This window comes from Anomaloglossus baeobatrachus, chromosome 8 (assembly GCF_048569485.1).
Source record: "Anomaloglossus baeobatrachus isolate aAnoBae1 chromosome 8, aAnoBae1.hap1, whole genome shotgun sequence".
Taxonomy (NCBI): domain Eukaryota; kingdom Metazoa; phylum Chordata; class Amphibia; order Anura; family Aromobatidae; genus Anomaloglossus; species Anomaloglossus baeobatrachus.
The window spans coordinates 178,443,420-178,587,598 of NC_134360.1; the positions used below are offsets into that span (position 1 = coordinate 178,443,420).

Genomic DNA, 144,179 nt, shown 5'->3' on the forward strand with positions numbered 1-144,179 from the left:
TCTCAACGAGATGCTACTTCGGGTAAACTTAAGCCCTGTGCCTTTTTCTCTCGGAAGTTTGCTCCTTCTGAACGGAATTATGATGTGGGGAACCGGGAATTATTGGCTATGAAGTGGGCAATTGAAGAGTGGAGGCATTGGTTGGAGGGGGCTAGACATCAAGTTGTGGTGCTTACGGACCATAAGAATCTTACCTATCTGGAATCGTTCAAGAGGTTGAATCCTCGGCAGGCCAGGTGGGCTTTGTTTTTTACCCGGTTTAATTTTGTAGTCTCTTTTTTGCCGGGCACTAAGAATGTTAAGGCCGATGCCCTTTCCAGGAGTTTCTGTGCTGACTCTTTGGAGGTTGTCGAGCCGTCTACTATCCTGAATGATGGTGAAGTTTTTTCGGCAATTTCGCCTGATCTGCGGTTGGCACTGGCGGAATTTCAGGGGGATAAACCCGAGAGATGTGCTACAGGGAAACTGTTTGTCCCAGACCAGTTGTCTCTGAGGTTCATTGCTCTGTTTTGGCGGGTCATCCTGGCATTTTTGGTACTCGGGATCTTGTGAGACGGTCTTTTCGGTGGCCTTCCCTGTCCCAGGATGTCCGTCGTTTTGTGCAGTCGTGTGGAGTTTGTTCTAGGTCCAAGCCCTGTTGTTCACGTTCCAGTGGGCTATTATTGCCTTTGCTGGTACCTAAGAAACCTTGGACGCACATCTCTATGGATTTTATTTCATAGCTTCCCATCTCCCAGAAAATGACTGTGATTTGGGTGATCTGTGATAGATTCTCCAAGATGGTCCACTTGGTTCCCCTAAGTTGCCGTCTTCATCAGAGTTGGTGCCTTTGTTTTTCCAACATGTTGTTCGTTTGCATGGTATTCCCGAAAACATTGTTTCTGACAGAGGGGTGCAGTTTGTATCCAGGTGTTGGAGGATTTTTTGCTCCAAATTGGGTGTTCAGCTGTCTTTCTCCTCAGCGTTTCATCCTCAGACCAACGCTCAGACTGAAAGGGCTAACCAGACCCTGGAGACCTATTTCCGGTGTTTTGTTTCTGCGGATCAGGATGACTGGGTTTTGTTTTTGCCTTTGGCTGAATTTGCCCTTAACAATAGGACTAGCTCTACCACATTGTGTCCCCCTTTTTCTGCAATTTTGGGTATCACCCCAGGTTCCTCTCGGGGCAGCTTGAGGCGTCTGACTGTCCAGGGGTGGATTCGGTGGTAAACAGAATGCAGCAGATTTGGGGGCAGGTAGTGGATAAATTGTTTCAGTCCCAAGAAACTGCCCAAAAGTTTGCCAACCTGTGTCGGACTGTTGGTCCCCGATTTAAAGTGGGGGACATGGTGTGGTTGTCCTCTAAAAATATTCCTATGAGAGCTCCATCTCCTAAACTTAAGCCCAGATTTATTGGCCCTTATAAGATTTTGGAGATTATCAACCCTGTATCTTTCCGTTTGACTCTGCCTGTGTCATTCAAGATTCACAATGTCTTCCATAAGTCCTTGTTGAAGAAACGTGGGGAGCCAACGGTTCCTGCAGCAGCGCCTCCTGACCCTGTTTTGGTACAAGGGGATCTGGAGTATGAGGTTGAAAAAATTCTGGATTCCCGTCGCAGTATGCGTCAGCTTCAGTACCTTGTGAAATGGAAGGGTTATGGGCAGGAGGATAACTCTTGGGTTGTGGCTTCTGACATTCATGCGGACAGGTTGGTTCGCGCCTTCCATCATGCTCATCCCGAGCGACCCGGTGGCGTTGGTGAGGGTTCAGTGACCCCTCCACAAGGGGGGTGTACTGTTGTGAATGTCAGTTATGCTTTGGCTGCTGGGAGGCTCCTTCTTGTGGCCAGGAAGGGTTTGGAAATAGACCAGGTGTGCTGAGCTATGGGCGTTTCCATTGCTAACTCTCTGCTTATTTAAATCCTGGTCTGATAGCAGGCTATGCCGGATGTCAGTTGTTTTTTGTTCACCAGCCTGCTTCATTCTGCTCCACACCACATCTAACCCAGATAAGTGTTTTGCTCTTTGTTTGTTGTTTGGTTCTTTTGCTCTTATCTGGGGTTGTCATTTGCTGTGGTTGTTTTCAGTTTATTTGCATTTAGGGATCTTCCCTCTCAGTTGCTTAGCTGGAAAACTCCCTGCAGTTTTTTTTGGAGTATAGCTTCTTTAAGTCCATGTGTTTGTGGCTTTTTGAATTTGTTATGATTCTTGTTTTCTGTTCATTGGTATGACAAGAGCGCCTGGTATAGGACAGACTGCAGATCGTGCGATCTGAGGGTCTTTTTGTACTATCAGGAATTTGGTATTTTGCAGGGTTTTTCTCTGGCCACCATCAGTCCCTTTCCTGTCCTTTCCTATGTTAGTCAGTGGGGGCCTCACCTTTTGCTAATCCTATCATCTATCTGTGTATTGTGTTTTCCTATATCACTGCAGTCTTTGAATGTGGGGGGCTTGCTATTCTTATCTATTTTCTGAGGCAGAGAGTTATTCATCTTTCCTTACTTTAGGATAGCTAGTTCTCCGGCTGGGTTCGCGGTGCGCAGGATGTTAGTTCACCCCTCGGCTACTTCTAGTGTTGATGGTTAGTAAGGGGATGGCGGCCAGATTAGTTGCCAATGCTCTTGTAACCTTTTACAAATGATTTGTGGTGGTCTTCCATGGTTCTAGATCATAACAGCCACCACTGCGAGATAGGGACCTCTGGGGCTGATGGTGAAGCAGCTGGGATGATATAGCTCTCCACAGGTAGAGCTGTGTCCCAGGGCGGATGCGGGTGGTAATTGTAGTCTATGAGGACGGGGATTGCAAGGCAGGAAGCGTTGGTGAATAACAGAGCAACACTGGGATGCAGTCTCAAGATCTATACTCACTGTAGCCGGTTCAAAGTTTACACACTCGCTAGTCACCGCCTCTGGAGTGCCGGGATTCACCGTGATGGGCTCCAGCCGATCCTGGGTTGTTCGGAGGTCGAGTATGGTGTACCTTTCTAAAGTGTACCCTTTCCTGTCCAACTCCTGTGCTTGCTTCTCCCTCCTGCATTGTGTCTTTGCTCAGTGAACCCTGTATCAGTGCCCATGAACCCTGTGGGCTGGCATGAAGCTCTATCCATTTGGTCCTTCAGGGTCACCTTCCAGTGAATTTATGTGCGGTTGTAGCTTTGGTGCATGCAGTCACCTCAGTCGCTGGTTTTGCTAGTTGATCCCATAGGTTATATTCCCTTAGCCTAGGGACCAGTCCCTGTGTTGCAGTCAAGTCCTTCCACCCAAAGATTATATGTCGAACAAGGCCACGGGATGATGTTGCAGTTCCCGTGGTCTCTATGACCCATTCTGTCTGTGCCCGGGCTGAGCAGGACCAGCTCCAGGCTGTGGGTCTAAGCTCCTCCTCTGCTCCTCTGACTAGAACTCCACACCGGGTTCCCACTTGTACTATTGTGTTCCCACTCCTAAGACTCCACCCCCCCAGCCTGGCTTCGGGTATAATCACGCCCTTGCCATGTCTGATGAGGGGTTTCTGAGCCTGGGTGTTGTGTTTTGTATGAAACGGTGTTGACCTCCTCCTTACCCAGGATGTAATGCCATGCCTCTGGCTGAGGTGCAATACTTCTGTGGCGACTGAAGCCTCAGGGGCGCCACAGAGCAGGGCGGTGCAGCGGGTGAGATGCTCTGTCAGCTGTGCGATCTTCAAATAATGCCGCCAGGAGTTGGCGCGTGCGCAGATAGAGCAACGGATTGTCATTGAGCCAAGAGCTCAGCCTCTGCACAGGCGCTGTTTGTGAGCGGCATTATTTGAAGATCGCACCACTGACAGAGCATCTGCAACATCTGCCGCACCGCCCTGCTCCACACAGCCCTGCATTGCAGACAGAAAATCTCACCTGCCACACCGCCCTGCTCTACACAGCCAGCACAACCTCCACAGCCAGCACAGTCAGCTACACAGCAGCCAGCACAAATAGCCACACCGCAGCCAGCATTGCCCTACTCCAGCACTGCCCCTGCCTCCTGTGACCCCCGCTCCACCACTGCTGTCACCCCTCTACGGAAAGACACCACCGGAGTATAAGACAGACCCCATTTTTTTTGTTAACTTTTTTATATCTAAGTTTGGGGTGCATCTTATAATCTGGTGCGTCTTATAAAACAAAAAATATGATAATTATAACCTCCTCTGGATCTTGAAAATTAGATCAAATCAGCAAATGTAGGCATCATATTCATTTTCCGCACCACAAATTTAGTTAAGGTCATCTGTTTTCTTCGTTGAACTAATAATTTAGCTGCAGAACAGTGTAATTTGATTACAAGTTGAGAATAATTTCGCAGTACAGCCAACAGATGGTGAGAGAGAGCGACAAATGGGAATAGAAAATCGTGCTCTTGTTACTCAAGACCTACAGCTGGGACAAGTCAACAACTACGGTAAGACGGTGTCTAGAAACGTCTGTATTTGCTTTTGTATATTTACCATTGGTTTAGTTCTGTAAAATTTTTGCATGTGCTTATATGTTATGTAATCATCACGGTTTACCGCGATTGTTCCTTAACAATATAGTCTCTTTTTACAGAGAAATCTTTTGTCATAACTAGGATCTTTTAACAGTGGTGTAACCAGAGCTGTGTGGACCTTGGAGCAACATTTTCATCTGCTCCCTCCCTCACTCACCCCAGAATGTTGCTCATATAGATGGGCCCCAGTGGCAATGTCACAGCTTAAAAAGTCCTAGGTGTTCACTCACCATAAATAAAAAGCAAAAGAGAACACAATAATAAAAATCATCAAATAATAATATTCATACTGCTACCAAAAACACCTATTATCATCCCTATTATGATTACCGTATATTCCCAATATCTTGGATCCCTCCTATTGTGTGCCAGTCCATGGGTTATAAAGAGAGCCATCTTTTGGCTACATTTCCTCAATGAATTTTTGATGTACCAGAATTTCTGCAGCTTTTCTTCATCTATTATGTAAATTAGCTTATTTACATTTTTTTCCTTGCTTTTTTTACATGCATTTTTATTGTGTTTTTGCCACCGTAGTTTTTGTCTCCTGTTGATAAGTTATGGTTTAAATAAAGCTGCTTTGTTTTCAACACTTCTTGGTGCTTGGCTTTGACAAGACTGTTGATCTTTGGTTACATGCGTTTTTGATGCGTTTCCGCAGTGGAAATACATTAAAAATGCAGGTGAGTTTTTTTACTTGCAGATTTGCCACATCTAATGCAAGTCTATGGCTAGGGTCATACAAGCATACAGCGGTGGATGGATGTGATATGGTAATGACACCATGTCAATGATGCCCAAAGGAATTGCGGGTGAAGCAGCCGGTGATTGGTTAAAGGGCTCACATGACATAACAGTGTCACATGAGCCCTGGGAGAGCGAGCGCCAACATCGCTGGGATGGCACCCAAACCGAAGGTGAGTATAAGGTGTTGTTGTTTTATAAGGGGAACATAGAAATTTCATAGGGGTTGTCCAAGTAGTGGACCAACCCTTCAAGAGTAGTGAGGGAGGGGGCCTCATTTATTTACGGGTGCTATGGAGTTTATCATCTCCAAAACTGAGTTTATACTATGTATACAGTCATGAAAGAGACTTATACCCTATAAAAATCAACCCTTTGCATCATTTTTACTTGCTTAGTTTTTCAGAAACCGATTTAATTTCTAAAGCAAATGAGGCCACTTTGGCGCACCCTTTGTGTATTGTGTAGCTAATGGCTCAGTGCACTGTTGCGCCTCCTCAATCACTGTGCTGTGCTCCTCCCTGATACATGAAAGTTTAATGAGCACCAGATGTGAGAAAGGCATGGGAGTGCACCTGAATTGGCCCTCTATATGTGATTAGCTGGGCTCCTGCAGTGTTTTTGGGCATTTAAAATAGGCAGCAGTAAATTAGAGTTAGGAGAATGTATTCAAGTGGAATTGAATTCTGCTTGACTTCTACAAAAACCTATATTCTACAAAATGAGAATTTTTTTTATTGATACAATTTTGTGGGTTATATAGGAGTATATACGATGTTTTTATCACGTTTGCATTTTTTATTTTTTTTTTTTGCCGAGCTGTGCAAATTCTGCCATTTCTTTTTTCTTGTCTGAAGCGTTTATCATACTTGTTAATCAGATTTAAATCTTGGCATAATATTTTATTTTTTTTAGGTATTTATTTTTAATACTAAAAAAGAGAGGCAATTAACATTTTTTATTTTTTTTAAAGACATTTTTGACTTTGAACTTTTTTTTTTTTATTTCCGTAAGGATTTGAAGCGATCACCTGATTATTTGTTCTATATATTTCATTGCAACTGTACTGTAATACAGCTAAATGGATGCCATGTGTCCACATGTCAGCCATTGGGGCCTTAAGAAAGCCGAAAGCTGTCATGGCAATCATGTTGCGATAGTACCGAAGAGCGTGTCAGTGCTGCCAGGACTGCAAACTTTAAATCTCAGTGAGAGATTGACAATAGCATCTAAAGGGTTAATAGCAGCAATTGGAGCTTAAAGGGAACCTGTAACTTGTAAAAATGCTATTAATCTGCAGATGTAGGGTTAATCTGCAGGTTAATAGCGTTTGAATCCTGCCCATTGAACCCTGCTGTTGGGAGGAAATGAGCTTTAACCCTCTCGGCAGCATTGCGATTTCAATCACTGGAGTGTTCAGTCACAACTCTGTATACGGAAAGTGGTGGCTGTGACCATGCCCCCTACCCTGACAGACAGCAGGCTCTGATGCTGAGCAGTTGTCAGTTAGTGCAGGGGGTGGTTAGTGCAGGGGGCAGGCAATACACAGAGTGATGCCTCGCTGGAGAGGATGTAAAATTAAAGGCACACTCATACACATTCTGGGAATGGCCAAAAATACGAAACATTTGGACAGAAGCTACTAATTTGATAAATAAAATTACTCATTCTAAAATTAAAATAACACCTCAAATGGCTCTACTCTCAATGGACCTAGAATCCATTAACCCATGTCATACTCCAATTATTATACATATTCTCCTCATAATAAAAAAATCCATTGCAGCAAATTGAAATAGTGACAATATACCAAATATAATGGAAATTAACAACAAGCTGATACTACATCACAAATTTGAAAGGAAACATGCTATATTTAATAACTCATTCGGCTCTTACTATAAAAGATGGGGAGTATGGTTAGACAGTTTAATAGATACTGGATGACTATTGAATCCCAAATATATAGGTTGACTTCTACTACTCTCTGACAACCTTATAAATTTATAGATTTTCTCAAAGACACTCTACTCCAAAGATACAAAAACCTCTGTTCCTCCCTACCCAACCCTCTCTCCCTTTTTCTCCTTTCCTTCTTTTCTTTACTATTATAATTTATTTTATTTTTTTCCCTTCTTTACATAAAGTTAATTCTCCCTTTCACTACTTACCCTTCCCACCTTTTTTTTCTTGATCTTTCCCATGTTTGCCCCAATAAAGTTGTTCTTCCCTAATTTTTCCTCCCTAACCCCTCCTTCCTTACCCACTATATATACTAAATGGTTAATGTAAGTATACTTATTCGTAATCGAACAAATTTATTAATGAAATTAATTCTGTTTTGTTTGTTCAAACTTAAAATACAATAAAAATTATTGAAAAATCACAGCGCGATGCCTGAACCCAGGGCGGCGCCCCCTGTAACTGAAACCAGAACACTGCCGAGAGGATTAAATTTTATTTCTTACCTGCAGTGGTGTTCAATGTGAAGGTTTTGGGCAGGTTTCAAATCCTAATAACCTGCAAATCAACCCTACATCTGCAGATTAATAGCATTTTTATAGGTGATAGGATGCATTTAATAACAATCATTGCAGTTACAAGCACATGCCAGTTCCTACATGTATGATGATTGTTAACATGGGTGTAAATGTTGCATTTATTTTTTAAAACTGCTGTTCATACAGTATTGTAACCTTCTTGATGTTAAAGGGAACCTGTCATCAGGATGGTAAATCCATATCTTGCTTGTAGTATTTTGTTTGGAAATTGTAGAGAAATTCAGTCTCGAAGTTGTAATCGCGAGGGCAGGAGGCCGGACACTGCACTTACAGCTTCCCTCCCTCAATCCTTATTTCGCCACTCTCCTCTGATCTCTAATGGACAGATTACTCTTCTCTGTGACCTGCTTTCCCTGCCCTTGATTTTGTGCCATCAGTGTCCGATGTTACCTCATCAGAGGGAAGGCACATGCTCAGATCGATAGTCTGGCTTTTGTAATGTTATCACGAACTTACTGCTGTTGCGTTGCCATCCTCTGATGAGATGACCCTGCACAGAATCTGAGGCAGAGGAGGCAGGTCCCTGAGAGAAGTTTGATCTGTCCATCAGAGACTTGAGTGGTTGTAGAAATAGTGAGAAAGGTAAAAAAGTTGGAAGTGCAATGTCCACCTCCTGGACTTGCAATTGAAACTTCAAGTCTGGTTTTCTCTACAACACAGAGCACAATGGCATAGCATAACATAGAGGTTACAACGGGGGGTGTGGTGGGAAAGGGTAGAAAAGGCCTTGCGGTAGGGAGACAGGAGATGGGTCATTACCTGACACAGACCTGAGTCTTTATCATGAACTCTCTAATGTCCCTAAGTGGGTCCTTCACCCTGTGGCCATCACGTGTCTAGTCCCTAGCTGTCTCTCCACTCACCCCGGCTAGTGAGAAGTCTGGTGAGTGCACTTGACATCACTACTACTGTAATTAAACACAAAGGAAGGAAGACAGACAGGGGAATATAGGCAAAAGGATACACACCAACTGTTGCAGCCAAACACCAGGGCTGCAGCAGACAAGAGATCAGCAACTTCACTGTTGCAGCCTAACACCAGATCTGCAAGGGGCATGGCTCCGAGAGCTTCCACACACTTCCTCCTTCAACAGTGGTAAGTTCAGAATGGTTTTTCTTTATATATCTGGCATCAGGTGATTGGACATGTGTCTATTTAAAGGGAATGGGAATTGTCACAAACCAGATACACCTGAGATGAACTAACAAGAAACTACCAGCAAGGAAAAAAAATATTAACCCTTTCTGCACTAAAAGCAAGCAAATATGTTTAATATACAGAGTCTCACAAGGCAATGTGAGACTCAGATCTCAAATCAGTCACAAGTCACCCCAGGACAGGAGACCTTCATAACAATATTCCTCCTTCCACGAGGAGCCTCGAGACCCTCAAGACCGGACCTGTTGGATTAGACCTACCAAAGTTACGCACCGACTCACTCGCATTCACTTCTGTTGTGACCTGAACTTCAGGTTAAACACAAACTGGAGGCAAAAGTAATAAAGTAGGCTCTTGAGACGTGACACATCTCCTGAGCGATGACATGAGGAAAACATTATTGACATTCAGCACTGGGGGTAGGTCAAGATGAAAATCCAGGAGGATTAAAAACAACCGCTAGTCTATACGGACCAATAACCCTAGAGTCCTGAGCTTCAGATGAGCACTTTCACCTGATCTTTTTAGTAGACACCCAAACATAATCATTCACACACAAGTCCAGACTTGAATGTTTATTACCAGCCATGCATTTGTTAGGAGTAGAAAGTCCCTCTGAAGGACCGACAACAGGGGCATCCCTCCTCATCTTCAAAACCTTACCCTCAAGAACAGGACCCTCAGTGGAAACGACCACGCCACCATGACCACCTCTCCTGGTGGACACCAAGGCCCAGTATTAACTTGAATAAAACACAGGGGATGGAAGACAGATAGGAGACATAAAGCAGGCCTGGAGGAGGCAAGAGATAAGCAACTTCACTGCTGCAGCCAAACATCAGGGCTGCAAGTGGCATGGCTCCAAGATCTTTAGTAGGCTTCCTCCTTCAACGGTGGCCAGTTCAAACTGATTTAGCTTTCTATAACCGGCATCAGGTGATTGGACATGTGACTATTTAAAGGGAATGGGTTTGGTCCCAAACCAATTGCACCTGACATGAAACTACAAGAAACTACCAGCAAGGAAAGAGTCCTTAACTCTTGCTTCACTAAAAGAAAGCAAATGCATTTAATATCCAGAGTCTCACAAGGCAATGACTCAGATCCGAACTCTGTAACAAGATTCCCCAGGACAGGAGACCTTAGTGACACATGCCTTGAACTAAAGGTCTAAAATCTCGATGACAGGTTCCCTTTATCTACAAATAAAGCAATGATTGTACTTCTGCTATAAATGTACACATTTGAACGAACTGTTCGAGACATGATAACACGGTCTGCTGATGGCTATACCTGTTTATATCTTTAAGACTCATCTGTCACAATGAACAGGACTAAACAGAACAAGATTATTTACCTTGTCCTCAGAATGTTGTTCTTTGCCAATTACACTTGTAATCACCCAGTTAAATCTAAGTTCATAAACCTGAATGAAAAAAAGAGGTTTCATTGGTTCCCATTCTGCCTTGCCCAATTTTTTTTCTCATTACAGTTGAAAAGTACGCAAAGTGCTAGAAGGCGTGTACTGTAGATGTAAAGCAGAAATCATTTTATTTACTTCAATTTACCACTTTCTGCTTCCATATGCATTAAAGCTTATGTGATGCCCCTGTACTATCGGGTCATCACAGGTTATTGCACAATCTACCCTTCCGTGCAGTATCCACCTCCCTCTTAGTTATGGGTCCCTAACCAAATGGTATTGCCAACAACAGCAAATCAAATCCTAGATATACCCTGCACCCCACCCACCAGACACACCAGTAGACGGCTTGAGTGGAATAGAGTCGCCCACCTGGGGGATCAAGGAGGGGAGGTGAGGAGTGTAGTCAGTCGGTTAGTGAGTGGTGAGAGTAGCCCTCGAGCGGTGAGGAGCTCTGAGGAGGTCGGGAGTGGTGACTGCCACAAGGAAACTGTCTAGGTTGCAGACGGTGGTCTGGGCCTAGAGGAGTCAGACCCCCGGTTGCAGGGGATCGTGGCAAGAGCTCGGGTCTGTCGAGCAGGACAGCCGGTGGCCTTGCACCATCACCGGTCCGTTATGTTGTTATGAAAAGCGTTTTGTTTTGTTTGGCTCGATCACATTAGCGCTTAAGTCACGCGTTCAATGTGAGAAAATCTTGCATTGCTTTCGAACCAATGTTTGTCAATGTTCCAGGTCAGATCTGAGACTTTTTCCTCTACTCTAAAAATTGCAGCATGCTGCATTTGGCAGCATACATTAGATCACGCGCACCCATACAAATCTATGAGTGTGTGTGAAACATTTGACTGCACTCGTATGACACCTGAGTGTAGTCCCATGTACTCATACACAGACAAAAGAAAAAATTGAGAGATTAATCTCTCCATCGTCTCCTCAGCTGTACTCTAGATTCTCACACGTGAGAGATTCGGGGGGCAGTAGAATGACACTCGGCTCACACTCCCAACAGAGATTGAGCCAAGTGTCATTAGCATATCGCATCCCATTCTCTCACATTGGATGCAAAGTATCATCCTGGCCTAACAGTTTGGATATTCTCTTTAAGGTAACTTTTTTCTAACTGCTTTCCCTGCTGGATTACAAACCTTGGTATAATTTGAAGGGTTTTAAAAGGGGTATTACAATTTCAGATATCTATAGTAGATCCAGGGTATTCCATAAATCTCTCACACATGCATGTTTCACCTCTGGGACTCACACATATCTGGAGAACGAAACCCTATATCGCATCCCTGCGAATGGACATTGTAGTTAAGCATGGCTCTCTGATTGCTTCTACTGGAGTTCTGAAAAAAGCCAAGAAAACGTGCTTGGATTTTATACACTGAAAATCAAAATTAGAGAACAAAATACAATATCCTAAATGATAAGGTCATTGTGTAGTCCTATGTGATTATATCCTAACATGAGTAAACTAACAGTATTTTATGCTGATTTCATAAATTTAATTTAGTCTAAAGCACATAATAAAAATGTAAATAAGATACATGAAAAATAACACTGATCAAAATTAGAGAACACTTTCAGATACCTGCAAGTTATTGGTGTTAATCCGGCACCTGGTGCTAATTTCCTTAATTATCTGACAAAACCTATTTAACTCTCAGCCTAAAGCCTGTTTTACACCTCACGATATCACATACAATATCGTATGCGATCGTACCCGCCCCCATCGTATGTGCGGCACGTTCAATTTGTTGACCGTGTCACACAAATGATTATTTGCCATCACACATACTTACCCTTCCATATGACCTCGATGTGGGCGGCGAACATCCACGTCCTGGAGTGGGAGGGACGTTCGGCATCCCGGCATCCCAGCGACAACACGTGGCACCCGGCCAATAGAAGCGGAGGGGCGGAGATGAGCGGGATGTAAACATCCCACCCACCTCCTTCCTTACGCATTGCCGGCGGGAGCTGCGGGACACAGGTAAGATCTGTTCATCGTTCCCGGGGTGTGGTACCTCGGGAACATTGAACAACCTGACGTGCAATTTTAAGGAAATGAACGACGTGTATGCGATGAACGGTTTTACGTTCAATCGCAATCGCACGTACCTGTCACGTGCTACAACAACACTAACGATGCCGGATGTGCGTCACTTACGACGTGACCCCGCCCACACATTGTTAGATTTGTTGTAGCGTGTAAAGCCTGCTTAAGGCTATGTGCCCACGGAGACAGTGTCCTGCAGTTATATCCGCAGGACATTCCTCAGGAGTTTCCAGAAAACCGCAGCACAACTTTTGTCTGTGTACATGCTATGGATGCACAGCGGAATGTCCTGCGGATATGCTGCAGTCATTCTGCATTGAGGATACAGTACCATGGCTTCGGCACTGCATCCTCAATGCAGAACAAGTGCTGTAGTGATCGGGAGTTCATACTTACCTCCATCACGCAGCACTTCTCTCCGGTAGTGTCTGCACTGTGCAGGAAAAGGTGGGCGGGCCTGAACTAGGTCCGGCTGTCACATGATCGGAGCTCGTGCAGGCCCGCTCACCTCTTCCTTCCTGCTCTTCCTTCCTGTACCTGGCTCCACCGCGCTCCTGTGCACCGGACGGAGGAAGTGACTCCGTTGTCTTCCATCAAGGCAGGTAAGTATGGGACCCTGCGGGAGATATCCGCAGGAATAATTGACATGCTGCAGTTTTTCAGGGAAATACCGCATTATTTCCGCTGCGGAAAAAAATGCAGCATGGTCACACCAGTCCCCAAATGCCATACAAATGGCTGGGAATTCGCTGTACTGCGGATTTTTGAAAAATCCGCGGAATTTCTGAGAAAAAATCGCGGCAAATTCTGCGAATTTTCCGCAGCATGTGCACATAGCCTAAAGCTGGGTTTACACACTGCAACATCTCAAACGACATCGCTGTAACGTCACCGGTTTTGTGACGCAATAGCGATGTTGTTTGCGATGTTGCAGTGTGTGAAACCTATCAGCGACTCGGCCCCTGCTGTGAAGTTGTAATCGTTACAAATCGTTCAGGACCATTCCTAGGTCCTTTGTTTCCCGCTGTGCAGCATGAAGTTTCAGTGTGTGAAGACTTTGCAGCGACTTTGTTAGCAACTTCCCTTTCAAAAGGCTGCTTATCAACGTCCCCAACAACCAGCTAGGTCGCTCTGCAGGTCCGGATCGCTGTTGCGTTGTTGGCCAGGTTTGCCTGTTTGAACGCTCACCAGAGACTTAACAGAGACTTAGGGAGGTCGCTATTGCGTCACAAAACCGGTGACGTTACAGCGATGTCCTTTGCGATGTTGCAGTGTGTAAACCCAGCTTAACTTTCCAGTTTTCACTGACTTCAAAAATGGTCGGTCATTCCAAATTTCCCTCTGGCAGCAGGTTGTCCAGAGGAAGGCCACAGTGGTGGCCCTATCAGCCATAGCATGATAAGTTGATCATTCCAAGTCTGTGATTTTGAGAATATTGCATCTTTACAACATCATAAACTCTTTCAAGTCCCCCAAGAAGGTTGGTCACCCTCGAAAGACAAATGCAAGAGAGGACAGGATAATGTGGAGAATCTCCATGGGCAATTGTTTCAACATTGCAGCTGGAATTGCTTGCCAGTTCAGCACTAAACAGGGTAAGGATCTGTCTTGTCATATAGTGTCACGACGTTTAAGAGCATTTGGACTAAAGGCCCACTCTGCAGTGACCAAACCTCTCATTAGCAGAAAGAATCAAAAGGCTAGACTCACCTTTGGTGAGGAGCATGTTGTGTGGACAGAGGTAAAGTAGTTTACAGTTCATTTTAGGGATGAAAGCAAGTTTAATTTATTTGGGTCTGATGGGAAACATTATGTTCGACAAACAGAGGAAAAACTGAACTCAATGTTAAAAGTCAGTGAAAAGTGGGGGAAGAAGTGTCATGGTTTGGGGAATATTTTCTGCAGCAGGAGTTGGACCTATCATACAGCTGCATAGTAAAGTGAGTATCAGAACCTTCTTCAACAGCACGTAGTTCCTTATTTGCATTCATCATTCAATCAGCCAGCAATTTTCAAGAAGGACAATGCCCCCTGTCACACAACAAAATGGGTGAAGCAGTTCCTTGAAACAGAAAATAATTAAGTGGTCAACCCAGAGTCCTGATCTAAACCCAATAGAAAACCTCTGGAAAATCCTTGGTAACAAAGTTATGGCCAAGAAACCCACAACAGTCAAAGAACTGTGGAACAGACTGGAAGAAGAGTGGATCAAAATCACACCAGAGCAGTGCGAGAGACTAGTGATGTCCTGTGGCCGCAGATGTGCTGAAGTCATATAAAGCAAAGACCTGTACACTTCCTACTGATTAGTGACTGTTGTTACCTTCAGAAAATTTAGTTATAATCTTTCTCTGTTCTACAGTCATTGCTGTTCTCTAATTATTATCATCACATTTCAGGCAAAATAAAGGTTTTATGTTGATAAACTTTGGATCTTCTGTAAAATACTGTTCTAGTGGCATGGTGTACCCCCTACAAAAACCTTCAACTGTTAATCATTGCAGATGACATTATTTCTGAAAAAGCAAGTGATCATACATTGTTCTCTAATTTTGATCTCCAGTGTAGAACTCCCATTGAGGTTAATTGAGAGAGCTGTACATGCATGCCCACCCCGGCTGTTACAGTATGACTCGTGTACCACGCTGGCAAAAAATACTGAATATATTAAAATATATGAGCAGGCTAATTACGCAAATCGCAGATTTAAATTTTCTGTTCCTGAGCATTTGGACAGCACAGTGGAGGCCCCAGTCTTTGGACCCCATTCTCTTTTAGCCAGAGTAAAGAGCAACTCACAAAGAATTTTTTTTTATACTGGCAAAACAGATCGAATAATGTATCGTATCGTTGGTGTGGGTAAATATATGGCTTTCTTAGAGCTTGCATGTGAAGCAAGGGAATTCTAAAATTGGACCCTTGTAGATCATTTAATTGGTTTCTAATTAAAAGGGGTTCGCCTTCATTAGAAAAATCCCTTTTAGTGTAAAGCGCTAATGTGGCACCCTGGACTAGCCAGGTCGTCATAGGTACTGCAACACACACCCCCCCCCCCGAGACAGGCACATCAGCCAGACACAAAATCCTTGCTGCCTCCCTCCAGGGGCTGATGTCCACACCAGGTGGGGTGGAGCCAGGCGGTTGGCCCCACCCACTGAGGAGTTCACAGTCCTGAAGGCGGGAAAAGGAAGTCAGTCAGTAGGAGTCAGTAGGAGTCAGGAGAAGAGTGAAGTAGTAGTGAAGGAGCAAACTGACCGTGTCCGGGTGTGTGGCCCGGGCACTAAGAGCAAGGTTGGCAGACGGTGGTGGCCATCTGCAGGAGAGGCGAATCAACGTGGAACCGTAGGACCGGGGACGGGCGGTGGCCCGCCGGTACCGAACCGGGGAGCGAAGTGAAGCCAGCACACTCAGGCAGGGCCTGCAGACCCCGACCAGGCTTGGAGCCGCCATTAGAGGTCAAATCCGTCAGTGACCGGAACCCCAGGGGTACAGCCAAGGCCCGATTGAAGGCAACCGTCCAACCAGCAAAAGGAAATACAGCTACCGCCACAGCTAGAGTTCCAAGAGCCAGAGCCTGCGGGCAAAAGGGCTCCTCCGGCAGATATCTACGCTGGGGAGCGGGTTACTGGTGGGAATCCATCGGGACCGAACATACACACAGGTGCAGGGAAAGGCAGCCACCACCAACCGTCCGGGAGAAACTGCAGCAGCCGGCTGCGGGACCCGTCCATCCAGCCATTTGGTTTACCAGAGACTTTGCGTACATTTGTGGCTGAGTGAGTACAACCGTGCCATCCGGCACCGCGCTGCGCAGTCCAGGCGACCCTGCACCCTGCCAACCCTGTCTCCCCCGTCACCTCACCGGGCCCCGGGACCACCAACCCCTACCCACGGAGGGACGACATCCTAGCTGCAACCTACCATCGCTCCCGGGATCCCCGTCACCAGCAGCGTTGGTGCCCAACCTCAACACAACCCGTGGGTGGCGTCACGGACCAAATCCCCAAACCAAACTACCCCCTTTCACGCACGGGCGAGGAGCGCCGCTCGAGTCCCCGGATCCGGCCCACCGCTCGAGCCACCGAGCAGCTGTCACAGCAGCGCCGGACCCGAGCGTTAGCGAGCGTAGCGCAGCGGCGTCCTCCCCGCCCGCGACACTTCCCTGAAGGCAATAATAGAGTCCTGTATGGTTGATTCATATCACTCAATTTTATGTAGTGTGCACAAAACAATAAAAAATGGAAAAACTCCACCCCCAGAAGTGATCTGTTTATGGCTGGCTGAATGTGGGCAGAGACTCGAATGGCTCAGTTCAAGTCCGGGTCCGAAACCAAACTTTTTGAACCCGCCAGACCGAACTATCAGAAGTCCGTTCATCTCTATGTGTGCACCTTAGCCTAAGTTTTAGGATTCTTTGCGGGGACCTGTGAATTTCAGGCAATTCAACTCAAATTAGTCTGTACTTTAATTGATGCTTCTAAGCCCTATGTAGAAACAGGAAAACTCTTTCCTCTGCATGAGTCAGTTGAAAAGTCAATGGCAGGGGGGAGGAGCTGAGCATCTGGGTCAGGAGTGGAAGATTCGAAAGACTCATACAGGGAAAAGAGACTTCCTTCTTCTAGCAAGAGGTTAGAAGGCATCAGCTAGTCTGTGTTAAATCACATAATGTCAAGTACATAATGGAAAAGAGAAGAGTTAATTGGGTAGAAGGGTAAACTGAGCAATTTTAAGTACACATCAGTGCTATATATTTTGTTGACTTCTGCTGTTGACTTATCACTAGAGAGCTTATAATCCTGCTGCCATGTATTCCTTCATATATATAAGCTATTTATATCATTGACACCACAGAAAGCTAACAATCAATGGTGAATATCCAGAGAACTGTTAGATCTCTAGCAGATAAAACAGTAATTTTATAAAAACTGCAACAAGTAGTCCAGTAAGTGATACATTACATTGCTGGAAACAGGCTTTTTGTACCTACATTTTGCTGCTCTTAGATGGGATAGCAGAAACCTGATTCCATTTAAGAAGTAGATATCCCCTTTAAACTTCATTTGCAACTAAGTTTGATTTCAACATAACTCTACTTGTGTAATTGTACAATCTGTCTATTCAGTCAATAATGTGCTCTGGTTTTTTTTTTTTTCCGTTTTCAGCACACTATGGCTAAGACAGTAGCTATAATTGGTGCAGGTTGTAGTGGACTCACAGCCATCAAATGTTGTCTTGAAGAAGGTCTGAGCCCCACATGCTTTGAGAAAAGTGATGACGTTGGGGGGCTGTGGAGGTACACAGTAAGTAGAACTGTACAATGAGAAATGTGGCACTCTTGTAAAATATGAACATTCAATTTTAATCAGGATTTCAAGAATATACTGTTTTTTAAATTATTTAAACAAATAATTTATGGGGTCCCCCTATTTTTGATAACCAGCCAAGGTAAGGCAGACAGCTGTGTGCTTGTTTTATCAGGGTAATTATTGGGCCCTTCCCAGCCTAAAAATAGTAGCCAGTAAAGATGAGCGATGTTCGAATCGAACCGTTTGCCAATTTCAAATTCGAGTTGTTTTCGGCGGTGTTCGAGTCATTCGACAAACTCGAATGATTTGCTTCACGTTCGACAGTTCGAGTTAACGTTCGATAACGGTTCAATCACCAAAAGTGGGGCTTTTCACAGTAAGGCTATGTGCGCACGTTGTGTATTTGCATGCGTCCTGCGTCCCCAGCACAATCCCTCTCTCTTTCCTACTCACCGATCAGTTGCACGGCTGTCACAAAGCTCCAGCGGCTTTTCCTCTTTAGAAAATGGCTGATGCTCATTATTCAATCTGGTATTCCCTGCTTTCCCCACCCACTGGCGCCCATGATTGGTTGAAGTCAGACGCCCCCACGCTGAGTGACAGCTGTCTCACTGCAACTAATCACAGCCGCCGGCGGGTGGGTCTATATCGTGCAGTAAAATAAATAAATAAGTAATTAAAAAAAAAACAAAAAACTGCAGTTCCCCCCCAATTTTGATACCAGCCAAGATAAAGCCACATGGCTGAAGGCTGGTATTGTCAGCATGGGGAGCGCCACGTTAAGGGGAGCCAACCACCCTAACAATATCAGCCAGCAGCTGCCCGGAATTGCCGCATCCATTAGATGAGACAGTCCCGGGACTCTACCCGGCTCATCCTGAATTACCCTGGTGCAGTGGCAATCGGGGTAATAAGGTTAGTTTAATCATGACAGGCGTCTCCCCGAGATACCTTCCATGATTAACCTGTAAGGGAAAATAAACACACATAACGAAAAATTCTTAATTTGGAATAAAAGACAAAAAAACCCCTCTTTTACCACTTTATTAATCCCGAAACAACAATCCAGGTCCGAAGTAATCCACACAACACTTTCAGCTCTGCTACATCAAGCTGACAGGGAGCACCGTAGAACACGACTGCTCTGTGTCAGCTCCATGCAGCAACTGAAGTGAGCCGCGCTATCACCAGAGACTTCACTCAGGTAGTGCCTGCGGGTGTGCGAGGTTGATGATGGGGGCGGTACTGCTTTTGTGTGCGGTGATGATGATGAGTGCGGTAGTGCTGGGGTGTGTGCGAGGATGATGATGAGTGTGGTAGTGCTTGTGTGTCAGTGATGATGATGAGTGTGGTAGTGCCGGGGTGTGTGCGGTGATGATGATGATGAGTGCGGTAGTGCCGGGGTGTGTGCGGTGATGATGATGATGAATGCGGTAGTGCCGGGGTGTGTGCGGAGACAATGATGAGTGCGGTACTGCTGGGGTGTGTGCGGTGATGATGATGAGTGCAGTAGTGCCGGCGTGTGTGCGGGAATGATGATGAGTTTGGTAGTCTGGGGTGTGTGCGGGGATGATGATGTGTGCGGTACTGTCGGGGTGTGTGCAAGGATGATGATGATGGAGGCGGTAGTGCCTGCGTCTCCCTCTCTCTTCCCTCTCCCTCCCTCTCTCTCTCTCTCTTCTCTCTCTCTCACTTCTCTCTCTCTCTCTTCTCTCTCTCCTCTTCTCTCTCTTCTCTTCTCTTCTCTCTTCTATTCTCTCTCTTCTTTTCTCTCTCTTCTCTCTCTTCTCTCTCTTCTCTTCTCTCTCAGACCTGGCGATGATCAGCTGATGCGGTCACCTGACAGCATCAGCTGACACAATAAATCGAGCGGTGAGGCCAGCTTTTTACCGCCTGGCCGGCTAAAATATCAGCTGATGCTGTTGGACAGGAGTCTGCACAGAAGTGTGTAGTTTTTTTTTTTTTTGCACTGATGCATCAGCTGATAGTATAAAAGCCGTTTATACAATAAGCTGCTGTGTCATGTGATTCAGGCCCTTGAACCTGACACATCATCTGATCGCTATGCCTTACAGCTAACCGATCAGATGATATTGGATCCGGATTTGATGGCGCGGGACCCTTGACCCAGGATTACTGCGGAGGGGGGTTCTTTATTTCAATAAAGATGGAGTCACTAATTGTGTTGTGTTTTATTTCTAATAAAAATATTTTTTGTGTGTTGTGTTTTTTTTATTTGTACTAGAAATTCATGGTGGCCATGTCTAATATTGGCGTGACACCATGAATTTCGGGCTTAGGGCCAGTTGATAATATACAACTAGCCTTAACCCCATTATTACCCAGCAAGCCACCGTCACCAGGGCAGCTGGAAGAGTTGGGTACAGCGCCAAAAGATGGCGCTTCTATGAAAGCGCCATTTTCTGAGGCGGCTGCGGACTTCAATTCGCAGCAGGGGTGCCCAGAAAGCTGATTCCAATCCCCAACTGGCTAGTTGTACCTGGCTGGACACAAAAATTGGGCTAAGCCCACGTCATTTATTTTTTAATTATGTCATGAAATTCGTGAAATAATTAAAAAAAAAAAAGGGCTTCCCTATATTTTTGGAACCCAGCCAGGTACAAATAGGGAGCTGGGGGTTGTGGGCAGCCCATAGCTGCCTGCTGTACCTGGCTAAGATACAAAAATATGGCGAAGCCCGCCTAATTTTTTTGGGGGGGGCAAAAAACTTCTGCATACATTCCTGGATGGAGTATGCTGAGCTTTGTAGTTCTGCAGCTGCTGTCTGCATGGAGGAGAGGAGACAGAAGCTGCATAACTACAAGGCTCAGCATCCTCCATCCAGGACTGTATGCTGGAGGGTGAGGCAGGGGGAGCAGAACTGCAAGGCTCAGCATACTTCATCCACTAGTGTATGCAGGAGAGCAGACAGCAGCTGCAGAACTACAAGGCTCAGCATGCTGCATTCAGGACTGTATGCTGGAGGGAGAGACAGGGGTAGCAGAACTACAAGACTCAGCATGCTCCAATCACTAGTGTATGCAGGAGAGCAGACAGAAGCTGCAGAACTACAAGGCTCAGTGTTATGATCCTGAACCATGGAAGATCACAATAGATCATTGGCAAAAAGGTGACAAGAGCATTGGCAACTAAACTGGCCGCCATCCCCTTACTAACCATCAACACTAGGAGTAGCTGAGGGGTGAACTAACATCCTACGCACCGCATTTCAGCCGGAGAACTAGCTATCCTAATAGAAGGAAGGATGAATAACTCTCTGCCTCAGAAATAGACCGCAAAAGGTATAGCAAACCCCCCACATTCAAAGACTTTGGTAATATAGGAAAATACAATACACAGATGGATGATAGGATTAGCAAACGTGAGGCCCCACTGACTAAATAGGAAAGGATAGGAAAGGGGCTGATGGTGGCCAGAGAAAAACCCTACAAAACCCAAATACCTGATAGTACAAAAAGGTCCTCAGATCGCAAGATCTGCACTCCGTCCTATATCAGGCGCTCTTTTCAAACCAATGAACAGAAAAACAGGAACAATTACAAATTCAAGAAGCAACAAACACATTGACTTATAGGAGCAAAACAACAAACATAGCTGCATGGAGCTTCCCAGCAAAGCAACAGAGAGGGAAGATTCCTGCATGCAAATAAACTGAAAACAACCACAATAATTGAGAACCCAGATAAGAACAAAAGAACAAAAACAACATAAAGAACCAAGCACTTATCTGGGATAGATGTGGTCTGGAGCAAGATGAAAAGGCTGGAGAGCTACAGGACAATGATAACCGGCTCAGGCTGCCACTAAGCCAAGGTTTAAAAGGCAGAGAGTTAGCAATTGAAACGCCCAATGCTCCAACACACCTGGTCTCTGTCCAAACGATTCCTAGCCATAAGAGGGAGCCTCACAACAGCAAAAGCATAACTGACATTCACAACAGCTCAGCATACTCCATCCAGGACTGTATGCAGGAGTTTTTTGCCCACCAAAAAAATGCCGTGAGCTTCGCCATATTTTTGTATGCTAGCCAGGTACAGCAGGCAGGTACGGCTGCCCCCAACCCCCAGTTGCCTATTTGTACCTGGGAACTAAAAATATGGGGAAGCCCTTTTTTTAATTATTTCATGAATTTCATGAAATAATAACAAAAAAAACCAAAAAACGACATGGGCTTCGCCCCATTTTTGTGTCCAGCCAGGTACAACTAGGCAGCTGGGGATTGGAATCCGCAGCACAGGTTGGCCCTCTGCTGCGAATTGCAGTCCGCAGCCGCCCCAGAAAATGGTGCTTTCATAGAAGCGCCATCATCTGGCGCTGTATTCAACTCTTCCAGCAACCCTGATGCGGGTGGCTTGCTGGGTAATAAAGGGTTAATACTAGCTTTGTTTTACTAGCTAGTATTAAGCCAGAGATTCAGGCAAGGATGATCCTGCCATTAAGCATCTCCAATAAAGGGTTAAAAAAGACACCACACAGAGAAAAAATATTTTCATAGAAATAAATACACAGACATACTTTGAGACTCCATGTTTATTACTCCCTCTCACCCCTCCACGATCCTGGTCTGTCTTCTTTCTCATTCAACCCATGCAGCTCTGCTACATCAGAGAGCACTGCATGGGAGGAAGATGCTGCTGCTCCTGTGCAGTCTAATCACTCAGTGAGTGAGCAGAGGCTGCGGGTTGTAAGTGGTGACGTCACCGCTGCCACCGTTGCAATAGTAACCTGACAGGCGGGTTACTATAGCAACGGTGATCTCCGATCACCTGATTCCCGGTGCCGCTATTCACCGGATGTGGTATCCAGTCCCTGCATGTGGGCTGACTCTGTAAAGAGCACCGACATGCAGGAACGAGGAGCCAAGCATGTGCCCAAGCATCTCGCCGGTACATGCAGATGCTCAAACGAGCACCGCATACCGGAAAGATGCACTGACAGGACCTAGCATGACGTCTAGCCATGTGACCAGTCTACAGCCAATGGGATAATTCACACCTGACTGGTCACATGCTATGACATCACAGAAGGTCCTATCATCAGTGCTGGTTACCGGGAGGGCACAGCGATGATCGGAAGGAGAAGCGGCGGGAGACAGAGTCTGCAGGACGTGTCGCAGGGACCTGTAAGTATAATGGCAATGTTTAACTATATGTTTAGATGTATAATGTGTTTGTATGCGTTTGTGTTCGCCTGCCATTGTTTTCAATGGGGTTCGAAGGTGTTCATCGAATGTTCAACGAACACACCCGCCGTTCGACAAACCGAACCGAACTCTAACACTAGGGGATGGCTCATCACTAGTAGCCATCAGCCACCCCAGAGGTGGCACGTCCATTAGATTCGCCAATTCTGGAGCTTTACCCAGATCTTCCCAATTGCTCTGGTGCAGTGGCAAGAAGGGTAAAACAGCCCAGAATTTCTCAAGACCAGTGACGTCAGTAACTTGGTGAACTCTGACGTCAGTAACTCAGTGATGTCACCGCTCATGAGAAATTCTAGGCTGCCACTGACCCATAGAGACCTATGCAGCCTCGTTCTGAGAAAGTTCACAAACTGCAGCTACATAGGAATCAATGGGGGTTGTGGGACATTACACTTTGGATTACAACGGAACTTCCAGGATATATTTTGAAGTAATAAATTGGTGAATAAGGGAGTATAGGGAAGTTTTTATTCACCAATTGGATTACATCAGAACATCAAGGATTTTTTTTATTACTAAATTGTTGAATGAGGGTGGGTTTATTCAAATAAACTTTTTTCTTGTGTCTGTGGTTTTTTTAACTCGACACTTGCGAGGTTAGCAAGGGGAGTGTCCGATAGATGCGTATCTATTATTAACCCCTAGACTTGATGCCAGCTGTTAATTGACAGCTGGCATCAACCCCACAAGTATTATCCTGATTGCCACCATATCAGGGCAAAGCTTCTGAGGCGGCTGCGAGGTACTATTTTTAGGCTCTAGGTGTCAGATTAGGTACGGGGAAATACCAAGTGAGCGACGAAAGGTAAGGGAGGGGGACCCCTGCGTCTAGGGAAGGGGGAGATAGTGACCCCTGACCCAACCTACAGCTGGTCCCTGACCACCCTAGTTAGGGTCCAAGCCAGATACCTGATCCTAGGTGTCCTTAATGCTGGACCCTAAATAGGGAATGGGTGGGATGAACTCTTCATCAACCTTACTAAATGCTAAAGGAAGACACAAGAGGGACAAAAGGGGGTAACAATCATGAACTAATTATCCACAGATCACACAGGCAGGAGTTCAGCAAGCTTTAGCAACGATACTACAGATGAGAGTAAGCCAACTGCTTACAACCAGAGCTAGAATAAGCTGAAATATATCACCAGCACCAGTCCAGCGAAAAAGGGAGTATTTAAGCATCAAGAGAATACTAATGATCAACAGCTGTGTGAAAAGTGAGCTCCTGCTGGGTTTAAAAGGGTGAGAGATGAAAAGTCCAGCAGGAAAGCTACCTATCACAATGAATAATGACAGCTGGAACAATAGAAAGTCAGGGAGCGTTTTGGACAGCCAAATGCTGTGACCTTCTATTGCTAGAAACCACATGACTGTCTGTCACCCGTGACACACACGTTACAGGGAGGAGAAAAATAACTATGATCCTTCCCACCCTGATAATACCAGCCCCCAGCTGTCTGCTTTACATTGGCTGGTTATCAAAAATAGGGCCAAGCCCATGCCATTTTTTTAAATTATTTGAATAATAAAAAAAAGACTTGTAATCCACTATACTTGGATAACCAGTCAAGTTAAAGCTGACAGATGAGGGATGCAGATCACAGTTGTCTGCATTACCCATGCTGGTTATCAAAGATAAGCGGGAGCCCACATTTTTATTCATTTATTTTTTATTTCTTATCCAGATTTGTTTGCAGGGTTTTTGCCCCACTTTTGCTTTATTTTGCAGCCCCCTATCCCTTACTATGACTATTTTACAGCCGATTTACAGAACAAAAGTTCAGGTCTCCATTATCTTATATGGGGTTTGGCATCCGGGGTCAAGTTCGGGTTCTGAATCAAACTGGGTTTTTTTTAACTCTGTCCGAACCCAGTGAACCTGAAAATCCACGAGTTCACTCATCCTTAGGCACAATCCCTCACTAACTAAACTTCTGTGTACAGCAGAAATTAAACTTGTTTATAGCACATATCACTAAACAAGGCAAATGGTTACATATAACAAACGCCTGATGCAGAGCATATTGGTGGGCATATAACCTGGTGGGCAAAATTTTGCTATATAAGATCTCATTTACACCAGTATTTTTACATCAATGTTTGTATGCAAAAGCCAGGAGTGGAACTTACAGAGAAAAACTATAATTAAAAGATTGACACATGTATAGTGTTTTGGAGACACTCTTGATTTTGGCATAAAAATACTGAGGAAATACTGATTTGTGAATGGGGCCTAACACATACTTTTGCCCTAGCGGGCGTTGTGTAGGGAATAACTATAAGCAATGCAGAAGTTGGTTTTGTAGCTTTAACAGAAAGTCTGAAGATGCTGAAAACCTTCAAATGAGTTGTTTTTCACTATATAGAATGTGTGATAGTTGGTGTAAATTTATAGATTTTGCATTAAAAGCTTAAGATCTTCAACAATACTCTTATTTTGCTCAGAAATGAGGCTTGAAGTGACAATGTGAAAAGAAAAATCACTTTTTGTTTAAAAATCAACCGGAAAGGAATTGTTATATTTCTAGAATTGAATCCCCAGCATTATGAAAGTTGGGATAGGTGAGGGAGGCTACATTAAATACCTGGTTCTAACTGGGTGTGTGGACTTTGGCCGTGCGGGCTGGGAATTCATGTAGGCTGCATACGGCCACTGGTGTGAGCTGTCCAGGACCGGATGACGACTCACATACACAAGGAGACTAACTGTTCACTTTGAACCACAAATCTTTACAGGACAGTTCATTACCGTTCACAATTTTGCATTCCAGATAGCAGGCACATATCTTCCAGAACTTATAGTTTTGCCCAACATTATGAGACAGTTCAAATTCCTTCTGGGTTATGTCTAATCTAACCGGGCTGGTGAGTCCCAGTGCAACACAGTCAAGCATTACACAATACACCGTGATGGTCACATTCCTTTCCTGCGGTCCCAAATCCAGTCTCCTTAGGGGTCCCATAATTACCAGAGTAATGCTTTGCATATCCGGACATCTAGAGGAACAACGCTAATTTAATTGACTACGTTCAAACGCCAATTGAGGTTAACCCAGTACCTTGGTTAACAGGCCTGGCCACTGGAGTCCTACACCAGTAGAATTCATGTGATACTTTGATCATTTATGGGGCTGGTTGCTAGGCTTCCGTTCTCCAGCTCCTATCATTTGAGGTCATTCTATTTGAGGATCGGTCTCTAGTGACAACCTTATGTCACCGGCCACTCTTGATTTATGCTATCATGCCTTCTGTCTCCTTTGCGCCTTTGCCACAAACCACCCATTGTATGCAACCTTCGCAACCGACTGCCTATACATCTGTCACATTCACTTACTATCTCTTCATTGATTCTTTCTAGAGTGAACCGTCCTTTTATTGTCAGATGACTCCTCCCAAAATGGGCTAGTTCCAACACTTAACTGTTTCTGTCCCTGTAGTCTGTAGAAATTCCGTACAAAATATTCTACACTTTGCATTATAGAATACTCTATCTCAACATTACATATCACATTACCAATTACATCACATCACAATACAATACAATGCATTACACTTCACATGGCACAATATTTATTTAAGACGCAAGACACTATTCAGATTACACTACAAGATGATACATAACGCAATTGGTGTCTTCATGGGCAGGAACTCGATGACCATTGTCCACGATTTGTACACTTTAAAGAGCTTGACAAAAAAGTTAAATGCTGGAATTAACAGTGTTAGACACATGTTTTCAGGAAACCGGAAGCTTTGTAGTATTGCGATATGATGCAAAGCGATTCACTGCAGATTTAATTTGGGAAAATGATCTATTGGTGAGTACTGATTAATTTTTTAGAGAAAATCAAATTAAAATATTTAATTATAAATATACTGAACCAATCGCAGTAAAGCTATGGCCTTCAGCCTCTCTATCATTAATTCTTGCCATGTTGTATAAGATAGACTCAATACAATTTAGTATCTAATCACTTGCAGGAAATGGTGGAGGACGGAAGAGCAAGTTTATACAGTTGTGTAGTAACCAATGTTTCCAAAGAAATGATGTGTTATACCGACTTCCCAATGCCAGAAGGTTTCCCAACATATCTCCATAATTCAAAGGTCCTGGAGTATCTAAGACTTTATGCTGAACACTTTGGACTCCTGAAGTATATCCAGTTTAAGGTGAGGGTTTTATGATTTTTCCTATTTCTGGAAATAAAATGTAAGTCTTGGCTAAAAATTCAAAATGCATTAAAAATGAATAAAAAAAACCAAACATCTGGGACATCAGAATTTAAGTATCGGCATTTGTTAGCTAATATACAGATAATACTCTCTAGTAGTATAAAATACTACAATTGTAGTAGAAAATGACTCCCCAGGAACACTAAGCAAATAACGGTTTATATACAGATATCTGGTCACATTAAAGCTCTATTCACGAGTCTCTAGATTTTAGTTCAGCACTACCATCTACAGCAGCGTTGCACATGACTTCTATTTTTAATTATTCTTTTTAAAAACCTGTAAAAATAAACTTAATTCCACCTCTGTGGACCACCCACATATGCTGAGAGATACAGTGCCTACAAGTAGTATTCAACCCCCTGCAGATTTAGCAGGTTTACACATTCGGAATTAACTTGGCATTGTGACATTTGGACTGTAGATCAGCCTGGAAGTGTGAAATGCACTGCAGCAAAAAAGAATGTTATTTTTTTTATTTTTTTTTAAAATTGTGAAAAGTTTATTCAGAGGGTCATTTATTATTCAACCCCTCAAACCACCAAAATTCTGTTTGGTTCCCCTAAAGTATTAAGAAGTATTTCAGGCACAAAGAACAATGAGCTTCACATGTTTGGATTAATTATCTCTTTTTCCAGCCTTTTCTGACTAATTAAGACCCTCCCCAAACTTGTGAACAGCACTCATACATGGTCAACATGGGAAAGACAAAAGGAGCATTCCAAGGCCATCAGAGACAAGATCGTGGAGGGTCACAAGGCTGGCAAGGGGTACAAAACCCTTTCCAAGGAGTTGGGCTTATCTGTCTCCACTGTTGGGAGTATCATCCGGAAGTGGAAGGCTTATGGAACTACTGTTTGCCTTCCACGGCCTGGACAGCCTTTGAAAGTTTCCTCCCGTGCCGAGGCCAGGCTTGTCCAAAGAGTCAAGGCTAACCCAAGGACAACAAGGAAGGAGCTCCGGGAAGATCTCATGGCAGTGGGGACATTGGTTTCAGTCAATACCATAAGTAACGTACTCCACCGCAATGGTCTCCGTTCCAGACGAGCCCGTAAGGTACCTTTACTTTCAATGCGTCATGTCAAGGCTCGTCTACAGTTTGCTCATGATCACTTGGAGGACTCTGAGACAGACTGGTTCAAGGTTCTCTGGTCTGATGAGACCAAGATCGAGATCTTTGGTGCCAACCACACACGTGACATTTGGAGACTGGATGGCACTGCATACGACCCCAAGAATACCATCCCTACAGTCAAGCATGGTGGTGGCAGCATCATGCTGTGGGGCTGTTTCTCAGCCAAGGGATCTGGTCCGCATCCATGGGAAGATGGATAGCACGGCCTACCTGGAGATTTTGGCCAAGAACCTCCGCTCCTCCATCAAGGATCTTAAGATGGGTCGTCATTTCATCTTCCAACAAGACAACGACCCAAAGCACACAGCCAAGAAAACCAAGGCCTGGTTCAAGAGGGAAAAAATCAAGGTGTTGCAGTGGCCTAGTCAGTCTTCTGACCTTAACCCAATTGAAAACTTGTGGAAGGAGCTCAAGATTAAAGTCCACATGAGACACCCAAAGAACCTAGATAACTTGGAGAAGATCTGCATGGAGGAGTGGGCCAAGATAACTCCAGAGACCTGTGCCGGCCTAATCAGGTCTTATAAAAGACGATTATTAGCTGTAATTGCAAACAAGGGTTATTCCACAAAATATTAAACCTAGGGGTTGAATAATAATTGACCCACACTTTTATGTTGAAAATGTATTAAAATTTAACTGAGCAACATAACTTGTTGGTTTATAAGATTTATGCATCTGTTAATAACTCCTGCTCTTGTTTGAAGTTTGCAGGCTCTAACTTATTTGTATCTTATCAAACCTGCTAAATCTGCAGGGGGTTGAATGCTACTTGTAGGCACTGTATATGTTAATCCGTAAACACACAGAAGAAGGCTCACCTCAAATTACAGGGTGGGCCATTTATATGGATAAGCCTAAAAAAAATGGGAATGGTTGGAGATATCCACTTCCTGTTTGTGGCTCATTAGTATATGGGAGTGGGGAAACTGGTAACCATGGCGGCCATTTTGAAGTCAGCCATTTGGATCCAACTTTATTTTTTCCATTGGAAAGAAGGTCAGTAACACATCAAACTTATTGAGAATTTCACAACAAAAACAATGGTGTGCTTGGTTTCAACGTAACTTTATCCGTTCGTTATTTACAATTTTGTGACCACTTATAAAATGTGTTCAAAGTGCTGCCCATGGTGTTGGATTGTCAATGCAACCCTCTTCTCCCATTCTTGACACACTGATAGCAACACCGCAGAAGAAATGCTAGCACAGGCTTCCAGTATCCGTTGTTTCAGATGCTGCACATCTTGTATCTTCACAGCATAGACAATTGCCTTCAGATGATACCAAAGATAAAAATCTAAAGGGGTCAGATCAGGAGACCTTGGTGGCCATTCAACTGGCCCACAATGATCAATCCACTTTGCAGGACACAGTTTATGTAGGAATGCTCGAACCTGACACCCATAATGTGATGGTGCAAATCGTGCATGCTGCCATTTTTTTCCTCGTGCCACCTGATATGAGGAAATAATCAGACATGTTCTAAGCTCAATTTAATGTCAAGAGTGGGAGAACAGGGTTGCATTGACAATGCAACACAATGGGAAGCAGTTTGAACACATTTTATTAGTGTTCAGAAAGTTGTAAATAACTAATGAATGAATAAAGTTACGTTAAAACAAAGCACACCATTGTTTTTCTTGTGAAATTCTCAATACGTTCGATGTGTTACATGACTCTCTTCCCATTGGAAAAAATAAAGTTGGATGCAAAATAGCCGACTTCAAAATGGCTGCCATGGTCACCACCCATGTTGCAAAATTTTCCCCCTCCCATATACTAATGAGCCACAAACAGGAAGTTGATATCACTAACCATTCCCAATTTAGTTAGGTGTATCCATATAAATAGCCAACCCTGTAGATTGGAATCCCATATATATAGGCCTTTTGCAGCCCAAGAACTCATCATAATGTACAATTCCACCTGCTTTGTTGGTGGATGTTGCCCCCTGACCTCTTTGGCCTCTGTGCAGCCACACAAGTTTCACCAATGATATGTCCGCCCCTGAGAACACTGACAGAAGTGGGCTCTTGTGCGTGAACAATATATGGGGCCTTTGCAGTCTAGCATCACCTCATAATGCAAAATTCCAGTACTCTTAATTATATCATAGTACTAATTTATTCCCCTGATCAGACTTCTAAATTGTTCAGAGCCCAGAACAGACCTCAATGAGTCAATATTATCCGCACCTTAAACCAGACCACTCTGCACAGTCACTAGCCAAAAGAACATGTCCCCTAAGTAAATTTAAAGCCAAATCATATCATTCTTACTTAGGGCTTGTGCAGATGACCATAGCTTTGGTCAGAGTGCGATCTGTCAAAATACCAGATCCCACTCAAACCAATGTTATCAAATGTGACAGAGCTGATTTTTTTTCCTGGGTTGAGGTGGCCAGAGAAAAAAAAATGGCAGCATGCATGATTTGCCTCCGATAATCGGATGGCACTCAGACATTCAAGTCTATGGGTCTGTGAAAAAAAAAATTGGACTGCACTGGGATGACATCTGAGTGTGGTATGATTTTCATGGTCTATATAATGGAGAAGATGGAGATACTTTTTTTTATTATCCACATCTGAGAATATCAGATCCCATTCTAATCAAACTCTGATCCGAGTCTGATTAGAATAATTAGATCGTTTTTCTCGGATGGAGAAAATACAGTCGTGTGACCTAGCCCTACACATACCCCTTTTCGCACAGACTGCTTTACCATATGCCCTGTCTCTTTTAGGCTAGGGTCAAAAACCATATTTTCTCCAATAACTTTTTTCTAATCAGAGTTTGATCAGAATGGGATTAGCGTGGGATCAGAATGGGATCTGAGTTTGATTAGAGTGGTATCAGAGTAGGATATTTTTTTCTTGGAAGTGGAGAATACAAAAAAGTCTCCATTCTGTAAGTCCATGAACATAGGACCACACTCAAATGTCATCTGAATGCAATCCAATTTGTTTCATGGACCCAAACACTTCAAAGGCTGAGTGCCATTCAATTATTGGAAGCAAATCATGCATGCTGCGAAGTGCAGCGAAGTTAATAACATTGGTCTGAGTGCGATACAATGTCTTGACGGATCGCATTCAGACCGAAGCTACGGTCTTCTGCACGAGCCATTACAATCTGTAGCTCTTATGTCTGATAATCACAATTGAAATTCACAGAAGTGAATAATATTGCAAATTTTCTGTTCTCCAAGACTAAAGTTTGCTTGGTGACAAAGAGCCCAAGTTTTTCCAAGGCTGGTCAATGGGAGGTCATGACGGAGAAGAACGGTGTAAAGAAGAGGGAGAGCTTTGATGCTGTTTTGGTCTGCAATGGCCATCATGTAGATCCATACTTACCTTTAGAGTCATTTCCAGGTAAAATACTAAGAAACACTAATGTGACTGCTAAGATTCACTAGGATGAGTGAATGAGGGCACCCACCAGATATCTGAGAGTGATTGTTTCCAAAGCTGTAATCAGTCTGTTTCTGTAGCGATGCTTATACTGTACATTTTGGTGGTGCTATAAATTCTCCGATTCAGTCACATGGATGAAAGTTTTAGTGTGTTGGTGACTCATTTCAAATAGCAAATTGCTCTCATCCAATGCTAACTGTCTCGCACGGACTAGGGGAGGTCCAGCATGAGGCCAAAACCACAACTAAACAGGGGATATTACAATGACAAACAAGGGATACACCGTAGACTAACAATGGTGGACCCTAGCGCTAGTGAGAGGGAAGATGGGCACCTCCTCACTTACCTGCCTCTGTACCCTTTTTTTTAAATCAGATACTTTTTTATTAAAACAGAATACATACAACAGAATAACAAATCGGCATCCAAATTAAGTTTATCACATCTATTACCCCTTTAACTCCCCCTCCTGCCCCCTCCCCCACCCCGGCAACAACACTTCTCCCCGATACTACATCCCATTTAGTACACACTTAGAATACCCTCCAACTGCAGTATAGCAACCATCCCATTCATCCCGATGTGCAGGAGGAACAACTAGTAACACAAATAAAACAAAACACACACATCAGAGGTCTCCGACGGCTATCTCGATCCCAGACCAGTTTACTGGTCCATCACTCGTCCTATGCGCATTGCAGCCAAGGAGACCATAGCTTCTCAAACATTTTAATATTCCCCCTTCTTTCATACACTCCCTGTTCCAACTGAAGAATACATTTCATCCTTTTAATGTACTCTCCCCTGGTCGGGGGGTCTTTTTTAATCCAGGACCTGGCGATCAGCTTTCTTGACTCTTCAATTTGTTAGCCCCAGTATCATCATTTGTCCAGGTTACTTCCCCATCCACTTTAAAGAGGCTCGATTTAGACCAATTAATGGTCAGTCCCTAAACATCTCCAAATTTCTCTATTATCTGCATGGCATGATCCAATGAGGCTGACGGATCCCCCAAGAAAAGTAATAAATCGTCAGCATAAAGAGCTATTTTCTTCTCTAAATGCCCATACCTAAATCCATGGATCTCCTTCGATTTCCTAATGGCCGCCGCCAGAGGCTCTATTGCAATAGCAAATAGGAGCGGCGATAGTGGGCAGCCCTGTCTCGTTCTCCGGTGCAACTCAAATGCTGAGGAGGTCATACCGTTAACTCTAACTTTAGCAGGAGGCCTATTATACAACAGCTGCACCCACTTTACAAACCGTGGGCCAAAACCCATATGTTGCAACACTTTCCACAGATAACCCCACTCAACACTATCGAATGCTTTCTGAGCATCTAGCGAAGCGATCACCCTCCGGCCAGGGTTGTCAGGCGGCAACTGTAGATTAAGATATAATCTCCTGATATTAGCAGCTGTCGACCTATTGGCCATGAACCCTGATTGGTCCATATGTATAAGGTTAGATATAACTCCAGTCAGCCGGTTTGACAACACCTTAGCCAGAAGCTTCACGTCCGCTGTTAATAATGAGATTGGTCTATATGAGTCTGGAAGCCTCGGATTTTTATCCTCCTTAGGAATTACTACTATTATTGGTTCTCTCATAGATTCAGGCAATACACCTTCCCCCTCCGCCACCTCAAAGACTTTCAATAGTTTGGGTAATAGGATTTCTTCTAACTGTTTATAAATTTCAACCGGTAGCCCGTCTGCTCCCGGTGCCTTGTCATTGCTCATGCCATGCAGAGCGCCCTCCAGTTCATCAATAGTAATAGGTGACTCCAGTTTATCTCTATCCGCCACAGACAACACCGGAAGCTCACCTCGCTCAAGAAATGAGTCCACCTCTTCCACCCTCATCTCTCCGCTAGAAGAATATAGTATGCGATACAAATCTTTAAGGACCCCAAGGATCTCCTCAACCTCAGTGACCTGTGTCCCCTCCACCATGATCATACCATGCACAAATGAACTGCTCCTTTGAGCTGCAGCTATGACCGATAATAGATGACCAACTTTTTCTTCCTCCTCATAAAAATGCAATTTTTGGAATGCCTGCTTCTTTACCGCCTTCTCTAAAAGCATCTTATTAACCTGTTCATGCGCCTGCCTAAGATTTTGCTTCACGTCCGTAGTATTACTCCGAATTGCTTCCAGCTCTGCCTTATCTAAGGCCTCCAGGCTATCTTTCTCATCCTGCCTCGTCTGTGTTTTACGTTTACAGATATCCCTGAACAGGAGCCCCCTGAGGTATGCCTTCATCGCATCCCATACCACCAGGGTACCAGTGCTACCCTCATTGTGGATAAAGAATTCCCCGAGATCCCGTTCTATATTCCCCATATTAATATGACGGATCCATGCTGGATGAGGCTTCCACTCTCCCCTCCTTCCCCCTGTCAGGATCCCCCGTCGTATGGACACTAGACTTGGGCTATGATCTGAAATCACTCTTGTCAGATATTGCACTTCGCCTATCATTGCATCCATCAGATCACTAGCTAGAGCCATGTCAATGCGGGACAGAGTGTTATGTGAAGCCGGATACCCTCCCATTCCTCACTCGCCAGGCATCCACCATTCCAAGTTCCCCAATAAGAGTGCCTAACGAAGTCATACATCTATCCTGGATACCTGGAGGTCTACTACTCCTATCCCAGTACAGATCTATCACATTATTGAAGTCCCCCACCATTAAAAAAGGGATTACTCCCCCCTTCTCAAAGAACTCCCTTATCTCCCTTAGTTTGGTGCACATATATGGAGGTGGTATATATATTGCAGGTATACACATGAGTCTGCCAAATATTTTACACTTGACGGCCCCACACTGTCCCTCTTTATCCACATACACTTCTATCTCTTCATATTGCACAGAGTTATGGATCAGCAGTGATACACCCCTTGCATAATTGGAAAAGGTGGAATGATAGGCCTTCTGCACCCATCTCCTATTTAAAACATGTGTTGTCTCATTTGTTAGATGCGTTTCTAGTAGACATATTACTGACCGGTTCTGATCTTGAACATATTTAATTATTGCCGCTCTCCTAGACCTATCTGATAACCCTCTAATATTCCAACTCAACACCTTAATTCTATCCCCCATTATCCCACCCAGTAAAACCATCAAACCTTGTAGTATCTCCCCATGCTGCCTCTACCCTACCCCTTTCCCCACTCCACCCCTGCTCCCCTCCCCTCCTGCACCCCACCACTTCCTGTTTTTGAGTACTCCCGTGAAGCATCGGGTTTTCCAAACCTGGTCCATAATCCCTACTAAATTCCCCCCCACCTCCCTCGCCTTCCCCTCTTTGACACATTTTGAAACTCGTCCCTTTTCCAACAATTCTCCACTCCCACCCTTTCTATGTATAATCATATTCCACTCAACCAATATAACAGTAAAATGGCAAACAGTAATTAAACTGGAATCTCAAATTGTAAACACCACCACCGCGCCTAATTAGGCAGTCCCCATGTCCTGCGAAGCTCACATCAAACCCTTCGCATTCCCCCTGCATACTACCTCAATCCCAACGGGAAGGAGGAAGAAAAAAAAAGGGGGAGAAAAGAAAGAAAAAACAAGAAGGGTCCCCTGTAAGCTCCTAAGGATGTCATAGAGCCTCAGCCGGCCTTCTCCAACACACTTCAGATTCAGACAGTCAGCTCATTCCTTCAAATGGATCCGCTTTTCGTTTGCGTCCAACCACTGCATGGCTTCCTCCGGAGTTGTAAAAAAGTGCACCCGCTCCAACGCTGTCACTTTTAGCTTTGCCGGGAACATCATTGAGTATTGCACCCCAATCTCTCGCAGGCGCCTCTTTACTCCAGTAAAAGTCATACGTAGCTTTTGAACAGAAATGTAGTAGTAGTCCGGGTATATGGAAATTCTCTGGCCGTCAATCATAAGATCCTCCATGTCTCTTGCCTTTCGCAGTATAGTGTCCCTGTCCCTGTAGTTGAGGAGCTTGGCTAGCATAGTGCGAGGGCTCCTGCCTGCTGGTTGTGGCTGCATCGGGACTCTGTGTGCACGTTCCACGGCATAGAGCTTGGATAAGACATTAGCACCAATTTTTTCCCTAAGCCAGTCTTCTACATATTCAGTGGGGTTTCTTCCTTCCGCTTTCTCAGGGATGCCGACAATCCTGATGTTATTCCTTCTAGAGCGATTCTCTAAATCATCATTTTTTGCCATGATTTCAGCTATCTGCTGTGCAAATGTTTTTTCAGATTTTTGTAGTTTTGTAATATGATCCTCTGTTATCCCCACTCTTTCCTCCACAGCTCCTGTTCTCAGGTCTGCTTTTTTGAGGTCTTTCTTAATGCCAGAAACCTCTGCCTGTAATCCCTTAACTTGCTTTGTTAGGGTAGTCAGAGCTTCTTTACAAAAAGACACCACTGCAAAAACGTCCTTTAAAGTGGGGTTTTCTGTAGCCTCCTCTGCACTATGTGCTTTCTCCACCTCTCCTGTATTATCTTGCTGCTCTTCACGATCCCCCATCTCATCAGAGCTGGCATTGTCTTCCCCCTCCTCTCCTTTCTCACCTCTGTTATCTATATGCTGAAGGGATTTCTCTGGAGTCCAGGCAAACGTTTCAAGCCCTGCAGCGATCTGCATCCTCTGCTCACAGGCTGCATTAACTTTCTCAGCTTCCTGCCTTATCATGGCACCATCTTGAGAGCTGGGGACTTTCCCGCCTCCAGTATCTTTTTGCCTGCGATGGACCATGGCACCGCTCTGCATCCACCAGACTCACCCCAGACAAGTCCTCACCACCTTGTCTTCCAGACAGACGGCTGAGGCAGTGATAACAGCGGTGTTCAGGTATTTATCATGGGTGTTTGCAGGAGAGCTCCAGAGAGACGTCTCCCTGCCTCTGTACCCTGAACTCCTAGCCAGTCCCTATACAGGTTCCTCATCTGTCTCCGAGCCGGAACCTGAAGCCCTGAGATGACCCTACAATAGTCCTTCACTAGGGTGTGGGTAGGTGCCTCACCGCTGCACTGAAACAACACACTGGAAAAGGAAGACAGAGAGAGAAAACAATGCCACAGAGTGCTGCAGTCAGCACCAAGTCTGCAGCCACACCAGAAATGCCAAGAGAGGGTAACAGCAGCTCCATCTTCCTCCCAGACCAGAATTCAAATGAATCAAGAATAACCAGCACCATCTGCTGGTAGCAGAGGGTATATAAAGGGATTGGGAGTGGTCCAAACCAGAAACACCTGATCAGGAGTCTGACGTTGCTGCAAAGTAAACTGACATTAACCCTTTCTATGCCAAAGGAAAGAAAACCACACATAAATAGCATAATCTCACCAGGTAAAGTGAGACTCAGACCCAGAATCTGTCATCTCTTACAGCAGAGAGATGACCGTGACACTAAAAAACAGCAACTGAAAGTCTATAAATCTCAATATTCGGAAAAGTAGCACTAATCCAATAATTATCCCTAAACTAACCTTCTAGAGCAGTTTGTTTTAATAATAAATTAGAGCTTTATTCACATGGAGGACATCAGCCCCAGTGTCCTGGGATCCCAGTAGTTAAATCTCCACTCATTATACATTTAACTCCTAGCCTTATAGAATAGAATTGTACTACATTGAATGCTGCTGATCAATTGAATATTAATGAGAACCTGTCGCTTGATTCGTGTTATCTGAACTATGGGCAACATGAATCAAAATTGACTGTGATTGTTATCTGCAGCAGCATGGTCAAGCCAGGGACCATGAGATGTGACCAGTCAGGCCACACTTCCGGATGGCTTCTCACACTCCCGCTCCAAGTGATTGACAGGTTTCCTTTGATGTACACACATGGCAGAGACCTGTCAATCTACTAGAGTGGAGCAGGGAGAATCTGGCTTAGGGTGACGCCGGTCAAGTCTGGTTTTTATTTAGCATTTTGTCGGCTTTTTAATCAATGTTTTCTCTGAAACCCCTCAATGTTTCACAGAAAGACCTACCTCGCTGCAATTGTGTAACCAGAATCTGATTTATGCTGCTCGTGGTTCGGGCAGTGGGAAACTGGTGATAGGTTCCCTTTAATAATTATTACAATTATACTTCAAAGAATATAAAATGTTATTTTTCTTTGTAGTGATGTGAAGTTTTTTATACTGTTCTCAGGTATTCATGATTTTAAAGGTCGTTACATCCACAGTCGATTTTATAAGAAATATGAAGAATATCGTGGTAAGACTGTATTAGTGGTGGGAATTGGAAATTCAGCTGGGGATATTGCTGTGGAAATTAGTGCCGTAGCCAAGCAGGTAAAGCCTTTACTTTTCATAACTAGATCCTATTTTGTAGACCCAAAAAAACCCAATAAATTAGGGAATCTGAATTGTGAGCTGTCTTTCAGTTAGGAAGGTCATCACCCATTTTTGCAAAATACAGTTGTATGAAATACTGATGTAGTGCCCCTGAGGCTTCAGTCGCCGCAGAGTATTGCATCTGTCTTAAGGTGTAATGATTATCCCGGGTAAGAGGAGGTTAACCGCTGGTGCTTGGAGCTTACACAATACACTTACGTAAACACCCAGTTAGTAAGCCAGCACTTACATTACTCAGGAAGCCAGGCTGGGAAATTCCCGGACAGAATGAGTCATCAAAAAAGGTGGGGGCTGCCTGAGAAGTGAACGAACACACTTAGTTTCACTTTAGAAGGGTTTTTACCTCAGAACAGCTTTTGCAGCGGAAGAGAGCAGACAGCCTTAGAAGAGCACAGTTTAGCAGACTGGTCCTGAGGATGAGAGGCTGGAGGAATTAGTCCCAGGACCAGGGGCCATGATACCGTACTAAGTTTACACAGGACAGACTGAGAGAGAAGCAGGAGACGACCGAGTGGAGCTGTGAGAAAGAGAAGTTCATACAGTAGTCAGAGGATGTGCCCCAATAGACCCTTCGGGACCGGCACCAGTCATAGTGCAGAGTCCTCGGTTAGGGGAACCTTCATGGACTCTAATGAATCTGCAGGGAAAGGGTATTTCACGTCCCATTGCCCGCGTACGGGGCGGCTACAAAAACTAAGGACACTCGGGTCCCCAAGTAGCTTGACGCCACGGGGATCCACACTACAAGGCGCAAGGAGGAAAGTCTCACATGCTTCACAACACCGGTGGTGACCTTGCTTTTTCCAGGATTGGCTGGGGCCCATCACGGCGATGACCGGTACTCTGTGGTCACAGCACACAAACTGTGAGTAAAACACCTGGAACTGCAGCCCCTGTGAGAGACTCTAATTTACCGGTGCTGCTGCCCTGCACTTTAGTGCCTTCGGCCCTTCCCCCGTCATCACCGTTCTCCCTGGGGCTCACTCCACCTGTATGGAGCTGGACTATATGAGCTGTGGTAACATCAGCCCCGGAGGAGAGCGACATCTCGCAGCAGTGGCTAATCCCTGGCCATGCACCACAGGCAGCACTGCAAAGCAAACCCCCATCCCCCCTTTTGACTCTCTCGTTGCCTGTAGCCAATAGGGCCAAAGAGCTGGGTCAGGCCATTCACAGCAACCCCATCAGACCACTGGCCCGGTGATGAGTTATGCCCTGCAGGTCCCGTGGGGTGCTGCACTGATGTCACGTGAATTACACATGTAATCACCATTAGTGATGAGTGAGCATGCTTGGCACAGCTCGGTACTCAATCATGTACCGAGCCTGGTCAAGCCAAATGCTTGAGTCCTCGTTCTGTTACCTGCCCTGACACAACCCCCAGTCACCATAGTTGCCATCACCCGGCAACTTCTTCTCCATCTTCCTGGCTACCACAGTCCCTATCATTCATGTGCAGCTGGCATCGCCCATAACTTCAGTTCTGTGAGCACCGTCCAAATGTTCCCCCTACCAAAGAAACTGAGCAGTTAGTTCTACTCGAGCCCCCATTATGGAAAGGAAATCTTTCTCTTTTCTGGAATGCTAGGACCAATTCTTTTTAATCTCTTTATTAATGACCTTGTGGATGGGATTGTCAGTCTTTGCTGATGACACCAAACTATGTAGGATATTAAAAACTGACCTTGATAGTATAATATTACAAAAAGATCTGGATAGGATGTCAGAATGGGCAGATACTTGGCAAATGAGATTCAGTGTTGATAAATGTAAAGTAATGCACCTAGGACTGAGTAATCCTATAACTGCGTATACATTAAATGGAAGTAAACTCGGGACTACAGAACAGGAGAAGGACTTGGGTATTCTCATTACAAATAAGCTGAGCAGCAGCACTCAATGTCAAGCAGCAGCTGCTAAAGCAAACAAGATTCTAGGGTGTATAAAAAAGAGAGATTAGATCCCGTGATCCCAACGTATTGTTACCCCTCTATAAATCACTTGTAAGGCCACATCTGGAATATGGGATTCAGTTTTGGGCTCCACATTTTAAAAAGGACATTCAGAAGTTAGAGTCAGTTCAAAGGCAGGCAACTAGACTACTACAAGGAATGGAAGGCCTCCCATATGACGACAGGTTGAAAAAGTTAGATATGTTTAGCTTAGAAAAAAGACGTCTCAGAGGAGATCTCATTTATATGTATAAAGACATGTGTGGTCAATATAAAGGACTGGCATATGACTTATTTCTTCCGAAGACAATACTAAGGACCAGGGGTCATTCACTGCGAGTGGAAGAAAAGCGATTCCGACAGCTAAATAGGAAAGGGTTCTTTACAGTTAGAGCAGTGAGACTGTGGAATGCTCTACCACAAGAGGTAGTAATGGCAGATACTATAACAGCTTTCAAAAAAGGGCTGGATGATTTCCTCAGTACACAACATTGTTGGTTATAAATGACTTTGTGACCAAATGTAGAACTGGTGGAGGAAGGTTGAACTAGATGGACCTAGGTCTTTTTTCAACCTTAGTAACTATGTAACTATGTAACTATGTAACTATGGAATGGGAACTCAAGTAGAACTAACCATATAGTTACTTTGGCAGAGGAAACATTTGGACGGCACACATGGAACTGAGGTTGCTGGACAATGCCAAATGCACGTGGATGATAGGGACTGTGGTGGTTATAAAGACGGAATGGAATTGTCGGGCAACGTCTGCTGCCTGTGGGTGATGGGGATCGTGGTATCTGGGGACTTTGTCAGGACAGCCCGCATCTTCTTTAAAAATATGGTTGCGTCACCTCTTGACTCTTGTTGTGCTCGGTAATTGAGTCGAGTATTTTCAAGCTTCTGACATGCTCGATTCAAGTACTGAGCATGTTTATGCTCACTCATCACTATCATCACTTTTCAAAAGGGTTGTTGAACTTAACAATAATATACTTTTTAATTTGAGAATTAGTTAAAAAAAACTAAAATAATACATATTCACTTCAGTTATCCCCACTGCTGAAATTCAAAAGCTACTTCTTCCCCTCCTGGTGTCTACTTGTAGCTATGTCATTCCAACACATAGACAATATCTGCAGCTCATTAATGTGTATGCCATGTCCCCATTGCAGCCAATGGTTAACTGAGGAAGCAGTGATTTCCTGTGTGTCAAGAGGCACAATGGGGTAAAGACGAGAGGGACCCAAAAATCATTGAAAGGACCGGGAAGTAGAGACCAAAAAAACAGAACTGGTGAGGGATGAGTAAAGAATAAATGACTATTTTTGTTTTATATATACCATTTTTCAAGGAAAAGTGTCAAAGTAAACAACTGCTTTAAATACAGATGTTGACTATACTTGTCTTCCGATGAGTTTGGATTACTCTGTCCATGGGCAGAAGTAGAAAGTAGAGAACCTACGAAAAAATAGTGTATGTTCCAGTTGATAATTTGTTGAGAAAGTGAAGTTAATTATACAGTCCCTCCTTCCTGAGTTTCCAGAAAATCTGTAACGAGACCACCTAAGAAATAGGCATCTGATTTCATGACAAAGCATAATAACAAAGTGTTCGACTTGTATCAAGTAGCTTGGATGCAAACCTAATTTCCTTGCCAAATGCGATAGAACACTTAAATCAAATTTCTTCAGATTTGCTCATCACTAGTTATCCCTAATTATCCCTAATATCCCTTAAGGCCTTATACACCCTTAGGTGCATGAGGGAACTGTGTGCCACACATAATAAAACTTAAATCCATTTTTTATTCAACTTTGCTCTCAGTTTAGAGGTTGTCTTGCTTTTTCTATTTGATTATCAAATGGCCCCACCATTTAGAGCTCTCACTTTCAAAAACTGGCGATTTCATATGACAACCCCATTTAAAACAGACAAAAAACATCCTGGTTATGTGGAATAAATAAAAATATTATATTTTCATAATTCATAAAAGTGTAAGTGCCTATCTTAGATTTTTATTTTCTTCGGCGCCTATAGGAAAGTCAAAATGTACAAGTGCATCTCAATAAATTAGAATATCATCAAAAAGTTAAGTTATTTCAGTAATTCAATACAAAAAGGGAAACATATATTATATAGAGTCATTACACACAGAGTGATCTATTCCTATATATTATATAGAGTCATTACAAACACAGTGATCTACTTCAAGTGTTTATTTCTGTTAATGTTGATGATTATGGCTTATAGCCAATGAAAACCCAAAAGACATTATCTCAGAAAATTAAAACATTATACAAAGGGTGCATTACACGCTGCAACATGGGCTAACGATATATCGTCAGGGTCACGGTGTTTGTGACGCACATCCGGCCTTGTTAGCGTCATTGCAGCGTGTGACAGCTAGGAGCGACGATCAATGGTCACAAAAATGGCAAAAATCGTTGATCTTTGACACGTCGCTCCAAATCATAATGTCGTTGGTGTTTCATTCCCAGGGCCGGATTAAGGTTGGTGGGGGCCCCTGGGCAGAAAATCTGGTGGGGGCCCCATAACGTTAACATTTTTAGCCATAACAGTAGAGCGCGAACTGTAGCATTTAGATAGAAATCCTATGAACATTTATCCTGTTCTGCCACATTCAGATTTACAGTACTACAATACAGACACAGTCCAGGATCACTCACAGCCGTCACTTATACACGGAAAGTAGAGTTAAGGCTGCTTTACACATTTCGATCTCGTATGCGATCACACACGCCCCCATCATATGTGCGGAACAGGCAATTTGTTGCCCGTGTCGCACAAACGATTACCCCCATCACACGTACCTTCCAAACGACCTCGCTGTGGGCAGCGAACATCCACTTCCTGGAGTGGGAGGGACATTCGGCGTCACAGCAACGTCACACAGCGGCCGGCCAATAGAAGCGGAGGGGCGGAGATGAGCGGGGCGTAAACATCCCGCCTGTGACGGGGGTGTACAAGAGAGCAAAGGATGGACGAGGCCGAGGAACGATCCAACAGGTTTATTAACAGGAATACAGGAACAGCACACGATTAGTCCACATAAAACAGATTCGGGGGCCCTTCCCGACAATCCTCGGACCGGATAACAAAGCAATCGTCCTTACAGTAGTCCAAAGAGTTCCACACAATCCCACGGGCCGCCACACAGGCCTAGCTCCGTCCATGTCCACAGCCACCCAGGCTGGGGCTCCTGCTCTCTTCAAGTTTCAGCTCACTCTGAAGTTACAAAAAGGGAAATGCATTGTCTGGGCTGCTTGACCAGCCCACCATGTTTGTTCAGGGGGTAGGGGTCACACATCCTATCATCAATGGTTTGGTCCATCACAGGGCTCCAATATGTCTGCCAGCCACAGTAGATGAAGGGATCCCCTGCTGTAAAGAACAATGACTATTCCTTCACTGGCCAATGCAATTACAGATTAGATACACAACTCTGGAAAGAAGAGGACAGGCTATTTACATAATCACATTAGATGCCAAGACTACAATTGTATGAGAGAGACACATTGAGACCAGTAGCTCCCCCAAGAAAATACATGAATTACAACTAATACAACCAGGGAAATATACATATCATGACATAGTATCACAGCATATACAGTGAGAGGGTAAATTACATCTTCACAATCCCTCCCCCTCCCAACTTGTGTACGTACTAGGGACCTCTACAGGTCACTGGTTAAGTACACACAGGCAGAGCGTTACTTACATGTGGCTTCATGCAGCCACGAATTGGCATCGTAGCTCTCCCACATCATTGCCCAGGAGAACAGCTGCAGGCAGACCACCCATCACCCCAACCACACATCGCCTGACCCCAAAACCAAAGTTCAGATCCACAGTGGCTGTGGGAATAGTCCTCCATTGTCCACCAGCCAGTTCAATAACAATCCCAGGTCCTCTATGGATTGCCTCAGGCCGAACCACTCGGGGATCAGCCAGTGTGAGGAAAGCACCCGAGTCACAAAATCCAACAAGTCTCTGTCCATCCAGCACAACCTCCTGCAAGTGCTTACCTCGATGAGCAGAAGTCGTCATAACTGCGGGTCGCACCCCGTAAACTCCTGGTGGTGCAACATGGGGGGCTGAGTCACTAGGCCAGTCCTCACATAACGGTGCCACATCTTCCTCCATGGCACTGGGCTGTAAATAATTAACAATCCGATTGGGTGCAGGATCAGTCCTCATTTGAACAGCTGGGCAGGAGACTTGCCGATGCCCTGGCTGTCCACATTGATAGCATCTGAGCTGGGTCTCCCTCCATCCAAGGTGTCCTCTTGGGTAAGGGGTAGGGGAACTTGGAGGCCGGCTCCCACCTGAAGGTGCTGTAGGGGTTTGAGGATGATTCCTCCATGGCCTGGCTGGGCATGAGGCCTGCAAATGCCCGGGATGCCTACAAACATAACACCTGCGCTCTGTTACTTCCTCTCCCCGGCGTATTCCAGAAAGTGCAGTAGAAGCAACTGGAGGCACATTAACACGGGTATCAACATGTGGTGGCTTAGAGGAACGGGGAACAATGGGGACAGAATAACTGGGGGCATCCGGTGTTGTGGAGCTGTTAGGCGTCTCTCCATCCTCCAACAGAACCCTCCACCTAGGCTTGATGGTGAGAGCCTCATCAGCGAGAGCAGCAGCTTCCTCCACTGTCGCTGGTTTTCTCTCACGCACCCATTCCCGGATCTCAGCGGGGCACTGGGCAAAGAATTGTTCTTTTAGGATGACCTGCAGGAAGGTCTCCCAAGATAAGGCCTCCTCTGCCTCCAGCCAGCGATTACATATTTGTTTGAGTCTATGAGCATATATCTTAAAAGACACTTCCCCATCACAGGCTAAAGCACGGAACTGAGTCCTGTAAGTGTCTGGGGTCACAGCATAATGTTCTAGAATACTCTGTTTAATATCCGCATACTCACAGTTCCACCGAGGGTCCATAGCTCTATAGGCTTCAGCAGCTCCCCCCTCTAGGAGCCCAACCAGATGCCGGACACGCTCCCTGTCCGGGACTTCCATTAATCGACACTGATGCTCAAAGTCCTGGAAGAAGCCCTCAATGTCGCCTGCAGCCTCATTAAACGGCTTAAAGTCTTTGCGGGACACCCTGGGAAGTTCCCTCATGATGGGTGCTGGGGTTACAGTCTGTCTGGAACCTCTCGCGGCTTCCACAGTGAGCTCCTTATCCAGCAGTGCCATCTCCTCCATCCTGCGCTCCTTCTCCTTAGCTCCACGCATGGCCTCCCTCTTATCTTCTATGGTGGCCTCATCTCCAAGCAGTGCCATCTCCTCCATGTACCACACAACCCATTGACTTTTTTGGGTATTCACCTCCGGCTGCCGTCTTTCTTCCGTTTGCTGTGAGGATCCTTCCTCCACGTCATTTTGCGAACAGACTCCTTCTAGCGCCTCAATCAGCTGCTCCTTGGAGAGTCCTTTGAAACGAACTCCTACTTCACGGGCCTTTGATTGCAGGCTCCCCAAAGTCCAGGTCTTGTACTCTGCAGTGCTGGTTCCTGATGTTGAGCCATTGTCCTCCATTCCTTCTGCTCCGATCCCACCGCTGCCACCAGTTTGTGACGGGGGTGTACAAGAGAGCAAAGGATGGACGAGGCCGAGGAACGATCCAACAGGTTTATTAACAGGAATACAGGAACAGCACACGATTAGTCGACATAAAACAGATTCGGGGGCCCTTCCCGACAATCCTCGGACCGGATAACAAAGCAATCGTCCTTACAGTAGTCCAAAGAGTTCCACACAATCCCACGGGCCGCCACACAGGCCTAGCTCCGTCCGTGTCCACAGCCACCCAGGCTGGGGCTCCTGCTCTCTTCAAGTTTCAGCTCACTCTGAAGTTACAAAAAGGGAAATGCATTGTCTGGGCTGCTTGACCAGCCCACCATGTTTGTTCAGGGGGTAGGGGTCACACATCCTATCATCAATGGTTTGGTCCATCACAGGGCTCCAATATGTCTGCCAGCCACAGTAGATGAAGGGATCCCCTGCTGTAAAGAACAATGACTATTCCTTCACTGGCCAATGCAATTACAGATTAGATACACAACTCTGGAAAGAAGAGGACAGGCTATTTACATAATCACATTAGATGCCAAGACTACAATTGTATGAGAGAGACACATTGAGACCAGTAGCTCCCCCAAGAAAATACATGAATTACAACTAATACAACCAGGGAAATATACATATCATGACATAGTATCACAGCATATACAGTGAGAGGGTAAATTACATCTTCACACCGCCACCTCCTTCCTTCCGCATTGCCGGCAGTACGCAGGTAAGCTGTGTTCATCGTTCCCGGGGTGTCACACGGAGTGATGTGTGCTGCCTCAAGAACGATGAACAACCAGACGTTCAATTTTTAGAAAATGAACGACGTGTCAGCGATCAACGTTTTAAAGCACAATCAGGGTCGCACGTAGCTGTCACACACTACAATATCACTAACGATGCCGGATGTGCGTCACTTACGACGTGACACATCGTTAGATATATTGTAGCGTGTAAAGCTTTACTCACATTTTTTACTGATCCCAATGTTAAGGCAGCCAGGGCCGGCTCCAGGTTTTTGTGGCCTCCGGGTGAAAGAGTCTCAGTGGACCCCATCCACACACAGACATGCACACACACATACAGGCATACATATACATATTTGAAGAGAAATTCAGAAAAATACATATAAACAGACAAATATATGCACAATCATATACACTGACATACATGCAGACACAGACGCATTAGGGGTCGTGCGCACGTTGTGTAATTCCATGCATTTACACTGCGTATAGCACTGCAGTGTAAATGCATGCGTTCTGCGTCCCCTATACAAGCTATGTAGATTGTGCATGATACGTGCGCACGTAGCTTTTATGAACGCAGTGATTTGGGTGCTAAAATGTTGACCCAAATCTGTGCGTTCATAAAATGAGCATGTCAATTATTCCGTGCGCTATGGATGCAGCTCCCGCTCTGTCTATGGTGGGGGCAGCAGCCATAGCGCATGAAATCGGATTTTCTGTACAGAAAAACTGCATCCATTGTGCAGTGTTTCTGCAGCAATTTGACGCGCACATGTGCTGTCAAATCGCTGCAGAATATTCAGCAGTTACGTGTGCATGAGCCTTTACAGGTATTAATATGGGGAAGTCGCCAGCAGCCTCACTCACCTCTCCCGCTTGTTTCCGTCCAGCTCCTTCAGGACGTGTGGCTGTGTTTCACGATGGCTGTCACTAACAGACATGACTGCACACTGACAGCACTGCTGTATATACATCACAGGAGGGGCAGGGGGCATAGACGTTACTGGAGTGGCAAACAGCTCTGGTGGTGTACTCATTACTGCGATGGGTGACATAGCACTCTGGGGGACCCATATAGTTCTGGGGGGGGCCGCACAGACTGCTCTAATTCATATATACACACACACAGTACTGCTTCTTACACACACAGCTCTGACACACACACACACACACACACACACTACAATGCACCCTCTACACACACACACACACACACACACACAATGCACCCCACATCACCTCCTACACACACAATGCACCCCACATCACCACACACTACAATGCAGCCCCCCCACACACACACACTGCACCCCACATCACCTCCTACACACACACACACACACACACACACACACACTGCACCCCACACACACACACACACACACACACACAATGCACCCCACATCACCTCACACACACACACACACACACACACACACACACACAATGCACCCCACATCACCTCACACACACACACAATGCACCCCACATCACCTCACACACACACACACAATGCACCCCACATCACCTCACACACACACACACACACACACACACACACACAATGCACCCCACATCACCTCACACACACACACATAATGCACCCCACATCACCTCACACACACACACACAATGCACCCCACATCACCTCACACACACACACAATACACCCCACATCATCTCACACACACACACACACACACACACACACACACACAATGCATCCCACATCACCTCACACACACACACACACACAATGCACCCCACATCACCCCACACACACACACACACACACACACAATGCACCCCACATCACCTCACACACACACACACAATGCACCCCACATCACCTCACACACACACACAATGCACCCCACATCATCTCACACACACACACACACACACACACACACACACACACACAATGCACCCCACATCACCTCACACACACACACACACACACACACACACAATGCACCCCACATCACCTCACACACACACACACACACACACACACACACAATGCACCCCACATCACCTCTCACTCACTCACACACACACACACACACAGAGAATACAATGCACCCCCCATTACCCCGTCCCCCACATACAATACAATGCACCCCCCATTAACCCTCCCCCACACACAATACAATGCACCCCTCATTACCCTTCCCCACACACACGATACAATGCACCCTCCATTACTCCTCCCCCCACACACAATACAACCCTCATCACCCCCTACACACACAAATTACAGTGCCCCATCACTACACACTCCTCCCTCCCTCGGAATACAGTACTCCTCCTCTGCCTGTCACAGAGCTGTGTTCCTTCACAAATGTTCCCAGTTATGTGTCCTCTGCCCCTCCTCACTCATCCCCATTAATTACACCTGTCTCTTCAGCTCCATCATGGAGCGCTCGCTTCCTCTTGTCCCCTGTGTGGCGCCTGCAGCACTGTGATGACGTCAGCAAGGTGCTGATCTCATCACGTTGCTGCATGTCGGGGGCGGGGCCGGGTCCCGGCGCGCTGTTCAAATGTATTTACGTCTGAAAGATGCAAATACATTTGAATAGGAACGGAAAGAGGAAGCTGCGGTCATCGGCTCTGCTGCGCTCCTCTACACTGGGTGCATGCCGAGCACAGCACACAGCAGAGCCGACAGAGCACAGCGCGCTGCCTCCTGCTAGTGTGCCTGGCATGCACAGTGTAGAGGAGCGCAGCGGGGACAGCAGATACAGCGGCGCACTACACCGTGCCCCTGCTTCTAGGGAGGGGGAGGGGAGGGGGGGGCAGCTGCCCGCCCCTCGCTGGGTACGGCCGCAGCACATAGCAGGGAGCATTAGCACACCTGACCCCGGAAGTACAAACGGCCGCTGGTACTTCCGGTGTCAATCAGCGTCCTGTGCCCGCAGTTTGTTTTTGCGTCTTAAAGACGCAGATACAAATAAATAGCGGTGCTTCAACACCCCGCGCCTCCCCCCCCCGACAACACAGCTGATTTATTAGACTGTCTTTACGGAGGGGGAGAGGGTGTGAAGAAAAATAAATGCTGACAGGTGCCAAGTATGGTGGGGGCCCCCTTAAAAGCTCTTTTGGTGGGGGCCTCTGGGCTGGAGCCCCGTCTGCCCCGCCTATAATCCGGCCCTGTTCATTCCGCAGGTTGTTCGTCGTTCCTGCGGCATCACTCATCGCTGTGTGTGACACCGAAGGAACGACGAACATCATCCTACCTGCATCCATCGGAAAGGAGGAAGGAAGGAGGTGGGCGGCATGTTCCGGCCGCTCATCTCCTCCCCTCCTCTTCTACTGGGCGGCCGTTTTGTGACGCCGCTTTGATGTCGCTGTGACGCCGAACGCACCTCCCCCTTGAAGGAGGGATTTTTCGGCAGCAACAGCGACATCGCTGAACAGGTATGTGCATGAGACGCTGCCGTAGCAATATTGTTCGCTACTGCAGCGATTACCACATGTTGCACGAACGACGGGGGCGGGTGCTATCGCTCGCGACATCGCTAGCAATCGCTAGCGATGTCGCAGCGTGTAAAGACCTACTGAAAAGACCCTTAAGACCTACTGAAAAAATGATTTTAAACTCAGAAATGTTGGCGACTACTTAAAAGTCTGTACAGTAAATGTCTGAATACTTGGTCAGGGCTCCTTTTGCATGAATTATTGCATCAATGCGGCATGGCATGGAGGCGATCAGTCTGTGGCACTACTGAGGTGTTATGGAAGCCCAGGTTACTGTGATAGCAACCTTCAGCTCATCTGTATTGTTGGCTCTGGTGTCTCCCATAGATTCTCTATGGTGTTTAGGTCCAGTGAGTTTTCTGGACAATCAAGAACAGTGATACTGGGGTTAGTAAACCAGGCATTGATATTTTTGGCAGTGTGGACAGGTGCCAAGTCCTGCTGGAAAATGAAATTTCCATCTCCAAAAAGTTTGTCAGCAGAGGGAAGCATGAAGTGCTCTAAAATTTCCTGGTAGATGGCTGTGCTGACTTTGATCTTGATAAAACACAGTGGAGCTACATCACTGATTGTGGAAACTTCACACTAGACCTCAAGCAGCTTGGATTGTGGCCTCTCCACTCTTCCTTCAGACTCTGGGACTGCGATTTCCAAATGAAATGCAAAATTTTCTTTCGTCTGAAAACAACACCTTGGACCACTGAGCAACCGTCCAGTTCTTTTTCTCGTTGGCCCAGATAAGACGCTTCTGGCATTGTCTATTGGTCATGAGTGGCTTGACACAAGGAATGTGACACTTATAGACCATGTCCTGGATACGTGTCTGTGTGTGGTGGATCTTGAATCACTGACTCCAGCAGCAGTCCTCTCCTTGTGAATGTCCCCCAAATTTTTGAATGGCCTTTTCTTAAAAATCCTATCAAGGCGGTGGTTATCCCCTTGCTTGTGCACCTTTTTCTACCACACTTTTTCCTACCACTCAACTTTCCATTAATATGCTTGGATACAGCACCCTGTGAACAGCCAGCTTCTTTAGCAATGACTTTTTACGACTTACCCCCCTTGTGGAGTGTGTCAATGACTGCCTACTGGACATCTGTCAAGTCAACAGTCTTCCCCATGATTGTGTAGCCTACTGAACCAGACTAAGGGACCATTTTAAACACTTAGAAAGCCTTTGTAGTTGTTTTGTGGTAATTATTCTATTTTTCTGAGATAATGACTTTTGGGTTTTCATTGGCTGTAAACCATAATCATCAACATTAACAGAAATAAACACTTGAAATAGATCCCTCTGTGTGTAATGACTCTATATGATATATGTGTTTCCCTTTTTGTATTGAATTGCTGAAATTAACTTTTTGATGATATTCTAATTTATTGAGATGCAGCTGTATATTTGCTAAAGCTAGAGTTGAAAACAAGTTTTGTATTTAATAATTGTATTTTGTTTCAGGTATACGTCAGCACCAGACAGGGGATGTGGGTACTAAGCCGCATATCCCATGGTGGGCTGCCCATAGATATGTACCTCTCATCTCGTTGGCATTTCTGGATCAGTAGTTGTTTGCCTGCTCGACTTTTACACAAACTGAATGTAAAGCAAATGAACAGCTGGTTTGACCATGCAAATTATGGTTTACTACCTGAAGACACGTAAGTTCAAGAGAACACTGTGAGGATTTTTAATTCATGTAATAATTATACAAGTTCATATTCTGTGTATGTTTTGTGTCCAATCATGGCCAAATTATCCAACAAACAACCATATAACTGAAAAAAATATGTAGTGACAGAGCTTTGTGCAGAAGCAGAAGGATGGTTGGCAACATGCTGGCACAAGCAAATGATTATTTTTTTACTTAAAGGGAATCTGTCACCAGGTGTTTGCTCCCCCATCTGAGACAAGCATAACGTAGAGACAGAGACCCTGATTCCAGCGATGTATCACTTACTGAGCTGTGTGCTGTCATTTTGATAGAATCAATGTCTTTGTTCCTGCAGATCCATCAGTTATACTGAGCTCATGAATATGCTGGACCACTTGCAGCATTCCAAGAAGTCCTGTAATGATAATCTCCTGCTGATTAAACAGTGATTTTATCAAAACTACACTAAGGGGTACTTCACACACAGCGAGATCGCTGCTGAGATCGCTGCTGAGTCATGGTTTTTGTGACGCAGCAGTGACCTCATTAGCGATCTCGCTGTGTGTGACACGGAGCAGTGATCTGGCCCCTGCTGTGAGATCGCTGCTCGTTACACACAGCTCTGGTTCGTTTTTTTATTGTTGCTCTCCCGCTGATAAGCACACATCGCTGTGTGTGACAGCGAGAGAGCAACAATCCTGAATGTGCAGGGAGCAGGAGCCGGCATCTGACAGCCTGCGGTAAGCTGTAACCAAGGTAAACATCGGGTAACCAAAGTGATTACCCGATATTTACCTTCGTTACCAGCCTCCGCAGCTCTCACGCTGCCAGTGCCGGCTCCTGCTCCCTGCACACGCTAAGCTAAGCGGTGTGCACTTGTAGTGGGTGGGCCTACCCCCTACCAGTACCAACAGAGTTAACCCGGAATTGTTAAAGTTGTTTTAATAAAAGTGTATTGTAATATGTTGTAGTGTTAGGGCACCCCCTAGTGGCCGGGTGGGACGGCTGTTGCCACCGGGGAAGGAGGAGTCGGCTGGATGTCTAGGGAAGGTCTGTGTGTGTGTGGGAAGAGAGATCCGGGACAGCAGTGTGTGAACATCGGTGGCAGTGTGTGTGAGCAGAACATCAGAGGACGCCGGAGCAACGGAGGGGAACGTAACCTCAAGGTCTGAATCCGCTGGTGTGGGTCCGGTGTGTGCTTGACCTAGGAGTGGGAGCCCGGAGAAGCGGAGTACCCAGGGATATCCCCACTAGAGGGCGCGTTTGGGCAGGTTGTCCCCAGCTCCACAGAAAGTGCCGAATTCTGCTGACCGGATTGTATTGTGCCAATAAATGTCATCTTTTATTATCACCAGCTTTTGCCTGAGGACTGTTTGTGCACCATCCGTCGAAGGCGCCGTCACACACTGCCCCACAAGAACAGAGCCTGATTTTCCAGTAATGGTGGAGCCAGGGGTAAGCCAATCCTCCAGGGCCACGACTACAAGGTCAGAGGCGCCCCTGGCCCATCACTACACACTGGTAACTAATGTAAACATCGGGTAACCATTCCCGATGTTTACCTTAGTTACCAGTGTCCGCAGCTTCCAGACGCCAGCTCCGTGCAAGCGCAGCAACTGGTCGCAGGTGAGATCTGCCTGTTTGACAGCTCACCAGCGACCATGTAGCGACGCAGCAGCGATCCTGACCAGGTCAGATCGCTGGTGGGATCACTGTTGTGTCGCTAAAGTGTGACGGTACCCTAAGTATCCCAGTAGGTGACATATTGTTGGAATCAGGCTCTCTACCCCTACGTTATGTTGCTGTCAGATTGGTTGATAAAAACCTGGTGACAGATTCCCTTTAACCCCATTTGGCCACAGAAAATTTTTGCACTTTCATTTTTTTGTTCTCTTTCTGGCAAGAGCCACAACTTTTTTATTTCTTTTTGTCAACATTTACTTGTGGCATGAAAAATCCAAGTGCATTGAAATCGCCAAAATAGCACTTCTGCCATTTTTTGGGGGTTTTACTTTTACAGTTCTTACTTAGTGTGCTATAAAATGACCTGGTAATATGATTGTCTTGTAATTTGTATATTCTAGTGGGTAAAACAAAATCTAAAAAAAAAAAAAAAAAAAAAATAATAAAATATGGGTTTTGTGTTGCCATTTTCAGAGATCAATAACTTAATTTTTGGCAATGGAGTTGAGCAAGAGCTTGGTTTGTATAGTAAACTGTCGTTCTCATTGGTATCATTTTAAGATAGCGTTTTAACTATTTTTTGGTATTTCTTGGAGCGCGTGCAGCAATCAAAAATGTGAACAATATGGGATAAAAAAAATATAGACACGCCTAAACATTAAAATTACAACACCAAGAAGAAAAAGTAATGGAATTATAAAATCTATAGATATTTTAATGATATGCAAATTATTAAAAAATGGAAACAAAATGTATTCAGTATCGATTATGAGATTCAGGAGCACAAATGCATGCACTTACGCAACTTTGCATGCTATCAAGTAGGTTATTATTATTCTCTAAGGAATGTCCTGCACTGTGAACTTGTTTGGACACCAAATCATCAAGATCCTCTGCTGGCAGCATCCTTTGCAATTGTTAACCAATGACATCCCAGATGTGCTTGATTAGAGACAAGTCTGGAAATGCTGCAGGCCATGGTAGCATGTTTGGGCCATGTAAGCGACTCAGTGTAGCTTGAGAAACATGCAGCCTCACATTGTGATGTTGAAAAATGGTTTTTGAAACACTTCAGAGCTCCAATTGTACCTAGAATGAAGACTAGAGGGGTCCAGCAACAATACATTATGCCGCCACACACCATAATCCATGTGTAGGCCTCTTCCTATTGATACACACTCTGTCTTGTCAGATTCAAAGACGTCACATACCAAGCCTAAGGCATCAAACAGTGTCTCCACAAACCATCAGAAGGTTTTTGCACAATATTGGGCCTAATGGCCAGGTACAGATGTTGCATTGACCTCATGCCACTACTCTTGAAGACTATTATGATGCAAAGCAAGATGGAAATGGAGGTTGGAATGGAGGTCTATCCTCATCATCAATGAGGCCTGCTTTTGTCTTGGATGCAGGTAAATCCAGACATTCTGGCGACCACATGTCCAATGCCATGTAGAGGCCTTCTTAATTGAAAGTGAAAGCATCCCCAGAGCGTTTTTCAATATCAGTCTGCATGTTACTTGTGCTACTGTGAGCACCCTGTGTGCCCTAAATGTGCTACTGCAGGGCTCCCCCACTCCAGTCCTCAAGGCCCACAACACTGCATGTTTTCACAGGGAGCACAATCAGGAGGAAGTGCACGAACAACTTATCTCCAAAAAGACTCAGGTGAGTAACAGCAAAACAAAACAATATTCCTCCAGACCATTACAAGCCGACTGCTTGCACACATAGGAATTTAACCCTATCACAGACACCAAGGGGAAATGTAGGTATTTAAGGACACAAGTGGAAGTGATGATAATTAACAGCTGAAAGGTGAGGATATCCACAGGGTCCTAAAAGGAAAGGGATTAACCCCAAGCAGAGAAGATACATAGAATACCATTTACACCAGAGCAGGAAAAACAGAATGTCAGAGAGCAGTTTGTATAGCCAAACGCTGTGACCTTCTACAGCCGGACATCCCAGGACCATCTGTCAATTGTGACACACCCGTGACAACGTTAGTGTACAGTGTCCCATGTGGCTCCATATTTCAAAGCCTCAAGGACTCAGCTTTCAATGTAATATGTTCCATCAGGCCATTTATAAGGGAAACATATTTTTTTTCTGTTGGAATCACATGAATGGTGACTTATGGAGCTTTCAAATTTATCTTAAATTAACAGGTCGTCGTTGAGAGAACCGATGGTTAATGACCATTTTCCCAGCCTAATCCTATGTGGAGCAATAAGGATAAAGCCACAGATCAAAATGTTCACCCAATCATCTGCGGTGTTTGAGGACGGATCTATAGTGGATGGTTTGGATGAAGTCATATTTGCAACAGGATATAACATTTCCTTTCCATTTCTTGATGACTCCATTGTCAGAGTGAATGATAATAATGTTCCCCTGTACAAGAATGTGTTCCCTCCTCACCACGAAAAACCTACTCTGGCATTTATAGGGCTTGTCCAACCTCTCGGATCCCTCCTTCCAGTATCTGAGCTTCAGGTCCGCTGGGCCACCAGAATATTTAAAGGTTTGTTTTTTTAATAGCTGCTCATTCAAGACAGTTGTCATAGTCTCAAGACTGCTATATATTGATGAAAACCAGAATGTTACAGTAACGTCCTTCTTAGTAGTTTGTAACATTGAGGGCGGCACGATGGCTCAGAGGTTAGTACTGTATGGTGGCTCAGTGGTTAGCACTACAGTCTTGCAGCACTGGGGTCCTGGGTTCAAATCACACTAAGGGTACGCTCACATGAGCGACAAAAACGGACGAGAGCAATGCGAGAAATTCTCACATTACACTCGGACCAATGTTATTCTATGAGTGCGAGCTGTTGGTCAGCATTTCTCGTATCCAGATCCTGGATGCGAGAAAAGCGGCAGCATGCTACGTATTCATGCGTAAAATGGCCGAGAATCGCCAATACAAGTCTATGGGTGCGAGAAAAAAACGGACGTCACACGGACGGCACATGGACCATCCTAGTGACATCCGTTTTTATGGATACACTTCTATCATGTAGCATAGAACACTGTTCCTGTAATTGACTGCAAATGACTAATAGCTGCTGAGTAAAAAACGGATTGCACACGGACAGCATACTGACAGCACACTGAGAGCACACTGATGACAAGTGTGAAAAAATCGCCCTACTCTCGCAAACGAGAATGGGACCGCTTTTTCATACGTTCGTGTGAGTCCAGCCTAAGGACAACATCTGCAAGGAGTTTGTATGTTCTCCCCACATGTTTGTGTGGGTTTCCTCCGGGTTCTCCGTTTTCCCCCCACACCCAAAAGACATACAGATAGGGACTCTAGATTGTGAGCACCAATGGGGACAGTGTTGCCAATGTATGTAAAGCGCTGTGGAATTAATAGCGCTATATAAATGAATAAAATTATTATAATTATTGAGTAAAAATTCAAACTTAGTATCAATTTTGTGAAAGGGAGACATGAAAGAACTGTACATAGAGTAGGCCTGTTACCAGATTTCACAAAATCAATCTGCAGACATTAAGAAACTGGTTTCTTAGAACTTATGAGACTGATGTACTTCTTTTTATTATGCTGATTGTTATATTGAGCATTTTTTTAATGCTGCCAGATGGAGCTCATAATTCTAAATATATTGGATCTCTGTCCGCCCTGACTAATATCTGCAGCTTGTACTGAGCAGTGTGAGATCTCAGCAGCAGCTGGGGAGGAGGAACACTGAGAAGATATCAATCAGGCTAGTTGGGTGGAGATTAAGTAAGCTTCAAAATAGCATTATAACACTCTTCTGTCAAGGATTTTCAAACTAAGTATGCAAATCTCATAGGGTCTCAATTATGTAATAATAGATGCATTTTGTATTGTGAAATTTGTTGGCAGATCGGCTTTGAAATATGAGGAATACTTGCTCCGGCAGCCCTGAAATGATCATGTGTTATATACCCAGTCATGTATTCACGTATTGCTACATTTTAATGTAGCAATGCTTGTGAGATATACCTAAACATAACTTTCTTTGCTGATAACAACTGATAGGACCCATGCACAATATTTAATGGACAATAAAATATGGTTGCCTTGATGTCTCCACAATACCGAATATCAGACACACTAATGGTTGCAATTTTTCTTCAACTTCTGTATCTTTTTCTGAAGAGAAACTAACCTTCTGTGTTTTTATTATAGTATTCCAATTATTTATAAGAGGCAGTTTTTACCAATTCAATACTTAAGTATTGATAATAAAATAGAAAGTACTTAGGATTAGAATAAGATGTCAACATTATATTAGTTGAAACCTGACTCTTGCCTCCCTTACCGACGATCGGTCGGAACCGGACTCTTGCCTCCTTTGTCGACCATTGGTGGGCACCTGACTCTTGCCTCCCATGTCGACGATCGGTGGGGACCTGACTCTTGCCACCCTTGCCGACAATCAGTGGGCACATGACTCTTGGTCCCCTTGCTGACAATCAGTAGGGACCTGACTCTTGCCTCCCTTGCTGACGATCGGTGGGGACCTGACTCTTGCCACCCTTGCTGACAATCAGTGGGCACATGACTCTTGGTCCCCTTGCTGACAATCAGTAGGGACCTGACTCTTGCCTCCCTTGCTGACGATCGGTGGGGACCTGACTTTTTCCTCCCTTGCTGACAATCAGTAGGGACACCTGACTCTTTCCTCCCTTGCCGACAATCAGTAGGGACACCTGACTCTTTCCTCCCTTGTTGACAATCAGTAGGGACCTGACTCTTTCCTCCCTTGCCGACAATCAGTAGGGACACCTGACTCTTTCCTCCCTTGCTGACAATCAGTAGGGACCTGACTCTTTCCTCCCTTGCCGACAATCAGTAGGGACACCTGACTCTTTCCTCCCTTGCCGACAATCAGTAGGGACACCTGACTCTTTCCTCCCTTGCTGACAATCAGTAGGGACACCTGACTCTTTCCTCCCTTGCTGACAATCAGTAGGGACCTGACTCTTTCCTCCCTTGCTGACAATCAGTAGGGACCTGTCTCTTGCCTCCCTTGCTGACAATCAGTAGGGACCTGACTCTTGCCTCCCTTGCCGACGATCAGTAGGGCCCCGACTCTTGTCTCCCTTGTCGACCATCAGTGGGGGCCTGACTGTTGCCGACAATCAGCGGGGACCGTGATGACCGAGCCTAGGGATCTATGTTCGGTGTTTGGACTTTTGTAAAAAAAAAATATTAAAAAAGGAGTTTAGGTGCTTTATGTATACAAATCACTCGCGCGAACATGGCTGTGCTTGGGTATAAGTGGTGCTCAGCCCAGTGTGAGCTGCTTGCAGTGTTTGATCATCTCATAGTGGGGGTAACAATACCATGATCAGATGTAGTGCGCACCAAAAAAAAAGGCAAAAATGCCACCTACCCGCCGAAGTGATTTGTTTATGGCTGGCTGCATGTGGGAGTGGAGAGTGAAACTGCCCATTTAGTTTCCATTGGGTTTCATGTCAAGTTCGAGTCCCAAACGAAACTTAATTTAAAATTTGACTGACTCCACCGTACCGAATTTCCACATATCCGCTCATCTCTACAACTGATCTATTGACCTAATACATCAATGTTAAAATCTTAGATAACCCTTAGAAATTCTATGTCTACCTTTATAACTAATTTGCGTGAAGGTAGACAAAACTAATGTAATAGAAATCTGAAATCCTACTGTATGAAGTTTATTCCTTTTAATTTGTGGAAAATGTGTATTTGTTCATTTAGAATTACAATCTGTTTTTTGTTTTGTTTTTTCTTCAGTCTTTTTTTGTACAATTTTTTCCTTTCTCATTTTCATTTAATGCAATGATCATTTGTTTAAAATATCGTACATTTATATATATACAGTACAGACCAAAGGTTTGGACACACCGTCTCATTCAGAGTTTTTTTTATTTTCATGACTCTGAAAATTGTAGATTCACATTGAAGGCATCAAAACTATGAATTAACACATGTGGAATGAAATACTTAACAAAAAGTGTGAAAATATGTCTTATATTCTAGGTTCTTCAAACTAGCCACCTTTTGCTTTGATTACTGCTTTGCACACTCTTGGCATTCTCTTGATGAGTTTCAAGAGGTAGTCACTGGAGTGGTTTTCACTTCACAGGTGTGCCCTGTCAGGTTTAATAAGTGGGATTTCTTGCCTTATAAATGGGGTTGGGACCATCAGTTGTGTTGTGCAGAAGTCTGGTGGATACACAGCTGATATTCCTACTGAATAGACTGTTAGAATTTGTATTATGGAAAGAAAAAAAGCAGCTAAGATGAAAAAAAGCAGCTAAAACGAGTGGCCATCATTATTTTAAGAAATGATGGTCAGTCAGTCCGAAAAAATTGGGAAAACTTTGAAAGTGTCCCCAAGTGCAGTGGCAAAAAATATCAAATGATACAAAGAAACTAAGGACCACCCCAGGAGAGGAAGACCAAGAGTCATCTCTGCTGCGGAGGATAAATTTATCTGAGTCACCAGTCTCAGAAACCGCAGGTTAACAGCAGCTCAGATTAGAGACCAGGTCAATGCTACACAGAGTTCTAGCAGCAGCCACATTTCTAGAACAATTATTAAGACGAGACTTTGTGCAGCAGGCCTTCATGGTAAAATAGCTGCTAGGAAACCACTGCTAAGGACAGGCAACAAGCAGAAGAGACTTGTTTGGGCAAAAGAACACAAGGAATGGACATTAGACCAGTGGAAATCTGTGCTTTGGTCTGATGAGTCCAAATTTCAGATCTTTGGATCCAACCACCGTGTCTTTGTGCAACGCAGAAAAGGTGAATGGATGAACTCTACATGCCTGGTTCCCACCGTGAAGCATGGAGGAGGAGGTGTGATGGTGTGGGAGTGCTTTGCTGATGGCACTGTTGGGGATTTATTCAAAATTGAAGGCATACAGAACCAGCATGGCTACCACAGCATCTTGCAGTGGCATGCTATTCCATCTGGTTTGCGTTTATTTGGACCATCATTTATTTTTCAACGGGACAATGACCCCAAACCCCCCTCCAGGCTGTGTAAGGGCTATTTGACTATGGGCCGTTTTACACGCTACGACATCGCTAGCAATTGCTAGCGCTGTCGAGCGCGATAGCACCTGCCCCTGTCGTATGGCTGATATGTGGTGATCGCTGCCATAGAGAACATTATCGCTACGGCAGCGTCACACGCACATACCTGTTCAGCGACGTCACTGTGACTGCCGAACAATCCCTCCCTCAAGGGGGAGGAGCGTTCGGCATCACCGCGACGTCACTAAGCGGCCGGCCAATAGAAGCGGAGGGGTGGAGATGAGTGGGACGTAACATCCTGCCCACCTGCTTCCTTCCTCATTGCCGGCGAACGCAGGTAAGGTGAGGTTCCTCATTCCTGCGGTGTCACACATAGCGATGTGTGCTGCCGCAGGAACGACGAATAACACCGTACCTGCAGCTGCAACGATAATTGGGAATGGACCCCCATATCACCGATTAGCGATTTTGAACATTTTTGCAACGATGCAAAATCGCTCATAGGTGTCACACGCAACGACATCGCTAACGCGGCCGGATGTGCGTCACAAATTCCGTGACCCCAACGACATCGCTTTAGCGATGTCGTAGCGTGTAAAGCGGCCCTAAGAAGGAGGGTGATGGGGTGCTATGCCAGATAACCTGCCTTCACAGTCACCAAACCTGAACCCAATCGAGATGGTTTGGGATGAGGTGGACAGCAGAGTGAAGGCAAAAGGGCCAACAAGTGCTAAGCATCTCTGGGAACTCCTTCAAGACTGTTGGAAGACAATTTCCGGTGACTACCACTTGAATCTCATCAAGAGAATGCCAAGAGTGTGCAAAGCAGTAATCAAAGCAAAAGGTGGCTACTTTGAAAAACCTAGAATATAAGACATATTTTCAGTTATTTCGCACTTTTTTGTTAAGTATTTCATTCCACATGTATTAATTTATAGTTTTGATGCCTTCAGTGTGAATCTACAATTTTCAGAGTTATGAAAATAAAGAAAACTCTTTGAATGAGGTGTGTCCAAACTTTTGGTCTGTACTATATATATATATATATATATATATATATATTTGACATACCACATATTAGGCTGTAGGAGAATTATGAGTAAAATGACAAATTCACATCAACTAGAGTCAAAAACTGCGAGTAAGAATATAAAGAAGTTCAATAAACTTCAAAGAAATTCTCCTCAGATTTTTGGCATCTTTTGTCATTATAGGAGCTGCACAGTTACCTCCTGCGGCAAAAATGGAAGCCTACTTCAAGAACACTATAGAAAGCAGAAAAAAGCGGTGAGTTTCTTGTTACTTAAAGGGAACCTGCTGTCAGGTGGGATAAAACTAATAACCTGCAGATATTAGGTGGTTGATCTGCATGTTAGTAGCGTTATGAAGGTGCCTGGCCTCTGTATTGAAAGTGCAGCATCTGGGGGAAAATATTTTTTTTTTCCTCTTTGGAGCTGCCGGCTTTCAGTCATGCAGGTGTGCCAGTGGAGCTTCAGGCGGGCTTTGCACACTACGACATCGCAGGTGTGATGTCGGTGGGGTCAAATCGAAAGTGACGCACATCCGGCGTCGCAGTCGATATCGTAGTGTGCAAATCCTTTTTGATATGATTAACGAGCGCAAAAGCATCGTTATCGTATCATCGGTGTAGGGTCTGACATTTCCATAATGCCGGTGCAGCGACAGGTACGATGTTGTTCCTCGTTCCTGCGGCAGCACACATCGCTGTGTATGAAGCCGCAGGAGCGAGGAACATCTCCTACCTGCGTCCTGGCTGCAATGCGGAAAGAATTAGGTGGGCGGGATGTTTACATCCTACTCATCTCCTCCCCTCCACTAGTATTGGCCGCCTTGCCGTATGACGTCACTGTGACGTCGCACGACCCTCCCCCTTAGGAAGGAGGCGGGTTGCCGGCCAGAGCGACGTCGCAGGGCTACGCCAGCAATTACAAGATATCGCTGCTGCGACGGGGGCGGGTGCTATCGCGCTCGATATCGCAGCATCGGCTTGCGATGTCGTAGTGTGCAAAGTACCCCTCAGTCACTGCTTAGTACAGAATTGCACAGCAATGGTAATAGGTCTCTGACTGACAACTGCCTCTGCAGTGCAGTGTGCAGAGCTGGCAGTCAATCAAAATACAGGGGCATGCTTACAGCTGTTGCTCAATTTTGTAATGAGCAATGACTGAAGCTTTGTTGGCACTCCTGCATGTGTACCGCCCCACGGGCTCGGCCGGCTGCCGAGCCGCTCAGATCCGTGCTCGTACGATGGGTGGCTCGAGCTCCTCACGGACCCGGGGGTCACGTCGCTCCTCAAAGGGGTTGGCGCTACATGCAGGGCCTTCGGTAGAGATTTCCACGGCCGGAGCCGCGGTGGTTTGTAGGGGATTTAAGTTCGTGACTCCAGCCTCGGGTTATAGTGAATGGATGGACACCACCGCTGCCGTTGACTAGGCCTCCCAGGGACGGTGTTGCGCAGCTTGGTGTTGACTCCTCCGTGGGTAGGGGAGTGATGGTCCTGAGGGCCCGAGGGAGGCACTGAGGCGAGGGAGATGGGTGTGTGCTGGGTGCTGGTGCGGCACGGTGCACGGCCCGAAGGCACTGCTGTACTCACTATGACACAACACACTGGAGTCTTTGGTAAACCAAACGGGGTGATGAACGGGGCCCGCAGCCGGCTGCAGCTTCTTCCTTATCAGGTTGTTGGTTTCCACCTTTCTCCTGCATCTCCTTAATGTGAATGTTGTGACTCCTATGCCTAAGCAACGGTAGTCCGCTCACCGGCTTGCTGGGTGTCGGGGGACCCCTGTTTGCCCGCAGACGCTGGCCCTTTGGGTCTCTATGCCTTGGCGGTGGCTTTACCCTAATGGTTGGGCTGTTGTCTTCAGTCTGGTCTTGTGTGGTAAAGGTCCTTAAGTCCAGTCCTCAATCAGTTGATTTGACTCAGCCCTGTGGTTTCTGGGCTTCGTACTGGGTCTGAGTACCCCTCATGGTGCTCCGGCTTCCAATCGGTTTCCCGGTTCGGTACCGGCGGGCCACCGCCCGACCCCGGTCCCTACGATTCCACCAGCTGTAATCCCAGCTCCTGCAGGTGGCCGCCACCGTCTGCCTCCCTGCCAGAGGTGACTGGGCTCCAACCCAGACACCTGAGTAGACTATTGGCAGGCCTGGGCACAGGTCTGCCCTTGAACTCGACTTCTCTCCTCCACTGTCAAAGCTAATCTACTTTGTGTTTTAGAACTTGTTTTTTCCGCCTCCAGGCCTGTGAACTCCTCGGTGGGCGGAGCTAACCGCCTGGCTCCACCCCCCTGGTGTGGACATCAAACATGGAGGGAGGTGACAAGGTTTTTGTAGTTTGGCTGCTGTCACCTTTTCAGGGAGCGGGTGTGTGTGCATGGGACTACCTGGGACGACCTGACTAGTCCAGGGCATCACACATGACTAAAAGCCGGCGGCTCCAAATAGTAAGAAAGTTTATTTTCTCCCAGGTGGTGCACTTTCAATACAGCGGACGATTGACTACGCAATGCTAATAACCTGCAGATTAGAGGGAACCTATAACCTTGTAACGGGGGCAGGGGGTGCCTCAGGGGGTGCAGTCGCGGTCTCTCGCCCAGGGGGCGGCAGGCTGAACCCCGGCCCGGCCGTTACTTGCAAAACAGGTGTGTTGTTGGGGCAGAGTGTGGATGCATGGGGCCCATTCATGACAGCGTTCCTTCTGTGCTCTCCAGCTCCTTCTTCACTGTCAGGAAAGAGACAATTGCAGGCAGCGGGTAAACCAAACACCGTTTTATTAAACAAAGCTTCCATCTTTCTGTTTGCAACAGGCTTACTTTAGTACGTTACAAGTTACAAGTCCTTTTCTACAAAAACGGTTTCCTTTTTCTCTACGGGCACTTTCCTTTGCCTGCAGGGGCCAATTGTTATCCCCCTAGCAGTGGTACTCCTATCCCGATTTTAGTCCAGCCCTTTCCCAGGGATTTGTATTGAACTAGGGGACGGCTCCAGTACTCACTACCGGCTCCGGATTAGCTCCAACTTCTCCGCTCCACTGCCACAGCACCCACTCCTGCACTCTGCCCCGGCACTTCTCCTCAGCTCTCTCCCATGTTACATCTCACAGCACACTGGACTCTGCATTCAGAACCCTTCCTTCCCCACCTAGGCTGCCCTGCCCCTTCCTTCCCTGCCACTGTTACCAGGGGAACCACTGCTCTACACTGGCACCTAGTGGGGAAACAGTTTATAGCAGGTAACATTTTACCATCAATATTTACAATTTGCCACCATACTACTGTGGCGTCTTCAGGGGGGGAAAAAACCGCTCCTTCACTACCAGGGGTCCGACTACCCCTTACAACCTGACTAAAGTACACTGCAGAACCAAAGACCAAACGGAGAGGATATATTTGTAAGGTGCACCCGGCTAAGAAGGCTGCGCAAATGTGAAGCGTGCACATGCTGGATTTCTAGGCAGTAACAGTGACGTTGCTCATGTAAATCCATAGTATCATGCCCACGGGGCGATGCGACACCCAGGGGACTAGACCCTCTGCTCATTTACATAGGGAACACGTAAGTTATAAAACTTTTCTTTATACATTCATATTACACAATATTACAACACAGGGATGGGTAGGAAGGGGTTATTAGGCCACACATCACCCTTGTATGTTTGTAGGTTGTAGGTTAGAACACATATGGGACCTGACAGGTTCCCTTTCACCCTATATTTGCAGATTGAGGGTATGTGCGCACGTTGCTTTTTACCTGCTTTTTACCTGCTTTTTTGCTGCTTTTTCTTCTGCGCTGTTTAATGCCAAAATGGATGTGTTCTTCTATTCAAGCAAAGTCTATGGGAATTTGGGTTTCTTGTTCAGACTATGTTGTTCAAAATGCTGCCTTTTTGTGGCAGAACTTTGGTCAAAAACTCAGCTTTGCAGTGCAAAACCCAAATGGCAAAAACAATTGACATGTTGCTTCTTTGAAAAGCTGAGTTTTTGACCAAAGTTCTGCCACAAAAAGGCAGCATTTTGAACAACATAGTGTGAACCAGAAACCCAAATTCCCATAGACTTTGCTTGAATAGAAGAACACATCCATTTTGGCATTAAACAGCGCAGAAGAAAAAGCAGCAAAAAAGCAGGTAAAAAGCAGGTAAAAAGCAACGTGCGCACATACCCTAATAGTGTTAGCGGATCTAACAGGTTTCCTTTAATTATATAAAACAACATGTAGGCTAAGGAACATCTGAAGTCAATGAGTAAGTAATGATTGACTGCTGTCCCTAATGCACCGTGCTAATATACCCAGCAGCAGAATGGTTGCCTAATCATGGATGAGGTTGGGGCTGCTGTGATTTGCTCCCCTTCACCGTCTATCCTGTTACCCCATGTCCTTGCTGTTCTCAGAAAACACTTGGGTTACTCATATGACTCTTGTTACGGTTTTATTAGAACAGTTAGTGTTTGTATTGAGGATAAGCACAGAGCTTGATCTCAGATTAGCATTCTGCAAGAAAACAGGAAACTGGTGTAGAGAATTATTTGGCATCTTGTCACAAAAATGTTTTATTTCTTACGGAAAAATGTGCTGTAGATTTATGAAGTCAACTTTTTTTTTACAAATTAAACTCCACATACAACGTCTGTTTGTCTAGAAGGATTCTACTAAATACACAAGTTATCTCAATCTTATAAGTAAAAAACAAGAACTACAATTGACACATGCATTGTCCTATCAAGAGCACAATTGGTATATTGAAGATGGAAAGCCATGGCAAAGGTTTTTGCCCTCTGTGGTTTTTTTTTTTTAAGGAGATACATAAATGGTCATAGGAGATTGGCGACATAAACATTTATATCTAGTCTGCCCTTATATTACTTAATTTTTAAAGGGAATCTGTCAGCAGGTTTTTACTAAAGCTGGTGTCACACACAGCGACAACGACAACGACGTCGCTGCTACGTCACCATTTTCGGTGACGTTGCAGCAACGTCCCGTCGCTGTCGCTGTGTGTGACATCCAGCAACGACCTGGCCCCTGCTGTGAGGTCGCCGGTCGTTGCTGAATGTCCAGCTTCATTTTTTCGTCGTCACTCTCCCGCTGTGACACACACATCGCTGTGTGTGACAGCGAGAGAGCGACGAAATGAAGGGGCAGGAGCCGGCACTGGCAGCTGCGGTAAGCTGTAACCAGCGTAAACATCGGGTAACCAAGGGAAGTCCTTTCCCTGGTTACCCGATGTTTACGCTGGTTACCAGCCTCCGCTCTTGCTGCCAGCGCCGGCTCCTGCACTGTGACATGTGGCTGCAGTATGCATCGGGTAATTAACCCGATGTATACTGTAGCAAAGAGAGCAAGGAGCCAGCGCTAAGCAGTGCGCGCGGCTCCCTGCTCTCTGCACTGTGACATGTAGCTGCAGCACACATCGGGTTAATTAACCCGATGTGTACTGTACCTAGGAGAGCAAGGAGCCAGCGCTAAGCGCGGCTCCCTGCTCTCTGCACATGTAACACAGCGACGTTATGATCGCTGCTTCTGCTGTGTTTGACAGCTAAGCAGCGATCATAACAGCGACTTACAAGGTCGCTGTTACGTCACCGAAAATGGTGACGTAACAGCGACGTCGTTGTCGCTGTCGTTTAGTGTGAACCCAGCTTAAGTAATCTGCAGGCAGCATGAGGTAGAAGCTGAGACAGATTTCAGGGATGTGTCATTTATTCAAAACAATGAGTATTTTATCAGCAGGGGATTATGTAGCATCCATGGGGCAAGAGGTTAACTTTCCTCGTCACCCGGCCTGGTGATGTCGGGTCTGGGGATGTCACTGGTGGCCCTACCGGTGTACAATAAAGGAGGGGGGAATGAGGATGATGAAGGTGGAGGTTTGATTCATGACGCCACCTGTGGAACATGGCCAGGGAATCGCCGCTGCTGCTGTCGCTATCCTCCGGGGCGGATGGTTATAGCACCTAAGATGTTTCTGCTCCCTACAGGTGGAGCGGGCACTGGGGAGGATGATGAGGGGAGTAATGATGGCGGGCGCCGAAGCACGGGGTGCCTGCGCCGGCAAGGACGGGCGGACACAGTCTCTGCGGGTTCAAGGTTTTCTTCACTCACAGTCCTGGTTTTACCCGGAAGATGCCGGTCACCGCTGTGATGATCCCCAGCCGATCCCAAGCAATTCGAGGTCACTGCCGGTGTTCCCACTGTGAGTCCTTTCTGGTCAGGGTCCCTGCAATCCCGGTGAATGTGGAATGTGGAACAGGCTGCGCATGTTTCCTGCACTCTCCGCAGACCCTGGAATCCCGCATAGCTGTGGAGAACCTGGGCTGAGCTGTATGTGTGGCGCCCTGGACTAGCCAGGTCGTCACAGGTACTGCAACAACACACCCCACACCCCGAGATAGGCACATCAGCCAGACACCAAATCCTTGTTGCCTCCCTCCAGGGGCTGATGTCCACACCAGGTGAGGTGGAGCCAGGTGGTTGGCCCCACCCACTGAGGAGTTCACAGTCCTGGAGGCAGGAAAGGAAGGCAGTTCAGTAAGGGAGGTCAAAGAGTGAGGAGTAAAGTGGTAGTAGAGGAGCAGACTGACCGTGTCCGGGTACGTGGCCCGGGCACCAAGAGCAAGGTTGGCAGACGGTGGTGGCCGTCTGCAGGAGAGGCAGATCAACGCGGAACCGTAGGACCGGGGACGGCAGGGCCTGCAGACCCCGACCAGGCTTGGAGTCGCCGTTAAATAGGTCAAATCCGTCAGTGACCGGAACCCCAGGGATTTCCTAACAGCCAAAACCCGATTGAAGGCAACCGTCCAACCAGCAAAAAGGAAATACAGCTACCGCCACAGCTAGAGTTCCAAGGGCCAGAGCCTGCGGGCAAAAGGGCTCCTCCAGCACATATACACGCTGGGGAGTGGGTTACCGGTGGGAATCCATCGGGACCGAACATACACAAAGGTGCAGGGAAAGGCAGCCACCACCAACCGTCCGGGAGAAACCACAGCAGCCGGCTGCGGGACCCGTCCATCCAGCCGTTTGGTTTACCAGAGACTTTGCATCCATTTGTGGCTGAGTGAGTACTACCGTGCCATCCGGCACCGCGCTGCGCAGTCCAAGCGACCCTGCACCTTGCCAACCCTGCCTCCCCGACACCACCAACCCCCTACCCACGGAGGGGAGAGAAACATCCCAGCTGCTCCCTACCATCGCTCCCGGGATCCCCGTCAATAGCAGCGGTGGTGCCCAACCTCACCACAACATGTGGGTGGTGTCACGGACCAAATCCCCAAACCAAACCACCCCCTTTCACTCACGGGCGAGGAGCGCCGCTCGAGTCCCCGGATCCGGCCCACCGCTTGAGCCACCGAGCAGCAGTAGCACCGGACCCGAGCGTGGTGCCCTCCCCACCCGCGACATATGCTCCAAGCCATGGGTCCTATGGTGCTCCCAGATGTGTGAGGTAACAGAAGATTGGACTAAGGTTCCAGGTGTGTGTCTCACCCCAGGCTGTGCCCGGGGCTAACTGACCATGTGTAGAGATGCTCCTTCCCTTTTCCCCAAGTGGTGCACGCTGCCCAGGTGGCTGTCCCAGTGACCGGGAAAGTCCCATGCTTTGTGATGGTTACCTGTTACACCTCGTGGCTCTCCTGTTGCAAGGAATGAGGTGGTCCCCCATTCCTTGTCTGCAACAAGCCCTCCGGCTCAGCAGCACCAAAGGTCTGGGAGACAGCGCAGTCTGCAGGAGTTGCCTCCTCAGAGGCGCAGCGGAAGGGTGACACCTAGTGGTTCTTCTCTGGCAAGGAATGGAGCGGTCTCCCATACCTTGCCTGCCACGAGCCCTCCTGCTCAGCATCACAGAGGGTCTGAGAGGTTGCGCAGTGTGCAAAGGATTGATGGTCAGGGAAGTAGCAAGACTTCACTTATCTCTGCACATTGTGAAACCGAGGATCCCGCCTTTATAACCCAGAGGCAGGAAGATGAGCATGTGCCCCATGTGACGTCTTCTGATTCGCTCACTGATATCACACGGCTCGATAACAAGGCTGGTGAAGTGCTGAATCCTGACTGGCCGGGCCAAGACGTCACGAATCCTAATTGGGTCACGCCCATCTCGCGCCCGCCCTTGGGTGGAGCTACGCCTCCTTAAAAGCTCCCCCTGCCTTCATGGCGGCGCGCGACCGTCCTTCTATGTTTGGATGTCTGGCAGCGTGCTGCCACGCCACTGCTCAGGCATTACTGTCTTTTGTGGGCTTGGCCCTTGCTGCTTAGGCAGCATCTGGTTTGCAGGCCGTGTTCCTGCCGTGTTCCTGCCTTGCTGCTCTGGCAGTATCCCCTTCAACAGGCCGTGTTCCTGTCCCAGGTGAGCTCCTCAAGTCTCCACCGGACTCACCTGGTTATTGAAAGCACACGTGCGTGGGCACCTCTGTGCTACCCTTGTGCCATATTCTTGTGACTTCCACTGGCACACGTGCGTGGGCACCTCTGTGCTTCCCCGTGGAAACAGGTACACCGAGCCGTGAGATCCGTGCTATACAACCCTCACGGGTTAGGGCAGATCGGTGTACATAGATCGTCTGTGACATTCCAGACGATCGCTAGCAGCAACCTGCTCACTCTTCACCCACCATAGCGGCGGTCCCTTACACCGCACAGTGGACCTTGACCGGCAGAAGCTGTCCATTTCCCATCTTGGCACGCTTCCCCGGGTCCCCCTCGTAACAGTTACCCCCCTATCTACCCTAGGCCATCTCCCTGGTGGGAAAGCATCTAAATGTGTGGTTTGTGTGAATGTGAGAAACACCAGCGATTAACCTCTCCTTACCCGGGAAGAGTACTACATCTTAAGGGAGATGCAGTACCCTGTGGCTACTGAAGCCTCAGGGGTGCCACAATTATCACTTCCTAAACCAGTTCCCATGTTATACCTGGTGCAACCACACCCCCAGCACTCATTAGCAGCTTACTGTCAACATACAATGTACACAAAAAGCTGCTAATCAGGGGCAGGGTTAGCTTTCTGAGCTCTGCTACAAGTTACATTTAAGAACTCGGATTGTGTCGCCAACAGCTGCACCCAGTAATCTAAGTGATACATCATTGGTATCAGGGCCTCTTTTCCTACATTATGCTGCTCTCAGATAAGGTAGCACAAACCTGCTGATAGATTCCTTTTACGTTTGGCTAATTATATGTGTATTCCAGGCATATTTAAACGGGGCTTATCTTTTCAGGTGAGTTTTTAAAATAAGCTGCCTATGTAAATGAGGAATAACACTAATTATGATCATTTTAAGACTTTAATATGGATGTTGTTTTCCTTCCAAGATCCACTTCTAATTGTCAGTTGTTTCTAAAAGTAGGGGGAGAGAATAGTTAGACAATTTAGGCTGCTTTCACACATCCGGCTTGAGCAGTGCGGCTCAATCCGGCTGTGCAAGCTATGCAACGGATGCGGTGAAAACATTGCATCCTTTGCATAAGTTTTTCCCATGCGTCCCGTCCGGGTTTTGCCGCTTGCGGCATGCTACTGAGCATGCGCAGTGGCAAAAACCGCATGCGGCGGCCGGATGCGTTTTTTGCCGCATCACGCCGCATCCGGCCGCCATAGGCATGCATTGAAAAATGCGCCGCATCGGTTGAATGCGGCGCAATGCGGTTTTTTTTTTTGCCGCACGAAAAAACGTGACAGGCAACGTTCCATCCGGCCGCCGCATCGGCTAAATCTGCCGCATGCGGCAAAAACCGGACTTAACGCAAGGCCATGTGGCAAAATGCGGCACTAATTAAAGTCTATGCAGAAAAAACGCAACCGGCAGCAAAAAAAAACAGTTGCGATTTTCCTGCAAAGTGCCGGATTGTGCCGCATTGCAGAAACTGGAGGTGTGAAAGCAGCCTTAGCTGTGCTGCTGGGCATTTTTCTTCCATTTTGTATTCTGTTTAGGCCACAATTGTTCTCTACCAGTATAAGTAATATAATTCCATTTATATTTCCACAGTTTTGGAGATGGCAGAAGTCAGACTTTACAAATGTACTTTATAGAATGCATGGATGAAGTAGCTGTGGAGATTGGCATTCGCCCCAACATTATGCGTCTGTTATTTACAGACCCTAAACTGGCTTTGCAGGTTTTCTTTGGTCCAAGCACACCGTACCAGTATCGTCTAACAGGTCCGGGCAAATGGACTGGTGCTAGGAATGCAATCCTGACTCAATGGAGCCGAACCATAAACCCAGCCAGGACTCGTGTCGTTCAGAAATCTACGGACTCTAAAACACCGAATAGACACATTTTTATTCTGTGTGGATTGACAACAGCAATTTGCATAGGATTCTATTGTGTGAAATTCAAGCCACTGAAACCTCAGTCCTGGATTCTGCATTAGTACAGAAACGTTTTACTGTTCATATTATTTCATTCTGTTTCCTATCCAAAATAATGCTTTTTAATATGATTAAAGGTAATGATCCCATTAAAACAGACAAAACAAAACCGCTTGCAGATGTAAATGGAAAATATTTTAATAAAAAGTTATAACCCAGTAATCTAGCGTATCTGCAGCTTCTTGTTATGAACTTGTTATAAACTCTCTGCAAGAAATTGATCACATGAACAGGTAAATATTTCATTTTTCAGTATGACCAACAATGAGAACTGTTCAGAATTACCAGATTTGCTATCTTTTCCAGGTACACTTTAAAGGGAATGTGTCACCAAATTTGTTGTCTACAAGCTGCAGCCACCACCAGTTAGGCCTTATATATTTGTGCCGCGCCCAGGAGTGCTGATCCTGTTCAGGGACGCCACAGTGCAGGGAATCTTCTGGTCACAGGTAGGGTCAGGTTGACTTCTATGGGGGATTCGTGACGCCACTCTCGGTATTGCGGTCAGGGGTGACCACCACTGCAGGTTGGGGGGGTGCCTGAGGCTGATGTTAGATGCAGTCAGTTGTTGTGGCCTCCCGAGAGTGAGGCTGGCCCAAGGGCCCAGTGTGGGTGTGTAGTGCAGCAGGTCGCAGAATTATCACTCACAGTCCAGTAGTGTCTTTCAGGGTTTTTACTCACTTCAGATGGCAGGGGTGAGTTTACCCGGGCGATGCTCTGGTGGACCAGGAGGAACCAGGTATCCCTTCGGCTGATGTAGAGGTGGCTACTGGCTCACCTTCCTAGCCCTCTTTGTTTGTAGTGACCCAGACTTAGGGGTACTTTGCACGCTGCGACATCGCAAGCCAATGCTGCGATGTTGAGCGCGATAGTCCCCGCCCCTGTCGCAGCAGCGATATCTTGTGATTGCTGGCGTAGCGAACATTATCGCTACGCCAGCTTCACATGCACTCACCTGCCCTGCGATGTCGCTCTGGCCGGCGATCCGCCTCCTTCCTAAGGGGGCTGGTCGTGCGGCATCCCAGCGACGTCACACGGCAGGCGGCCAATAGCAGCGGAGGGGTGGAGATGAGCAGGATGTAAACATCCCGCCCACCTTCGTCCTTCCGTATTGCAGCCAGGACACAGGTAGGAGATGTTCCTCGCTCCTGCGGCTTCACACACAGCGATGTGTGTTGCCGCAGGAACGAGGAACTACATCGTACCTGTCGCTGCAAGGGTATTATGAAAATGTCATAGCTGTGATGGGCTCCAGCCGATCCCGGATAGTTCGGAGGCACAACCCGGTACATCCTTCTGTGTCCCTTTCCTGGTCGTCTTACTGCGCTGGCCTCTCCCACCTGTCCTGAACCTGTAAACACAGAACCCCAAGCCAGTGTCTGCAGGCCCTATCGGGTGGCTTGAAGCTCTATCCCTTTTGCCCTATGTGCTCACCTTTTCACTGAATGTGTGTGGATTTGGCTTCGGCACGTGAAGTAATATGACGCCCCTGGACTAGTCAGGTCATCACAGGGTACTGCACGCTCTTTATCTCCCAGTGCAGGACTCAACCCCTCTTGGTTCTGGGTTCCCAACTTGCAGCACTGCCTCCATCAGCATCCAAAAATCCCAATCACACCTTGCACCACACCCTGTTAGGCACACCAGTGGGCTGCTAAGCTGGAATAGGGCTGTCCACCTAGGGGTCAGGCAGGGAGGTGGGAGGTGACAAGTGAGTTGGCGCCCGCGGAGAAGAAGATTGGATTGCAGACGTGATCTGGACCCGGAGGAGTCAGAGACCCGGTCGCGGATATTGGGACTGGGTCCCTGGACTTAGTCTTGGAGGATGGTCAGTAGCTCAAGTACAATAGCAAGTCCGGGACTGAAAGCATGTCGGGGTACTGGACCCTAGTTCGGGCAGAGGCTTCAAGCAACCCAGCAATTAACCTGCGAAGGATAGGACCTTTATGGACTGTTCCCACGAAGCTCAGAGATCGGGGGCACTAGAGAAACGAGGGGGATAGGGCTTTCCAACCAAAGCATTCCACTGAAATCCCAAGCATGAGCCCCTGAGAGCACAGCTCATTCACACAAAAAGTAGGGAGCGGGGCCCAGACAGCTCCAAGCTTAAGGGCCACTTGGACACTACTAAAACTTGTGCACGGAGGCAGGCTCCAGACCATGAGGCAGTGGTGCAGGTGACGGAACCCGGATGACCTCCCCCAAGAGGGCAGCGGCACCTAGAGACATGGTTTACTACGCTGTCAGCATCTGCTTTCCTTCCGAGTGAGTACCTGATCACCCCCTGCTCCAAGCCAGCCTGCGCTCCCCTGAAATCCGTTCCACTATCCAGAGTCCCAGGACCTTCCCTACACGTGGAGGGTAACGTCATCTGGCTGCCCCCGTTCCACCACCCTGGGTATACCAAACGGCAGCGGCGGTACTCCCTATTACCGCATGCCACGGGTGGCGTTACGAATATTACTCCCTTATAAATACCCCCTTCATTGAGTGGCCGCTAAGCCCCGGGTCCAGGGACCCTCGAGCCACAGCAATCCCGGGTCCGAGCAGTTCGCCTGCTTGGGGACGGCAGAGTAACCTCAGCCTCCGGTTAGCTAGCTGAGTCTTGAAGTTCTCCGCTAGTTGAGGGGCCGGTCCCCTGCTGCAGCCAAGTCCCTCCACTCCGGTATGTCATATGTGGAATGAGGCCATGGGAGTATAGTTGCTTCCCGTGGGATCTAGGACCCTTTCTGTCGTGTGCCTAGGCCGAGCTGCTGCAGCTCCAGACCACAGGTCTTGAGTTCTCCACTGCTCCTACTTGACTCACTTTCTACAGGTTGCTCCCACTAATTAGACTCCACTCCCCAGTCTGACCTCGGACTGTACTAGGCCCTTGGGTAATTATCAAAAAACGGTTCAATTGAATTGAGTTTTGGAACCAGAAACCGAAATAGCCTCAATCATCAATATAAAATAATAAACTTTATTGTATCATAAATATTAGAAAAACACACCCAGTGATTGTGAACACACACAGGGGCATACAAGGAGATTATGGGAGCAACCTAAATGGGACCCTTATATTCTCTTTAAGAGGTCAAGCTCCTATCTATCCTACGGGGTAATGTGCACAAATATATATACACAAAGCGCCATGCTTTTCTCTGGGCGCCCCCGTTCAGATTCAATTGTTCTCAATGCACCCTCAATAAAAAGTATTAGCCACTATCGGGGCAGGGAGATGGAGGAGAGGGGAGAAGACATTCTCTATGGGGTCCCTATCTCACCCTATAAACCTCACTCCTACCTACCAACGGAGGGTGTGACGCCGTAACTGTTTTGGGTGCCCCCGTTCCACGTCGGCTTGCCCTTAATGCGCCCTGACTAAAAGTGAGTAAATACTAAAAAATGGCACAACACTCGTACGTGATTCAAGATGATGGAGTAATGAACCCACAACCTGTATTTTGATAGCATAGATATCCTTTCTCACCAGAATTTTAATCAATAATCAATATGCTATTACTTAAATCCGTACGTTTGTGACCATTATGCATGGAAACACACAAAAACTTCAAACTATGCAGGTATATCAAAATGCACTTAGATAGTCATGAAGATAAGCAGATTCCTCAATCGTGCATTTTTGTTTTAGGATAATCCTACATGTTAAGAAGCAAAACAACACATCAAAATGCAACAATTTAAAACTCAAAGGGGGAATTATTAAATTCCAACTACTTCCCTTTAGATGAATGTTTTCATACCGCCTCGACGCGTTTCCCCTTCATTTTAGATTCAAGGATCATCAGGAGGCAAAAAAAATCCTAGCTGTCAGATGTGGTGATCCATGGCTGTGTGCCCTGACCACAGAGTGCAGGGTTTAAAAGCCGGCGCCATTAGGTCACATGGAGATGTCGGCCAATCAAAATCACTGGCTAATTTGTCTCTGCTGATTTCACTGCACATGCCACCCAGATGCACGCAGGCGCTGTGTAGTTTTATGCAGTTTCAGACAGGTGCGGCAACTAAATAAGTGCCGCCCTTATTCCCTTCAAACCTCCAGATGTAATCCACCCCCAGACTAACACAATCGCCATCCCCCATAAATGATATTAGGATCGAGCGATGCTAAAATGACACATACGCTCTGCCTAATCAAGATACTATATACTGTAACGTATCGATTCTGGTATCTATATTTAACAACTTTACACCCTAAATCCTGAGTGAAATGAGACAATCGTGCCTACACGCTGAACTTACAGCATAACATATCTCAAAAGCCTCCACTCGCAGCACCCAATCAGATGCTGCGATTCGGGAAACCCTCCAATCATAAGGGCAACTGCATCTAGCCCAATCTGCAGCGTCCACGTCACCAGCAAGGACGCCTCCCAACCATCCAATCAGAATATGCATCTAGATTGACGTCACCGCACATGCGCGCCAGGACACCGGCATCCCCGACATATGAGAAGACTCCATCGCGCATGCGCGATGGAATCCCGGCTTCGCAGAAGCGTCCCACTACTGCATCTGATCAGATGCCAGCAGCACAGCTGCGCACGCGCGGAGACACAGAAGCTTCTGTGGAGCACAAGACACAATATTTAACCCTTAACAGGGTTCAAAGGTGATTAGGTGAAATTTAAAGGGGTATCACATACTGTCTAATAACAGCGCAATTTAAAGGGATATCACATACTGTCTAATAACAGCGCAATTAATAAAAGAGGGGGGAGGAGTGGGGGATGAGGGGGAAAGGGGAGGAAGAAAAAACCCAATTTGATAGGATGAAAAAGGGCCTTAAATTTTTAAGGGCAGCAACCAAAACCAATTTATCAACGCCAGTGATTTTGAACACCTTAAGATTATAAAGGTGTATAAAAATAATGCCCGTAAATCCCCTTTCTCGGGGCAATGACGGGTTGGGTATATGACTATCGGGACAAGGTATAATATTTTTTTATTCTTCATTATTGCGCGATGGAGTCTTCTCATATGTCGGGGATGCCGGCGTCCTGGCGCGCATGCGCGGTGACGTCAATCTAGATGCATATTCTGATTGGATGGTTGGGAGGCGTCCTTGCTGGTGACGTGGACGCTGCAGATTGGGCTAGATGCAGTTGCCCTTATGATTGGAGGGTTTCCCGAATCGCAGCATCTGATTGGGTGCTTCGAGTGGAGGCTTTTGAGATATGTTATGCTGTAAGTTTAGCGTGTAGGCACGATTGTGTCATTTCACCCAGGATTTAGGGTGTAAAGTTGTTAAATATAGATACCAGAATCGATACGTTACAGTATATAGTATCTTGATTAGGCAGAGCGTATGTGTCATTTTAGCATCGCTCGATCCTAATATCATTTATGGGGGATGGCGATTGTGTTAGTCTGGGGGTGGATTACATCTGGAGGTTTGAAGGGAATAAGGGCGGCACTTATTTAGTTGCCGCACCTGTCTGAAACTGCATACAACTACACAGCGCCTGCGTGCATCTGGGTGGCATGTGCAGTGAAATCAGCAGAGACAAATTAGCCAGTGATTTTGATTGGCCGACATCTCCATGTGACCTAATGGCGCCGGCTTTTAAACCCTGCACACTCTGTGGTCAGGGCACACAGCCAGGGATCACCACATCTGACAGCTAGGATTTTTTTTGCCTCCTGATGATCCTTGAATCTAAAATGAAGGGGAAACGCGTCGAGGCGGTATGAAAAGATTCATCTAAAGGGAAGTAGTTGGAATTTAATAATTCCCCCTTTGAGTTTTAAATTGTTGCATTTTGATGTGTTGTTTTGCTTCTTAACATGTAGGATTATCCTAAAACAAAAATGCACGATTGAGGAATCTGCTTATCTTCATGACTATCTAAGTGCATTTTGATATACCTGCATAGTTTGAAGTTTTTGTGTGTTTCCATGCATAATGGTCACAAACGTACGGATTTAAGTAATAGCATATTGATTATTGATTAAAATTCTGGTGAGAAAGGATATCTATGCTATCAAAATACAGGTTGTGGGTTCATTACTCCATCATCTTGAATCACGTACGAGTGTTGTGCCATTTTTTAGTATTTACTCATTTTTAGTCAGGGCGCATTAAGGGCAAGCCGACGTGGAACGGGGGCGCCCAAAACAGTTACGGCGTCACACCCTCCGTTGGTAGGTAGGAGTGAGGTTTATAGGGTGAGATAGGGACCCCATAGAGAATGTCTTCTCCCCTCTCCTCCATCTCCCTGCCCCGATAGTGGCTAATACTTTTTATTGAGGGTGCATTGAGAAAAATTGAATCTGAACGGGGGCGCCCAGAGAAAAGCATGGCGCTTTGTGTATATAGATTTGTGCACATTACCCCGTAGGATAGATAGGAGCTTGACCTCTTAAAGAGACTATAAGGGTCCCATTTAGGCTAGGTTCACACACTGCGTTTTTTTGAAGCTGCGTTTTGTGCGTTTTTTGCGGCAAAAACGCACCTGCGTCAAAAAAACGCGGCAAAAACGTGCGCGTTTTGCCGCGATTTGGTCCGTTTTTTGCTGCATTTTGCTGCGTTTTTGCTCACTGCGTCTTTATGCGTTTTTTTATCAGTGAACAAAAAAAAAAGGTCTGATGTCATTTCCTTCTTCAATATGTTCTTCATTCTCCACTAATGTGTGCAGGAGAGCAGACAGCTGCAGAACTACAAGTCTCAGCATACTCCATCCAATAGTGCATGCAGGAGAGCAGACAGCAGCTGCAGAATTACAAGGCTCAGCATGCTCCATCCAATAGTGTATGCAGGAGAGCAGACAGCAGCTGTCGAACTACAAGGCTCAGCATCCTCCTTCCAGGACTGTATGCAGGATTTCTTTGCCCCCCCCCAAAAAAAAAATGACGTGGGCCTCGCCATATTTTTGTATGCTAGCCGGGTACAGCAGGCAGGTACGGGCTGCCCCCAACCCCCAGCTGCCTATTTGTACCCGGCTGGGAACCAAAAATATAGAGAAGCCCTTTTTTTTTTAATTATTTCATGAATTTCATGAAATAATTAAAAAAAAAAAAATGATGTTAGCTTCGCCTAGTTTTTGAGTCCAGCCGGGTACAACTAGGCAGCTGGGGATTGGAATCCACAGTGCAGGGTGCCCATGCTTTCTGGGCACCCCCGCTGTGAATTGCAGTCCCGCAGCCACCCCAGAAAATGGCGCTTTCATAGAAGCGCCATCTTCTGGCGCTGTATCCAACTCTTCCAGCTGCCCTGAAGCCGGGTGGCTCGCCGGGTAATAATGGGGTTAGGGCTAGCTGTATAGCTGGCCCTAAGCCCAAAATTCATGGTGTCACGCCAATATTAGACATGGCCACCATGAATTTCTAGTAAAGATAAAAAAAAACACAACACACAGAAAAATATTTTTATTAGAAATAAAACACAACACAATTAGTGACTCCATCTTTATTGAAATAAAGAACCCCCCCTCCACAGTAATCCTGGGTCAGGGTCCCGCGCCGTCCAATCCGGATCCAATATCATCTGATCGGTTTGCTGGAAGGCAGAGCGATCAGATAATGTGTCAGGATCAAGTGCCTGAATCCCATCACACATCAGCTGATTGTATAAAAGCCGTTTATACAATCAGCTGATGCATCGATGCAAAAAAAAAAAAAAAAAATAATACTCATGTCTGTGCTGATTACCGGCAGCTCCTGCAGCGATGGGGCGGGAGTCTGATCCCGTCCCATCGCTGCAGCAGCTGCCGGTAATCAGGGATGAAGTCTCCTGATGGCAGGATCAGCTGATACCGGCCGAGCGCCCGCATCACCGCGATACTTACGATCACCTGATGCGTCAGGTGACTGCATCAGGTGATCCATCGCCAGGTCCTGCATCCTGCAGGCATACGTACCCGGGGAGACTGCACACTGCCGGAGCGGGGGTGGCGATACCGTGACAGAATCTGGGAGCGGACATGGCACCGGGACCCTGCAGACAGGTGAGTATAACTTTTTTTTTTTTCTACTGTTCACTTTTGATTGCCGCTTCCATCTCCCGCCCAGACATGGCGCTGCACGGCAGCATACATGCACAGGATGGGAGGTGGACGCGGCGGTGACGGTACCGGGAGGATTCACGCTTCTGTGTTTACTGACAGAAGGAATCCTCTTCCTGTACACGTCACTTTACTACCCACCTCCTGCGTTTATAGCTGCGTTTTTGGTCTTAGAAACGCACCAAAACGCAGCTATAGTTGCAATTTGCGTTTCTCATTGCGTCTTTCAACATCCCATTGCACTCAATGGATGAAAAGCGCAGTGAAAAACGCGGGAATAATTGACATGCTGCATTTTTGTGGCACCACAAAAACGCAGCTGAAAAAAAACAGATGTGTGGGGACAGCAAAAATGAAAACTCATAGACTTTGCTGGGGAAGCAAAGTCATGCAGTTTTGAGGCCAAAAACGCACCCGAAAAACGCGCAAAAACGCCGAGAAAAACGCACTGTGTGCACATAGCCTTAGGTTGCTCCCATAATCTCCTTGTATGCCCCTGTGTGTGTTCACAATCACTGGGTGTGTTTTTCTAATATTTATGATACAATAAAGTTTATTATTTTATATTGATGATTGAGGCTATTTCGGTTTCTTGTACTAGGCCCTTACCATGATCTGATGAGGTGTTCCTGAGTGAGCGCACATTTTCTCCTCATACCGTTGTGAAAAAAAGCTACCAGGTTGAAGTAACAATTTTGTGAAAAAAGTTATTTTTTTATTTTCACGGCTCAACGTTATAAAATTCTGTGAAACACCTTGGGGTTCAAGTTTCCAAAATGGGGTCACTTGTGTGGTGTTTCTGCTGTTTAGGTACCTTGGGGGCCCTGCAAATGCAACCTGGTGCCCGCAATCTATTTCAGCCAAGTTTGCTTTCCAAAATTCAAATATTGCTCCTTCCATTCCAAGCCTTCCATTTGACCAAACAGAGGTTTCTGACTACATGTAGGGAATCACTGCATTCATAAGAAAGTTGGTAACACACTGCAGTGTAATTTGCTTGGTCTTACCTCCTGAAAAAGTGAGATATTTGGTGCTAAAGCAACATTTTTGTGAAAAAAATGAAAATATTCATCATAATAGTGTAATTTTATCAAATTGTGTGAAGTTCCTGTGAATTCAAAATGCTCACTATAACTTTAGATAAAATCCTAGAGGAGTCTAGTTTCCAAAATGGGGTCACTTGTAGGAGTTTTCTGCCTTTTAGGTACCTTAGGAGCTTTGCAAATGCAGCATGGTGCCCGCAATCTATTTCAGACAAATTTCTGTTCCAAAGTTCAAGTATATGCTGTTTTACATGCTGCAATCTCGCTAGCAAGATCGCTAGCGTGCGTACCCGCCCCCATCGGTTGTGCGTCACAGGCAAATTGCTGCCCGTGGCGCACATCGCACTGACCCGTCACACGAACTTACCTGCTTAGCGACGTCGCTGTGACCAGCGAACCGCCTCCTTTCTAAGGGGGCGGTTCGTTCAGCGTCACAGCGACGTCTCTATGCAGTATGCGGCCGCCCAATCAAAGCGGAGGGGCGGAGATGAGCGGGACGAACATCCCGCCCACCTCCTTCCTTCCTCATTGCGGGCGGGACGCAGGTAAGGTGAGGTTCCTCATTCCAGCGGTGTCACACATAGCGATGTGTGCTGCCGCAGGAACCACGAACTACATTGTACCTTCAGTAGCAACGATAATTGTGAATAGGGGGGCATGTCACCGATTAGCGATTTTGAACTATTTTGCGACGATTCAAAATCGCTAATAAGTGTCACATGCAATGACATCACTAACGCGGCCGGATGTGCGTCACAAATTCCGTGACCCCAACGACATCGCATTAGCGATGTCGTAGCGTGTAAAGCGGCCTTATTGCTCCTTCTGTTCTGAGCCCTGTCCAGGTAGAGGTTTCTGACCACATGTGGGGTATCAGCGTCCTCATAAGAAACTGTGTAAAAAATTTTGGAGTCATTTCTTCTAAAAGTGAATAAATTGGGGCTAATGCAACATATTTAGGTAAAATGATATACAGTATTTTTTTTTTAAATTCCACATTGCTTTAGTTCCTGGGAAGCACCTGAAGGGTTAATACATTTCTTGAATGTGGTTTTGAGCAGTGTGAGGGGTGCAGTTTTTAGAATGGTGTCACTTTTGGGTATTTTCTGTCACCTAAGCCTCTCAAAGATACTTCAAATATCATGTGGTCCCTAAAAAAATGGTTTTGTAAATTTTGTTGAAAAAAAAAAATGGGAAATTGCTAATGAACTTTGAATCCTTCTAACTTCCTAGTTTGAAAGATTTTCATCAAATTTCCGTTTTTATCACAAATAAAAGTAAAAAATATCGTCCTAAATTTACCACGAACATGAAGTACAATATGTCACAAAAAACAGCCTCAGAATCACTAGGATCCATTGAAGCGTTCCAGAGTTATAACCTCCTAAAGTGACAAATGGAATAATAAATAAAAAATCTGTGAAAATGAACAAATCAAAGTCAGACATTGTTTCTCAGCATGCTGTGTAGAATGGATAGAAAGAAAGAACATATATAATAGATAATAAGAAAGAACAGATAAAATAGAAGGAAATAACAGAATAGCTCAATAGAGGGATAGCTAGCTTGGCCAGCTGTTTTTTTTTAATTTGTTTGGGTAAAAAAATAACGTGAGGTCCTCACGTTTTCATAACCAGCACAGGGACAGCAGCAGCTGTGGGCTGCAACCATCTGCTGTACCTTGGCTGGGTATGAAAAATAGAGGGGATCCCGAGCTTTGCTTTTTTAATTATTTGATTTATTAAAAAAAAATGATGTAGTGTCCCCCTATTTATCTAAAACCAGCCAAAGTACAGCAGACAACTGGAGGCTGATATTATTAGGGTGGGAAGGGACATTGTTATTTGTCCCTTTCCAGCCTAACAATAGCGGCCCACAGCCACCCCATAAGATGCGCCAATTCTGGCGCTGGACCCAGCTCTTCCTGATTGCCCTGGTGCAATGGCAATTGGGGTAATGAGTTAATAGCAGCCCATAGGTGCCACTAAGTCCTAGATTGTGATGGCAGGCGTCTATGAGACACCCACCCATCATTAATCTGTAAGTGAAAGTAAACACAAACACCCAAAAATTCTTTATTTGGAATAAAATACAAAAAGCCCCCTCTTTCACCACTATATTAACCCCCAAACACCCCTCCAGGTCCGAAGTAATAAAGTGGTGAAAGAGGGTGCTTTTTTGTCTCGTATTTCAAATAAAATATTTTTTGGTGTTTGTATTTATTTACTTTCACTTACAGATTAGTGATGAGGGTGAGGTCTCATAGACACCTTCCATGACTAATCTAGGACTTAGTGGCAGCTATGGGCTGTTTAATTCCTTATTACCCCGATTGCCACCACCCCAGGGTAATCAAAAAGAGAGGGGTAAAGTCCTGGGACTGCCACATCTAATGGATGCGGTAATTCTGGGTGGCTGCTGGCTAATATTACTAGGCTTGCGGGCTCCCAATAACATGGGTCTCCCCAGTCTGAGAATACCAGCCCTCAGCTGTGAGCCTTTATCTTGGCTGGGTATCAAAATTAGAGGGGGACCACACGCCGTTATTTTAAAATTATTTATTTATTTTACTGTACTTTATAGACTCACCCACCGTTGGCTGTGATTGGTTACAGTCAGATAGCTGTCACTTAGGATGGGGGCGCATCTGACTGCAACCAATCACAGACTACAATGAGTGGAGGAAGCAGTTAATATGTATGAGCCTAATGAGCGGCCACGGGCGCAGTGTGGCAGTGATCGGTAAGTATGTAGCACTTGGAGAGAGAGAGAGAGACAGAGAGAGAGAGAGACCGACACCCCAAAATCACTCCAACATTGATTTTGTCATTCTGGAACTAAGTTGGTGAGCTGCATTTTTGTTGACAAAACCGTGGGTAAAACGTATGCAAAACGCAAACAATTTGTAACCATGCGTTTTGCCATCGGTTTTTCTTCCCCTTATTGATTTCAATGGGTGACAAAAGTTGGCAAAAACGCAAGAAGAATGAACATGCTGCTTCTTTTTTCTCACAAAATTTTGTCAAAAAAAATGTTGCCAAACTGCAATGTGCGCACAGCAAATCTGACTTCTCATAGACTTTGCTGGGAAGTCAAATGACAAAAAAAGCACCAAAACACCCCGCAAAAAAACGCAACAAAAAATGCAGTGGGCGCATTTAGCCTAACAGTGATTTGATCAAAACTACACTAAGCAGCTCAGTATATGACACACCACTGGAATCAGGATCCCTGCCCCTACGCCAGGCTGCTTTTGGATTAGGTGGCAAAAACTTGGTGACAGATTCTCTTTAAGCATCAATTTAAAGTTTAATAACTCAATAAAGCGGAATCTATCAACAATATGTCTGTTAAGTGCCCTAAAATGAATAAAGTTATGTAAGCAAGTAAAATAAATTTCTCCCAAAACTATTTATAGAAGCACATAGCTCTTTACACAATATATTCTCTTTTTGGGGGGTTTCTGCTATATGGTTTCTTTACGGTGTGTTGAGCACTTTTGCTGTCCTCTCTTTCTATAATTTAAGCTGTGAGCTGTGATTTTTCTCTGACTATCCAAATTCACCACAGACTTGTAGGCATTAAGCCTGCTTTACACGTTTCAATATGTCGTGAGATCGCATTTGCGATCGCACCCGCCCCCATCGTTTGTGCGGCACGGGCAATTTGTTGCCCGTGACGCACAATGTGACCCCCGTCACAAGTACTTACCTTCCAAATGACCTCGCTGTTGGCGGCGAACATCTACTTCCTGAAGGGGCAGGGATGTTCGGCGGCACAGCGACGTCACACAGCGGCCGGCCAATAGAAGCGGAGGGGCGGAGATGAGCGGGACGTAAACATCCCACCCACCTCCTTCCTTCCGCATTGCCGGCGGGAGGCAGGTAAGCTGTGTTCATCGTTCCCGGGGTGTCACATGGAGCGATGTGTGCTGCCTCGGGAACATTGAACAACCGGACATTCGATTTTTAGAAAATGAGCGACGTGTCAACGATGAACGAGAAGGTGAGTATTTCTGCTCGTTCATAGCTGTCACACGCTACGATATCACTAACGATGTCGGATGTGCGTCACTTACGACGTGACCCCGCCGACATCTCGCTAGATATATCGTAGCATGTAAAGCCCGCTTTAGGCTTGATTTTAGGTATATTCAGTCCTCTGAATCAAAATATGTCATTTTTTTGTAGCAGCCCTACTTTTTGAGACAATGTACAGTTGCCCACACATGAATTTGGGATTTTTTTGCTCAACAGGAATAATAAATATAGACTCAAAAATGGTCAGTAAGGAATGTAACTAACACTTGAATACTTATTACGTACAATTAAGGTATGAATTAAATACATAAGTGTCCATCTATGATTCCATACTGATTCTATCGGTGATATGTTCCATAGAATTGTGTGGCAAAGCAGTTGAGCACTTTGTTTCGAATATATGTGCAGAAAATTTCCAGTACTGACCATTGTGAAGCTAAAGGTGGGTATTTATTACAGTCCTCAACCAGAGAATTCATGAAAGATCCAGAATTCAAAGATTCAGTAAACGATGCTGAGGCAAATGCATGGTCTTCTTTCACTATGGTTGTGCAGAATTTTCTTGGGAACTATAAAGGAGATAATTATACTGATCTAGTAGAAAGAATGCTAAATTATTTCTGTCACCTTGGTTGTACAATGAGTATAAAAGTGAATTATCTTCACATCTACTTGGATCATTTCCCAGAAAATCTTGGTGACCTAAGTGAAAAGCAGGGGAAACAATTCCACCAAGATTTAAGAGCTATAAAAGAAAGATATCGAGGGCATTGGGATACCCATACAATGGCGGGTGACTATTGGTCTATTCAAAGTGATTGACCTGGTGCACCTGAAATCTTTAAAACAATGCTTTTGCGAAGTAGTTCAGTTAATGAACAGTGTATCAATGACAATTTTTTATGCATGTTTAGTTTTTATTCTGTGATGTAAATTCTTCATAAATAAAGAAATATATAAATTTGTTTTCATAACCAAAAAAGCAAAAATAATAATGTTTAGTAGACATCAGTCCTAGTGTTTGATCGGTCGTATGCATATACATAGGGAATCAATAGGAGAGGAAATCGGGTATATGCCACGCTAATACCATGGAATCCGATATTAATATAACTCCATTATTGTTTGGACAGTTCGACGCATTTCAGAGACATCTGTCTCCTTCATCAGGACGCCTAAGGAACAGATACTGTTCCTTTGATGTCCTGATGAAGGTGACGGATGTCTCTGAAATGCGTCAACCTGTACAAACAATAAAGGAAATGTATTAATATCGGATTCCATGGTGTAAGTGCGGCATATACCCGATTTCCTCTCCTATTGATTCTATGTCTCACACCTCGGAGCTGTGGCTGATACCATTATTGCACGTGCATATAGGGATTGTGACTGTCACAACCTGAATAGGTGAGTGCGCCTAATTTTTTGTCTATTGATTTCCCTAATGGGTAGACCCTATTGTGCTTCTCTGTTCCACAGTATTATATATACATAGGGAATATCACATCTCTTTATCTAGAGCTAATGGAAGAAAAATTAGGGCTGATATACATTCAGAAACAAAAAACAACCTAAAAAAGCAGGTGAACTGTCTCAGGTATGAATTTTCTTGTTCCCCAGTGTTATATAATATCTCAGCATCCATACGCACTGGCTTGTATGCTGGGTAACAGCACTCCTGTTGTGTTAACATATTAAGATGTTACACTAAGTTTAAAATATTAACTATTGGAATATTTTTATTGATTAGGTGAAGCAACCTTGCATTTGACCTTCATTGGAAATCAGCAATTTCATCATTACACCAGCAGGAAGATGGCACCATTCTTCTGGTGTAACTAAAACAAGACAAGACAAAGTCTTATAAACTGACCTATGAGATAAGAAGTCACTTTTTATTCATTTTTTTTAATCCATTTTCCTTCCAAAAAATGTAGAGTCAGACCAGTCCAAATGAGTGTAGTCCAAGTGTGTGTAGATTCCAGTGAAGAGTTTCTTCTTTTGGGATTATTCTCTGTTAATGAAAACGCTGTCTAGATATAGATGATACACATTTTGGAATGACATTTCCATCAGACCTATTCATGGTTGTGTGTTGTCCTTCACTGAACTATTCTGCGTTAAGGGGAATCTGTCAGCAGTTTTTTTCTATGTCACTTGAGAGAAACATAATGTATGGACTGACAGCCTAATTCCAGTGATGTGTCATTTCTTAAACTATACAGTATGTTCCTGTTTCAATAAAATCAAGGTTTTATCCGAAGCAGATTATGACTACAGGGACTAGGTGTCTCATGCCTCCTAGTTATGCTGCTCTATGTAATTCCACCTCCACCACTGATTAGCAGTTTTCTGTCACTGTACAGTGTACACAGAAAGCTGCCAATCAGTGGTATGGGCAGGGTTATACAGCATTCTGAGCACTGCAAGATCTACAGAGGAGAACACCGTTATTGAATCAAAATGACAGCAAGCAGACAAGCAAGTGACATCGCTGAAATGTGTGTCTCAGCTCCTACATATATGCTGCTCTCAGATTACTTTTTTCAATATTTAGTGGGGGTTATCAAGTCCTGTGTTCACATGATGTTTTTTGAGCTTTTATGCATTCCTTGCAAGGGGATACTTGGTTTTAGTCAGGTGTGTTTGGTGGGTTTTTGTTTTTATATGATCTTAATTGTCTGTTTTTTCAGTTTAATAGGTTACCATATATTTGTTTTACTATCACCAATGAAGTGTACCAATCCTACACCTACAGAGATGTCCTTTTCCGATAACCGTGGATGGCCAGGAGAAGGAGCCACCTTTCAAGCCGTTTTAGGGATTATTGGACAATTAAAGAATTGTTATTTATATTATGGATTAGTGTGATCGGCAGTTATGTCACATTGATAATATATGGTATTAAGGGCTTGTTAATATTTACCCTGTATGTGTGCACGCTAATGTATAATTACTTGTTGTTTTGATATCCCGCTAGTTAAAGGTGTGCCTCTTTGATGTCCATTTGTTCTGTTTCGCTGACAATGGACATTAACCAAGTGAACTTTCTCTCTGTTTTTTCTAAGTACTGCAGATTACCTAGTGCGCATGTCCGCCGTGCCGCTTGCTGGCCGTCCCACATCGCGTCAGATAGCGTTACGTGGTTGCCATGACTCACTACCATGTGGGCCATGACATCACAGTAACGTGATCGCGATCTGTGGGAGGTCCATTTATTAGCGTCTGTGGCAACTGCTGTCATGCGCCGTTTAATTGGATTAATCTGCTTTCTGCTCTGACGCAACAATGCGATCTGAGTTCTTTGTTTCTCATTGGTCAATTGGTGCTTTTAAACCAGCCCGCCCCTCACCTCTGACACGCTCCTCGAGAAAGCCATTTGCGAAACACGTGTCGGAGTGTGAGGGTCACGGCAGGGCACTACTACTCAGGTGATGTACTTTTGTGATATCCTTGTGATACCATTATGTTGGGCGTCAGCCTATTTCTAATGAGTCTCAGTGTTTATGGATGCATGCAGGCTCGGCGGTAACCACTGTGTATGTTCACTTGAAAGTTATACTGCATTTTTGAATTATTTTCTCGCTCAAGGGACCCCATATACTCTTTTACTTATTTATTTATTCTTATGAGTATAAATTATCTATGGGGGAATTGTGCATTAGAGAATATTTGCAATATTGATAAAAACGCAGTTAGAATCGCAGAGTCTGCACTTGGTCCATTAAACATGTGATATTTGGCTGTAAAATATATCTAAATTCACCTGTTTTTTGATGTTATATATCCCACCTTTTGAGGTTTGATTAACATAGGGATTTAATCATTGTTCCTGCCTGTGTCTCTCTTTCATTCGGTATCCTTATGCTAAAATATTTTAAATACATGTTTAACCCCTTAACAACCGCGGGCAGTAAAATTACGTCCTAGTGGTCATAACGTTACTGCCCGCGGTCTGCCGGCGGCAGCATGCTATGATCGGCACACATCTCAGCTGATTTTCACAGCTGAGATGTGTGCCTGCTAGGCACAAGCAGAATCGTTATCTGCTCGTGCCGTTTAACCCCTTGAATGGCGCTGTCAATATGTGACAGCGCCATTTTAAGTGCGATCGCGGTAAACTTTTACTTACCCCCCGATACCGGAAGTCACATGACATGATCACGTGACTTCCGGGAGTTGTCATGGTAGCACAGGGTCATGTGATGACTCCTGTACTACACATAAATTGCTTTCACTTTCGCTGTGCCCGCGGCACAGTGAAAAAGAAAGTGAGCGTATCTGCTGTTTACAGCTATGTAGCTATGATCAGCAGATAGTGCAAAGCGATCAGACTGTTGATCGCAATAGCCCCCTAGGGGGACTAGTAAAATAAAAAAAAAAAGTTAAAAAAAAGTTTTAAAAAATTAAAAAAAAACAAAAAAACCTAAAAGTTCAAATCACCCCCTATTCGCTCCATTGAAAACTAAAGGGTTAAAAAAATAAAAAATATACACACATTTGGTATCGCCGCGTTCAGAAACGCCCAATCTATCAAAATATAAAATCAATTAATCTGACCAGTATACGGCGTAGCGGCAAAAAAATTCCAAACTCCAAAATGACGTTTTTTTGTCACCACAACTTTTGCGCAAAATGCAATAAGAAGCGATCAAAACATAGCATCTGCGCAAAAATGGTACCGTTAAAAACGTCAGCTCGAGACGCAAAAAATAAGCCATCACTGAGCCATAGATCCCGAAAAATGAGAACGCTACGGGTCACGGAATATGGCGTAAAACGGGCGCCACTTTTTTCGCACAAACTTCCGATTTTTTTTAATCCCTTATATAAAAGTAAACCTATACTTGTTTGGTGTCTACAAACTCGCACTGACCTGAGGCATCATACCAACACATCAGTTTTACCATATAGTGAGCACAGAGAATAAAATATCTCAAAAACAATAGTGCTATCGCACTTTTTTTGCAATTTTTCTGCATTTGGAATTTTTTGGCCATTTTCCAGTACACTATATGGTAATACTGATGGTTTTATTTAAGAGTACAGCTCGTTCTGCAAAAAATGAGCCCTCACATGACCATATTGACTGAAAAATAAAAAAGTTATGTCTCTCAGAAAAAGAATGGCGAAAAAAAAAACGGAAAGCGAAAAATCGGCCGGTCATGAAGGGGTTAAATAAAGATTGTTTTTTATTGGAAAATGGTGTCACTCCTTTGATTTGGTCATCCATTGATGCCCAATATAATGTGTATAAATTATACCTTTTGGGAGTGCCATAAGCTAATTATCAGGACATGAGGTTGTTAATTCTCAGATTACATAGTAAATAACTGCTGACAGATTCCCATTCAAATATATGGACATCCTTGTAATATTGGGTGGCAAAAATTAACCGAAGTGAAATGCATCAACAGTGTCTCTCCACTCTGGATAAAAGAGAGGGGTTATGAGTAGGAAGCCCATCATGGTGCAAACCAGCATATGTAATAAAAGAACCTTGAAATGTTACTTGCTATATTAAAAAAGCATTGAGTACTGACAAAAATCTAACACTAAAAGAAAATGTTCAGCACTACTTGATACAAAAAAAATCATCTCATTGAAGGGAATATGGCATTAGGTTTTTGCTACCTCATATGAAAACAGCATAAGGCCTCTTTCACACGTCAGTGATTCTGGTACGTATGTGACAGTTTTTATACATACCAGAATCATGGACATACGCAGACCCATTAAAATCAATAGGTCTGCATACACATCAGTGATTTTTCACTGGCCGTGTCTCCGTGCAGCGTACACACGTCGTTTTTTTCTGGCATAACTGATGTCCCATGGACCACACTATGATGTGATCCGTGAAACACCTACCAGAAAAACACGTATATGAAAATAAAAAGCTTTTTATACTCACCTTCACCAGTGCTGCTGTGTTCAGCCGCTGCTGCCTGCTGCTTCCAGGCCGGTTCAAATGCATATGCATTTATGCACCACACAGCAAACCTGGAAGTAGCTGCAGAGGTGACACAGAGGCAGTATCCGGGAGAGTTCAGCACCACGGACATCAGGAGCGGGGACAGGTGAGTATACGTCCATGTGCTATCACAGATGACGGATCACAGATCACGGATAGCACATGGATAACCAACGTGTGCCGTGAATCACGGCACATGGAGGGAGATATGCATTTTTTACACATCAGTGAAAAATGTCTGTTTGTCACTGACGTGTGAAACAGGCCTAACAAAGAGACTTTATAAAAAAAAATTGCAGTGATAGCACTATACAACAAAGGGATCTAAGCCCATGCCAAAAACAAGGCAAGAAGAAGCAAGGGCAAAAACAGAATCTTGAACAAAGTAACAATGGAAGACGACTGTTGATTAGCATGGACAACTCTCATTTTTGTTGCGGCAATGGTTCTATTCCACTGGTTTAAAATAGCTTTACGGGCTCCATCCCATTTTCCTGGTCCATGAAGGCGAAACTGATAAGGGCTACAAGGGCCAAAGAATACTTCCAATGCCAATTTTGGATCAGTGAGGAAAAGACGAGGAAGATTTGGCTTGCACCCAATAAAAGAGCTTAATTCATCCATGTAATTGACATAATCAGTGGATAGTGTCTCACTACGACCAAACCTGAAATAGAAAGAAATAAACTATAAACCCAGCAATATCATCCATCAGTCACTACTATAAGTAATAAAGTGTCAAGGAACAATACAGTTCGTTTTAGAAAAAATTAATAAAAATGGATTAAATTTCAGCCTACCAGTTCTTTTTCTCCCCCTCCTCTTCATTCAGTTCCTCAATCATTGTCTCTTTTAGTGGCAGTTTGCATGTTCCTGAAAGAAATAATATTAATAACAATGAAAAAGAATAGAAAGATGGAAAGAAGGAATGTATATATATATATACACACACACACATACACACACACACACACACACACACACACCTATACAGTGCATACACACATACCGTGTTTCACAGAAAATAGGAGTGTCATATTATTTTGGTCTCAAAAAGATGCACTAGGGCTTGTTTTCGGGGATGTCTTATACTTTGCATTGATGTCAGTGATTGAGTCACCCATTAATGAAAACTTAATTTTCACCCCTTCCCCAGCCCATAATCCAGCCTACCCCTCTGCCAGCATCAGAGACTGGAACTTATGTTAGTGAAAAAATAAAAACTCACCACCTTCCCCGCCCACGTCTGTGCACAGTGTCAGTGATTCACTCAGACTGCCATATTACTTCCTGAGGATCACAATGCAATGCTCACACTGGTCAGTGGCTCTCTTCACCTAGGCATGACAGCTGCCCAGAAATACATGGTGACACGCTCAGGTCAGAAGAGCCGCCGGCCCGTGCAGGCATTGTGCTGTGATTCTTGAGCTGTAATACAACAGTCTGAGTGAATCACTGACACCCAGCACTGAGAGCTGGGTGGGGAAGGGGATCCATATGGATTTATTAACACCAGTTCCAATCACTGATGCTGGCAGTGGGGTGACTGGCTGCGTACCACAAGTGGCGTCATAATCACCTTAAAAGACTTTCCTAACCTCCAACTACTACCTCCATCCTCCCTACCACCCTCCAACCCTCCTTCCTGTATGCCTCGGGGTAACGGAACTGGACCAGGCCACCCGTAACAACGCAGAGGATCTGCACCCCTGGCCCCGGCAACGAGTAGGTTAAAACACCTGACCCGTGGGGCGCTACACTTACATTCAGCATCTTAGAGCCAGTATAGCACTGGCTTTACTTTATGTATGAAAATCTTGCTGGTAATTTCCCTTTAAGGCCCCCACACAGATTAGACTAATATAGGCTGAGTCTACCAATATCGACGGGTTTAGGAAACAGTCTAACGTGTATGGAGGCTCTGTCCAACTGATCGTTGGAAGAGATGTATTGTTCTTCTGAAGATATTCCACCGACTGACGTGTTACCCCTGTGGCTTTCTCATAGATAACATATTACTTGCAGTAAATATTGGATAAAAATACTCTTTTGCATTGATACTCATCTTACTTCAAGTGCCAAGTTGCATACCTTTGATAACTCTCACAGCCCATCGAGCCTGCACATCTGAAGTTGGAGGAATCCCTCCTAATGACTGTACCAATCCAATGACTGCCAGTGTTGGCTTTTCTAGTTTAGGGGGAAAGACTCCCTTATAAAGTGAAACTTTGTTTTTATTGTTCTTGACAATGGAATCATCCATAAATGGATATGCATAGCTATAACCAGTGGCGAATATGACAACATCCAAATTCTTCATCTCTGTACCATCTTCAAAGACTGCAGAAGTTTCAGTGAACTCTCGGATATTGGGCTTTACAATGACCGTGCCACATGTAATGGCAGCTGCCAGGTCATCATTAAATACAGGTTCTTTTCTTAGAGACCTGGAGAAGGAATAAGATGAAAACATATCACAGAAAGAAAATAAAATATATAGTTACATAGTTACATAGTTTCAAAAAAGACCTAGGTCCACCTAATTCCCCCTTCCTCCACCAAGTATACATTTTGTCACTAAGTCACTTATAACCAACAATGTTGTGTGCACTGAGAAAATCATCCAGCTTTTTTTAAAAGCTGTTGTAGTATCTGCCATTACCTGCCATTATACATTTATAATTAGATTAATAAAACACTAGGATTTGGGCATAGACTTTTAAACCATTTTTTTAAAAGAACGCTAAATGGAATCCGACACCAGGTTTTTGCTACCTCATCTGGGAGCACTCATAAGAGGAGAAGGAAAATCCGGCGCTTTGGAATGTATCAGCCACCACTCAGGATAAATTTCCAACTTGTTTATTGCTGTTCATTAAAAAGTGAAGCATGTACAATATCTCCATACAAAAACTTCCAGCATGTAGAAAAAATATTGACAGTGCTACGCGTTTCGGCTACATATTGTAGCCTTTGTCAAGTGGGAGTCTCACTTGACAAAGGCTACAATATGTAGCCGAAACATGTAGCACTGTCAATATTTTTTCTACATGCTGGAAGTTTTTGTATGGAGATATTGTACATGCTTCACTTTTTAATGAACAGCAATAAACAAGTTGGAAATTTATCCTGAGTGGTGGCTGATATACTACGAAGCACCGGATTTTCCTTCTCTTCTTATGATTGCTACAGGTGACGGTACCTGCCTTTCCGAGCAGCAGGAGGACTCAGTATACCTTCTAAAGGGGTGAGCTGAACTTTGATTGTTCATCTGGGAGCACGGCGCACGCGCAGACCGAGACTTCGGCTTGTTGACGAGGTCAGTGAGCTTAAATTTTGATCTGTGCATGCGTTGCCCAAAGTATCATTTTATTGAAGGCCTGCAGAATCACACTGTGGACGCGCCGACCATGGCATTGATGGAGGCAGCATTGCGGAATTTCAAAAAGGAGGCAGGTCACTGAATAATCAGTGACCTGTAGAAAAAACAGAGGAGGCAGGCGGTAGGGCAGAGAAGAAGAAGACCATACTGCCCACGTCTCACCTTGATGCACACCAATGAAGACGTCATCAGATAAAAGCTTTAGAGGGAGATTACTCAACAACCATAAATCAGATTCCTTCACTGCAGGTATCAGTTTAATCAGCATCACAGTAACATTTTGGCCATGGCTTTAATTTATAGTGCTAAATCCTGTTGACAGGTTCTCTTTAAGAAGAGTGTAAGGTTCATGGAAATCCATATCTTATAGATCGGGATCCAACTCCCAACAATTCTGCTGATTGGGTTAATTATATTATTTACCCGACACAGCGACATAGATTTGGGCATGGCAGTGTCTGGTACAAGAACAGCCAAAAGTGCAACATTGTGCATGTTCAATAATATAGGTAGATAAGCTACTCATATTACAGTCCTGGAAAACTCCTTATAGGATATTTTTTCACGTCCTATTTTTCTGATCGATTCTGCCCAGATTCCACATGAAAAAGTACTGCAACACTACCCCATAAAATGAACATAGTGTACAAAAATGTTAATACGACATAGCTGTCATCATATGTCACTAATAGCTTCAGGAAGTCTGTACTTCACAATACAAAAGTCACCGGCGATGGAGAGGCCACAAAGACTATGGCAAAACCGCTTCAGGAAAATGACCAAGAGCGATTTCCTGAAGTGGCTTTATGTGGGAAAACTTGGTGGCTGCGATGGTGTCCAACAAATGCCATGTGCACAGAGCCTTAAGGAATTTTCAGATTTTGGAAAAAAAAATCCTTGCCCTCCAGCTGCAGTTTAGATAAAGCACAGTTTGTTTTTAAAACAAACTACAGCTGGGGGTTACTGAAACTGGAAAATCCCTTTAAGTCAACTCCAACACTCATAGGACTGCTGTTCATAAAGAGGTTGCAGTTTAAAGACAAGTCAATGAATGGAAATTTCCATGCAGAGAAAACATCAGCATCACAAGAACACAGCAAGTGTATATTCAGCAGCAAAAACTTTAACCTACTTGTTCACAGGCACCAAGCCATAGTGGCTGTGGTTGAATCTTTTTTCCATCATACTTTCATAGAGCCAATCAGAAACTTGTCTTGGCAGTATATAGTTTAGGAAAGACTGATAGCGGGTGAGATAAACCATGTCCCAAGGATAACCATTATCCCACACGCGACTCATTATCCAAGCACCACTTCTTGAGCTTAGCATAACCTGAAAAAAAAATGAGAATATAGTTATAGAATCATAGAATGGTACAGTTGGAAGGGACCTCTACTTGCAGGGTCCAACCCCCTGCAAGTACAGGCTTTCCTAAATCATCCCAGTTATATGTTTATCCAGTTTCAGATTGAAGATTTCCATTGATGGAGAGCTCACTACCTCCCGTGGTCGCCTGTTCCACTCTCTGACTACCCTCACTACCTCCTGTGGTCGCCTGTTCCACTCTCTGACTGCCCTCACTACCTCCTGTGGTCGCCTATTCCACTCTCTGACTGCCCTCACTACCTCCTGTGGTCGCCTGTTCCACTCTCTGACTGCCCTCACTACCTCCTGTGGTCGCCTGTTCCACTCTCTGACTGCCCTCACTGTCAGAAAGTTTTTCCTAATGTCTAATCTGAATCTCCTTCCTTTTAGTTTCATCCCATTGGTTCTTGTACTTCCTTGTGCTAATGAGAATAGGGTATTTCCCTCTGCACTGTAACTGCCTTTTAGATATTTGTAGACCGCTATTAAGTCTCCTCTCAGCCTTCTCTTTTTCAAACTAAACATCCCTAGGTTACTAATATCAAATCATTTACTGCAAACCCCTCTTACAATACACGCTTGACATCTGTGCCAAATAATTATCATTATAATAGTTTTCTTTGATTTCATAAAATTGGCTCTGAGGTAGGGAGGGTTATAAAGTGAAGCAATACTAACTACCACTTGAATCACTTGCCTGTCTTGTTAGGATATCCTATCCATCAATTATCTTACTGCTACAGTCAATCACTGGCCTCAATGGTTGTGCTTGCATGATTTCATGTAATTGCTGAGGCCAGTGATTGGCTGCATCAGTCAAATGACTAGTGTGAAAAGCTACTTCCATGTCGAATGTACCTGCAGATATAGAGTTAATCTGCAGAAAATGTTTATTAAAATCATGTCTGGCTGCCTTACTGCAGGACCTCAATATCAGCTTGGGTGTATGACGTAGAATGTGTCATCCACACTAGCTTCAGAAAAAGGACAAAGATGGCCGAAAGAGGAGGCGCGAACCCGAAGAATGGAGATGACCATCCGACCAGTCTGCTCTGCACCGACCATTAGGTGAGTATTATAAACATCCGGTGACAGGTTGCCTTTAACAACTGTTGGCCTCCATGTCTGTCATCACCATGGAAGGGACCTAGTTGCCAGAGACATCAGTGATATGCAGCCTCCTGATAGGTATGACATGCACCTCACAACCCCTCATAATCAACCGGTCCACCACACCACCACCATCAATATTCCCCACCCTGTAGGGATGGACAGGGCATCCAAGGACCATACCTAGTCCGCGACTACCGCCCAGGGCCATCCTCTCACATAGCACGAGCACTGTGTAACACATCATTGGTTTCAGACTGTTAGTGAGTAGGAAAAAAATGTAATCATGGAAATCCAATTTCACCAATTGTTTATGTTCACTTACATCAACAATGCAATTATACAAAAACTGTGGATGGAAGCGCATAATAGGGTCTTACCAGGTAAGGGAACAGATAAAACAAGGTGATTGCACTCATCTATTAGGGTTGTGCATCAGGGATGGTGAACATCAATGTAATTGGTTCAATGGTGAACAGAATTGTCTTGTTACCTGCTTTGCTGTCCGCCCGAGCTCTACAGCAATATCTGCCCCGGAATTACCCAAGCCAACAATAAGCACATTTTTTCCAATATAATTTGCAGGATGCTTATAATCTCTGTTGTGCATATATTGGCCTTTAAACTTCTCGATACCTTAAAAAAAATAAATAAATAAATAAGAAACACAATATTGTAAGGTTCATTATAATACTCAATGTATGCAGAAAATGTGTAATTAACACATGATTTACATATACTCATGAGTAATCCAGTTCTAAAGCTATCTCTAACTGTGATGGAAACATTTATTTTGGAAGGAAGGCTCATTGGAAGCCATTTATAGAAATGGAGGATGACAAAAGAAGCTACATGATTTCTTCTCATCTTCCCATGCTTCTTAAAGCCTTTGGCAAAGATGAAGGAGAGAAATGCGAGAGATTTATATTTCCTGACTGTTAGGCTGTGTGCACACTTGCGTCGAGGTAGTTGCAGTTATAAATGCATCCTCTGGCAGAAATGTTTTTTGGCTAATTTAGTTTTGATCACAAAAACGCTATAAATATGCTTGCATTTTTACCGCATTTTACATGCTTTTTCACTGCTTAAAATCAGATGCGTTTTGACTAAAAATACAATGCTAAATAAAGTTAAAACATACAAACACTAAAAAAATGGAAAAAAATGATAACAAATATCAAGATTATTATCAAACAAGAAATGGCTTATTTTATTAAAATGAAAACCTTGTGATAATAATTATGCAAAAAATTAAATTTATTTATTGATTTTCATAAATTTAATTGTCAGATTATGTGTGTGTGGCGCCCTGGACTAGCCAGGTTGTCACAGATAACACACAAACACCCCACCCCCATTAGACAGGGACACCAGCCAAACACAAAACCCTTGTTGCCTCCCTCCAGTGTCTGATGTCCACACCAGATGGAGCGGAGCTAAGCGGTTGGCTCCACCCACCGAGGAGTTCACAGGCCTGGAGGCGGGAAAAGTGACAGTTTAGTCCAGGAGGTTGAAGAGAGAGGAGTAAACACTTGGGTGTCTGGGCTTGTGGCCCAGGCACTGACAGCAAGGTTGGCAGACGGTGGTGGCCGTCTGCAGGAGTGGTGGAGCAACGCGGAACCGTAGGACCGGGGTCGGGCGATGGCGCGCCGGTACCGACCGGGGAGCGAAGTGAAGCCAGCACACACAGGCAAGGCCATCGGACCCCGACCAGGCTTGGAGCCGTCGATAATAGTCAGGGGAGCGGACTACCATTGGGAATCCAGAGTAGTCAGAAGGAGAACATCAAGGTGCAGGGAAAGACAGCCACCATCACCTGTCCGGGGAGAGACACTGAAGCTGGCTGCGGGACCCGTCCATCCAGCCGTTTGGTTTACCGAGGACTTTGTACCTTTCTTGTTGAGTGAGTACACCCGTGCCATCCGGCACCACGTCGCGCTGTCCATGCAACCCTGCACCTCGCCAACCCTGCCTCCCCGTCACATCATCGAGCCCCGGGACCATCGACCCCTACCCACGGAGGGGAAAAACAACATCCCAGCTGCTCCCTACCATCACTCCCAGGATCCCCGTCACCAGCAGCGGTGGTGCCCATCTTCACCACGACCCATGGGTGGCGTCACGGACTAAATCCCCCAAACCAACCACCCCTTTCACTCACGGGCGAGGAGCACCGCTCGAGTCCCCGGATCCGGCCCACCGCTCGAGCCACCGAGCAGCAGTCGCAACAGCGCCGGACCTGAGCGTTAGCAAGAGCGTTAGCGAGAGCGCAGCAGCGGCGGCGTCCTCCCCGCCGGCGACAACTTGGCGTCACGAACAGGATTGAATCCATCTACTTACCAGTAGAAGTGCGCCTTGTGATCTCCGCCGGCGGTGTCCGGCCGAAAATTTTGAAGCGCCGCCATCTTGGCGCAAAAATCTCCCGCTCGAGCGTCTTCTCCGAGCAGGGAAGGCGTAAAAGCGAAGCCCCGCCCCAACAAACGGAAGTGCTGAAGAGAACCAAGGGGGGGCGGGTGAAGAATGGCGGCATGTAACTAGCGTTGCGGAGTGCAGGGACGCCAGGACTCTGCCGAAACACGTTCCTGGACGCCAACGTGGAAGGATGTGTTGGAAGATCCAGGCCCAGGCTGATTTTCTGATGGAGCGGTGGATAGTCGAAGTGGAGGAACCGGCTGCGGCTGTGCGAGCACGCGAAGTGGAAGCAACCGTGGAGGAGCGGATAAGCGACCCACGCCCCTATGTCCCCCAGGGCCCGGTCTGCCCCTGCCCTCTATATCGCCTCCCCTGCCGCCCGTACCGGTTGCCGCTGCTCCCCTGCTCGGTCCGCTGCCACCAACACCGGCAGCGGAGTCCGTTCTACCAGCCTGCAAAGACCCGCCTGCAGAAGACACGAGCAGTCAGCCCGTCATCGCTCCGACACCCGTACCAGCCCCACGTCGCGTCTGCGTCCAGAAAGTACCTCATCCCGACTTGGACGCACCAGCGATCCCAGAGGAAGCCGCGCTCCAGATGACAATGGCCCCGGCAGTCCGCCCGGCCAAGATGGAGGTGACCGTCGACTGGAAGCCAGCCTAGCAGGTAAAGCTGGCCGCTCTCAGAATCCAGGCCTCGGCTGAGGTGTCGCGGGGTTGCCACTGCAAGGCAGCCGAGCAGGCCACGACACAGCGGGGTTCCCCAGTGCAGAAGGTGCCGGTTGTAGCCGGCACGAGGGAGCTCCGGCTGGGCCCGACCCCCACACAGAGCGGGACGGAGCGGGCAGATGCTCCATACTGGGAGCAACAGCAGCGTCAGCTGGACCGGGAGATCACTGCCCGAAAAAGGTGTAAAGCGGATGTGCATGCCCGCATGTATGTGGAGAAAGATCACCTGCAGCGAGCTACCATCGGGGTCCAGAGCAGTGCACCATGTGAAGGTGGCACTGGAGCCCCACGGTTGAGAATGGACTGTTGAGTAAGGCAGCGGTCCACCGTTGCATACAGTTGTCCCCCATTGGGACCCTCAGCAGTTTAATTGAATGACCTTAATGAACCGTGATCTTCACTTGATTGTCCATGTGATTATCCCGGCCGTTGCCGGCAAGTTGTCCCCGGAGGGACCCTGTGTGGTTTTACCCCACCTGCATGAGAGACTACTCATGGACATGGCCGAGAACTGGCAGGCCACCCACGAACTTGTGGGCTTGTAAATAAGTTGAGGGGTGATTTTCCGTCGGAGCCGCCTCCGGAGAGGCAGATTGGAGGAAGGGCCCGCAGCAGAGCAGGCTGGGGCCCGGCCACCACCAGGACCGGTAGCCATCCTCCGGGGGACAGGGGTCCCCCAAGGACGTGGGGTCCCCTGAAGTGACAGCCGGGTGCGAGTAACCGTACCCGTTTCCGCTCAGGCAGCCTGAACCTGGACTGGGGTCAAGGGGTGCTGCCCACTTCTTAGGGGCAGCATCAGGGCTAGGTTGCTTGGGTGGGAGAGCGGAAGACATCCGTCCGTCTGTCACTAAAAATGTTTTCTATGTGCAACGTTTAAGTGTTCTCACAAAAATTGCTTATATATTTAAAATGTTCATATGTTAATTTATATTTTTACAGTTTTGAAAAATAAAACCGTGATGGACGGGCAGCCCGCGAACGGTCTGCATTTCACCAAGGGGGAATGTGGTGCCCTGGACTAGCCAGATCGTCACAGATAACACACAAACACCCCACCCCCATTAGACAGGGACACCAGCCAAACACAAAACCCTTGTTGCCTCCCTCCAGTGTCTGATGTCCACACCAGGTGGGGCGGAGCTAAGCAGTTGGCTCCACCCACCGAGGAGTTCACAGGCCTGGAGGTGGGAAAAGTGACAGTTTAGTCCAGGAGGTTGAAGAGAGAGGAGAAAACACTTGGGTGTCTGGGTTTGTGGCCCAGGCACTGACAGCAAGGTTGGCAGACGGTGGTGGCCGTCTGCAAGAGTGGTGGAGCAACGCGGAACCGTAGGACCGGGGTCGGGCGACGGCCCGCCGATACTGACCGGGGAGCGAAGTGAAGCCAGCACACACAGGCATGGCCATCGGACCCCGACCAGGTTTGGAGCCGCTGATAATAGTCAGATCCGAATGTGACTGGAACCCCACGGGTTTCATAACAGCAAAAGTCCTGATTGAAGGCAACTGCCCACACCGTGAGGGTATACAGCTACCGCCTAATGCTAGAGACCCAAGGGCCAGCGCCTGCAGGCAAACGGGCTCCTCCGGTACCCATACACCAGGGAGCGGACTACCGTTGAGAATCCAGAGTAGTCAGAAGGAGAACATCAAGGTGCAGGGAAAGACAGCAGCCATCACCTTTCCGGGGAGAGACACGGCAGCCGGCTGCAGGACCCATCCATCCAGCCTTTTGGTTTACCGAAGACTTTGTACCTTTTTTGCTGAGTGAGTACACCCGTGCCATCCAGCACCGCACCGCGCTGTCCCTGCAACCCTGCACCTCGCCAACCCTGCCTCCCCGTCACATCGTTAGAATTACAACACTGCACTCTCAAGAGCAAAAATGAAGACTGAACAAGGCTTGTTCTTTGCAAAATTCTTGTAGTTTTATTTTTATTTGGAAATGTGACAGGGGAACGTTTCGGCCAAAAGGCCTTTCTTACGCCTAGTCACTTCAAGTGGGAGATTTGGCTTTTATAAAGGAGATTCTGCAAATGCAGGGATATATGTAATAGAGGAAGTCCACCAAGAATATGGCTGGTATGAGCTCACAGTGAACAATATCTGTTTTATTACCCTTTAAAGGGAATACACGTCCTTGGAGGTGTGTATGAAATTTGAGGAAATATTTCATATGCTGTACCTTAAGCTTGTAGAGAATGGGGAATCTTGTTAGTAACGTAGCGCTAGCTATAGGGGAAAAGGAATTTCCATCTGTGACTTGTTCATCAGGGGTTACTATGCAATGGTGGACAGAGACCTCTTGCTGCCTCCTTCCCAGGATGTGGCTAAATGCCACATCCTGGGAAGGATTTTTTCCACGGAGGAGAAAAGCAACATCCCAGCTGCTCCCTACCATCGCTCCCGGGATCCCCGTCACCAGCAGCGGTGGTGTCCATCTTCACCACGACCCATGGGTGGCGTCACGGACTAAATCCCCCAAACCAACCACCCCTTTCACACACGGGCGAGGAGCACCGCTCGAGCCACCGAACAGCAGCGCCGGACCCGAGCGTTAGCGAGAGCGCAGCAGCGGCGGCGTCCTCCCCGCCCGCGACATGTTTAAAGGGACATATCATTCCATTAATATTTTGTCAAAAATGCATGCAATTAATTGATCCAAAAAGCATGTTTTCTGCATCAAAAAAGCATGTAAAACGATCGAAATTTGGAAGTTAATTGCGTTTTGCAACTTCTCATTGACTTCAATGTTAGCAAAACGCTGCCCAAATGGCAAAAACAATTGACATGCTGCTTCTTTAAACACTGAGTTTTTGCCAAAATTTCTGCACCTAAAATGCTGCGTTTTTAACATCAAAATGCGCACAAGAAAGCCCTATTTCCCATAGACTTTGCTTGAAAATCAAAACACATGAATTTTGGCATTAAAATGCTGCAGTTCAAAATGCTGCTGAAACGCATGTAAAAACGCTAAGTGCGCACATAGCCTTAAGGAAGAAAGGGCCAAATAATAAACTAGGAAGGAATAGTCATGACTTAAGGAGCAGATCGGTGTCATTTTAAAGTATTCAAATAGCCTAAGAGGTCAATTAAGGTGATCATAAAAATTGGATAGAAATTGGTGGAATCTATGAGAAGAAATCAAACATAACTTTATTGTGACGTCCTGGCCAGGCCAGGTAGTCACAGATAGGGCCCCGCACTACACCAGTCCCCTAAAAAGGTGACAGCAGCCAAACAATTAAACCCTAGTCACCCCCCTCAGTTCTTGATGGAAACACCAGGGGGTGGAGCCAGGTGGTTGGACACACCCACTGAGGAGTTCGGGTGGCCTGGGGCGGGAAAAGTAGTCAGTTGAGTTTAGGAAGTGACGTAAAGTGGAAGCAGGCCTGTGTGTCAGGTCTGCAACTAACTGACAGGTGTCAGGGTTGGAGCCCAGGCACCTTTGGCTAGGAGGCATACGGAGGCCTTAGTCTACAGGAGCTGGGAAGACGGCTCGGTGGAACCGTGGTGGACCGGTACAGGGTAGTGGACTGCCGGTACCGACCCGGGGAACCAACTCGGAAACCTGAGCACAAAGGAGGGTACTCAGACCCTGAAGCTAGGTCCAGAAGCTACTGGGGGCTAGCTAATTAACTGATTGCGGCCAGGACTATAGGTTCTGTCCCACCCAAAGTCCCGACTGAAGACAACAGCCCAACGAGGGGGATAGAAAGCCACCGCCACGGCAGAGAGATCCCACGGGCCAGCGTCTGCGGGCAAAGGGCTCCTTAGGCGACCACAAGCCGGGGAGCGGACTCCTGATGCTGCAAGCGCAGGTAGTCCACCATCACACAAATGGTGCAGGAGAAAGGCAGAGACCACCAACCGGGTGGGGGACCAGACTGCAGCCGGCTGCGGGCACTGACCACCATCACCTTGGTTTACCAGAGACTTGTGTGTGTTACTAATCATGAGTACATCAGTGCCCTCCAGCTGCCCATCTCCTTGCACCTCCCAACTCTCCCCAACGGGTCCCGGGGCCACCATCCCTACCCAGGACTTAACAACTTGCTGCGCAACATCTCTTCCAGGCGCCCTGTAGCTGCAGCAGTGGTGTCCACCTTTACCACAACCCGTGGGAGGCGTCACGAACTCAAACACGGCTCCGGCCGTACACCTACGTCCCCCAACCCCGCCAAGCCCTTTTAAATCGGAGTGACCATGGACCCCCGGGTCCAGAGACCCTCGAGCCACCCACTGAAGGTCCGGACCCGAGCGGCTCGGCTGCTGCAGAGCACGGGGCGGCACATTATCATATTATATATCTTTACCATATTATGGTTTTCCAATATGTATATAAAAAAATTGTCAGTCCACGATTGTTTGATAAGTTGTCCAAAAAAAAGAAAAAGTCAAGTTGGAAACCTTGGAGGGGCACATGATGACACACTGGTCTAAAGGCCACTTTACACGCAGAGATAAATCTATGGCAGATCTGTGGTTGCAGTGAAATCATGGACATATTGTTCCATTTGTACACAGCCACAAACCTGGCACTGATTGTCCACAATTTCCCTGCAACCATAGATCTGCCGCAGATTTATCTCTGTGTGTAAAGTCGCCTTAAGTTATTAGACTAAATAAAGGTTGAAGATCAAAAAAAAAGTGAATCATAGCTCGTCCTAACACAAAGCAATATCAGGCCACATCCCAGAATGGAATGTTCAGCAACCTTTTCAGAGTTTCTTTTCCGTTGACAAATATGAACTTTGTGGCTGATTGGTGGCTGCTGATTAGCATTACTGGTTTGGGGGTTCAGTACCAATGTTTTTCTATATTTTCACCTCTGCTGGCAAATTAATAATGGTTTGTCCAATTAATGGTCAACATAAAAAAGAGGGGTTAAAGGGGTTGTCCACTACTTTTACATTGATTGGCCAAGGTCCGACACCCCACACCGCCGCCAATTAGCTGCTCTCGGTGCCGGCGGTGGCAGCAGTTTGGCTGGAAATGCTCAGTTCCGGAGCAGCTCCTTCTTCTGATAGTAGCTGTTGACGGGTACTGCACATCCGCCTCCCAGTCAAATCAATAGGAAGTGGATGGGCAGTACCCAGCTGGGGCCTCTATCAGAAGACAGAGCAGCTCCAGAACTGAGCATTTCCGGCTGCCTGCTGCCACTAAACAAAAACAGCTAGTCGGCGGTGGTGCCAGGTATCAGTCCCGGCCGATCTGATATTGACGACCTATCCTAAGGATGGGCTATCAATATAAAAGTAAGGGACAACCTCTTTAAGGTTCATTATTGTTTTTCTTATGCTTTAATGAACAGTTTATTTTGTGTTTCATAAAGAATTATCTTTCATGTTTAAATAACTAGATATTATAGGGGGTGCCAAGACTTAACAACTGATGATAATCTATCCATAATATAGGTCATTAATATGATATTGGTGGGTGTTTGACATTGTGCATCCCCCTCGATTGACTTACATCTCCTCTGACAGCAGCCAGATATATGTAATGTACACAGCAGCACATCACAGTTGCTCCCGAGTACTGCCATCTTCCACCTCGTACACCAAATAGATTTGGCCAGAAAAGATTTCAGCTGATGGTTGAGGGTGCTGGGTGTAGGACCTCCACCAGTGTCATATTGATAAACTATCCTATGGATGTTCCAGCCAACCCCTTTCACATAAGCATAAAGTCTGTAGGATATTAGTAGCTATGGTAAAATATGGCATACCACAGAAGGATTGAAGGGGAAGATTCGGATAAACATGATGACCAGTGCAAATGAGAACAGCATCAAAGATCTCCGTTTTCTGTAATCCTTCATGTTCTGTAACAAGAACCCATTGTCCAGTTGTAGCAAAGTCCGGTTGTTTCTCTATGTGGACCACAACTGTCTAACAGAAAATTTGGTGTTACTACTTATTAAAGTTACGCTAATACGAGTATTTCAAAAAGTACTTTAGCTACACATTAGGGCGGTTTCACAAATCCGTTCTCACATCACAGGCATATATGAAGCAGTTAGCTCAGATCGGGAGATCCCATGATCAGGCTGAGTCTTCCGATATAAGAATGTATGAAAACAGCCTTAGCCAAAAGAATAATACAAATCAAAGGATGCTCAAAGTCAATAGTAAAATTCCCTCATTAGCGTCTTCTAAAATTCTCCTCTCAAGGTGATCAAGCCAATTTTATTATTTGGTAAGCTATAAGCTAAATTAATTCATATGCTATATTAAATATAGAAATCCCTACAATGAAACAAATGCTCCTTAAAAAGAGAATTCTTCCAATGGAATAATTTATATATTTGGTACATTTTTTACCACTCACTGATTATAATATGTTCTCTTATGTGAAATTCCCCAAACTTATAAACCAATATTCGATATTTCCATTACCTTAGCTGGGCACAATTGCCTTTATGAAAGTATTATTTTGGCACAACTCTCTTCCACATTGGTTGATGACCATTGCCATTGATGTCACATTTACATATACTTCTCATTAGCCAAGAAAATTGTATTCAAATGTATTTCTTCACTAATAAATAAGACAGTTCTTTCTTATCCAGTCATGGCACTTCACTCCATAAACTTTTCTAATCTTCGAGATAAAGGTCATACTCCTAAGGCCTTGTGCGCACACTGCGTTTTTTTGCTGCATTTTTCGGGTGCCGTTTTGGTCTCAAAACTGCATGAATTTCCTTCCCCAGCAAAGTCAGATTCTGCTGTTCCAGGTGTCTTTACTCACTCTTTGTGCTGCTTGCCCGGGTAGTATCAGTCACCTATGATGTGCCCCATCGACCTCGGATAAGTTCGAAGCAGTCACCGGTGTTTGAAAGAAGATAGTCCTTTATCAGAGTTGCCATTCCAGCCGGGAGGAACCTAGGCTGAGCGCTCCGCTCCAAGCCGCAGGCCCCGTGAAGAGAAGAGAAGAAAGTCGTGATGGTGTCGTGTCCCAGAACTGGTGTCCTGGGTAGACTGACTGAAGATTGCGTGAGTTTGCTCTTATTTCTACCCCAAGTGGACCCCGCCCCCCAGGTGGCTGGCTTCAGTGACCGGGGAAGTCCCATGCCTCATGATGGCCACCCCCCTGCCTACCCTGAGTCATCTCCCCCGTGAGAAGGCTCCTAAGCTATATGTAACGTGTGAATATGAAACACTGGTGATTAATCCCCTCCTTACCCGAGGCGAATATCGCACCTGAAATAAGGTGCAGTACTCTGTGGCGACTGAAGCCTCAGGGGCGCCACATGTGGATACATTGTTGTAAACAGAAGGGGAGGATAGTGCTGTGGACAATGGGAAATGGGTGGAAAAGGATTCAATACTGCTGCCAATGAATAGTAGAAGTAAAGGAGTCACTGTTACATTTGTTTGCCCCTGTTGTGAAAGAACTAGTCAATGCATTATGGCATTTGTTTTTATCTGATCTGGAGATATTTTTTGCTACACATGGGTATTTCGTACTTTTGATTTGGTAGGTTATGCTTTTGGTATTTGGCACTGATGTGGAAATATTTCATTCTTGGCTGTTCTCCAAGATCCTATTATATTATGTGGAGTAATTGTGCATGTACTGACACCTCTCCACTGACATTATGTGCAGCTCCAGGCAGAACAGGGAAGAGGGTGTCAGGAGCCAGCTTTCACAAGGTGGTTCTAACTTCTAGAAGCAAGAACTAGCTATTAAACTTTTAATTTATATAATGTGGATATACCAGATCGAAAGACGCCTTTAGCAACCATGTCAGGAAAGCAGTAAAACTTTAGCATTTGTTGAAATGTGAATTGTGCTTTACTATATTGCTATGATATGGCATGGGGGCATATGTATGTAAGGTGATGGGGCTTGTGCTCTAGGGCCACTTTTTAATCCACAACATTAAAAATAGACCCAATCACTGGTGATGAGGTGGACAGCACAAGAGCACTGAGGCTAGTGATTAGTTATAGCTATCAGATACCATTTTTTTTTTTTGTTCATAGGATATGCTATGCAAATTATATATACTAACAAAAGTATATCTCAAGTATATGCAGTATATCACAAAACACCTCAAATTTTTGTAAATATTTTATTACATCATTACATGGAACAACACTGAATATCTGACACTTTGATATACTCTAAAGTAGTCAGTGTACAGCTTGTATAACAGTGTAAATTTGGTGTCCCCTCTAAATAACTCTATACACAACTATTAATGTCTAAACCTCTGGTAACAAAAGTGAGTATACCTTGAAGTGAAAATGGCCAAATTGTGCCCAAAGTGTTAATATTTTGTGTGGTCACCATTAGTTTCAAGTAGTGCCATAATTCTCTTGGGCATTAAGTTCCTAGAGCTTCACGGGAGCCGCTGGATCCTCTTCCAACCTCTACCTTCCTTTTTATGATGCACCACAGATGCTCAATAGAGTGTCGGTCCTTCAGTTTCTTTAGCAAAGCAGTGGTTATCTTGAAGGTGTGTCTGGGTCATTATCATCTGGGAATACTGCCCTGCAGCCCAGTTTCCAAAGGGAGGGGATCGTGCTCTGCTTCAATATGTCACAGTACATGTTGACATTCATGGTTCCCTTAATGAACTGTGGCTCCCAACAGTGAGCGGCACGCAAGCAGCCCCAAATCATGACACTCCCACCACCATGCTTGACTGTAGGCAAGGCACACTTGTCTCTGTACTCCTCATCTGCTTGCAGCCACCACACACACTTGAGATCATCTGAACCAAATACATTTATTTTAGTTTCATCAGACCACAGGACATGGTTCCAGTAATCTATGTCCTTAGTGTGCTTGTCTTATTTGCGGGCTTTCTTGTGCATCCTATTTAGAAAAGGCTTCCTTCTGGGAAGAAAGCAATGCAGACCAATTTGATGGAGTGGTTGGTGTATTGTCTGAGCACTGACAGGCTGACCCCCTGCTCCTTTATCCACTGCAGCAATGCTGGCAGCACTTCCAGTAACCAGTATGAGAGTCAGTGAGCAATAACACCAAATGTAACACACATGTTCACCATTCACACCTGAGACCTTGTAACACTAATGACATCAGGGAAGGAGAATTGCTAATTGGGCACAATTGGGATATTTTCACTTAGGGGTGTACTCACTTTTGTTGCCGGTGGTTTAGACACTAATGGCTATGTGTTGAGTTATGTAGAGGACACACCAAAATTGACATTGTTATTCAAGCTGATACTGGCTACTTTACATTGTACTAAAGTATATACAGTTAGGTCCAGAAATATTTGGACAGTGACACAATTTTCGCGAGTTGGGCTCTGCATGCCACCACATTGAATTTGAAATGAAACCTCTACAACAGAATTCAAGTGCAGATTGTAACGTTTAATTTGAAGGTTTGAACAAAAAAATCAGATAGAAATTGTAGGAATTGTACACATTTCTTCACAAACACTCCACATTTTAGGAGGTCAAAAGTAATTGGACAAATAAACCAAACCCAAACAAAATATTTTTATTTTCAATATTTTGTTGCGAATCCTTTGGAGGCAATCACTGCCTTAAGTCTGGAACCCATGGACATCACCAAACGCTGGGTTTCCTCCTTCTTAATGCTTTGCCAGGCCTTTACAGCCGCAGCCTTCAGGTCTTGCTTGTTTGTGGGTCTTTCCGTCTTAAGTCTGGATTTGAGCAAGTGAAATGCATGCTCAATTGGGTTAAGATCTGGTGATTGACTTGGCCATTGCAGAATGTTCCACTTTTTTGCACTCATGAACTCCTGGGTAGCTTTGGCTGTATGCTTGGGGTCATTGTCCATCTGTACTATGAAGCGCCGTCCGATCAACTTTGCGGCATTTGGCTGAATCTGGGCTGAAAGTATATCCCGGTACACTTCAGAATTCATCCGGCTACTCTTGTCTGCTGTTATGTCATCAATAAACACAAGTGACCCAGTGCCATTGAAAGCCATGCATGCCCATGCCATTTCGTTGCCTCCACCATGTTTTACAGAGGATGTGGTGTGCCTTGGATCATGTGCCGTTCCCTTTCTTCTCCAAACTTTTTTCTTCCCATCATTCTGGTACAGGTTGATCTTTGTCTCATCTGTCCATAGAATACTTTTCCAGAACTGAGCTGATGCCATCTAAACCACCTGCCACCTTCATGAGGTGTTTTTCAGCAAATTTAACTCTGGCCTGTCTATTTTTGGAATTGATGAATGGTTTGCATCTAGATGTGAACCCTCTGTATTTACTTTCATGGAGTCTTCTCTTTACTGTTGACTTAGAGACAGATACACCTACTTCACTGAGAGTGTTCTGGACTTCAGTTGATGTTGTGAACAGGTTCTTCTTCACCAAAGAAAGTATGCGGCGATCATCCACCACTGTTGTCATCCGTGGACGCCCAGGCCTTTTTGAGTTCCCAAGCTCACCAGTCAATTCCTTTTTTCTCAGAATGTACCCGACTGTTGATTTTGCTACTCCAAGCATGTCTGCTATCTCTCTGATGGATTTTTTCTTTTTTTTCAGCCTCAGGATGTTCTGCTTCACCTCAATTGAGAGTTCCTTAGACCGCATGTTGTCTGGTCACAGCAACAGCTTCCAAATGCAAAACCACACACCTGTAATCAACCCCAGACCTTTTAACTACTTCATTGATTACAGGTTAACGAGGGAGACGCCTTCAGAGTTAATTGCAGCCCTTAGAGTCCCTTGTCCAATTACTTTTGGTCCCTTGAAAAAGAGGAGGCTATGCATTACAGAGCTATGATTCCTAAACCCTTTCTCCGATTTGGATGTGAAAACTCTGATATTGCAGCTGGGAGTGTGCACTTTCAGCCCATATTATATATATAATTGTATTTCTGAACATGTTTTTGTAAACAGCCAAAATAACAAAACTTGTGTCACTGTCCAAATATTTCTGGACCTAACTGTATATGACCTTCCTGCATAATCACAATCTCCCGGCCCCCAGCATCGGCAGTTTCCAGAGCAGAGTTAATTGATAGTGATGAGCGAGCATGCTTGTTACTACTCGGTACTCGCACGAGTATCACTGTACTCGGTCTACTCGGCGGGGACCGAGTAATCTCGCGATACTCGTGCTGTACTCGTGGTCTTCATCCCTGCATGTTGGCGCTCTTTTGAGAGCCAGCCCTCATGCAGGGATTGGCTGGCAGACCACTGCAATGCCACAGCCCTGTTAGTTGTGGAATTGCAGTGATTGGCCGGCCTGCACAGCGTGACCGAGCCTTTATACCGGCCGGCGCGCTGTGCTCTGCTCACAGCTATCCAGACAGTCAGTGCAGGGAGAGTGTTGCTGCTTCAGGGAAAGTTTTGCGGCCCTTTATAGCTATTTCCGTATCAGGGCTGCAAACAGTGTGACCAAAAGTCCTTCTCAGGACTATTCTAGTTGTATACAGGCAGGCAGGGTATAGCCAGGTCGGAGTACAGTAGCAGAGTCCTTCTCAGGACTATTGTTGCTGTATACAGGCAGGGTATAGCCAGGTTGGAATACAGGCTAGTGACCAAAAGAGTCCTTGTCAGGACTATTGTAGCAGTATACAGGCAGGCAGGCAGGCAGGGTATATAGCCATTCCTAGTGGTGACCGTATACCAGCCTTCATGATATCTGGGGCTGGTGTACACAGTCTAAAACAGTCCTGATAGTGTCAGACTTCTCAGCAATTGTCGCTCCTAAAACCTGTTAGGTTCTTAGAGCGTCCGTGCTTGCATTTAAAAACCGCACGTGTGTGCCTGTCGGTGGCAGCGTACAGGTGCACTTGTGTGCGTTTTTACAAAAATATTATATAACGCACAAGTGTAGTGTATAATACACGTCAGTCAGCAGTGGCTGATAGTGTCAGAGTTCTTAATTTTTGCTCCTAAAACCTGTGTTAGGTTCTTAGTGCGTCCGTGCTTGCATTTAAAAACCGCACGTGTGTGCCTGTCGGTGGCAGCGTACAGGTGCACTTGTGTGCGTTTTTACAAAAATATTATATAACGCACAAGTGTAGTGTATAATACACGTCAGTCAGCAGTGGCTGATAGTGTCAGAGTTCTTAATTTTTGCTCCTAAAACCTGTGTTAGGTTCTTAGTGCGTCCGTGCTTGCATTTAAAAACCGCACGTGTGTGCCTGTCGGTGGCAGCGTACAGTTGCACGATTTGCACAAACTTTGATATAACGCCCAAGTCTAGTGAATACACGTCAGCACAGCATTGCAAAATGCGCAAGGGCGTTGGCAAGGAACAAGGAAGTGGACGTGATGGTGGTGCAGGCAGAGGCCGAGGTTGTGGGCAAGCTCTAATTTTGCCACAACAAAGGGCCACATCTAGTCACTCGCACGTCCTGTCCCAAATTCTTGGGGACCGCAGCAGTACACCGCTCTTGAACCAAGACCAGTGTCAACAGGTTGTTAGTTGGATAGCGGATAATGCTTCCAGTCAGATTGGCACCACCACAAACACTCTGTCTTCCACACGGTCAAGTGTCAGTAGCCGTGATACTGCACCGCACATTTCAGAACCTGATCCTCCTTCCTACCACAAGGCTGAGTACACGTCCTCGGACATTAATGATCCCACACTTGGACACTCGGAAGAGCTGTTCACGTTTCCATTCGCACATTCTGGCCTCTCGCCAGCTCATGTTGAAGTGGGTCATGAGGAGATCGTATGTACAGATGGCCAAATATTTGAGCAGCCACGTTCTCACGAAGTTGGCAACGTGTCTCAACAAGGGGTGGACGATGATGAGACACAATTGTCAGGAAGTCAGGAGGAGGAGCAGGGTGCGGAAGAGGAAGACGACGTGGTGGATGATCCAGTAACTGACCCAACCTGGCAGGAGGATATGCAGAGCGAGGACAGCAGTGCACAGGGGGAGGGAGGCGTAGCATCCCAACAGGCAGTAAGAAGCAGGGTGGTGGCTCCAGGCAGAAGTCAGGCAACCGTTCCCCGGAACAACAACACGACACAAGGTGCCTGTACAAATGTTAGGTCTTCCCGAGTCTGGCAGTTTTTTAAGTTGGATCCAGATGATTCTAAAAAGGCCATTTGCAACACCTGCCGTGCCAGCATCAGCAGGGGTACCAAAACTAGCAGCCTGACCACCACCAGCATGATCAGGCACATGTCAGCCAAGCACCCGACTTTGTGGGAAGTACAACAGAGTCGAGGAGCAGTGCTTGCTAATGTCACTGCTACGTCTTCGCTGGTTGTGCATGCGAGCCAATCCCCTGTCCATGCTGACTGCGAACAAGCCTCCTCCGGTCCTGCACCTGCAGTTGCCTACGCAGAAATAACACCATCATCAAGAACGTCCTTGTCCCAGCGCAGCGTTCAGTTATCCATTCAGCAAACCTTTGAACGCAGGCGCAAATACACTGCCAACACCCCACATGCCACAGTTCTAAATGCTAACATTTCGCGACTGCTTGCGCTGGAAATGTTGCCTTTTAGGCTGGTGGAGACAGAAGCATTCCGCGACCTGATGGCGGCAGCTGTCCCACGTTACTCGGTCCCCAGCCGCCACTATTTCTCCTGGTGTGCCGTCCCCGCGTTGCATAACCACGTGTCACAAAACATCACACGTGCCCTGAACAACGCTGTTTCACCCAAAGTCCACCTAACCACAGACACGTGGACAAGTGCTTGTGGGCAAGGCCGCTACATCTCGTTGACGGCACACTGGGTTAATATTGTGGAAGCTGGGACCCAGTCTGAGCGAGGGACGGAACACGTCCTTCCCACACCAAGGTTTGCAGGCCCTACCTCAGTCAGTGTTTCACCCACACTCTACAGCTCCGGAATGTCATGCTCTTCAGCCTCCTCCTCCTCCTGCGCATCCTCATCCACTGTACCCTCCACACCAGTCCCAAGCTGGAAGCACTGCAGCACTGCCTCGGCGAAGCGGCAACAGGCTGTGCTGAAGCTAATCTGCATAGGTGACAAACCCCACAATGCAGAAGAGCTGTGGACAGCTCTGAAACAGCAGGCAGATCACTGGCTCACACCTCTGAACCTAAAGCCAGGAAAGGTCGTGTGTGACAATGGCCGGAACCTGGTGGCGGCTTTGAGGCGAGGCCAGCTGACACATGTTCCATGCGTGGCCCATGTGCTCAACCTCGTGGTTCAGCGGTTTCTAAAGTCATACCCAGAGCTGTCTGATCTGCTGGTAAAAATTCACCGCCTGTCTGCACATTTTCGAAAGTCACCTACTGCTTCAGCCGGCCTTGCCGGCTTTCAGCGCAGTTTGCATCTTCCGGCTCACAGACTGGTGTGTGATGTCCCCACGCGTTGGAATTCAACTCTGCACATGTTGGTCAGGATATGTGAGCAGAAGAGGGCAGTTGTTGAGTACCTGCATCACCTAAGCCGTCGGGAAATGGGTCAAACTCCACACATAACACCTGAGGAGTGGAGATGGATGTCCGACCTATGTACCATCCTCCAAAACTTTGAGGACTCCACCAAGATGGTGAGTGGTGATGATGCCATTATTAGCGTCACCATACCGCTACTCTGCCTTCTAAAACGGTCTCTGCTCAAAACCAAACATGATGCATTGCAGGCGGAGCGCGATGAGTTGCAGCAAGAAACAGTAGTGGGTGTGGGTGATAACACACAGCCCAGCCTCGTCTCATCACAACGTGCAGTGGAGGACTATGATGAGGAGGAGGATGAAGACATGGAGCAAATCTCCGGCCAAATTGAGGATATGACATGCACACCAGTCATATCCTCGGTTCAGCGTGGCTGGCCAGAGGACAGGGTAGATGAGGAGGAGGAGGAGGACAGCATGTTCAGTCAACGTGTTGGTCAGGCTACTGAAGTCCTGGCTGTTAAGAGTCTGGCGCACATGGCTGACTTTATGGTAAGCTGCCTGTCTCGTGACCCTCGCGTTAAGAACATCTTGGCCGACAATCATTACTGGTTGGTAACACTGTTAGACCCACGCTACAAGGAGAACTTTATGTCTCTTATTCCCGAGGCGGAGAGGTCAACCAAAATGCAGCAGTTCCGGAAGGCCATAGTCACGGAAGTAGGCAAAGCATTCCCCTCACAAAACGCTAGCGGCATAGGTCATGAATCAGTGGACAACCAAGGCGTACAGCCGAGAGAGGCACAAGTCCAATCCGCCAGAGGTAGGGGAACAGTCTTTAAGATGTGGGACAGTTTTCTCAGCCCCTCACGTACCACAGCCCCTGAGGTGCGGGGTAGTGCCACAAGAAATCCTAAGTTTGCCCAGATGCTCAAGGAGTACCTTGCAGATCGAACAACTGTACTCCGACATTCCTCTGTGCCTTACAATTATTGGGTATCCAAGGTGGACACGTGGCATGAATTGGCTCTCTACGCCTTGGAAGTCCTGGCCTGCCCTGCCGCTAGCGTTTTGTCAGAGCGTGTTTTTAGTGCCGCAGGTGGAATCATTACAGATAAACGCACCCGCCTGTCAACTGAAAATGCTGACAGGCTGACTCTGATCAAGATGAACAAGGGTTGGATTGGGCCAGACTTCACCACACCACCAGCAAATGAGAGCGGAATTTAAAGTTTGTAACGGGAATTTGCCATGTACCTCCAGTCACCCATGGGTACACACTTCTGGACTTTGGATAATCGCTGGACTGCTCCTCCTTCTCCTCATGCGCCACCATGATGACCGTTACAAGAGTTAGGCCTTTGTTTCAGGTATACCCCCAGTGGTAAATTTTTTCGCCCATTCTTTGCAGAATGGACATTACAACGACAGGAGACCCGCTCCTTTGCAATGGGAACAATGTTTTGAGGCCCTCATGCACGTCTCTATGGAGGGACAACGTGGAGCCTCCCAATTTTTGGCTGCCCTGCCTAAGGGCTATACTACAAAAGACCCACTTCCTTCCAATGGGCACTTCAGGTTTACAGGCCCTCATGCACGTCTCTATCCAGGGACAACGTGGAGCCTCCCAATTTTTGGCTGCCCTGCCTAAGGGCTATACTACAAAAGACCCACTTCCTTCCAATGGGCACTTCAGGTTTACAAGCCCTCATGCACGTCTCTATCCAGGGACAACGTGGAGCCTCCCAATTTTTAGCTGCCCTGCCTAAGGGCTATACTACAAAAGACCCACTTCCTTCCAATGGGCACTTCAGGTTTACAGGCCCTCATGCACGTCTCTATCCAGGGACAACGTGGAGCCTCCCAATTTTTGGATGCCCTGCCTAAGGGCTATACTACAAAAGACCCACTTCCTTCCAATGGGCACTTCAGGTTTACAGGCCCTCATGCACGTCTCTATCCAGGGACAACGTGGAGCCTCCCAATTTTTGGCTGCCCTGCCTAAGGGCTATACTACAAAAGACCCACTTCCTTCCAATGGGCACTTCGGGTTTACAGGCCCTCATGCACATCTCTATCCAGGGACAACGTGGAGCCTCCCAATTTTTGGCTGCCCTGCCTAAGGGCTATACTACAAAAGACCCACTTCCTTCCAATGGGCACTTCAGGTTTACAGGCCCTCATGCACGTCTCTATCCAGGGACAACGTGGAGCCTCCCAATTTTTGGCTGCCCTGCCTAAGGGCTATACTACAAAAGACCCACTTCCTTCCAATGGGCACTTCAGGTTTACAGGCCCTCATGCACGTCTCTATCCAGGGACAACGTGGAGCCTCCCAATTTTTGGCTGCCCTGCCTAAGGGCTATACTACAAAAGACCCACTTCCTTCCAATGGGCACTTCAGGTTTACAGGCCCTCATGCACGTCTCTATCCAGGGACAACGTGGAGCCTCCCAATTTTTGGCTGCCCTGCCTACGGGCTATACTACAAAAGACCCACTTCCTTCCAATGGGCACTTCAGGTTTACAGGCCCTCATGCACGTCTGTATGCAGGGTCATTGGTGAACCTCAAAATTTTGGACTGCCCTGGCAAAGGAAAATACTACAAAGACTCAGTTCCTCAAAATGGGCACATTAGACTCAGAGGCCTTTATGTACGTCTCTTCTCAGGGACATCGGAGTGCCACACAATGTTTTACGTAAAATCTTTCATGTATTGATCTCAAAAAGTAACATACATTAGCTCTATCTCACTATTGGGTATGTGCCCTTAACATTTCCGCCATGAAAATTCATTTTGGTGTCATTTTGGAAGGTTTTCTGGTGAGTCCGTAAAAATGGCGTAAAACGCGGACAAAATTGTTCACAGCTGTGACTTTTGAGTGATAAATGCTTCAAGGGGTCTTCCCCATGCTGTTGCCATGTCATTTGAGCACTCTTCGGAGACTTTTGTGCCATTTTTAGGGTTTCTACATGCTGCCGGTGGTCATTTCACAAAAATACTCGGGTCTCCCATAGGATAACATTGGGCTCGTTGCTCGGGCCGAGTACACGAGTATCTTGGGAGGCTCGGCCCGAGCTTCGAGCACCCGAGCTTTTTAGTACTCGCTCATCACTATTAATTGACTCAACTACTTGCCTATCTATGCCTGCATTGTCTAATAAAACTATACAGATGGTGAGCTAAATAAAGTGATTGTTAGTGATGCAGGAGAGAAGAGAGTCTATCGGTGGTGGAGGAGACCCTACAGATGTAGTGAATGGGCTATGGCTGATGTAAAGTCAAATGAAGTATATTTCCAATCTGAAAAGGTTGGTTATGAAGAATCTGCTAGAAATGATGAGCAAGTTTCGAAATACTCGGATTTGTGATACTCATAACGAGTACTGTCTAATACTCGCATATTCATTCCGGATAGTGTGTGGAATGCAAGTCAAAAGGGAATAATCGCAAGGTAACGAGTCACCCAAATGTCGCACTATTCGTGCAAGTAGCGAATAGTGCAACATTCAGATTACTCGTTACATTGCGAGTATTCCCCATTGACTTGCATTGCACACACTATTCAGAATGCATACCCGAGTATTAGACAGTACTTGTTACGAGTATCACGAATCCGAGTATTTCGAAACTCGCTCATCATTATCTGCTGGGGCTGTAGTATTAGACAATCCAGTGAGGTAAACCTGTGGTGGTCTGGAGTGGTATGCTCAGTGCCAAGATACACTATACTTACGGTTTAAAGAATATTCTCTGTGTGGACCGGGGATCTTTTCGTTGAGGTCTATTGAGCTTCCATACTTTCTTGTGGCTTGTGCAATTGGAAAATGGAGTTGTTCCCACCCAATTTGAAGACAACTTGTATTTGTATTTACCATTTATGGGAAAAGCTTTATCACCTTATGTAATCAAGCATCGAGGAAACTTTTAGTAAAAGAAAAGGTCCTTCAATTACAAACTGTACAATCAGTGTAGGAAAGCCATGGGATGAGCCAGGGATAGACTGAGGAGGTTTTAACTTCAAACATCATTCTCAATTTTGTAAATCCCCTCAATGTAACATATAGTGTAAAAAATGTTGCCTTGATAACAGCTACAAAATTAACAATAGAGAGATTGTAGTGTAGCTGTAGACTAATTCAAGTGAATAATGGAGAGTACAAGCCTGCATGATCTTCCATTAATGTAGGTAACTTCAATGATACACCTATGATAAAAAGCGGTGACCCTATTCATATTGTAACTGCTTTCAATTCCAATATGCCCCCACAGTATATAGTGCAAAGAGTCAGCAATTATTTTGCATATTGTAATACTGTATGTTGTAGATATACAGATATAGAAGACACTTACTTTAAACTTGATGTACCTCAACAGGTCAAAATGTTTGGCATATTGCTTCAGGTAATCTAGGAACAGAGTGTTGTGCATGAAGTTCGGGAATTCATCTGGTATGGGAAAGTCAGGATAGCACATCATTTCTTTGCAAGCATTTGTGAATACTGAATGGTAGATACTGGCCCTCCCATATTCTGTATTGTCCTAAAAAGAACATAGTCACATAGGAAAGGAAAAATGTAAGTAAGTAAAAGAGACATGAAAGACAAGTGATTAGTGATGGGCGAACCAGGACTGTAAAAGTTCAGATCTGAACTGTAACACTACTACCTCGTATGGATTATGTTGCAACTGGGTTAATAAAGGTGCAGAAGTGGGTGGAGTTTTTTGTATCCTAATTTCAAATACAGGGATTTGTCAGTGTTTTTGTTTATTTCTTTTCACTTACAGATTAGTAATGGAGGGGGTCTCATAGATGCCTCCCATTACTAATCTAAGGCTTAGGGGCACCTGTGAGCTGTCATTAAGTCCTGATATTAGCATAATTGCCACCGCATCAGGGCAAACATGATGAGCCAGGAAAAGTTTAGAGATTGTTACATCCAATGGCTGGAACAATTCTGGGTGGCTGCAGGCTGTTATTTTTAGGCTGGGGAGGGACCAATTATCATGGGCCTCCCCAGCCTGAGAATACCAGTCCTCAGCTGTTGGTTTCATCATGGCTGCGTACCAAAACTGGGGATGACGGCATGCAGTTTTTAAAATTATTTATTTAAATAATTTAAGAAAAAGTCGCATGGGGTTCCTCTTATTTTGATACACAGCCAAGATAAGCACACAGCTGGGAGCTGCAGCCTCTAGCCATATACTTTATCTGTGCTGGGTATCATAATATGGGGCAACCCTACTCCAATTTTTGTATTTATTTATTTTTACAGCACTATAGAGGCACACACAGCTTCTGTGATTCCAAGCAGTCAAGACAAGATGTCACACAGGGTGGAGGCGAGGACTGACTGCAACCAATCACAGACACCGGGACTGCCGGTGGGTGGGGAAAGCAGTGCTTATGCATTAGAGATAATGTGCAGCCCCAAAAGTAGGGTTACAGTCATGCGTAGATTGGTAAGTAAAACGCGCCTGCTATAATCCCCCAAGCACTTTTGACCATCATATTAAAGCATGTGATTCAGGTTCCCATAGACTTTTATGGGGATCGGCGTTCTGGCAGATATTTGGAATTCATTCCAGGTCCAAAGAGGGTTTTTTATTTAAATTCGGTTGGACCCACCGATTACAGATATCAGCGGGCTCACCCATGACTACAAGTGATGCAGAAAAATCTACAATGTCACATTATTGAAGGATGGGTTCTGGGCATTGAGAAATACTATAACTTGTCTTGAAAACTAGATATGTGGTTGCAAGTATAGAACAGCGCCAAGCAATTACCATCTCCAAAACCAACTCCTGGAGATTAAATTAGTAATGCCTGTACATGTTTTCAATGTTAAAGAATTTTCAGTGCCAATGAACACCTTTTAGGTAGATTTACCAATTAACCCCTTGCCTCCACAGCCAATTTTTGCTTTTGCCCTTTTGATTTTTTCTCACTTCTTCCAACAGCCATCCCTTTTTTATTTTCTGTCAACATTGTGGCATAAGTTCTTGAGTCGTTGTGTGTTGAATTGTAATTTTAAATGACACAATCTAGTTTATCATTTAATATTTAGAAAACAAAAATTCCAAGTGAGATGAAATTGTAATTTTTTGTTTTTATAGCATTTATTGTATGGTAAAAATGACTAGAGAAGTTTATTCTCCAGGTCAGCTGGAATATGGCGATGCAAACTTGCTTAGATTTCTTTATCTTTTTTAAATGGATTTTGACATCAAGATTTTTTTATGCAATTTTAAAGCAGCATGATGTAGGGGCTAATTCCAGCGATGTGTTACTTACTCAGCTGTTTGCAATGATTTCATATAATCCCTGTTTTCTTTACTGCAGATCTAACAAAGCTAAGAACTCTGAAGTCTGCTTAACCCGCCCACACCACTTATTGGTAGCTTTCTGTGCTCATTGTACTTTGACAGAAAGCTGCTAATCAGTGGTGGCGTGTAGTCACACATAGCAAGAGGACTAGGTGGCACGAGGCAGCTAATCCTGACAATCTGCTGCAGATAAAATACTGAATTTCTTGAAAAAGAAAACACAATCCAATAAATGACAAATCACTAGATTCACAAGTCAGTGAAAAAACACAGACGTTTTTCACTGCTGTGTTAAAAACGCATATGTACTTCTATGTGCCGTGATTCATGGCACACATGTGTTCTCCATGTGCTATCCGTGATCCGTGATAGCACATGCAGATCAGGTACTCCAAACTCACCTGTCCCCGCTCCTGCTGTCCGTGGTGCTGAATCTCCAGCTCTGCTGAGTCCGGCCACTGCTGTGTCACTGCTGCTGCTACTTCCGGGTCACGGTGCAGTGCATATTCATGAGAATAATTAACTGGCTAGGAAGCAGCAGCCAGCAGCGGCTGGAGACAGTGTCGCTGGAGAAGGTGAGTATAAAAGCTTTTTATTTCAAAGATATGTTTCTTTCTGGCATGTGTTTCATGGATCACACCATAGTGTAGTCCGAGGAACATCAGTGATGCCAGAAAAAAACGGACTTGTCTCCGTGCAGAAACATGGACATGTGTGTACAGCGCAGGGAAACACGTCAGTGAGAAATCCTTAATGTGTGCGCAGACCCATTGATTATAATGGGTCTGCGTATGTCCATGATTCTCATATATATAAAAACTGTCACATACGTACCAGAATCACTGACATGTGAAGGAAGTCTAAAGGCTGCTTTACACACAACGATATCGCTAGCAATCTCGTTAGCGATGTGACACGCCCAGATCGTTGTTACAATTTGCCAAGATCGCTCATAGGTTGTTTTGTAGCGGTCACACGCACACATCTCACAAACGATGCTACATCGTTCAGCGATATACTGTTTGACCAAGGCGGTCGTGTGGATGTTGTTCGTCGTTGGCAGGGTGTCAAACGTAGCAATATGCCTGCTGCGTTCCAAACGACGAACAATATTTTGAAACTGAACGACATGTCAATGATCAACGATTTTCCACCCTATTTGCGATCGTTCGGAGGCGCATGGAGGTGTCACACGCAGCGACGTTGCTAACGATGACGGAAAGCGTCACGCCAACTGTGACCCCAACGACATATCGTCAGATAAATCGTAGCATGTAAAGTGGCCTTAAGAGTTAGGGAGGTGGATAAGTTTTGAATTGGGTATATTGGATCAGCAATGGCAGTGGGGACTACCAGAGCGGCGCGCGTGGCCTGCAGAAAAGATCCTTCTATCCTGCCCTGTGTTGAGTTAGGTTGTGGGTTGTTAGGAGATGATTTTGCTTTTTAATAAACTATTTGGTGTCATTTCGGTGAGCGGTACTGAGGTGGGTTCTTGGAGTTGGTGGTAAAATGGTGGTGGGGAATTATACATCAGGTGGATGTTAACCCTCTCCTTTTCCTTTGGAATGGAAATTATCTGGCTGACTTTGTGGCTGTCAAGGGTGGGGCCACCTGGGAGTCGGTGTTAGGTAAACAATTTTCCGTTAAGAAGTGTCCCCGAACCTGTGATTGCGGCTGGGGGCAACACCGGATGATTTATTAATATTATGGGAACGTCTGCCAGATTTTTGGAGCTCAAAGAACCCTCTTCGCGTAAAGAAAGTTATGCTATTTATTTACTGTTATGTTTGTGTAATAAAGAGTCAATTTGGCCAATTTATCCAAACAGGTGTTATGTGTTTATTGGAGGGGGAATCTGTGGGAAAAAGGTAAAGGTATAGTGGGTTGGTTGAAGTCGGAAGGAAGCATCTACAATAGTGCAGTCATGGTATGCAGTTCTTTTGATGAATTGGCCCCTCACTGCTTCCATTGAAAAACAAAAAACCATCAAGAAACTTACCATAAAATTCCATAGTCCACCAACGGTGTCACTTTTTTCAAAGCAGGTTGCCTGAAGGCCAACTTCTAAACTGCATTTGAGAGCTGCAAGTCCACTTATACCGGAGCCAATTATCGCTATGGTTGATGCCATGATCTGTATAAATGAAGTTATAAAAATAAGAAATTGCCGTTATACTGACACAGTCTGTTTTTAATCGTATGAATAAATCTAAATACATACATACTGAACATGAAAGTCTATTGCTGAAAGCTCATAAAAAAGAGCAATTAGGAGATTTTGTGGAACTATGTCCATCTAAGTAATGTTCTGCTTGTTGGAAGGTAGACGAGCACTGAGATTTTCCAAATGCAGGTAACACTCATTAAGGCTTTGTGCACATGGAGTTTCCATGGACATTTTTTTTTTGTTAGCAGAAGTTGCCTATGTGCACATGGAGTCTTTTGGGGCCCAGGTTATTTCAGAAGCTACCGTACAGCTCAGCCTGGCCTTAGAGGTACTTTGCACGCTGCGACATCGCAGGCCGATGCTGCGATGCCGAGCACGATAGTCCTCGCCCCCATCGCAGCTGCGATATCCTTGTGATAACTGCCGTAGCGAACATTATCGCTACGGCAGCTTCACATGGACTCACCTGTCCTGCGACTGTCGCTCTGGCCGGCGACCCACCTCCTTATTAAGGGGGCGGGTCGTATGGCGTCACTGCGACGTCACACGGCAGGCGGCCAATAGGAGCGGAGGGGCGGAGATGAGCGGGATGTAAACATCCCGCCCACCTCCTTCCTTCCGCATATCCTACGGAAGCCGCAGTGACGCCGGTAGGAGATGTTCCTCGCTCCTGCGACTTCACACACAGCGATGTGTGCTGCCGAAGGAACGAGGAACAACATCGGACCGTCACGTCAGCGTAATCTTGGATTACGCCGACGCTGCACCGATGATACGATTACGACGCTTTTGCGCTCGTTAATCGTATCATCGAGCCTTTACACACTACGATGTCGCATGCGATGCCGGAAGTGCGTCATTTTCAATTTGACCCCACCGACATTGCACCTGGATGTCGTAGCGTGCAAAGCCCACCTTACTCTAAGGGTACTGCTCCACAAGTGATACGCTAATGACCTTCTGCAGCGAGCATCAGCCGAGGGTCATGCAGTGGTGATGTATGCTGTTATTATTATTATTATCATTATGATTATTATTATCATTATTATCAATATTATCATTATAGCACCATTTATTCCATGGAGCTTTACATGTAAAAAGGGCCGTACATAGACAAGTACAAATGTGACGCCACTGGACTATTCAGGTCGTCATAGGGTTCTGCACGCTCTTTCTCTTCAGTGCAGCATTCAACCCCCCATGGTTCTGGGTCTCTATCCTGCAGTACTGCCTTTACCAGCATTCACAAATCCTAGATGCACCTTGCACTACACCCTGTCAGGCACACCAGTGGCTGCTAAAGCAGGAATAGGGCCGCCCACCTAGGGGTCAAGCCAGGAGGTGGGAGGTGTCAAGTCAGTTCAGTGGTAGCCCTCGAGCGGTGAGGACCTCTGAGGAAGCTGGGAGTTGTAGCTCCCAGGGGAGAAGCAGACTAGGTCGCAGACGGTGATCTAGACCTAGAGGAGTCGGACACCCGGTCGCAGTGGATTGAGGCTAGGTGCCTGGGACCTGTCTTGGAGGATGGTCAGCAGCCTGGGCCTAATCATCGGTCCGGGTCCAAAGGCACGACGGGGTACACGGACCCTAGGTCGGGGAGAAGCTTCAGGTGACCCGCCAATTAACCTGCAGAGGGCAGGGCCTTTATGGACTGTTCCCATGAAGCTCAGAGATCGGGGGCACTAGCGCAACAAGGGGGATAGGGCTTTCCAAACAAGCGGCCCACTGAAATCCCAAGAATGAGCCCCTAAGAGCAGGCTCCTTCACTTAGCCATAGTGGGGAGCTGGGCCCAGAAATCTCCAAGCTGACAGGCCACAAAGGACACTTTAAATTTGTGCCAAGAGGCAGGTCATGGATCACCAGGCAGTGCTGCAGGGGACGGGACCCAGACGAGCTCCCCTCAAGAGGCAGCGGCAGTCAGAGACTTGGTTTACCCTCTTGTCAGAGTCTGTTTATTTGCTGAGTGAGTACCAGATTAACCCCTGCAACCAGCGAGCCTGCCCTCCCCCTGCATCCCATAGCACCATCCAGAGTTCCATGGCCTTCCCCTACCCGTGGAGGGTAACGTCATCTTGCTGCCCCACCAACACCCCGGGTACTCCCAACGGCAGCGGCGGTACTCCCAATTACCGTACACCAGGGGTGGTGTCACAAACTATGTATACTTATCCCCTGTAAATAATCCCCTTCTTCATTTGAGAGTGGCCCTTAGCCCCCGGGTCCGGAGACCCTCGAGCCACGAGTAATTACAAACCTTGGATCCGAGCGGTTCGATCTGCTGCAGGGGTAGCACACCTCAAATTTCTGGCGTCTTGAACAGGATATGGACTAGGCCCACTAACCTGGGTGACCTGCGCCTTGAAACGCGAAGCTACGGTGTCAGAGTATCGTTCCCGCCATTTTCCGCCATCTTTGGCACGAAAACGCCATCTTGCAGACCAAAAGTGAGCGAAGCCGAAGCCCTGCCCTTCTTCCTGAGAGTTTGGCAGGAACCGGAAGTTCCCAGAGTGCCCCAGCGCAGAAGTGAGTGGCTGGTGAAAACTGAGGGGGCGTGACGGCATAGAGCAGCGAAAGTGGAGCTGGGACGCCAGGACTCTGCCATAACGCTCCTGGGCATCGCAGAGGCAAGATGGTGGCACGAGACTGGTCACCAGAGCGCACTGCTCCTGGAATCGCGGCCTGGATAGAACAGGAAACCGAGCAACTCTGCAGGAGGATGCGGACGCAGTTCCTCTTTATTCTGGATCATTCGAGGGAAGAGATGAGGAGCCTGGCAATGGCTGTGCGAGCCTGTGAGATTGAAGTCCCACGCGAGGAATGGGTAAGCAGTTACCCAGCCCCGGTTGACCCGGCCTATACGGCTGTGGGATCCTGTCTGCCCCCATCCGCTGCAAGCATCCAACGCCGAGCTGCCAACTCCAGCACCGGCAGCATAACCTCCAGTCCCCGTTTATGAGTCACAGATTGCAGAGCCTCTGGATCTACCATCTAACCAGGCCACAACAGCAGTTACCCCAACACCGGCCTGACCAGACTTGGCTGAATCACCGGGCCCATACCCCGATACGGAGCACCCGGACTCTGCATCCCCGGCTGCGGAGCAGTTGGTTCCTTTGTCCATCAAAGCGGAGGCGGAGCCTGCGGGGCCACCAGCTCTGCCGCCGTGCAGCATCCCAGCGGCTGCTGGGGTCGCTGGAGTCCACCTACGAGAGATACCAGCGAGGCCAGACGCTGACGCCCCTTACTGGGAAAGAGAACGGCAACTGCAGAAACTGCATCTGGAAGTGACGACCCGAGATCAGCGGTGACGGGAGATTGCTGCCTCCACCCAAAAAGAGAAAGAGATTCCGAGGAATGCCACTTCCCGAGTCAGAGGGCCGCTGTAACGTGGTCTTGTAGAGCGGTTTGACCACGACCGAGGATGGGGGTTTGTCCGGTAAGCGGGCTTCATGGCTGGGATGTTTGTGTCCCGAAGAGATATTGAGGAGCATCTCCCGAGGGGGCAGCCGAGCCGTAACCTGTAACTGGGAGAGGTGGTTTTGTACACTCGGCATTGTGGAGAGCGGGGCTGGTATGCCTTAGATGTAAAAAGGCTTGTCATGATTGATGAGCAGATCATGCCAGCCTCCGCCATAAATTACAAGAATTGATGGCAGCGGTACTAATGCTATCTAAAGTTAATGTATATACTGTGCTTTCTTTTATTATTTTTCTTAGTTTGTTATTTTCTTGAAAAATGATAAGTAATGTTTATGTGAAAAATGATGATTACCGGGTTTTAATCAACTGAGTACCTCACGTAATTGAAGAAGTTTGTATAATGTTTGCACCTGGTGCATGGACTCCGTTTTCTTTTCTCTGTATTTTAGTGGTAAAAATAGACCATGGCTGCGGGACTGGTTGCGGCCAGCACGGACTTGTGCTATTGTAAATAAGTTGCACCTCCTGTGCCTACCACAGTCATCCTTTTAAATCCGGGACTTTAACCCTGTCACAGACCCCAAGTAGGAATGTAGCGGGTAAGATTTGTTTGGGTGGCGGGGTAATGAGATCCGGGACGTTGGAACTGGACTGTCGCAGGAAGGGGCTGCAACGGAGTAGGTTGAGTCCCCGCTATCAATACAACCGGTAGCGTTCCACGGGTTTTTACAAAAGATGAACTCCAAGAGTTTTTATAGTTGAAACGTTTAAGTAATGTGCCTCCCCTGTGAGGGATGTAAAGTGTTAAAAAAAGTGTTATTTTCCTCTTTTTCAGTTACAAAATAAACCTCTGGATGTCCTGTAGCTCGGGGACGAGCTACGTTTAACCAAGGGGGAATGTGACGCCCCTGGACTATTCAGGTCATCACAGGGTACTGCACGCTCTTTCTCTTCAGTGCAGGATTCAACCCCCATGGTTCTAGGTCGCTATCCTGCAGTACTGCCTCCACCAGGATTCACAAATGCTAGATACACCTTGCACCACACCCTGTCAGGCACACCCGTGGCCTATTAACCTGCAGAGGACAGAGCCTTTATGGACTGTTTCCACTGAAATCCCAAGCATGAGCCCCTGAGTGAGAGCAGGCTTCTTCACTTAGCTATAGTGGAGAGCTGGGCCCGGAAAGCTCCAAGCTGACGGGCCACAAAGCACACTTTAAATTTGAGCCAGGAGGCAGGTCGCGGACCACCAGGCAGTGCTGCAGGGGACGGGACCCGGACGAGCTCCCCTCAACAGGTAGCGGCAGTCAGAGACTTGGTTTACCCTGTTGTCAGCATCTGCTTATTTGCTGAGTGAGTGCCAGATTAACTATTTTGCCAAATTGTTTCCTGGCAGCTTGGTGCCCCTGGCTTTCCCCTCCTTCCTCCTGTTTTGCAGGGCTGTATGATGGTGCATGGGGTTAATTTGGGGTTAATTTGATTTAAGCATGGGAATCTTTATATATGGGGAATCTCAAAATTACATTGTGCCATGTATTTTTGTGTTCATACAGTACAGACCAAAAGTTTGGACACACCTTCTCATCTCTAGAACAACTATTAAGAGGAGACTTTGTGCAGCAGACCTTCATGGTAAAATAGCTGCTAGGAAACCATTGCTAAGGACAGACAACAAGCAGAAGAGACTTGTTTGGGCTAAAGAACACAAGGAATGGACATTAGACCAGTGATAATCTGTGCTTTGGTCTGATGAGTCCAAATGAGATCTTTGTATCCAACCACCGTGTCTTTGTAGAAAAGGTGAACGGATGGACTCTACATGTCTGTTTCCTACCGTGAAGCATGGAGGAGGAGGTTTGATGGTGTGGGGGTGCTTTGCTGTTGACACTGTTGGGGATTTATGTAAAATTGAAGGCATACAGAACCAGCATGGCTACCACAGCATCTTGCAGCGGCGTGCTATTCCATCCGGTTTGCGTTTAGTTGGACCATAATTTATTTTTCAACAGGACATTGACCCCAAACACACCTCCAGGCTGTGTAAGGGCTATTTGATGTAAGGCCGCTTTACACGCTGCGATATCGTGACCGATATCGCTAGCGTGGGTACCCGCCCTCATCGGTTGTGCGACATGGGCAAATCGCTGCCCGTGGCGCACAACATCGAACAGACCCGTCACACTTCTTACCTGCCCTGCAATGTCGCTGTGACCGGCGAAACTCCTCCTTTCTAAGCGTCACAGCGACGTCACAGCTGCGTCACTGAACCGCCGCCCAATAGAAGCGGAGGGGCGGAGATGAGCGGGACGAGAATGGACCCCCATGTCACCGATGAGCGATTTTGCACGTTTTTGCAACTATGCAAAATCGCTCAAAGGTGTCACACGCAATGGCATCACTAAAGCAACCGGATGTGCGTCACAAATTCCGTGACCCCAATGAGTTTGCTTGAGCGATGTCGCAGCGTGTAAAGCGGGCTTAAGAAGGAGAGTGATGGGGTGCTACACCAGATGACCTGGTCTCCACAGTCACCAGACCTGAACCCAATCGAGATGGTTTGGGGTGAGCTGGACTGCAGAGTGAAAGCAAAAGGGCCAACAAGTGCTAAGCATCTCTGGGAACTCCTTCAAGACTGTTGGAAAACCGTTTCTGGTGACTACCTTTTGAAGCTTATCAAGAGAATGCCAAGACTGTGCAAAGCAGTAATCAAAGCAAAAGGTGGCTACTTTGAAGAACCTAGAATATAAGACATATTTTCAGTTGTTTCACACTTTGTTAAGTATTTCATTCCACATGTGTTATTTCATAGTTTTGATGCCTTCAATGTGAATCTACAATTTTTAGAGTCATGAAAATAAAGAAAACTCTTTGAATGAGGAGGTGTGTCCAAACTTTTGGTCTGTACTGTATATGTGAGGCTGCAGTGATGTTCCTGTATATGATTAATGAAGTACTTGAGAAGCTAATGTGTCGCCCCTTAGGGAATATACAGTATGTACTTTTTAAGGCACTGTCACTTTAAAATTGAAATCCCATTATTAGTGAATAAGTTCACCTTTAAGACTGTCAGGTTGTCAATTTGGAATAATATGTTTGGTATATCCAATTGATTGTATAATTCTTTTTCTGACCACCCTTATATAATAGCTTACTAACCACACTGCTCCAGGATTTTTTCAGTGTTTTTAAGGGGTTAATTTTTAACTGTGTGTCCTTTGATACCCATCTCTAATCATGTGATAAATTTAATGTTTTTTGTATCATGTTAATAAAAATGTAATTAATTCTTGGATTTCTTTGTCTCTTTGACATGCTTGTATTAAAATGCAGGTCTAATGTAGGTTAAATAAAAAAAGAGTACCAGATTAACCCCTGCAACCAGCGAGCCTGCGCTCCCCCTGCATCCCATAGCACCATCCAGAGTCCCAGTGCCTTTCCCTACCCGTGGATAGTAACGTCATCTTGCTGCCCCACTCCAACACCCCAGGTATTCCCAATTAACGTACACCACGGGTGGCGTCACGAACTATATATACCTCTCCCCTGTAAATAATCCCCTTCGTCATTTTAGAGTGGCCCCTAGTCCCTGGGTCCGGAGACCCTAGAGCCACAAGTAATCACCAACCCCGGATCCGAGCGGTTCGATCCGCTTCAGGGGCGGCACACAATACTCATGAACAATACGAGTCATAGAGAGGTAATGGAGGAGAGAGGACCCTTCCGCGAAGGTTCATAGTCTACAAGTTGTACTTTTGTCATTGCCTCAGCCAATAAACAGTGAACGATGTAGTGGCGGAAAGGTAGCACTGGATCCAAAGAGGATAAGTAAGATCTGATTTTATTATTCTAACCCAGCGCAACCTTGGAAGATAGAAACCTATCATCCAAAAACACTGGAAAAAAAGGGTTATCCTCTTGTTGCCAACCACTTTAAGAGCATGTTCCACTAATAACATTTTTCTGTCCAGTTGTTTGTGCTGCATGAAAATAACAAATGAGGCAGCAACTCACTTTCCTGTGCTCCAACTACACAACCCAGTGACGTCGCGAGTACAGTGGGTGCAGAAAGTATTCAGACCCCTTCAAATTTTTCACTTTGTTTCAATGCAGCCATTTGGTAAAGTCAAAACTTATTTTTTTCCTCTCATTAATGTGCACTCTGCACCCCATCTTGACAGAAAAGAAACAGAAATGTAACATTTTTTTACAAATTTATTAAACAAGAAAAACTGAAATATCACATGAACATAAGTATTCAGACCCTATGCTCAGACACTCATATTTAATTAACATTGCTGTCCATTTCCTTGTGATCCTCCTTGAGATCATTCTACTTCTTCATTGGAGTCCTGCTGTGTTTAATTAAACTGATAGGACTTGATTTGGAAAGGCACACACCTGTCTATATAAGACCTCACAGCTCATAGTGCATGTCACACCAAATGAGAATCATGCGGTCAAAGGAACTGCCCAAGGAGCTCAGAGACAGAATTGTGGCAAGGCACAGATCTGGCCAAGGTTACAAAAGAATTTTTGCAGTACTTAAAGGGAACCTGTCATCAGAAATTTAGCTTGAAACCTAAAAGTTTCCCCTTCTGCAGCTCGTGGGCTGCATTCTAGCAAGGTTCCTATACTTTTTGTGGCCCCTTTTAAACCAAATTAAATACTTTATAAACTTGTACCTTTTGCTATGTAAATTTTGTAAATCGTCCATGGGGGCGGGCTCTCTGGTGACCGTTGCTGTTCCTCCAGCACATTGACGCCGTCCCCCCATGCTCCATTTCATCCATCAGGACGGTGCCCACTGCGCCCGAGGTTCCGCCCACGCCAGGATCGCTAGTGATGTGTGTCACAAGCACGAGATTATGGGCAGCGCTGTGATTGCATCACAAGTGCCCGCCCATAATCTCGTGGACGCACTTTCCCCCACTGCCTCCAGCGTTCTGCGCAACTGCACAGCACATGCGCGGGACCACGGGCGCCCAGGGGCGGCGTCCTGAGATATGAAATTCAGCGTTGGGGGGCGGCGTAAATCTGCTGGAGGAACAGCAACGGTCAGCAGAGAGCCCACCCCCATGGACGATTTACAAAATTACATAGCAAAAGGTACAAGTTTATAAAGTATTTAATTTGATTTAAAAGGGGCCACAAAAAGTATAGGAACCTTGCTAGAATGCAGCCCACGAGCTGCAGAGGGGGAAACTTTTAGGTTTCAAGCTAAATTTCTGATGACAGGTTCCCTTTAAGGTTCCTAAGAGCACCGTGGCCTCCATAATCCTTAAATGAAAGAAGTTTGGGACCACCAGAACTCTTCCTAGAAATGGCCATGCAGCCAAAGTGAGCAATCTTGGGAGAATAGCCTTGGTGAGAGAGGTAAAGAAGAACCCAAAGATGCACTGTGGCTGAGCTCCAGAGATGCAGTAGGGAGCTGGGAGAAAGTTCCACAAAGTCAACTATCACTGCAGCCCTCTACCAGTCAGGCCTTTATGGCAGAGTGGCCCGACGGAAGCCTCTCCTCAGTGCAAGACATAAGAATGCCCACATACAATTTGCAAAAAAAACAAAACACTTGAAGGACTCCCAGACTATGAGAAATAAGATTCCCTGGTCTGATGAGACAAAGATAGAACTTTTTGGTGATAATTCTAAGTGGTATGTATGGAGAAAACAGAAACTGCTCATCACCTGCTCAATACAATACCAACAGTGAAACATGGTGGTGGCAGCATCATCCTATAGGGGTGTTTTTCAGCTGCTGTGACAGGACGACTGGGTGCAATTGAAGAAAAAAAAGAATGCAGCCAAGTATAGAGATATCTTGGAAGAAAACCTCTTCCAGAGTGTTCTGGACCTCAGACTTGGCTGAAGGTTCACCTTCCAACAAGACAATGACCCTAAGCACACAGCTAAAATAACAAAGGAGTGTCTTCAGAACAATTCTATGACCATTTTTGACTGGCCCAGCCAGAGCCCTGACTTAAACCCAGTTGAGCATCTCGGTAGAGACCTGAAAATGGCTGTCCACCAACGTTCACCATCCAACCTGACGGAACTAGAGAGGATCTGCAAGGAAGAATGGCAGAGGATCCCCAAATCTAGGTGTGAAAAACTTGTTGCATCATTCCCAAGATGACTCATGGCTCTACTAGCTCAAAAGGCGCTTCTACTCAATACTGAGCAAAGGGTCTGAATACTTATGATGATCATGTGATATTTCAGTTTTTTTGCTTAATAAATTTGCAAAAATTTCTACATTTCTGTTTTTTTCTGTCAAGATGGGGTGTAAAGTGTACATTACTGAGAAAAAAAATGAACTTTTTTGAATTTACCAAATGGCTGCAATGAAACAAAGAGTGAAAAATTTAAAGGGGTCTGACTACTCTCTGTACCCACTGTACGTCTCAACCTATTTGTTCAGCTGTCCACAACGCAACAGTCCCTAATAGTGACAATAACCAATACATTTTGTGTTGTTATATCTGCAGTCATGTTTAGTAAAATTACAAAGCAACTTGTGTTATTGATCTGTGATTTTATAATTTTTTTCTAAAGGTAATATTGTGAGAACCAGACATCAGGTTTTTCTAATCCTGGAAAACCTCTCTGCTGGAAGCCAACATAAGCACGTGTATACAACGTCTGATCGGAGGATTAGCAGAAAAGGAGTGTCTTTAAAGCAGGGACAAACCTGAAATTCTTGTGAGAGGAGCTACGATATATTATATATTCTGAGTGTCCTAATGGCCTCTGACACACTAATACACATCAGTATGCTTTTTTTTACTGTTTAGTATACGACAGTTGACTGTCTTATTTATACAGGAACATCCCACAAAAACATACATTGTGAGGTATACAGTACTTATGTGACGCAGGTCAACGTAATATTGAAGAAGCCCAATGTTGTATAGGTGAATGACCTTCATCTGTCCTCTGAGAGTCCAAATTATCATTGAATCTCAAATATTTAATCATTATGTGTCATCTAATACTAACAATTTGTAGAAATCCTGCTGGAAATAATTGACATAGCTTTTTTGAATAATTTTGTGTTTGATGGATCCAAAAATGATAATTCCAATGGGTGAAGGAATTCAACAGTATGTGGTCAACGTTCCCTTAGTACCACTGCAAAGATAATGAACAGCTCTTCTATACGTTTTTTATATAGCATATGATTGCATTGGGCTTATGTTAACTAATATAATCTGTTGACCTATATATAAGTCAATAAAAACTACTATAAAAAAAAACCCCAAACAATGGTCATCCAGAGAAAGAATGATTTTTGTACATATATATATATATATATATATATATACACACATATATATAATATATATATATATATATACAATGTATATTATATATATACTGTATATATATATATATATATATATATATATATATATATATATATATATAAAAGAAAAAAGAGGGTGCGCTCCTGTGTAAAATCTAATGATAGCTTATTGCGTGTGCAGTGTGATGGTCACACTCACCTGATCCTGTTGTACGTCAGGTACAACACTGGGGAGACAGCCGAAGGGAGGTACACGGTGTACCACTATGGCATCAGCGGGGATCTCGTCCTTTCCAGCCCGCAGTATTTCCAGCTCAGGCCGCCGCTCACACGATCGATATCCCACATGGAGAACACAGCCGTCAGACCAGTGCTGAGCTGCAGCTCCTCCTCTGTGGTGGACGGACCCGTAGAACAGATGTCGGTGACTCACCGGCCCTTCAGAGGCTTGATGTGATTCAGGCAGAGTCTTGGAATAGCTGCAGCAGCCCCGTGCACTCCAGGAAGGAGAAGGAGAATGGATTAGGGGATAATGAAAAAACCACGGTATTGGCTCCGCTGCTATTAAAGTTCATAAAGATGATGGTATTGTTCCAAAAAACTTTTTTTATTGCAAGATTATAAGCCACAACGCGTTTCGGGGTTAAATATTCCCCCTTCCTGAGGCTACCTGAGGAAGGGGGAATATTTAACCCCGAAACGCGTTGTGGCTTATAATCTTGCAATAAAAAAAGTTTTTTGGAACAATACCATCATCTTTATGAACTTTAATAGCAGCGCAGCCAATACCGTGGTTTTTTCATTATCCCCTAATCTATATATATATATATATATACACAGTATATATAGTATATATTTATATTTTGTATATTATATATTTATATATATAAAGTTATATACTTTTTTTTAAAGGGATTTTCCAAACCAGAGAGACAACATTCACTATAACAAAAGAATGTACAAAGCTGGTCAGTCATATGTCATCAGATATATTGATCTTTAGGCTTTAGGCTTTATCTATCAGTCCTTGGTGTAATAGGTGGTTGGATCATCACCCCACGCCTATGATGTACATATGTTGTTTAAATGTTTAAAGGTAACCAAACATCAGGATTTTCGTGTATAAGGTGCAGCCAGTGCAGTACTCACACTATCAGGCACATTGTATACATACCATTAGTGGGCAGCTCGGATGTGTAGGCTGTGAAATCCATGTTTATAAAGTTTGAAAAATCTTCATCTTTTTGATTGACGTGTGAACCTCTGCTGCTAATGTCCGAGCGGGTTATGCACGTGTATTCCCGCCCCCCCCCCCCCCCCGCCGCCTGTTCCTCCCTCTCTCTGGCTGTATGTAAATTTCTACTCTTCTGTCACACGTCGTCGGAGTTAGTGCCTGCGCATAGCGCTCATCTCCGGCGCCATGTTTCTGAAGCCCACAGTATTATTGTGCATGAGAGGGCGGCGCATGCGCCCTCGCTTCTTCAGGTCTGTTGTGACCGCGGGAGCGCGCGCGGTGTCACAACAGGACTGGAGCACAGCTGATCTTACCCCGATTAGCTGCAGCAGACGTCTGCCACGATATCGTCTGCTGCAGCTATTCGGTAAGATCAGCTGTTCTCCAGTCCTGTTGTGACCGCGCACGCTCCCGCGGTCACAACAGATCTGAAGAAGCTGTATACATTTCCAATCACAACTTGTTGAGAATCACATCCCACGTCCTCCATGACATCAGCATTTAGAGCACACTGCTCTCAGATGTGCTGGCTGAGCTGTGCTTGCTGCATGCAGGGTTATACTTGACTGACAGTATGTTAGGTTGAAAGCACAGACTGGAAATCTCTGTACTCTGTGCTTTGCATGAACTGTAGCAAAAAGTAAGCAGTTTTTTTGTCACATGACAACATGTAACAGCCCAGAAAATATGCAGAATTTTAACACCAAGTAAATTATGACATTTCTTCATAATTATATGGGCACCCAAAAAAATCCCTTTACGTGGTAACTTTGGGTGTTTTTTCCTTGATGGCTATTCTTTTTCAATTTTGAGATCACTCTTGCTTACATAAAATATATCCTATCAAACAATAAACTGAATAAAGACATACGGTAGCCATATAGGGCAGATTCCTAATATTTTAGTGTGTTTGCCATATTAGAGATGCACATAAAAATAGGAAAAGTCAACATTTAAATTGTTGGATTTATCAATGCTGTAAAATTAGTTACATATACAAGGAAAAATAAGGCATAATATTCCAGTTTGTGACTTGTTATCCCGCAGCTTGGGATCCGTTGAGAGAATTAATATTTTGCATAACCTTTTGCATGGAAAGTTACTGAGCTCCCGTTCCCTTGTGTCTATTCCCTATTGTTCTTTAATTTAAGGGTTGTACAATTAAGGCTTTCTCTCTTTAACACTTTTTTTTTTAACTTTTTTTTTGTTCTGCTATTTATATCTAACAATGTCATTGATCTGTGGTTTATAGGATCATGAAAGACATTGCATAAATTAATGCACCTTCTGTATATATTACATTTACAACTGCTACGGTAGTAACAATGTCTCCATTGTATCCTAGTTAGTTTAGGAAACATATTACTAAAAATACGGTATAGTGTCTTAGAATATTGTTTAATTATTAAATGTTCGCAAGAAAGATCCTGTACAGTCTGGTAGGTTACAGAAGATTACTAGAGGTTAATTGTGGAATAGTAAAATCTATAAAGTACACATTGTCCCGGTACCTTTTATATATTGGAGCATTTCATGGTATCTGATACTTCTACTCACTTTTTGCTGTCCTTCGTTAAGGCTAGGTTTTCTTTTTTGCTGATTTTTAAGTGGAATGAGCAGAACCTTGACAGGACATTTATCTGATGTTAGTTCTGTAGTTTGCAGTATGCCAAGATTTGTTTCATAGACCTTGCAAAACAACAATTTTAGACTCCACCCTGTATCAAGAGAGAGGATGCCAATTTTGCAGTTCATGTATTTGTTTAGTACTTATATGTATTATTTACTGCAACGCTTGTGATGGGTGCAATATGAGAAGACTGCGATGTTGGACTCTACATTCCAGCAAACCTGTTCAGGATTAACATCTTTAAAGGAGTTGCACAGTCTAAATCCACAAGTCTTGAGTCCCTCTATGTTTCATTCTGTAACTGCAGACTTGTGAATCCTCACATTGTGCGTACTGTGCACTGTGAGGATTCGCTGATGTTAGAGCCTGGAATGTCCATAACGTGACCATGAGAATGTGTGGCGCCCCTGAGGATTCAGTCACCACAGGGTACTGCATCTCACCAAAGGTTTGGTACTCATCATAAGAAGGAGGTCGGTGCCGGTTCACAACATCCACATAAGCTAGTTGCCCTCTCACTGGGACGGGGTAAGGTAAGGTCATTTAGGATGTTCACCATATCGTCTGGGGCCTCCCACACACTAACTCTGGGGCTCGAGTGGGCAGGGCGACTGATCTGGGGAGCAGGAGCCATACACACACTTAGTCAGTCCAGTTACTACCGGGAACGCAGGGAAACGCAGGAGAATATGGTTGCTGAGGGGAGAGCTCATAGCTCCCTCAGCACCGGCGCACATTTCAGGATGCGGAGCCCTAGGCTGGTGGGCACTTCAAGGCCTGCCAACAGAATCCGCAAGGCAGAGGAATACAAGTCGTCTGGCCCACAACAGCGCCCAGGGCAAAGCAGCATATAGAGCCAGGAGCCATGATCATAGGGCGGCCCACCAATGGACTTGCGCTGCCTGTTAGATGGGACAAGGAACATACCCACCCCAATGGACAGAGGTCTCCGTGTAGCTTTAAGTCATAGGGACTCACACAACAGAGCACAGGGAGGAAGGACTCACGAAGTAATCCTCCGGTACTGGCCCCCGAACTATCCGGGATCGTCTGGAGCCCATTACAGCGGAGTCTGGCAGTCCAACGGCAGGAGCAACTCAGTGAGTAAACACCCTAAACTGCAACCACTATGTCGTCTGATTCTTCCTGCGCTTCCCACACTGGGGTGGACGACTACTCCTAACATCCTCCCTGGGGCCTAGCTCTGCCTGTGAAGAGCTGCAACAATTGAGCTGCATTATCATTCGCCCAAGGCGAGAGAGACACTCCGCAGCGGCGGCTTCCATTATAGCCGCATACCACAGGTGGCGTTACGATTGACTACTACTACTACCACCATCATCAGCTTTATTTGTTGACACCGCGGGATCACGGAGCCGGGCTAGGCCACTGTGACATCCCAAACCCCCAACACCGGCCTGGTGACAGGTAACCCCCCTAAGATCCCGTGGGCGCGTTAAATGCAATATGCGCATTTCCGGCCAAAATCTGACTAGATGGAAGCGGCTTTGCTCAATACACTTACACTGAGTGAGCCTGTGCCCATCTAGTTGGATTCTGGCCGGGAGTCTGCATATCACAAACTGGCAGCCGCTCCCGACTCTCACACAGGTGAATCCTCACAGAGCACAATGCGCACGACATGAAGATTCACAAGTCTGCAGTCACATACAGTGACACATAGTGACTGCAGACTTATGGATTTAGACTGGACAACCCCTTTAAGGCTAACTTTTGAACATAACGAATATTAGAAAAAGTGAGAACTATTATTAAATACTATTTGCGTATGAACCAGTATTTCTTTACTGCAATTAATAATCAGTCTCATAATGACATTAGTAAATTAATTTGGTATGACCTAAAAGAGGAATCTAGTTATACAGTAGTTTCCCCAGCAAAATATTTAGTAAATTTATTGCCTTTCAGGCTTAATTTACATTTCTGCTTTTGATATACATGTAAGACCCGCAACACACATCTGTTTTTTTTGTACGTGTGCGGTACGTATTTGCACGAACCGGAGACACGGAGACCCATGTTATTCAATGGTAGATGGCACACACACGTTAAATCACACGGAACGTGTGTCCGTGTGGTAAGTACGTGTGTGCGCTTTTCTACACGGACGACATGTCCGTTTTTGGCCGGCAGCACGCAGGCACGGACCCGCTTTAGTCTATGGGTCCATGCCTATGTAAGAGAGTGAACTATGACAATACAGGGCGAGCATTAGGACCCTGCAGAGTCTGCCTGTCTGTCTGAGCGATAAACAGGAAGTAGTTGTGGAGATCCAGGAAGTGCGAGGAGGGAGTTGGGTGTCCATGGCAACGGGTTTTTGAAAACGTAGTAGGTGAAGCAATTTGGGCCTGAAAAAGTTGGTTGTAAGCCCCGGTTGGTGACCAAGAGACTTGTTGGTGAACAGAGCCAGTGACAGCATCTGAGGAGAGTGAAGGGAAACAGAAATTGCGAAGACAATACCACATCACTGTGTGATAATCGATCCAGTTGTGCGGACCTGGGTCCAACTGAAAGAGCATCTGAGGAGAAGCTGAGGAGATGTTTCCCTCCCTGACAGAGCAAGTGATTGATGTCCAGTAAGGCCGGGAGTGACTGCGATAAGAGAGACGGCGTCCGGTGTCATCCCCATTGGAAGGATTCTGACAAGCCCTGGAAAGGAGTGATCCCCAGACTGCACCCTGAGGCTACAGAATTAAAGTGCTTGACAGGTGACTCTGGCATTGGCTGATAGCTGCCAAACTTTGTTTTTTTTTGCAATAAGTACTTATTTTTGGCGCCAAAGTTTTATTTTTATTTTTCTGGACTTGCTGCAGCCCACGCGGAAACATACCGGTGTAAAGTTACATTGGAGTTTAATGGTACCATAGGTTGTGAGATACCCGGGTATCCCTGTGATAAGTGTATAGTCATCATTAATTTAGTGTATTGTATTATTATCTGTGATAAGTTATACTCAGTGCGCCATCTCAAAGGTTCCATCAGACCACCCTCACCTAATTTACATCGTCTTTCCAGTTTGATAAGTTTAACGTGTAGGTAAATTTGTTCCGGGTCCCAAATGTGATTTACATATACTGGGATCTCTGAGATCGGTGCATTGATTTTCGGCTAGCGCTTAGTGTGTGAAAATTATTAATGGTAATGTTTTTAAGGGGATTTTGAGCTTATTATATTCTACATTTCACCGTAATTTGATCCCCATTTCAGTAAAATACTGTTGTTCATTTCTGCCTCAGTCTCGGTCTGTGACTCACTGGATCTTAATAGGACCTCTGGTCATTACATTTTTGGCGTAGTCGGCAGGATTCAGTGTTTGTCATGGACGGAGGCGGCGAGGGAAGAAATGATCCCACCGCATCAGCAGCCCCGCTGCTGGGTGCGGGTCTTTTGGCAGCCGCGGCGAATGTGGGAGGGCATGTACCGGTAGGAGCTTTACTCCAGCACATGCCGAAATACGACGGGCGTAACATGGCGTTGCAGGATTGGGCAGAGAGGGTCCAGAGTATTCTGCGGATGTGTAATCTGACTCCCGCATTACGAGCAGAACTGGCATTGAACGCACTAGAAGGCGACGCTAGGCGGACGGTGATGGTACGACCTGAGGCTGAGAGAAGTACGTTAGAGAAAATTTTGGTACTGTTAGAGGGGAGTTCTGGAGGCCGGGCCCGTGTGACCCAGCTTCGATCATTTTTCTTTAACCGCCCTCAAAAGGAAAGTGAGTCTCTGATGCAGTACTCTAATACGCTACAGGAAACACTGAATGAAGTGCAGCGACTAGACCAAGGGGCCCTGGGAGCGTTCCGGGAGGTAGACCACTTGCTCCGGGACCAATTCATCACAGTGTTAGCTAACAGGCTCCTTCGGGATAAACTGTATGAGGTGGCCCGGGCTACCCCAGAAATATCTTTCTGGCAGATTTTCCAGGCCGCGGTGGAAAGGGAGGCAGAGTCCATTCTGGTAGTTCAAGGGACTGTGGACAGTACACGGCTGGAGGGAGGCGGAATGCAATTGTCAGGAGCGAAAGGACTGGTAGATGTTGTACAAGCTCTGCGTGCTGAGTTGAAGGAGCTAAAGCTGGAAGTGTCTAAAATCAGAGCTGGGTCGTCCCCTACTCCCCTGGAGAGGCCACCAGCTGCACCCTCTGGGATGGTGATTCCACTGACAGCCGGACCGCCCTCTTTGAATGACTCAAGCCCCCGTCCCCGGGGAGCAGTCACCTGCTGGAGGTGCGGGCGCCGGGGACACATCTCATGATACTGCCGGATGTCCACAGTCCCCGAGACTCCTCCGCCGACGTTAAACTCCCAGCCGCTGCCTTGAGGGGGCAATTCGCAGCGGCCCCCCCCTCACAAAGCCCCCAACGGAATGAGCAAGATTTGTTTGCATGGAGTCCAGTCTTAGAAGCAGAATTTGAAGGACGGAAGATGAATTGCTTGGTTGATACGGGATCTGAATGCACCATTATGCCTCTAGAAGTTTTCGAGAAATACTTCAGTCAACTAGTGGTTCCCGAAGATGGTCGAATGATAAGACTTACTGCCGCTAACAATGGCCAGCTGACGGTGAAAGGGATCGTGTGGATGAGACTGAAAATGTTTGGTCAAGACCTGGGTCAGAAAGGGGTAGTGCTGGTGGACCACCCCCCTAGAAGAGGGATGGAGGTGACACTGGGAATGAACATTCTGCGAGATCTAAATCATCAGATGTATGCCCGTGAGGGACCCCGTTACTGGACTCATGCTACAGGTCACCGACCGACACAGAGAATGTTACACCGCCTAGTGCTGAACTGTGATTTGCTGAAAAGTGCAGTCCCTGGGGGCCGGGTGGGCCTTGTCCGAGTGCCATCACGGACCACGATTTCACTGGCGCCCCGACAGGAGGAACTCTTGATGTTGCCAGTGGGGGCGGCGCAGAGGCTGAATGGACTTGAGGTATTACTTGAGCCAGCCCCAGAGAAGTCCTCTTGTGCCAAGGTGCATGTGGCCCGGTCTCTGACGATTGTGAAGAATGGACGGGTGCCAGTCAGATGCATTAACGTGTTGGAGGAGGCTATTACCATTCCTGCTGGGACCATCCTAGCTGAACTGTTCGTGCCAGAGGGGAAGATGCCTGACAAAGCGGTGTTTGAATTGTGGCCAGACCCACAGTCATCCTGGACATATGCGGTCGAAGTAGCAGGGCCTGAATCTCCTACCAAAGAATGGAATGGTCATGTGATCATGGATCAGATGGGAGTAGATCGGGAGGAACTGACTTCCGTGCAACTAGAACAGTTGGAGAGGGTCGTGTGGGAACATGAAGAGGCCTCCTCGCGACATGCAGAAGACTTCGGGTGCTCACCGACGATTGAGCATGAGATTCCCACGGGGGACACCCCTCCCAATAGAGAACGCTATCGTCAGATTCCCCCGACACTTTATCAAGAGGTGAAGGGCATGGTCGCCAGTATGCTCGACAATCAAGTAATACGAGAGAGCCAAAGTCCTTGGGCTGCTCCCGTTGTCCTTGTCCGAAAGAAGGATGGGACCCTCCGATTTTGTGTGGATTATCGGAAATTAAACGCGCACACTGTGCGAGACGCATACCTGTTGCCTCGGATAGAGGAGTCCCTGTCTGCATTAGGACGGGCCAAATACTTTTCAACGTTGGACTTGGCGAGTGGATATTGGCAGGTACCAATGGCTGAGAAAGATCGGGCAAAGACAGCATTTGTTATGCCAATGGGCCTCTATGAATTCAACCGGATGCCGTTTGGACTCAGTAATGCCACGGGGACCTTTCAACACCTTATGGAACACTGTTTAGGCGACCTGAATTTTGAATCGGTATTGATATATCTAGATGACATCGTGGTGTTCGGAACGTCATTTGAAGACCATCTTGAGAAGTTGCGCCAAGTGCTCCAACGTCTCAGTCGCCATGGCTTGAAGATAAAACCAAAGAAATGTCAACTGTTCAAGAGTTGCAAAGAGTATCTAGGCCATGTGGTGACTCCCGACGGGGTGTTACCCTCAGTCAGTAAGATCTTAGCGGTACAGGGGTGGGCACCTCCTCAGACTCTACGGGAGGTGCGGGCTTTCTTGGGCTTGGCAGGGTACTATCGACGATTTGTGCCCAGGTTTTCACAAGTAGTGGGTCCCCTGAATGAACTTTTAAGAGGGACGGCGCTGGGTCCTCGCAACCGCCCTATCCAATGGGGGCCTCAGCAGCAAAAGGCATTTGACGAGGTGAAAGCAGCCCTAACGAGTGCCCCTTTGTTGGCATATGCCAGGTTTGATACCCCTTTCCTGTTGTACACTGACGGTAGTCTTCACGGGTTGGGGGCGGTACTGGCCCAAATTCAGGATGGCCGGGAGCGGGTCATTGCCTATGGCAGCAGGTCTTTAAGGGACACTGAGCGCAATCCGGCTAATTATAGTTCATTTCGCCTAGAGCTGTTAGCCCTGGCGTGGGCAATGACGGAGTGCTTTGCTGAGTATCTAACGGGAGCTGAGGTGTTGGTCATGACCGATAATAACCCTCTTGCTCACTTAGAGAATGTGAAACTGGGAGCGTTGGAGCAGCGATGGGTCGCTCGCCTTGCTAAGTTTAATTATCAGATTAAGTTTTGCTCGGGGCGAGAAAACGGTAATGCGGACGCATTGTCGAGGGTACCCCTTGGATTTAGGGGAGAAAGCATTGATGACCAGCTCGAGGACACAGAGACCCCTGACTTGGGGCAGGTACCTATCTTCCGCAGTGTGGAACATTCAAGTGGGGTGGCATCAGGGATGCCGTGTGTCCTGGGAAAAACGCCATCAGATTGGGCAAAAGATCAGAACGAGTGTCCAGACATCTCGCGAGTGCGCACCTGGGTACAAAATGGGATTTGGCCGAGTGCAGAGGACAAGGCCCAACTATCCGCAGAAGGAATTAAACTATTGCGACAGTGGGATAAGTTGTGTGTGGAAGAGGATCTTTTGTATCGTAAGGTGTATCTACCATCTGAGCTGCAACACCGGTACCAACTGGTAATCCCTGTAGGGATGGGTCCGATGGTTGCCCGCGAGGCACATGAGAAAGGAGCCCACTTTGGTAGGGAAAAGACACTCCAGTGGTTACAGCGAATCCTCTATTGCCCTGACTTGGGAGGGATGGTAGCGGAGGCATGTCGGCAATGTCGGGTCTGTGGGCTCAGTAAGAGTCCTGAGCAGCGGGCCCCTACTCAAACCATTAAAACGTCTGCCCCCTTGGAATTGCTCATGATTGATTATGTCCTGATAGGATACTCGACGTCTGGGTGCTCCTATTGCTTGGTAATGACAGACCACTTCACTAAATATGCTGTGGCAGTGCCGACAAGAGATCAGACAGCGGAGTCGGTGGCTAAGGCTGTGTGTCGTCATTTTCTCCAAGTGTTTGGGTGTCCGCAAAGGATACACTCAGACCAGGGGGCATGTTTCCAGGGGACACTAATGGAAGAGCTGCGCCGGCTGTATGGCATAGCACATTCAAGAACGACACCTTACCATCCCCAAGGAAATGGGGCCTGTGAGCGTTTCAATCGTACCTTGATACAGATGATGAGAACATTAGAGGAAGGGCAGCAGGGCCACTGGCCTGAGTACCTCCCTGAACTAATGTGGGCCTACAACAATCGATTGCACAGCACTACGGGCTATTCGCCACACATGTTGATGTTTGGGAGACCCGGGAGGGATATTGAAGATTTGAACATGCCAGATCCCTCCTCTGACTCCCCTTGGACTGCATCTGAATGGGTTCGGGAACACCAGCGGCGACTGAGAGTGGTGCATCAGGTGGTGGGTAATAGACTCAATCAGGTGTCTCATAGGGACACGAGGCCTGTGCAGACGGAACCTTTCTCCCCAGGTTATAGAGTGTTGGTGAGGGTCAAACGACCGACAGGGAAACTGGCCAATCGATGGGAGGCGACCCCATACCTGATAAAGAGACGAGTGAACCCTGAGATTCCAGTTTATGAGGTCGAGCCCGTGGGGGCAAGGGGGCTCACTCGTAATCTTCACCGTAACATGCTACAACGGTGCTGGTTTGAGGACGTGACTCCCGTTTCTACAGAACCAGAGGC

General features: G+C 45.9%; 2 protein-coding genes across 4 annotated transcripts; one reads left to right on the forward strand and one right to left on the reverse strand.

Moving 5' to 3' along the window:
- The first annotated feature begins 4,352 nt into the window (after window positions 1–4,352).
- Window positions 4,353–71,781, forward strand: LOC142250138 (dimethylaniline monooxygenase [N-oxide-forming] 2-like). 2 transcript variants are annotated; one of them, XM_075322247.1, is made up of 9 exons: window positions 4,353–4,403; window positions 17,599–17,736; window positions 26,948–27,136; window positions 31,545–31,707; window positions 37,892–38,034; window positions 51,336–51,535; window positions 55,386–55,741; window positions 61,456–61,528; window positions 71,242–71,781. In XM_075322247.1, exons 2-9 carry the CDS (start codon window positions 17,605–17,607, stop codon window positions 71,627–71,629), a joined length of 1,644 nt encoding a protein of 547 aa, XP_075178362.1. In that variant the 5' UTR covers window positions 4,353–4,403; window positions 17,599–17,604; the 3' UTR covers window positions 71,630–71,781. The 2 variants fall into 2 exon arrangements, with proteins under 2 accessions (XP_075178362.1, XP_075178363.1); XM_075322248.1 differs by lacking the exon at window positions 4,353–4,403 and having other exon boundaries at window positions 17,682–17,729.
- Window positions 71,782–86,428: 14,647 nt separating this feature from the next.
- LOC142250139 (flavin-containing monooxygenase 3-like) lies at window positions 86,429–136,089 on the reverse strand. Of its 2 annotated transcripts, none has more exons than XM_075322249.1 (9): window positions 135,994–136,089; window positions 122,314–122,448; window positions 118,338–118,526; window positions 105,416–105,578; window positions 97,041–97,183; window positions 95,205–95,404; window positions 92,782–93,137; window positions 91,491–91,563; window positions 86,429–91,357 (listed from the first exon to the last, which is right to left on the reverse strand). In XM_075322249.1, exons 2-9 carry the CDS (start codon window positions 122,443–122,445, stop codon window positions 91,015–91,017), a joined length of 1,599 nt encoding a protein of 532 aa, XP_075178364.1. In that variant the 5' UTR covers window positions 122,446–122,448; window positions 135,994–136,089; the 3' UTR covers window positions 86,429–91,014. The 2 variants fall into 2 exon arrangements, with proteins under 2 accessions (XP_075178364.1, XP_075178365.1); XM_075322250.1 differs by lacking the exon at window positions 135,994–136,089 and adding an exon at window positions 133,402–133,689.
- Window positions 136,090–144,179: the final 8,090 nt, after the last annotated feature.

Excerpts from the sequence above, each read along its gene's own strand:
- LOC142250138 (XM_075322247.1), top strand. The coding sequence starts at position 17,605 with ATGGCTAAGACAGTAGCTATAATTGGTGCAGGTTGTAGTGGACTCACA. Across the intron at positions 51,536-55,385 it reads GGTTTACTACCTGAAGACAC|GTCGTCGTTGAGAGAACCGA; the intron begins GTAAGTTCAAGA and ends TTAAATTAACAG. Across the intron at positions 61,529-71,241 it reads ATAGAAAGCAGAAAAAAGCG|TTTTGGAGATGGCAGAAGTC; the intron begins GTGAGTTTCTTG and ends ATATTTCCACAG.
- LOC142250139 (XM_075322249.1), bottom strand. The coding sequence starts at position 122,445 with ATGGCATCAACCATAGCGATAATTGGCTCCGGTATAAGTGGACTTGCA. Across the intron at positions 97,184-105,415 it reads TCCCCTTCAATCCTTCTGTG|GTATCGAGAAGTTTAAAGGC; the intron begins GTATGCCATATT and ends ATTTTTTTTAAG. Across the intron at positions 95,405-97,040 it reads TCGGGCGGACAGCAAAGCAG|GTTATGCTAAGCTCAAGAAG; the intron begins GTAACAAGACAA and ends TTTTTTTTTCAG.